The 124,106-nt window shown below is 36.4% G+C and overlaps 5 protein-coding genes across 17 annotated transcripts; 4 read left to right on the plus strand and 1 right to left on the minus strand.

Moving 5' to 3' along the window:
* Positions 1-72,411: 72,411 nt before the first annotated feature.
* Positions 72,412-74,082, plus strand: LOC116179104. Of its 2 annotated transcripts, XM_031498816.1 has the most exons (4): positions 72,412-72,639; positions 72,770-72,898; positions 72,959-73,108; positions 73,153-74,082. In XM_031498816.1, exons 2-4 carry the CDS (start codon positions 72,778-72,780, stop codon positions 73,434-73,436), a joined length of 555 nt encoding a protein of 184 aa, XP_031354676.1. In that variant the 5' UTR covers positions 72,412-72,639; positions 72,770-72,777; the 3' UTR covers positions 73,437-74,082. The 2 variants fall into 2 exon arrangements, with proteins under 2 accessions (XP_031354676.1, XP_031354675.1); XM_031498815.1 differs by having other exon boundaries at positions 72,416-72,639; positions 72,770-73,108.
* A 5,407-nt stretch (positions 74,083-79,489) lies between these two features.
* Positions 79,490-121,530, minus strand: LOC116179873. 3 transcript variants are annotated; one of them, XM_031499745.1, is made up of 8 exons: positions 120,664-121,530; positions 119,398-119,477; positions 119,209-119,234; positions 86,069-86,166; positions 80,324-80,742; positions 80,116-80,278; positions 79,793-80,067; positions 79,490-79,741 (listed from the first exon to the last, which is right to left on the minus strand). In XM_031499745.1, the coding sequence occupies exons 4-8, from the start codon at positions 86,135-86,137 to the stop codon at positions 79,666-79,668; spliced, it is 1,002 nt and encodes a 333-aa protein (XP_031355605.1). In that variant the 5' UTR covers positions 86,138-86,166; positions 119,209-119,234; positions 119,398-119,477; positions 120,664-121,530; the 3' UTR covers positions 79,490-79,665. The 3 variants fall into 3 exon arrangements, with proteins under 3 accessions (XP_031355605.1, XP_031355604.1, XP_031355606.1); XM_031499744.1 differs by lacking the exons at positions 119,209-119,234; positions 119,398-119,477; positions 120,664-121,530 and adding an exon at positions 91,823-92,040; XM_031499746.1 differs by lacking the exons at positions 119,209-119,234; positions 119,398-119,477; positions 120,664-121,530 and adding an exon at positions 87,358-87,376.
* LOC116179870 (glycoprotein 3-alpha-L-fucosyltransferase A-like) lies at positions 81,562-99,018 on the plus strand. 10 transcript variants are annotated; one of them, XM_031499742.1, is made up of 6 exons: positions 94,003-94,136; positions 94,455-94,608; positions 95,866-96,041; positions 96,089-96,237; positions 96,298-96,536; positions 96,587-99,018. In XM_031499742.1, exons 4-6 carry the CDS (start codon positions 96,181-96,183, stop codon positions 97,278-97,280), a joined length of 990 nt encoding a protein of 329 aa, XP_031355602.1. In that variant the 5' UTR covers positions 94,003-94,136; positions 94,455-94,608; positions 95,866-96,041; positions 96,089-96,180; the 3' UTR covers positions 97,281-99,018. The 10 variants fall into 10 exon arrangements, with proteins under 10 accessions (XP_031355599.1, XP_031355600.1, XP_031355602.1 ...); XM_031499734.1 differs by having other exon boundaries at positions 95,866-96,039; positions 96,282-96,536; XM_031499741.1 differs by having other exon boundaries at positions 95,866-96,039; positions 96,092-96,237; positions 96,282-96,536.
* On the plus strand, positions 99,513-105,696 carry LOC116179583 (alpha-(1,3)-fucosyltransferase 6-like). Its single transcript, XM_031499380.1, has 5 exons — positions 99,513-99,821; positions 104,293-104,464; positions 104,516-104,664; positions 104,713-104,964; positions 105,003-105,696. The coding sequence occupies exons 2-5, from the start codon at positions 104,309-104,311 to the stop codon at positions 105,694-105,696; spliced, it is 1,251 nt and encodes a 416-aa protein (XP_031355240.1). The 5' UTR covers positions 99,513-99,821; positions 104,293-104,308.
* Positions 107,344-109,225, plus strand: LOC116179874 (BTB/POZ domain-containing protein KCTD5). Its single transcript, XM_031499748.1, has 3 exons — positions 107,344-107,572; positions 107,618-107,875; positions 107,922-109,225. The coding sequence occupies exons 1-3, from the start codon at positions 107,387-107,389 to the stop codon at positions 108,111-108,113; spliced, it is 636 nt and encodes a 211-aa protein (XP_031355608.1). The 5' UTR covers positions 107,344-107,386; the 3' UTR covers positions 108,114-109,225.
* Positions 121,531-124,106: the final 2,576 nt, after the last annotated feature.

Raw genomic sequence — 124,106 nt, forward strand, 5'->3', positions numbered from 1 at the left:
ACTAAGCGCTCTGTAAAATATACTTTGAGATTATGGATTTTTAAAATATTCCAATAGCGATCCAATCGAAATTTAGTAGTTTTGTGTAAGCTGTGTTTCTATTGGTGGAAGAATTTTTATAGCATACCTTACTGCACCTTATAATCAGTACATTATTGAGCTTTTTTTAGCTCAGAAGTTACTCAAAAATAATTTCTCGTGTAATTTTCACTAAATCGTTTATTGTAAAAATACTCTAGAAACTGACACAACGATCCCCTAAGGCCTAGTTCACAATAATCATGCTAATAAGGGGGAAACGTTGTTTTAATGAAGACAATAGAACACACACAAATCAAAGTTGCAATTTCATTGTAAGAATAAATGTAATAAATATTTCGAACTAAGGTACCGAATTTCAGTTAGTCAGTATAGGGGCGCCAAAAATGGAATAGCCTACTGGCGACAAATTTGTAAATCCGCCACTGCCTGGGAAGATTTTCCATAACTGAAGAAGGGTGTTCATTCCAGCCCTGTAAACTAGTTTTAGTTGGATTTCAATGTAAATAATTATTCTCTGTTCTTTTCGGAGAGGTATAATGGAAAACATCGTTTATTAGACGTCCAGAAAGGCGTTTCCCATGTGTGCATTACGTCGTGCGCCCACGGGAAAAGCTACCTTTTTGGACTGGTAATGAAATGTACCATTACAATTGTTTTCGAATTTATAATCGGGAAAGTTCCAGAATCCCGGAAACATATGAAGTATTTTCAATTAATCGTCCAAAAAAGACGAATTAATTCCTGCATGTTTAATCAAATTCTGAAGAACCTTGCCTTGTTGAAAATGAATTCCAGAACCACGCCTGCCATTTCCCACAAAATACCCCTTATTACATTGAGTCCACATTTCACAGAGAAATAGAAGCGAAGATTCAGCTCGTAGCTTTCACCCTAATCGCCCTAGTAATTGTTTCAAAAGCTCCTTATGCTTTAGGTCCCCATACTTAGTAACAAGATGCAACTGTCAGGCCAACAACAAGCGTTTTTTATGAAATTGTAATGTTGGCTGGGGTAAATATAAACCAATTTTTTTGTTCGAGAATTAAAAAAATGACAAAGTGCCAAACAAACGCTCTCGTTTGCTCTAATTGATATATCTCCAATTAGCCCTGTAATAAACGTAGCCGTTAGCCGCGTGCTTGTAAAACACATATTTCAAAAAAATAAATAGAGACGAGAAAAAATCCAGTCACGTCCGAACATAATGCATACATAACAAAGTACCTTCCACCCCATTGTTTGCACCCGTTTAATTGCCAATTACAAACTATATTTACTGCGGAAACGCCGTTGTAAATAAGTAATTAAATTCATCCAACGCCGAAACATCTAAAGCACACTTTATTTTCTCCATTCTCTTAATAAATATCGCAATTAGCCCCCCAAATTGACGATAATAGTATCATTTTAATGCTGTGGCAAATTGCGGTATTGCATAAATAAAACGGGGTTATTTTTATTTTACGTCGCGTTGTAATACAAATTTACTACGCCGTTTATATGATACATAAATTTTATATTCTACCTTTACAAGTTAAAATCTCTTAAGATTGTAGAGTTCTTGTAGGCAACGGTTTAAGTTTTGCAGATTGATTTTTACTCAATTGAAGCTTCCGCCAATGTTATGGTTCTCGTACTTTCTGTAAGTATTTACCCCATTTTTGAAGATTACAAAAAATGTGGTACGCAGTCTTTTTATTATATTTTCTTTGACTGTATCTCTCAAGTTGAGCTATTGTTTCTCAAACAAAATTCAATTTATGCGAAATGTATAGTTATTGGAAATTTGGGCGTTACATATCAACTCTTGGAAAGAAATTCGAAGAGCCTAGGTATGTCTCCAGAATATAAACATTCGAATCGTTATAAAAAAAAGAATTTATTAAAAAACGAACAGATTAAAAAATTCTCCTAATGTCACCGCTTGCCATCTCACTTGATCGTTACATTGCTCCCTCCTTAGAACCATAGTGTAACCTGCTTCGTCTCGAAACTCCAGAATATCGGGCCGAGGATTATGAACGAAACGATACGTTTACAACAATATTAATTCTTGGGGAAGAAACAGCCCACTGATCTTGGATAAATGTTGAGATGATTTAAATCCATCTAGAATCCTTGTTTCCTCGTGACGTACATACCTAAAATAAAATCCTTTTCAATATCAGCTACCATCGGTAGAGGAACCCCCATCCGTAATTTTAACAGACGCTTTACCATGCATCTTAACAGCAGTTCCAGTTTCTAGACTTTCGATATCGATTCTGGAAATGCCCAATTTCTCCGCAATTCCAACAACGGAACTCATTGTCACCATAGCCTTGACAACTTAAATTTCGGCAGCGAAGTCCTTAACAATTTATTGGAAACCACGGTGTCCAGGGGCGGACTGGCCCGGGGGGCGGGTGGCGATTGCCACCTGGCCTGTACGTCATAATGGCCCGTTGGAAATTTGTAAGTATGTGCTGAATTTAGTTTCTTGCACTATTAATAAGTTATTAACACGTTTCTCTAATTGGGGTTGATGTTAGGTTGTTAAAAAATTAAAAAATTCTGTTTTAATTGAAGTGTTTTACAATGAATTTATCATTTTTTGTCGTAGCATGAAAGTGATGAAATACAATGATAGGCGACGCGCCTCGTTTGGTTTGTATATTTTGTTACTTTTAATTATCAGCTGCAATTTAAAAAAAACCTGTATTGTAATTGATTTCCGTAAAAGGAGTACTTTAAAATGAAGCAAAAAATGTTTTTGTGGTGCATTGCAGAGCTACCCCCCCGCCACCTACATTACTACTCTAATACTTTAATGGCCCGTAACCTATGCAATTCCACCTGGCCCGCCCCTGACTAGAAACCAATTTCGAAAGAAAATTCAAAGGGCTGTAACTTTTGAACTAGTAGCCCAATCTTGGAACTGTTTGAAATTATGGATTCTATAGGCCACATTCTATAAGAAAATTTTTTTCCGGGTCGATCTGAGACAATTTTTTTTTCGGGGCTCAAAAAAAGGCAGTGTATAACCTTCCTTTTTTACAAACTCGACTACACCAAAATTTCTCGGGAAAACACTTTTTCTTATTAATTTGGGTGCGTAGAATCCAAATCAATTTGTACTTTTTCGATCAGACTTCTCAATCAAGAGTTATAGACTAGAAACCAATTTCGAAAAAAAATTCAAAGGGCTGTAACTTTTGAACTAGTAGCCCAATCTTGGAACTGTTTGAAATTATGGATTCTACAGGCCACATTCTATAAGAAAATTTTTTTTCCGGGTCGATCTGAGACAATTTTTTTTTCGAGGGCCTCAAAAAAAGGCAGTGTACAACCTTCCTTTTTTACCAAAAATCGACTGCACCAAAATTTCTCGGGAAAACACTTTTTCTTATTAATTTTGGTGCGTAGAATCCAAAACAATTCGTACTTTTTCGATCAGACTTCTCAATCCAAAGTTATAGACTAGAACCAATTTCGAAAGAAAATTCAAAGGGCTGTAACTTTTGAACTAGTAGCCCAATCTTGGAACTGTTTGAAATTATGGATTCTACAGGCCACATTCTATAAGAAAATTTTTTTCCGGGTCGATCTGAGACAATTTTTTTTTCGGGCCTCAAAAAAAGGCAGTGTACAACCTTCCTTTTTTACCAAAAATCGACTGCACCAACATTTCTCGGGAAAACACTTTTTCTTATTAATTTTGGTGCGTAGAATCCAAAACAATTCGTACTTTTTCGATCAGACTTCTCAATCAAAAGTTATGGACTAGAAACCAATTTCGAAAGAAAATTCAAAGGGCTGTAACTTTTGAACTAGAAGCCCAATCTTGGAACTGTTTGAAATTATGGATTCTACAGGCCACATTCTATAAGAAAATTTTTTTTCCGGGTCGATCTGAGACAATTTTTTTTCGGGGCTCAAAAAAAGGCAGTGTATAACCTTCCTTTTTTACCAAAAATCGACTGCACCAAAATTTCTCGGGAAAACACTTTTTCTTATTAATTTTGGTGCGTAGAATCCAAAACAATTCGTACTTTTTCGATCAGACTTCTCAATCAAAAGTTATAGACTAGAAACCAATTTCGTAAGAAAATTCAAAGGGCTGTAACTTTTGAACTAGTAGCCCAATCTTGGAACTGTTTGAAATTATGGATTCTACAGGCCACATTCTATAAGAACATTTTTTTTCCGGGTCGATCTGAGACAATTTTTTTTTCGGGGCTCAAAAAAAGGCAGTGTATAACCTTCCTTTTTTACCAAAAATCGACTGCACCAAAATTTCTCGGGAAAACACTTTTTCTTATTAATTTTGGTGCGTAGAATCCAAAACAATTCGTACTTTTTCGATCGGACGTCTCAATCAAAAGTTTTAATTATCAGCTGCAATTTAAAAAAAAAACTGTATTGTAATTGATTTCCGAAAAAGGAGTACTAAAATGAAGCAAAAAAATGTTTTTGTGGTGCACCGCAGAGCTACCCCCTCGCCACCTTCATTACTACACTAATACTTTAATGGCCCGTAACCTATGCAATTCCACCTGGTCCTAAGTACCCAGTCCGCCCTTGACGGTGTCAACTTACAATCGTTACAATAACCCAATAAGGTTTTCCCATGTTGTAAATTGGACTCATTTTTCACAGAATCTGATTGCCGAAGTACTTAAAGTTTGAGCATTGACGGTTTTTATTCAATGGTTTGAGGAAAAATGTTTATCCAGTAAAACTATAGTTAGAAGGGTATAGCTTTAATGCGATCATCACCAAAAATAGCAAATTTCATACGCACATTGGCCGCTAAAGTCCGTGACTGGAAAGTGCGCGCTCGAATTTGCGGAAAATTAGGCTATGCACATTTATTTTAGATAAGATTATCGAGAAAGCAATATTTTGCGTTTATAATCCGTGAAACGTCTGCTATGGGTATATAAATTGCGTAGAAATGCGCGTTTCGGCGGTACCTATTCGTCCCTGATTAGGGAACACAAAAGGGAAAGTAATAAAGGAAAAAACAAATTGCGAAATAACAAAGTGAGTTTAGCGTATAACTAATAAAAATGTGGAAAGAAGAAAAAGTCATAATAAAAGTAATTTCATTTGAGTCATTAAAATAGTAAATAATAAATTAACCCCGATAATATCTACTATCGAGCGAAGAACCATTCGGCTCCAGTCCACCCCTTGCGTACGCGTTTTCTCGTAAACTAATTTTCGTTTTCACAGCACAACTGAAAATCACTACCTAAATGAAGGTAGTAATCTCTCGCTTGTGTAAACGCGCTGCCAAGTTTTGATCCCGCAAATTCCACGAACTTGTTTGAGATGTATTTTGAATTTTTATTATGAAAACGGCAAGCAATTCGGTCGCAAACTAGGGTGGCGTAATATTGCCATGAAAAAAGATGCGGTATTCGAGATTATTTCCCCTGTTTATGAAATACAGGGATTATGACTATGTTCTTTCTGGCTTATACTATATCGAACATTGACAATTTTCGACAAAGAAGTCTTTCCGATGGAAGTGTTAGCAGAAGCACTGCTTTAGGTGAATATTTCTGACTGAATATAGCCTGAGGAACTATCAGAAGTGAACAAAAATTACGCTACTTAGATTATATTAAGGGGTATAGTGGAGAAACTACCTAAAACTATAGTAAAAAATGTTCCAAAATTCATAGAAAATCGAATTTTCTTACATCCATAGAAAAATGAATAATTCTGAAAGGTTATAGCCTGGTGGTGGTATGTACGGCACAAAAGTCGGAAACTGGTAGTTTCAACAGGATGGTGCACCCGTGCCCTAATCATGCGAGAATCTGACAAATTTCCTGGAGAATGGAAAATATGTCTCACAGGTATTGTCGCACGATTAGGGTCAGTTGAAATCAACAGTTTCCACCGTATATCGTAATAAAATATGCTATTCAATACAGTTAGGGAATGCGATCGCGGGATCCCGAAATACCGGGATCCCGCAGCATTTTTGCGGGATTAATACCGCACATAAATGGAGCGCGATCCCGCGGGATTTGCGGGACTGAGGAGTTGTTAATTTTTAAATAATTGTTAAACTTTTTTCGTTAAAAATGTACTATGCTTTTTGAGGCAATTTAGTTCACCTTTTTTTGAGTTCTAAGTTAGGCTGAAGGTACCTTTTTGTTAAATATTGTGATAATTAGCGATTTATTTTAATACAGAAGTTAACCGCACAGAATTGCTTATTCGCACATTTATTTAAAGTTTTGCGGGATCCCGCAAATACCGGGATCCCGCGGGATTAACATCTAATAATCCTGCAAATACCGGGATTGAGATTTTGCTGCGGGATTGCATTCCCTAGCTGTAACTTTTGAACTAGTAGCCAAATTTTGGAACTGTTTGAAATTATGGATTTCCGGGTCGATCTGAGACAATTTTTTTTCGGGACTCAAAAAAAGGCAGTGTATAACCTTCCTTTTTTACCAAAAATCGACTGCACCAAAATTTCTCGGGAAAACACTTTTTCTTATTAATTTTGGTGCGTAGAATCCAAAACAATTCGTACTTTTTCGATCAGACTTCTCAATCAAAAGTTATAGACTAGAAACCAATTTCGAAAGAAAATTCAAAGGCTGTAACTTTTGAACTAGTAGCCCAATCTTGGAACTGTTTGAAATTATGGATTCTACAGGCCACATTCTATAAGAAAATTTTTTTCCGGGTCGATCTGAGACAATTTTTTTTTCGGGGCTCAAAAAAAGGCAGTGTATAACCTTCCTTTTTTACCAAAAATCGACTACACCAAAATTTCTCGGGAAAACACTTTTTCTTATTAATTTTGGTGCGTAGAATCCAAAACAATTCGTACTTTTTCGATCAGACTTCTCAATCAAAAGTTATAGACTAGAAACCAATTTCGAAAGAACATTCAAAGGGCTGTAACTAGGGAATGCAATACCGGGATCGTGGGATCCCAAAATACCGGGATCCCGCACATAAATGGAGCGACTTTGTGTACTTTGTTAATGAAACGCATAACTGAGATGTTAATTTTTAAATAATTGTTAAACTTTTTTCGTTAAAAATGTACTATGATTTTTGAGGCACTTTAGAAGTTCACCTTTTTTTTGAGTTCTAAGTTAGGCTGAAGGTACTTTTTTGTTAAATATTGTGATAATTAGCGATTTATTTTAATACAGAAGTTAACCGCACAGAATTGCTTATTTGCAAATTTATTTAAAGTTTTGCGGGATCCCGCAAATACCGGGATCCCGCGGGATTAACATCTAACAATCCTGCAAATACCGGGATTGAGATTTTGCTGCGGGATTGCATTCCCTAGCTGTAACTTTTGAACTAGTAGCCCAATCTTGGAACTGTTTGAAATTATGGATTCTACAGGCCACATTCTATAAGAAAATTTTTTTTCCGGGTCGATCTGAGACAATTTTTTTTGAGGGCCTCAAAAAAAGGCAGTGTATAACCTTCCTTTTTTACCAAAAATCGACTGCACCAAAATTTCTCGGGAAAACACTTTTTCTTATTAATTTTGGTGCGTAGAATCCAAAACAATTCGTACTTTTTCGATCAGACTTCTCAATCAAAAGTTATAGACTAGAAACCAATTTCGAAAGAAAATTCAAAGGGCTGTAACTAGGGAATGCAATACCGGGATCGCGGGATCCCGAAATACCGTTGCGGGATTAATCCCGCACATAAATGGAGCGGGATCCCGCGGGATTTGCGGGACTGAGGAATTTGGCGATCAAGGGGACGACTCTGTGTACTTTGTTAATGAAACGCATAACTGAGATGTTAATTTTTAAATAATTGTTAAACTTTTTTCGTTAAAAATGTACTATGATTTTTGAGGCACTTTAGAAGTTCACCTTTTTTTTGAGTTCTAAGTTAGGCTGAAGATACTTTTAAATATTGTGATAATTAACGATTTATTCTAATACAGAAGTTAACCGCACATAATTGCTTATTTGCAAATACCGGGATCCCGCGGGATTAACATCTAACAATCCCGCAAATACTGGGATTAAGATTTTGCTGCGGGATTGCATTCCCTAAATACAGTATGTACTTGTTTTACAGGCCACATAAAAAATAAAATTGACAATGACTGGCATTTACTTTTCAAAAGTGTTTGATAATCTTGGATATGCTTGCATGCCCCCAAGAAAGATTCGTTGAGATTTTCCAAGGACATTGAAAAGTCCTTCAACCGCCTCCTGATTGCAAGCAGTGATGCTAAAGGTTATGCTATGCAAGCAAATTCGTATCAGACCTACCCAAATTGGTGCAGGGACGTGAGCTTTCTTGCGTCTTTTTCCGGGTCCAATGGACATAAATTTCAATTCAAAGTAAGTGTAATTTATCATGCTAAAGTAAAAGTTACTCGAAATAATGCAGCTTCTGTAAGGACCATCTTTTAATAGCTTATAATCAATATCTATACCAGAAACATTTGGTCTCAATATCACATAAGCCACGTTGATATTGTTTATATGCGATGAATCATACCCAACTTAGTTTGAATTACTATATTTTATATTGTAATTTATGGTTTGTGTCATACAAACAATGATTTTGCTTTATGGGCGCTAGACAACATTGTCTGTGCTATTAGTAAACCGTGGATTTGTCTCTTTACAACTTAGGGGTGTTTGTAACACGGGATTGTAGATTATTGGGGTTGGGGAGCATCAATAAGTGTTACTTTTTAGTACACTTTCACTTATAAACATAAAAAGTTCACTTTTGCGCTCTTGATGTCTGTCTGTCTGTCTTACAGTTGGTATTATTTTCATCTCAATTATACGTTTATGTTGCCCTGTAATTATACCGTATTTAACACATATTTACAATTTTTGTTTGGAAAATAGTATATTTCCTGAAATATGGAAAACTGCATTAGTGTTACCTTTACCAAAAACGCCGAATCCTACTGAACTTAAAGAATTGAGGCCTATAAGTATTCTTCCCGCACTTTCTAAAATTTTAGAAAAAATAATGGCTTGCCAGATAAAGCAGTATCTTTCCTTAAATAACATACTTCCGGACACTCAGTCTGGATTCCGTTCAGGCTTCAGCTGTGCAACCTTATTGCAGTTGGTGACTAATCAAATTTGTACTGCAATTGAACGTAACAAAATATATTTGTTAATTCTGTTGGATTACAGCAAAGCATTTGACACGATAGATCATAAAATTTTGCTATCAATATTGAAATATATTGGTTTTACCGCTGCATCTATCAACCTGGTGTCGATGTTTATCTCAAATAGGTCACAAATTGTCCATTTAAATAACATACGCTCAAGTCAATTGCCCATCTCTTCAGGAGTACCTCAAGGTTCTATATTGGGTCCACTCTTATTCATAATTTACACATCTAGTTTTCACCGGTCATTAAAATTTTGCCAATGTCACATGTTTGCAGATGACACGCAAATTTCATACGTTTTCGATGCTTCTAGTGGGAAAGATGAAAGCGAAAAGGTTAATAAAGATCTAAAATCGATAATTGGCACGAGTAGTAAGCATTCCTTGCTGGTAAATCCTAGCAAATCAAAGCTTATGGTTTTTGGTAGAGCGAAAGAACGTGAAAATGCGCTGAAATCTTTAAATATCAAATTTGACGATGCGACCTTACAGTGCTCAGACGTGTCGCGTAACTTAGGTCTTAAACTAGATACTAACCTAAAATTTAAACAGCATGTTAATGAGTGCATTAGAAAGGCTTAAAGGCTTAAAAATTATTTACAGTAATCGGCAAATATTAGGGCAAAAAACAAAGGCGATGCTCTGTAATTCTTTGGTACTTTCTCATTTCACATACTGTGATACTGTTTATGGTCCTTGTATTGATAGTGTGGATATTAAGCGAATCCAGAAAGTACAAAATTCATGTTTACGGCTTATCTTCGGTATCAAAAAGCGAGAGCATAGTTCACATAAGTTGAAAGATGTGGGTTGGTTGAAAATGAGCGATCGACGGCTGTTGCATGCGGCATGCTTTTTTCGGAAAATAATTATTACTCTCCACCTTACCTATATGGCCTAATTCAATTTAGAACAGATGTACATCATTTAAATTTAAGGCACCGCGGTTTATTGTCAATACCTCGTCACTCTCTATCATCTTTTCGCCGGTCATTTGTTTATTACGTCGCATATGTTTATAATTCTGTTCCATCTGTTCTAAAATGTAGCACTTTGGATCACAAGACATTCAAGAGACTATTTTTCAAACATTTGGTACGATAGTTGGTTTTAGTACTGAGACAAAAAAAAATGCAACACAAACTAAGGAGAGCATTTCAATGTATTTAGGGAAAAAGTCAATTGGTAGATTTACTTAGAAGTAGTGATTTATAAAAAATATATATACTGAAACAAGGTTAAGTGGAAGAGCAGGAGGTTACTTGTGACCAACCTGAACTTCGCCTTGGGGTTCAACAAGCATATGAGTTTTTTTTTAATTTTATTGTTTTGTATGTTGTGTTTACAATTATTTTTACATAGCTTGTTGAATAAAGACATTATTATTATTATTATTATTATTAGTGGCATTCGATTCAATTCGTTTTTGTCCGTCCGTCCCTTTGTCCGGACCCACTTCTGCGGCTGTGAGCTACTATTAGGGGAATGGTCCTAGAGTCCTGAAATGTTGTGCAATGTGTAGCCTATATCTTGAAGCTTTGCCAGACGGCCATCAAATTTCGCGGTCTCAAGGCCCCTCTCGCTCATGAATTATTTCCTGAAATGCTGTTTTTGAATGTAAAACGTGCATCACTTTTACATGCGACAACTAACTGGTCTCAGAGTTTGCATACACATGCCTTTAGTGGTGTCAAGTAAAATTTTTGCAAAGAGGTGAGGAAGAGGTGAGGGGTGAACATACGTTCTACCCTTCTTGGTAGTCTAATGAAAGATCTCACCAAAGTGAACTAATTTGTACAAACTATAACCAAACTATTTCTGTTTTAAAAAATGCGCTTTATCTGCACAAGAGTTGTGCACAATTTATACTTGTTTTTAATGCTCGGGAGTACCTAAGCTCTTTTTAAAATAACGCCAAAGTGTAGGTGGTGCATGAGTTATATTATAATAGCGCTAACGAATGGAAAGGGCGGCCGAAGTAACCCGCAGAGGAGTGTTAAGGACAAGTTAAAAAGTGTTCTTTAAACCAAAAATACAAGTAATACTGAAGCTAATAAAAATGGGGACTGACCCTTCCTTCTCAACTACTCACTGTTCAATTCACTAATAATATTTTTTCTAGCTCAAGAGGTGGCTCAACCTTATTACCACACGCTGAGCAATTTCAATAGCGACACCTCTTGGCTAATTCTACTTGTACAACATTCAATTTTGAATTTTTTCACTTGTTACGAAATTTATTTGTTTTTTTAGACTTATAGAGTCATGCGTTATAATTATAGAATTTGTTTAAAATTTCTTTGTTTTATATGTTTTATGAAATAATAACTTTACATTTGTAAATCATATTGATTATTTAGTAAGTAAGTCTTTCAAAATGATTGGGTTCATAAAAAGAAACACTAGACATTTTAGAAATACAAAGGGAATCATTATGTTATATTGTGCTTTTGTAAGATCAAAGCTAGAATATTGTTCTACTATATGGGCTCCAGTCCACATACAGTTAAACACATTAAAAGGATAGAAAAGGTGAAATTTGAAAAATTCGCGAATTATTTTTTTTCTTTATGACACAGGTAAAACGTGTAAAACCTGTAACTTACGAATAAACATTTTTATAACCTGTTTCACCTGCGGTTTTTCGCAAAATTCCTTTTTTATTTGGATACTTGTAAATCACAAAAAAACATTTTTGGAATATTTGTTTCTTTCTCTTTGAAACCTAATAATCCCGGCCAATAAAAATTGCTGCCATTATATCTACAGAGATGTAATCCGTTTTTATAGTACATTAGCCACCCATATTTTACGTGTATAATGTTTAAAAAATGGACTGCGAAAAAAATAATATGCAAAAAAATACAGTAATAAGGAGATATTAATATAGATTAGAAATATTGCAACAATAAGTTCTATACAAATAGTAAATTGTATCTCACAGGTCCCTTATTCTCTAACCTTATTGTATCACACCAGTGTAATATTTTGTTCTCCAACCACCTGAATAAGACGCTGTTATGTCACACTTTTTGGTGCAAAAAATGGGCGATTTCGGGAGTCGTCGGTATCACCATGGTAACTATCCAAAAAGTAGGTACTTTTCGGACTAGTCCAAAAAGTAAAAAATGGATTGCTTGGGAGTTTGTTGTCCATATGAGAAGAATCCTTCGATCTTTCTTTTGCCAGCCATGTTCATGTGCATCTGGATCTGGCGCGCTAATTTCTGCTTTAAAAGCCGATACCCAAATTCTTGCCTAATAGATTCCTCGTCTGCAGTGTAGAAGTAGCGCATTTTTGGTCGGAGGAATCATTTCTGGATTCTGGTTTAGTTGGTAAAACAGGCATTAACTTCCGTAGTCCATTAATTGTATCCGCTCCATCTCCATAGATCTTTTAATCTTTATACAAAGTGATTCCAACGCCGTAAATTCGGCAGACTCTACCTCAAGTACCGTAAATGTAAATGGTCTTCCTAAAAGTGCAATCATCGGCTGTGTATTCGTTTCGGCGCACTTCCCCCTGTGGTATAGCACGTTCTTCTTGATCTAACTCTGAAAGATGATGTAGAGTCACATCCTGTTATAGTGACAAAGAGAGGTAGAGCAATGCAATGATTTGGGCAGAGGACATCACAATTTTTTCGACATCCGCCATAAATTTTCGGTTATTTCCTGATCCAATATCAATGAAGATTTTTCAGATATACCGTCGAAGCGTAAAAAATGATGAACCAAAATAACTACAACATTGGCATCACACGTTCGTACGCGTACTGTTTTTTCCCCTTCGGTCAATGCATGTATCACATGCAAGACGATTTTCGTATCAGCCTCCTCGTTGTCAATCGTATCCAGCATCTCTTTCCCAGGTCCGACCTACTTGACAAATTTGCCATGTGTGATGATAGACCACAATTCGAAAGCTGAAAGCTTGAAATCGCTATTTGGTTTAAATACTTAACGTACTTAAACAACTCAATTTTGAAGGCACAGAAATGGAGACCAACACTTCGGAATTCGAACATTTGGGCCAATCTTCAGTCGAACACCGCTGCCATGATCGTTTCTTGTCTCTCCTTTAATAGAACATTCCTAGTATGAGTCCCACACTATGTGTAGTCTGCTTGCTTTCCTCAAGTTCATTGTCAATGTATTTTAAAAAAACATCTGTTACCGTATTCCTCAAAAGTTGAAGCACCCCGAGGAAGCAGAGCAGAGTGAATGAGAGCACCTCCATCTACAATAACTGCATCGTACACAGAAGGAAGATCTGTCACATCATCGGGAGGCTGTATAGCAATAACCTCTTTATGTAGGCAATCTAGAATATCTGACTTCTTTAGCGGTACATTTTTTCAGAAGAACTAGGGATCTTTCCAATGAGCCCAAGATCATGAAAATCAGACAAGTGGTTACTGAGATAGAAGCGTTTTTCCGAATTAGCGAAATTGCTAACTTTATGACGTCATCAAACCGGAAGTTACCGTTGGATCCACCGGCCTCCCTTCCAAATTTGATTAGAGGACTCCAATAAACAATATTCGATGGGCGGCCAAACTTTAACAGCCCTGGTAACTCACTTGGGTTTTTAACATTGTATTCATACCTACTAATTCTCAAACCTTTACATTAGAAAATTCAGTTATCTGGACCGTTTTGGGCTATGCCTGTGGTCTATAAGTATTATGTATTCATACTAATTTTTGTTAAATGTTACTACTAATAAATGAATTGAATTGAATTGAATTGAATGTCCCAGGTAGAACACACCATAGGAAAAAGGAAATGTATTTTTCGCGAAGGATCCACGAGGCCTTTGAAATTAGCGTTCAACCAAAGAGTAACTAATAATTATTATTTGGTTCAATGTACTACTCCAATCTATTTCTAGCATCAGGCACTTTGTAAAACCGTGGACATATTTAATTCAACACTAAATTGTTTATTAACGAAAATTACTATTTTTGCTATAGTTATTTGGTTATTTTATTGTTTTAGTCGTCCATTAATTTTTTCTAGTTTTAGTAATATTTACTTTTACGAGGGTGACATTCAAATGTAAATGTCGCAATAAAAGGTAGCAGAATAGAAAATGGGGTTGTTAGAAAACTGTCACTATTTTAAAAAAGAAATTCATGGCCCAGAACCTTTGTGTGTAAAAGGCATATTTTCTACTTTAAAGCTTTAGGAAGTTCAAAACCAACAAAAAAATGGAAGATGTAGCAAGTAATATTCACGAAAGCTCCTTTTTTCAGTAATAAGTTGTAATTGATGTGTGAAGGAACAAATTAAAAGCGAATATCAAGCAGAAAACATTACAAAGTTAACTAACACAGCAAACAGTGTATATATTAAAATTTCTTCAACAAATGGACACTCTTATGGCATGTAGGGCGAAAAATTCTGGCATGGATGCATGTGTCATATTAAAAGAAATAAACCCCTAAAGCGTATCTAAAAAATAACGCAGAGCACAACAACAAAGAATCGCCATGAAATTTTTATCAAAAGAAGGCAGTAGCTCGAAACATATCCATGAAGCAAGGTGGCAGTGTACGGAGGTAAAGTTAAATTTGTTATGCCAATATCATAAAACACAGCTAAAGTACAAATGGTTTTATTATTGTGATTGATAATATAAATAGACTAATACCCCTCAAGCAGTATTAATTTAAATGAATATTAAAAAGCACACCTATTGATACAAAGCTTAATTAATCGTGAACAATATTAATTCTAAATGAATATTAAACTTACATCATTTCCCGCAACCCATGATCAATTAGCGGGCATGTTTACTAATCCCACAAGTACAGTTGAATTTGAGTAATGGAGAAAAACAACAATTAAGGGGAAATGTAATTGTTAGCTGTATTCACGGTTACATGCTAATGAGAATGCAAGTTTACCAGTTAGCATTTAGTTAAAAGTCAAGTGAATATTAATAAATTCTTTATTTGTTCTAACAAATAACCCCTGTTTTAAAATGATGTTAAAATCTGTGACATGCTGAATAATAAATAAATACTGCTAGTCGTTTTCAAAGTTGTATAATAGGAGATCATTAAAGAGACTCAAAGGAATCCTTTGTAACAATAAACTTATTTTGGCTACATTCTGTTATACCGACACAATGAACAGACAGCAATGATTGAAAGTGTACTATGGACTACGAGTTGTATATGTTATTTTTTGGATGAAGAAGACGCAGATCACTGCGGATTTGTCGCCAACTAAGGCTGAGTATAGCGAGAGCATTTATTTGCGAATTTTCCCTTTGAATTATACGGAAGAAAAATGTCACAGTTTGTTATAAAAACTAAGTCAAGAGATATTTGCGTATTCCACAGCGCGAGTGCATAAGAAAAGTATTATTGAATCCATTCAATAAAGATAAAGGACACAGTCCGCTATTATAAACAAAAACGTTCGTAAGCAAACTCCTTGGGAAACATTACCGCGTATTTGTGGAGTGCTCAAGTAAAAAGGGAGGTGGAATTAGTTCAGGAGTCGCACGAAATTACAACAAAGAAAACTGTTCGTCAAAAATAAATTATAATAAAGTTCATAATTACTGCCTCTAACGCACAATGCAGTTTGGTGAAAAGCTTACCCAAGAGATTTCCTCAAAGTCCTCAATTAACCCATAGGCCATAATCAATATCGAGTTAATCTGAGTGTGTATGTGTGATTCTGTATAAGTATTTCTTAATAATTAAAATGAATAACAGTCGGCAGGTTAGCCAAGTCGTTCCTCAATAGGGTCATACTGTCATGGCAGTGAACCTAGATCTTAACAATAATTTTGTGTCGACTCCAATTAGGTACTAATGATTCATGGATGAAAGAGTATATTTCCTGTTAAATTCGTATGCATACGTTTCATTTGAAGTTGTGTGTCGTTTTCGCATTACTTTTAGTATAGTAGTTGATGACACGTCCGTTACCAGTTTCTGTGACAATTGTAAATTCGACTAATTTGTCCAATTAGCGCGCAACAGCGATAAAATGAATGAGTCCGCCAGTCTATAACAAATACATAATTAAAATCGAGTTCCATATTCACTTAGCGTAAAGGACGTCATACCTACTGAATTTTAAGATGAACGCGGAGACTTAATATGTGTAAAGTGCCGTTTTTTAATAAACCGCTTCCGGATTGAGCGTCCGATTGGTTTATTGTAAGGCTGGCGTAGGGGGCGATGAAGCTCGGTAATTCAGGAACCTGGCACGATCTCAACACATCGATTTCTTTAGCATTTAGTGCACGTGCACGTGACGTTGTTTCAACCACTTTGAATATGTTTTGTTGTCCCTATTCGTCCTAATTTAATGCAAACACGAAATTCATTTGCGCACCTTTCATTCCCAGTTCGCCGCAAAGCCCTTTTCATCAAGCTTCTCAATACCAATCGAAAATGTAATCACATGCTGTCGTATTTACCTACATTCCCCGTATTGCGATTGAATCCACGTTACAATGTGGTTTATTGCGAATATCTCGGTCAACAATAGCGCCCTCCTGCTTTTGGGTAACCCATACAATACAACGCATCTAAGTAGGTAGGTATATATGGGAACCCAAACTGAATTGTAGTACAGCTCTGGGTTAGTCTACATAAACCCGAGAAGCCTCAGAGATTTAATCGCTTTGAAAACGCCCCCGCCCCCCTCATTCCGCCCGCGTTCAATCACGAGAGTAAAACGGAAAATATAAAACGCGTTTTGAAACAGCGAAACAATTGTAGCTCTGGCGGAAGCCCTCAAAGGGTTGCGCTTCGCGAACGAGCTTTGTAGTAATTAATTAATATTTATAAAAAAACGCTTACAGCGTTTACAAAAGGACGTTAATGGAAGCGTAAGCTTTTCAAACATATTAATTTTGGTTTTGTCCGCCACCTAAAAGCGTTTATGCGTACAACGGGTCGGATTCAAATTCGATTTGAAATTGTAATGCGGAAGATAAAGGGATTATTGAGGCTCTTTGAGATATTACACAATTTAAGATTTAGAATTTCTTCCGAGGATATTGCAGTGTGGCAATTAGTGAGAGCGGGAGGAACTTCAATTAAAAGTTCTTTTCAGGAGTTTCTTTTAATCCACCACTATTGTACCCTGTTAATGAACCGATTTCAACCCCAAGTGTCGTTTAATAAATTTAGCAGTAATAATTTACATTATTTTAAGCGCGACAATGCCAAAACAAACACTATTTAATCGTCTGGTGCTGATGATGAATGCATTTTAATCAAAACGGTTTGCCGCTGTGACCTAGCCCGACTATTACAGTTGCTCAAAACATGAGCTTTGGAAAGCATTTGAAATGAGTAATTTTTTAAACATTCAGTTCAGTTAGCTGACTGTGTGCTGCCGAATTGTAATTGGGTCAAGCCTATGCCATTTCATGAATTCAGCGAGAATGTCCCTATTAAAATTTCAAGCTTCGTGTCGATAAATCGTGTCGGAATTATTTTACAGGATTTACTTATTTATTGGCGTAACTAAATAATACATAATTCAATAATCCTACCCCGATTTAAAAAACCATAAACCGACCGATGGTAATGATTCAACAAGTAAGTACGCAGTAAAGGTTCTTTTTGTGGTTGGCGATCAAACATTATTACCTATATGTTCCATCGATAATTTCTCACTTGTCGATTCCGTTTGTATGTAGAACAAACACGCTATTGCCATCAATTTTTGTCACTTATTAGATGAACAAATAAGGTAACACATTGACATGAATTGGATTCGTTTTCGAATTGGAATCATGGCTCGCGTGTAATGGACATGGAGATATTATTGAAATTAGCGCACGTGCCGGAAAGCGTCTGGGTCATTTTCAGATAGTTTATTTAATTAAATACAGGGGAATATTGATTAGGCTTAAGAGAACTGTGTATGTGTTGTAGAAGAAATTGCTCTGCTTGAAATTCCCTTGTAAGAATCAATCATTCCTAAAATATGGAAACTAAGTGCCAAAACTTCAACATTCAAAATTTTAAAATTCAACTTAATAATTTTGAAGAATATCTGGAAACAACACATTCACAATACTTATCTTCTTAGTACCTTATGGCCAAGATTTAAAACATTTCATCTCGTAATATGGTTTTTATATTGCAACTAGAAATTTTAAATTTTCATAAAGCGCAGAACTAAAATGTAAACTTGTAAGTTGAAGTTATGCGATCAAATGTCGGGTTGCAATGTTTTTAGTTCAGTATGCAGATAATTTTGATCTGCAAAAGGTAGTGTAAAAGATGTTATTGTTTTAAATGGTCCATTTGGGTCCAAATAGCATGTATTTGAAGAGTGCACACTTTTGGCAGCCAAAACACCTCAAAATGTGTTTTTCGCTGAAAACACGAAAACGGTACATATTTTATGAATAACACTTCTTTAGTAAATTAAAGAAAACACAATTCTGCGTCGATGAAAAGATGAACAAACAAAATCGGTGAAATAGAAAAATGTATAGGTACAAGCGATCAAAGAACACCCAAAAATTTAAAATTGGACCAACTTATTGGGTAATAATTGCAAAAACGACCTGCAATAGGCCAATATTTCTCTCTAACATATGCCAACAATGCTGTTGGACCTAAATGGAAATATTTTTGGTGATAATGCCGAAATATCAATTTTGTGAAATGATGTTTACTATTTAACAGAGCAGGATGTCTTTTCATAAATGAGTATACGGTATAATTGAGGCGACCACCTACTCGAATAATACCATTATTATCCACAAAAGGAGAAAGTTTTTGCAAGACCTTTGAAGAGGTATCCTTGCATTTAATTGTATCAATTCATTATTTAACGATTCTAGCTGAGGTAATCTTATTAAAACGTTATCAGCTTCATTTATTTCTTCAGGTAATAAACAATTTATTTTTCGATCATATCGCTTTTTACAGTTATGTATAAATCTCAAAACAAATGCCATAGACCTAACAAGTTTAAAATAAGAAGAATAATCTGTAAAAGTAATTACACCTTTTGAAACGTCGAAACAAACCACCTTTTTCATTTCTGGAGGATTACTATTAAATTCTAAAAATGAGACAGGCCATTCCCTTTCATGTTCTTGCAACCAGGATGGCCCATGCCACCAAAACTTGCAATCTAATTGCGATGGGTTCAGTCCTCGAGGAATTACGTCTGCAGGATTATCAGATGTGCGAATATGCTTCCAATCTGATATCTCTGTCAAATTTTGTATTTTTGCAACTCGATTTGCAACAAACATTTGTAGAAGATTTGGTGGTGTGTTCAACCCGTGCAACGTTATGGTTGAATCAGAATAAAGATATACAGCGTTAAATTTAATTGTCATAGAATTGCAAACTAGTTTATAATAATTCGGCTAATAAAAGAGCCGCAGACAATTCCAACCTAGGAATAGTCGTAGTCTTGAGTGATTTTGCACACAAAAAATTCACTCTAATTATACCTGATTCTGATATGGTACGAATGTAAATATTTGCACCATACGCAATTTCACTTATTTACTACAAATGCTTTCTTATTAACAATGTTTAATTGCTTCTTTGGTTCAGAACGTCCCAATAACGTTTCTAAAAATTCCGCCTTTTGTTCTAAAAAGCATAGAAATTCCACAACAGATCTATTTTTTGAATTTGCTTTTAATCGAAGCTTTTCAGTTTCCCATCATTAGCTAATGACATATCTAATTTATTTTTAAATATGTATAAAAGAATAGTATTCCAACTTTCTATGGGTTCACCTAAAATAGACAAACAGTGTAAATGCTTGCTTGTTTTATCAGCGAAACTACGTAACTGAACTGAAGAATCACTGTTCAATTGCGGTAATTCCATAATTGCTTTAATATGATTATGGACCAATAACCCTGATTTTGCTAAACCGTTTTACTAAAGATTCCCATGCTGTCTCATAATTGGTCTCATTAAAATCAAGAGAGGATATTATATCTGCAGCGGAACCAATAAGGCTTGAACGTAGATAATGAAATTTGTCAGTATTACAAATAGATTTATTATTATGAATCATGGATTCGTATTTAGTTTTATATTCCAACCATTCTTTAAATATCCTGAAAACTTTGGAAGTTCAATAGTTGGCAATTTAAACTTTGTGCCTTTATTTACAACAGAGTGAATATCCACAACTTCTGATACAGGATTTAAAATACTAGTGGTACAATGGTCAACAGCTGCAGAATCCGATTTATTAATAATAGGTGATATTGATTCTTCGGTTATAATTCTGGGATTCTTACTTGCAGCAATTGAATTACTACCTTCCAATGAAGTAGATTTTTATGATTGACTTTCCAAAGCTTTTGATTGAAATATAGCATTGAAATACAAATCTTCAACTTCATTCCGGTAGTCAAGTGCTGCATCTAAATCCGTTTAATAATAATAATAATAATTTTTATTTCATTAGGTTTTTCCAATAATTTGCAAAAAAAAGAAAACAAAACATTTGTATTGTACACTTAATGAAATAAGGATTCAAGCTCAGACAACTGACTCAAAGCCAGAATACTGTTCTTCGGCATGAACCTAATTGTGAAATATTGCAGTAGAGTTGTGATTTTAAAATAGAGAGATTTTCTTATTATTTACCAAGCTACTATCTGATCTGCCAATTCTTCAATATCAGATTGAACAGTGTTGAATTCTTTAAAATAATCCTCAACTTTTTGCCTTTTGTACTGCAACTGCGTTACCGTTATATCGCTAACATTAGTTGAATCAATACCTGACACATAATTGAAAAACTTAGTTATTCTCCCCTTTATCACACCACGCAATTTAATGCTACGCGCTAAAACCTCATCCATGACTTAAAAACTGACAAGGTAAAACTTTGAAACGTATCAACCTTTTGTTAATAATCAATTTCTATTTAACTGTCAAATTCAGTCAAAATCTGATAAATTTCACAATTAAGATCTATGTTTCTTGCACAGGAAAATGAAATTTCTCTTGCTACCACAAGTCAGAACGTTTAAGGTTCGTTCAATATTCAATACTTCAATACTCTTAAAGAAAATACTTGGAACAGACTCACCCGATCTCATTTTCCTAACAATTAGTAATCGAATATTGGACAAATGAATGAATCTAATTCCGCTTTCTTTGTATCAGGACTCTTCTGCAAATCTCAGCTAATATTTGCTGCTTCTTCAACGATAACCGTTCGTAAGACTGAGCCTCCAATTAATAAATGCTGCTTCCGCAACGATAACTTCCGTTATTTAAATTGGGACTCCAATTCCTTGTCACGTTGATCGACGCCTTTTTCTTATTCTCCAAATCACAAATCCGGCTTCGATAGGACCATGTACTGAATTTTGTCAGTGCAAAATATAATTTGGTTTGCGATTTGTGAATAAATTTTAATTGCAACGAATACAACTTTTTTATTGACAATTCTTACATAATTGTTTTTTATTTCATATTACTTGATTATTCATAATTTTAAATGTATATAAACACAATATTTGCAACACTTATGTATCTATCATTTACCAAATTTTCTTCCATTACGCAGTTTAATTTTTTCCTTTTCACTATTTCACTAACACAACACTCACTCGAAGTCGATGACGCTGTCGCTCGAGATGATGATGAAGCTTCCATCTTCCATGGTCAATTTCTCGTTCCTTGGCTAGTCACTGCTAACTACTTTGGCTTCCACGTAGATTTACATTTTTAAGGTAGATTTTTGCACGTAAATTTAAATTTTTAAAGTCGTTTTGTGCAGGATGGCAGGATCGCCATGTAATAATTTATGTTGGGTGTTATTTAAGTACTTTATTTACATATCATACTAAAGCTACATTTCGATGAAATCGTATCACTGTACTGTTTATTTACTTATTTTATAAATTAATTCTTTCTCATTTTGTACCTACATGTTGTCAGAATATGATATAATTTCTCCGCATGAATTAAATAACTTCTTATTGGCTCATCTAAATGTTCGTTCAATTGTTAAAAGCTTCGTTGATGTAAAAAATTATGTTTTAGCTCAGAATTTGGATATTCTAGGTATAACCGAAACTTGGCTGAATCAATCAATACCGACATCGAAAATAAATATTCCAGGCTATACTTGTGTCAGAAAGGATCGTGTCGGTAGGCGAGGTGGTGGCGTAGCGATATATATCAGAAATAACATCCCTTGTCAGGTAATTGATGATCATTTGATTGAGTCTTATCTTTGTGAACAGGTATGGGTATCTTTAAAAGTACATAAAACACGTATAATTCTAGGAGTTATCTATAGACCTCCTTCCGTTCCATACGGTGCACTTGACGAAATTGATCATTCTCTATCAAATATATTACATCTGGGTGATGAGGTTATCATAACAGGAGACCTGAATGTGAACTTTTTGGATTCAAATAGTGCTGAACTTAAATACCTTTCTTCTATTATGAATGTATATAAGCTGGTCCAAGTTATACGTGATCCCACCCGTACTACCGGTACCTCAAACACACTTTTAGATGCTATCATGCTTAGTAATCGTTCTGCTGTCTGTAAAGATGGTGTGGTTACTCTACCGGAAATTTCAGACCATGCTCTTGTATTTGTATGTCTTGACTACCCGTCTCCTGAAAATAAGCCTAAATATATAACGTTCAGAGACTTCAAGAACATGAACATGGCTGATTTTGAACGAGCTGCTTTGCAAGTTGACTGGACATACTGTCACGCCCTTGGGGATATTGACTCTAAAGTAGAATACTTCAATTTGTGTGTCACTGAGCTATTTGATGTATTTGCTCCATTTAGAACTGCTTTAATAACTAGAAAACGGTGCCTTTGGATCACCGATGTAATTCGTGTAATGATGTCGTTACGGGATAAAGCCCTAAAGGAATACAAAGCTAGCTTAAAAGATATTAACGCCAATCTTCAATTATCTAATCGTAAATGGATCGCTTATAAGTCGCTAAGAAATTTTGTTACTGCTTCTATAAGGAGGGAAAAGAGAGCTTACATGGAGCATGTGTTAAAGGTAAATGTGGACAACCCCAAAAAGTTTTGGTCAAATTTGAAAACGCTAGGCGTTCACAGTAACGATCCGGTTGACACAATACCAATTAATTTAAGAAACGCGGAAGATTTAAATAAATATTTTATTAATTCCATTAAAGCTATTCCTCCCAACTATACAACCATGAATGAATTTTCCACGTCAGTTCATCCAAATGTAAAAAATCCATTTAGTCTTGTGTGTGTATCCAAGGACGATGTAGAACGTATCACGTATTCCATTAAATCTAACTCCCCTGGAACTGATAATATACACACATATATGATACGGTTATGCTTGCCTTTTTGCTTAGACGCACTAACTCATATAATTAATTTTTCTTTTTCAACAAATACTTTTCCTTCGATCTGGAAGCAAGCTAAAATACGTCCAATTCCTAAAGTAGAAGCACCCCAAACATTTTCTGATTTTCGACCAATAAGCATCTTGCCAATGCTATCAAAGATTATTGAGCGTGTTGTACTGAGGCAGTCGCAAAGCTATCTTTTGCAAAATGATCTTTTACCAGGGAGGCAATCAGGATTACGCAAAGGTTTCAGCACCTCCTCGTGTTTGCTAGATCTTATGGATGATATTCTTAGAGCGATGGATGAAGGAAAAATAACGTTACTTCTGATGTTGGACTATTCGAAGGCTTTTGATGGACTAAACCATAAAGTGCTGTTGTCTAAGCTATCATACCTGGGCAGTAGTGAATCCGCGGTAGCGTGGTTTGAAAATTACCTAACCGGTCGATGTCAGTACGTTGCGTTGCAAGAGGAGTGTGGAGAAAGTATGTCGTCTTCCATGCAAGTATTTACTGGAGTTCCGCAAGGGTCAATTTTAGGGCCACTTCTTTTCTCCCTGTTTACTTTCGACTTCAGTAGATGTGTGCACCACGGTCGGTACCACAGTTATGCAGACGATAATCAAATTTATTATTCGTTTTATCCAGAGCAGTTTTCAAATACAACTACCTTAATTAATGAAGATCTGCATCGTATATCCGAATGGTCAAGTAACAACTCTCTTATTCTAAATCCATTTAAAACTGTAGGAATGTTAATCGGTAAGAAACATTTGCTTGGGGGAATTAATTCTTCACTAACCGATGTAAATATTGATAGCAACGTAATAAACTTTAAAACCGTTCACAAAAACTTGGGTCTGATATTGGACGAAAATCTTACCTTCACCCCGCATGTAAGTAAGTTGATACAATCCGCGTATGGTCGGCTTCGGTGTCTTTATAAATATAAAAATATTCTTTCACTTTCTGTCAAACGTAAACTTGTTAATTCCCTTGTGTTGTCCCTATTTGATTATTGTGATGTTGTGTATGGTCCTTGCTTAAAAAATTCAGACTCGTACAGAATCCAAAAAGTTCAAAACGCATGCGTACGTTATGTAAGTAACGTAAATAGGCAAGAACATATCACACCTCATCTCAAGCAATTGAATCTTTACCGAATGAACGATAGGAGGACTATACACTATTTGTGTTTAATTCACAAAATTATAAAATCTGGCGTGCCCCCATACTTACAGTCCAAAATACGTTTTCGGAGAGATTTACATGATCGTCAACTTAGAAATACAAACGATATTCAAATACCTGCACATCGATTGCAAAGCTACAAATCTTCGTTTACATACATGTCAGCATTTTTGTACAATAAGCTGCCTGATGAATACAAATCATTGAATAGCTATCAATTTAAGCGCAAAGTAAAAATTATGATTTACAATGAATAATATTAGACCTTTAAGTATAGCAAGTTTCTGTTACCTAATCTTTCTATATGTTACCTTCTCTATACTTCTTTTAGATATTATGTACACACGTGGAGAAACTTTGTCATTTTTGTCAATCTGTCTTCGTCTAAGATTTCATTTATTTTCTTTTCATGTAGTCTCGTACAACTCAAGTTATTGAAATAGTATACCTTTTTTAGTTTATGTTATTTTCAATCAGTATTTTGTAATTGTAAATTGTAATTCTGCTGGTTGGGAAAAACAGCTTACAGCTGGTCTCCGCCAGGATAATAGAGTATTATTATTATTATTATTATTAGCCAGGTAAGTGAGTTTTTACTGGCGATAGAAGTTGACTGGCGAGCCGTTACTTTAACACGCATGGTAACCCGCAATTCATTTTTATATGGAATTTAATACCTACTATATAGAGAGGACATGTTCTTCATTTAAACCTGAAGCAATAGAGATCATTTCAATGTGTTTGAAGATGTGCTTGCGTTTTGCTTAACTTGTCACTATCAGTGGATAAAATTTTATCGGCAAATTCAATTTTGTTCTGTAAAAAATCTTCGACATACCATTCGGCCACCGTCGAACACTTGAATAAAATTTCAAAACCCGTATGTGAATAATCTAACTATCGCGAAAGGCCCATGAAGAGTTAAAAGAACTACTTGAGCGTTTAGATTAAGCAAATAATAAAGAGAGCTGTTTTAATAGATTTGATGAGATGGTGGATAAAGGTTCACATTTTATTTCGCCGGTCCTCCTCTTAAAACCGCTAACCAAGCTAAGATGGTTTTGTTAGGGTGTAAAACTAACTAGTTAACGGTGCCCAATATTGTTTTACGTGGAATCTGTGTTCCATTCCCACAATTCATTTGCTCATTGTGCCAGGTGCAAATTGTAAGCCTAAAAGTCGTGATTCAAGATATTCAAGTAATCCATCAAATATTACTTTAGGCTATTTCGAAATATTTTAAGACAAAACGGTTTGGATGATGCTGAAGTGCAGATACCATTTGATTAACTTAACTAATTCATGAATGCGTTTTAAACGACAACGGGACAACAATCGCTAGATTTATCTCTACTTATAGCCAACCTTTGTAAATTTGAAACTGTTCCACAACAAGGTTTTGATAATCCCTAAAACTCTTCAGATTCGTTATATGAATTCCAATAAATTGTTAAATTACTCATATACTAAAGTCTCGTACCAAATCTTTTGCAAACACTTTTAGGTACGTAATTCGAAAGACCTACTACAGAGTACGAATAATATGGCAGGAATATACAAAATAAATTCTGAATGTATGGGTGTTAGGGCGAAGTAAGTAATTAAAGGGCTAATGTGAGCTACAGTATTCTGACACGCATACGCATACCGGATAGAAATTCAAACAGCGAATAAAAGATACATTCATAAAGCAAAAAAGGAACTGAGATTCATTTAGTTTAAGCTTAGATTAGGTAATCAAGGAAAAGCGCGAGGGAGCGTTATAGCGAAAGATCCAAGTGTAATTGTGGAGTTTTTTAAGAAGCGGGAAATCGAGATACACCAAGAATATAATGAGATACCGAGAGCAGAAGTCAATATATTTAAGATAGAGGCTGAAATTTCTTGAATTAAAGAGTAACGCGAAAGATTTCAAATTGAAAGGGGATGCGCGTTTGAACGTCGAAAGGCAATTTCCTCTTACACTTTTTCCTGTAGTACTTTACGTAAAAATTATCCTGGCAAATATTACACAACGTTCACAAATGGGAATACTTTAAAATTTAAATTTGACCCCAATAGTGCAGGTACGTCTTTTACATAACCCCAAGGAGAAGTTAACAGTTCCCAAGGTATTTGAACGAAATAATTCAGTAAAGTGAGTGTATACGTAACAATTTAGTAAAACGCGTCGGCGGCGTACCTACATTTGAGGTTAAAATGCATCTTAAATTACATCAAAACGTTTCAAGTATGAACTAGACGGCGGTAAATTGCCGTTAAATTTCCAAGTGTGCCAGCGTCCTCGTTTTACAGCCAAACGTCTGCAGTATATTGAAAAGATGATGTTCTCATTAGCCGAGTGAACATATGCGACTCGAATATCCAGAATTGTTCCTGCCGGACCACTCTGTAAAATGGAATCACTAAGTAATTACTTACGCGGACGTAAACTCTTTGAGAGCGTCGGCGTCTCTTCCATTTCCCTTTGGCCATTCACAGGGAGGGCGTGAATGCATCTTAATTGCCCGCATACATTAAATTTCCATCTAAATTACTACGCAATTTGATTTTTCTACAGAGCCGTGATTTTTTTATGACGATCTCAATATAAATTCCAACCGAGCTCGAGAACAAATGGGAAAGGATCCGCATTTACGAATATTTTCCTACTTCACCTGCCACAATTTTCCCTCTTACTAAAGAAAATCGTAACATTCGTCATTCAAAGAGATTCTTATTAAATCACGGAGAGCGAACCGTTGAAAAGAGGTAAAAAAATATTTCAATCAATTTCTTTGAAAAGGGTGAATCCCTTTCGGCCCTGATTTTTCCTTCAATCTCATTTTTAGTCTGCTGTGTATGGCAATACTAGAAATGCTTTATATATTGGATTTCGTGGGTCGCAACTTTTTAAGAAGGGAGCAACAGAGTAAAAGCTGTAAATTGTCCGGTTCAAACACATGAAAATGCAAATTTTCATGCATTTGTCGTTAGATTTTCTTGCGCAAATAATTTTATGTCTTATAATATATCATAGCACATTTTATTTCTGTGATATTTACTCTATGACCTGGCACAGTGGACAACTTATGAATTTTGGGAATTGAACACAGATTCCACGTAAAACAATATTGGACACCTAACAAAACTTGGTTAGTGGTTTTAGGAGGAGGACCGGCGAAATAAGATATGAACCTTTGTCATCAAATCTCTTAAAACAGCCCTCTTTATCCCACTGTAATTGCCTTATCTGCTGAACCTAAACGCTCAAGTTGCAAAAGCAATTCTTAAGCTTTTAACCCTCTATGGGCCTTTCGCGATAGTTAGATTATTCACATACGTGTTAAAATGTTTAACTTAAAACTGGATAAGCCAAATGCTGCAAGTCTCGGGTTTTGAAGTGTTCGACGGTGGCCGAAGGCTATGTCGAAGATTTTTTACAGAACAAAATTGAATTGAATTGAAGCAAAACGCAAACACATTGAAATGATCTCTATTGCTTCAGGTTCCAATGAAGAACATGTTCTCTCTACAGAGTGTTTTTTTGGGAGCTTAGGTTAAAAGTTTCTGGGAAAGTAAAACAGGTAGAGGTTTTTGAAAATTTGTACTTAGGAGTTACTCTGAAGGCCGAATCGATGTAAAATATTTTTAAAATGGCCGCACTTCCGGAAATACCGGAAGTAGATAGTAACTTCGTTGTTTTAAATGGCAACCCCTATTTTTTTAATGCATTTTTGGATTCTACGTGAAATTTCACTTCTTTTGATACCCATATGTCGATATCTACCATTTATGGTTTTTAAGTTATTTTGACTTTAAGAAAAAAAATGGCAGATGCAGATGGTACCTTGATAATTGATTACTTGAAAACGGTTGTAGTCATGGCAACCTATTTTTATCAGTGCATAGAGAATGAATAGGGCTTTCTTTTAGTGCACTTAAAAAAAAGTTAAGTTGTGTACGAACAAATTTATGAAACTTCAAAAACTAAAAACTCAGTTTTTTTAAATGGAATGACCATGTTCTTACTATCTTTAACAGTTTCTGACTTATTCCCATTTTATTGAATTGACACTATTTTTTTCGGATTTTCTTTTTAATAGTCGGCCATGATTCTATAACAATTGAATTTTAAACAAATCTAGTGACACTAATCCATCACCCACTGTTATAGATTAACATAAGTTTTTCAAAAATAGAAAAATGACTCGTTTCACCTATTTTGGAATTTAATTGTTATTTATGGTGAAATGGGCAGAATTGCGGCGCCTGCTTTCCGTACATTCATTCGAAAACTGGAACGAAATTGTATGAATTTTGGAAATTTTATACCCCTAATGCACTACAAACCGTTGAAGCACAAGTGATACAAAGCTCTACAAGAAGAAGAAAATGAATTGAATTGCAATTGCAAGATTAACAAAATAAATTCAATGCAAAATATAAAAAACTTCGTTGAAACATTTTTTGTATGGAATTGTTGCTAGAACAGATATCGCATTACCTCTCTTAATTTCCAGACTTATACATTATTAGTTACTCTTTGCTTATACGTTGTTCAAGAAATTCAGTTGAACGACTCTGTTTAGATTTTTCAAAAATTTTCCGTCCTATATCCTTAATAAATGAGTTATTTATTAATGAATTATTTAGACTAGAACTAGATTCAATGGTATTAAAGAATCCATTCCTTGATTTGTTTAAAATTCGATTGTTATAAAATCATGGCCAACTACTAAAAAGAAAATGCGAAAAAAAATGGCATCAATTCCGAGATCAATTCAATGAAATGAGAATAAATCAGAAACTGTTAAAGATAGCTATAGGAACATGTAATATCAAAATATGCCAATTTCGATTCTCTATCTCATGCAATATTAAGAACATGGTCATTCCATTTAAAAAAAACTGAGTTTATAGACTTTGAAGTTTCTTAAATTTGGATCTCCATAGGTGCGGTTGTACGCAACTTAACTTTTTTTTAAGTACACTAAAAGAAAGCCCTATTCATTCTCTACGCACTGATAAAAATGGGTTGCCATGACTATAACCTTTTCCAAGTAATCAATTATCAAGCTACCAACTGCATCCGCCATTTTTTTTCTTAAAGTCAAAATAACTTAAAAACCATAAATGGCAGATATCGACATATGGGTATCAAAAGAACTGAAATTTCACGTAGAATCCAAAAATGCAATTTAAAATAACGGAATTACTATCTACTTCCGGTGTTTCCGGAAGTGCGGACATTTTGAAAATATTTTACATCGATTCGGCCTTCAGAGTAACTCCTAAGTACAAATTTTCAAAAACCTACGTATTTTACTTTCTCAGAAACGTTTAACTAAAGCTCCCAAAAAAACACCCTGTATATAGTACGTATTAAATCCCATATAAAAATGGGTAGGGAGTTACCATGCTTGTTAAAGTTTGGTCTTCACGGAAAATGGGTGTATTGGGGGGTTAGAAAAAAAGATAAAATAAAGGCCCAGAGATCCTCTCTGCAAAACCACTCCAAAAACCACCCCCAAAGGTACATTAATAATAATAATTTGGAAATGAGAATAACGGTAATAAAATTTGGGTAAAAATAAAAAAAAAACGTAACGAGGTAGACTAATGCTACCCATACTTAATATAAATAGAAATTAAACTTCTAATGGTTTATTTATTTTGAAGAAAAGTAACTATTTTGAGTTATTTCAGTTATTTTCAAGCATTCTAATATGACTTGTCAACGCTGCTATGAATTTTCAGCCGTACCACAGTATACCGGGTGGTGACTTGAACAACGCACCATAGGAATCTCAAAAAGTATTTTTTTCATTTCTGATTATTGGCTTCCCTAATTGTTTTAGAGATAAAGTCTATTTAAGTTTTTTGTAGAGAATTGCGAATCCATGCATATTATAGTTTTTAATTTTTTGAACTTTGAAACCAAGAAATTGACTAACCAAAAGCTGGCTCTTTTAAGAAAATCAGTGGTGCCATGGCAGTTTGAGATAAAACATGGGTAACTAATGGCAAATGCAGGCGGTTTTGATTGATTTCATAATGGGGGTTTACAGTATAATAGTTGAATTCCGTAGTTCTAATTTAATTAGCGTGTACCTACCTAAAACCATAAAACATTTTTTTAGACAGTAAAAGTTTATTTAAAAATAGAGGCTGATTAGCAAAAAAATAATGAACATGTGCGGTTTTAAGGGTTTATTCAAAACGATATGACGGCGGACTCTGTGAAGTAATAAGCCCGACCAATCAGCTCCTAGAACCATTCAGATGACATAACGACTTGGCAATATTGCAGGAGAATGTCATTTGTAACCTGCGTCACCTGTCACAGGCACTTGTCACTTGTCGTTCACTTTCGCGTTAGATGCAGTATGCAGTTAAACATGCCGCTTAAAACGTCAAACCCGGCAAACGTCAGACCCTCGCACAAGGTTGCCGGCTCACTTCTACGTGATTGGTTGTAGGTTTGTGACGTATTTAGACTGAAGCGTTTCAAATTCGGACTAAAAACACAGCTTTTCAATAATTTATTTTGGGTTAATTTTACTCGCAAATAAAAATTGAGGACACACGGGTCTTTTTATTTTTAATGTACTTTGTAGATCAGAAATAAAAAATGAAGCCGGGATGCTCCCATTCCATGGCATTACCGACTTTATAAACGCGACAGTTTTTAATTTTTACATTTTTACTGTTCCTGAATTTATAAAATTGGAAACAATAGTTTCGTAATTTTTTCTCTACAAAAAAAAACTAAATAGATTTTATTTGTAAAATAATTAGAGGAGCCAATACTCGAACATTAAAAAATTACAATTGACATTCCTATGATGCGTTCGTCAAGTCAAAATAAAATTTAATACAAAACTCGTCAGTAAAATGTCACTACCTGACTCAGTAATTAAAGTACTCGGCCCCTAAGGGGCCTCGCACTTCACTATTTCCTCACCAGTAATGTATCATTTTCCTGACTTTTATGTAAATAACTATTCCCGTATTCAGTGAACTAGAAACCTCTTTTGTTAAAATTTACGACCGGGAAACAAAAAGTTTGAACCGAGGAGATATTTTGCCACCGGAACCATAACCCAGAGACCATACCTCCCACGCAGAATGCTAAACTGGAAAAGAGCTGTGTATCAAGCGAACATATGGGCTTCTGCGAAAAATCCTCTGATTCATGCTCCAAACCCTTCTCCTTTTGGCTGGGTGAAATCTCCCGAGGGCAAAGTGGATATCAATCAAGTTAGTAAATCCTGCGAGGAGATAATCAAATGTAACTATAAGAGGGGTTAAAGCATGCAGTTGTAAAAAAAAGTTCCCTGTACTTTATTATGCAAATGCGTTTGTTTAAAATCTTGATTTCATTATTATATGATACACTAAATTCTTTTTTATATTTTTGTTTATCCTGTGTTGTTTTTTTTATATTATGTATTTTAAGTTTGCCTTTTTGATATTTCTTATATGCAATAGTATACCCGAATATATTATGGAACAAACAATGTTTCACCTGTTCAAAATTGAATTTAAAGTGTAGGAAATTATAGAGCCAAAGTATTTTTGCAATATTTTTAGGGCTATTTTAGAATTTATTTTTTGTTGAAAATACATTTTATATACCAATAGATGGGGAATTTTATTTTCGTGAAAATTAGGGCTCTTGATATGTTTCCGAAAAAGTAATGATTTCTGAGAAAATTGAGAAAAACTTAAAAATGTTACTTTGGGGTAGTTTTCCAAAAGGGATCCTCGGGCCTTTTTTTATTTCTAGTCCCCCAAAAAATTTCTTGGGTCTGGTGTCGGAAAGTCAGCTAGAAATCAAGCGCAGTCCTTACGATTTGTGCAATACATGTACATATTTGCAGAAGTGAGAAACTCCTCGATTCACCCTTCATCTTCAATAAGTTCTACGGTTTGTTCTTTTCCTGATCCTAAATCTAGTTTGGACCGCAAAAGTTCCTAAACAACTGATTTTCCTCGAACATTCAATCGTCAGATATTGTTTTTAAAACTTTAGCTGTTTTTGATTTTCTAGTGAATTGCAAAATAAGAACATAATTACTACTTCGACAGTTCGAAGGGTAGGTATTACGCTCTATACTGAGACATGTTCTTTCTCGACGTATTTCCAGAAAACTTTTTCAATACAAAGCACTCCACACCATTAACCTGATTATGTTGGCTATTTAAACAGTAAAGCTCAACAAACCCCTTTTCTCCTAAACTTTAAAACTAGTTAGCAACTTTTGCGTTATAGGAAAGTTTCACTTAACATCATCAACTACTTACTTCAATTAAAAACGCTGTAACTTCTTTTCTGTACGAGTTAATTACACTCTATCAAGCCCATTACTCACTTTTTAAGGGCTTATCTTTAAAAACGTACAAAGACTATGTGAATTATTAGGGTTGAACCGCGCACGTATGAAAATCATCCATCGTGGAATTTTATTTGTGTGGTTGACTCATTTTCTTATGTATACTCAGTCGAAACTACAAGGTTTCATTTTACTGAGGGGATTGTTTTCATAAAGCACAGAACGAAGCGACTATCCTGTAATTTGTTTGACAGCTCTATATACCTACTTTTTCAGTATAACTAATAAAACTGGGTAATATTCTATTATTCCCCCCATTGGAGGGTATACGATTGAAATGGACGAAGAGAACTTTTTGGTGTCTTTCCAAATTAGGGGTTTCGGATTGTATCGATTTGTCCCGTTAAAGCAACAGCCACCACCATAAATTTGCTCGGATATTAAATTTAAAAAAGCGCCGCTCGCCGTCGGAATAATCCCATTTCATATAACAATTTCGAATTTTGCACTAATAAAGCCGACCAAATTGGTAATGCTAATGAAGTAAGCCGATTATTAAATCCTCTTCCTTTCTAGGATCCTACATTACCTCTACATAACTGAAAAGCAATATTTACTCAGTTTACACAAAAACTGCAACAACCCCACGCGCGGGTAAATTCTAGAATTATTACGCTTTTAATTGATCCGCAGCACCGTGAGAAAATTGTGGAGTGGATTTTGAGGTAAAAACCGCTTAATCCATTTAGAACCCTCCCTTTTAGTTACCGCAAATTGTTTTGCGAAAATAAACTTCTCCGGATATAAATTGAAACATCGGCGAGTTCGCTTCGTGAATTTTGTCCACTTATTAACAATTCACGGGGCTGTTAAATTTTACTCGTGCGAGAGACATGGAGAAAAACAACGCGCTTATTACGCTCATGAAAAGGGAAAGCTATAAAACATCTACACGAAAGTTTCTTTCGACATTTAACGGCTACAGAAATTAAATGGCATTTTCGGTTCGTGATGTTTTCCCTCGAGTTTTTAATAGGTTGGCAACACAACCCGTTATCAGACGCGGAGAAATTGACGACCTAAGCGCTCGCCATTTATGGGATACGTTAATAATTAGGGGTGAAAGTAGAAAAAATGATTTGGACTACAATTCTTTTTATAGTTCTATCAATATTGTTTACATGTATAAATCATATTTAATGAGTGAGATAACCAAAATTATTAAACTACCCCCTTATCTTGCTGTTTAGTTTTTGTCTGTCATAGCACGTTATACAATTTCCACACACGATAAAGGGTGCTTTTAAAGAAGGAGATTGTTAAAAGGATTATTATTCTAGATTTTCAGCAACGAGTGAGATAAATGAAACTGATACAGTTCTCCTAGTTCATTAAATTTTACACGCGATTTGGCCTTCATTAAGGGAAGAAACTTACTACACTCAGTAAGTTCCGTAAAATACACGGAGTGCTATTAAAATAATATGAAATTAAAAAAGTGCCAGATGAAACTGTTAATCCCGGGAAAGCTTTCTGTAAAGATCACAATATTAGCAGAATTATGCCAGGGTAGAAAGATTGTTTAACTGTGACAAAGATCCTAGTAAATTAAAACTGCAAATAGTCCAGGTATTAGGCGAAACTGTTAGATGAGTTGTAGGGAATAAGAAAAACACACTATTTTCACATAAGCTCCACTTCTCCGAGAAACGCTGTTTCTCGTTCTCTATTTTTATGTTTGCGAAAAAAAGTAGTAAAGGTCTGAAATCTGGACGAAACAAAATCTGCGATAGAAACGTTAGTTGCATCGGGCAAAGCAAAAAATAATTTGAGATATAAAACCTGGAATTAATCTTCATGAGGTTTTCATTCAGAAGTCCTGCAACGTTCAACGGGCCCAACGCAATTGCACCAGCTGTAAAACAGACAGGAAGACGATTCGGTGAAGGAAAGCAAAAGAATTCGATTTTACTTGTAATAAAAAAAAAAGCAGAATACAAAAATAATAAAGATGTTTTAATGAAAGTAATTAAGCATAAGTATAAGCAAAAGAGAATATTTTAGTAACATTAATATATATTTTTCCATTATTCAAAAAAGTCTGTTACGGTGTCAGTGTAGGTAACAATCCGTTGGTGTATTTGGGGTAGATGATAACCCTCTTGCTGAGATAAAAACAGCAGGATTATAAGAATTTTAACAACAAACACTAATCAAATGAAAACGTGTGCCTTTTGGATCAACATCTCTACCGACATAATACAAATAAACTTCAGTTTAATTAAAGGACGATTGTATAGAAATGAAAATTGAAAAGTCGCTAAAGAAGCAATGCAACATTATTACCTCATATTCAATTACCGCGCATATATATCTCGTTAAAGTCTTTTCATTGTTGCAATACGCTACCTCTAAACCTTTCATGCGGAGGTCTCCAAAAGTCACTACAAAAGACGACACAAAAGCTCATAAAATAGTTATCTATCAAGCCAGTTTTTATTAATATTTTACTTACCCGTAGCGCAGGTGTGCCACCAGACCCATTACAAATACCACTCAAAGGTTAGGTCGCCTCGGTCTAAATCGAATCGCAATTTGTATTCACGCCGCACGTGAACCGATATGATATATCGTTAAAGGCGCACTAATTCGCAACATCCCTGTAACAAGAAAGGAATAAATTAAACGTTTATCAACTCGGTAAAATTTTGTATAATTAACTCGCTGGCGTCTCATCCGCTCCGTTGATTAAAAAGTTTGTTATGCAGGCAGGGTAGGTTGTATTGAAAAGAGCTCTTAGGTTGTTAATTTTTTTATTAATTAATTATGAAAAATACACAAGCCGCAAGTTGTGGTGTTTCGAGAGGACGAAACAAAAATTACTCCATTTTTTTCGGTGGTGGCAACATTATTGACTACAAGAGGTGAATTGCAGCCGATGAACTCGTCAAATTAGAGACATTGGAGGTTTAAGTATAAAAGCTGTGCTTTTTATCACAACACAAAGGAGAAGGCAATAGAAACTACTCTGCGTATTTCCATAAGAGATATCACTGGATCTTTTATGGAAAAATACATTAAAAATCAAAGTTTCCATTGTGTTCATCTGTTGTTCATGGGTTGGCTAACATAATTACCCACTTCAATAAACTCGTGTTGAATGGTAAGCTTTAAGAAAATTTTCAGTTAGAGATATTCGGAAAGCAGATTATTGTCGAATCGTGTCCGGTTTTATTGCAGAAGTGATATATACCCATCCTAAACATAAAGCCGCAAAGCTTCGATTATTATGTGCAGATAGCAACGAAAACAATATACTCTGCGCCAAATTACATACATCATTGCTCCTGTAACATCCAATGTGTTTCTCGATAAACACAAGAAATGGGTACGCTCGATATCATCCAATATTACCTACTTCTCGTTCAGAGCTGGGCAGTATTCGATTTTGTAAATACTTTTTAGTATTCAAATCCTTTAAAGTATTCAAATACTTTGTAATTAAATACTTTTATGGAAGCAGTATTTGTATTTGTAACTCAAATACTTTCACAAATATTTAGTATTCGAATACTTCGCAAGGTATTTGAATACTTTGAGAAGTCCGGGTCGATCTGTGACAATTTTTTTTTCGGGACTCAAAACACTTCTTCTAATTAATTTTGGTGCGTAGAATCCAAAACAATTCGTACTTTTTCGATCAGACTTCTTAATCAAAAGTTATAGACTAGAAACCAATTTCGAAAAAAAATTCAAAGGGCTGTAACTTTTGAACTAGTAGCCCAATCTTGGAACTGTTTGAAATAATGGATTCTACAGGCCACATTCTATAAGAAAAATTTTTTTCCCGGTCGATCTGAGACAAATTTTTTTTCGGGGCTCAAAAAAAGGCAGTGTATAACCTTCCTTTTTTACCAAAAATCGACTGCACCAAAATTTCTCGGGAAACACTTTTTCTTATTAATTTTGGTGCGTAGAATCCAAAACAATTCGTACTTTTTCGATCAGACTTCTCAATAAAAAGTTATGGACTAGAAACCAATTTCGAAAGAAAATTCAAAGGGCTGTAACTTTTGAACTAGTAGCCCAATCTTGGAACTGTTTGAAATTATGGATTCTACGGGCCAAATTCTATAAGAAAATTTTTTTCCCGGTCGATCTCAGACATTTTTTTTCCGGTCTCAAAAAAAGGCAGTACTTTTAAGTTATTCAAATATTTGAGAACAGTTTAGAAATATTTAGGGAAAGTTTCCATTGTCACAAAATCAAATATAAAAATCCGATACATCTGAATACCGAACTCGATAGTCTACGTAACTTAAAAACAATAGGGACCTTTCTTATTGCCTTAAGACCATATGTACCAATTTTCAAAGCGATCGCACGTTTTTAAACAAGTTATCATGCACACGGACAAACGGATGGTCAGAAATGGATCTGTTCCAAAATCGCTAAGATTAATTTCAGAAAGGCGTACGTATCATGTGCACGAAGTTCGATCGCTTTGAAAACTGGTACATGTATTCTTAAGGATATAACTGGTATAAGAAAGGTCCTGGTAGGTACCTCCTATATAATAATATAATAATAATAATATGCTTTTACTCCCCTTAAATTTGTATATAACAATAGAAATATAAAAAAAGCTAACCCCATACAAAGTATAACTTGATTTTTTAAGTAGTATTAAGACTTTTATCTAGTAGACTATTTTAAATTTTTAATGTATTTGAGTGACAAGTATTTGAATACTTTTTATAGTATTCGAATACCTTTGATAGTATTAGAATACTTTTGAAAGTATTCGAATACCTTTGAAAGTATTCGAATACTTTTGAAAGTATTCGAATGCATTCTAAAGTATTTGAATACTTATTTTTTTAAGTATTTGAATACTTTTCAATGTATCTGTATCTAGTATTCGCTTGTGCTGGACGTAAAAGTATTTAGTATTCAAATACTTTTTGAAAGTATTCTGCCCAGCTCTGTTCTCGTTTTACTCTCTACGAAACCCGTAGATACGTATAGTTACGATTAGGACAGTGGAAAATAAATTACGAGACTCCGCTAAGGTAAAACAGTGAAAAAGTAACTTAATTAAAGCTAATGGGGTGCAAAAAACTAACACGCCTCGATCGGAAATTCCGCTCACATGTACAAAAAAAACCTAGCAGAAAAAGCACCCCTAAACAATCGACGTGTTTCAATTTTGTCAACAAAAAGATGAAAAATATCCTAGAACAGAAATTCGCAACAGACCCAAAACCCGGGCCATACAAGATTAGGGTAGAATTTTTTCTTCGATTGTCTATCTGAAAGGGGAGTCTGTCAAGACGATTAATCATTTTAACATGTACCACCGCGAATGCGCTTTGTTTAGCTCATCATGTTTCCGAAACTTCCTAATTAACAGTTTCGCGCCAGTAAAACACAATGTGGCATACACTTAAAAGCTGCGGATAACAGATCGGCCATTATTGAAACTTGTAGTGATTTATGGCGTTATGCAATAAATTGTGATCTGCAAGCGAAATTGCTCAATTTTCCCCACACAAATTTTATTGCTGATTATGGGGGTTAACTTACGAAATTAATTTATAAAAGGGGCATTGCTTGTTGATAGTTTTACGTGGTTTTAATTAGACAAATTGGGTTGTTTTAATGATTTCCGTTAAGCTGCACTTGCTTATGTTGGCTTTTCTTCTTAATTAACTAATTAAGCTGAAGTGAGGCTAATGTTTTTAATCAACCAAATGTCTGAGATTGCTAACTGACACAAATTATGTACTTCCTTTCCAAGATTATTTTGTCCTGTGCATCTATTGTATTAAATTTGTGTTAAAGTGACCTATTGGATTGTGGATAACATATCTCTAGGGAATTTTAATCAGATGGTCTCTATGAAACGGGCGAACCTTCCTCATTGCCCGTTCAAACATTATAAATTTAAATTATTTCACTTTTCATTTTTGCAAATTTATTTGTAAAAAGGTAGGTTTTCATCACACTTTGGCTGGCTGTTTGGCTGGTAGCAAAGGACCCGCATAGAAGAACGCTTGTAGAAAGACGTGTACGTGTAAGATTACCACTGTAAATAGGGTCGTCTCGTGCCTAATTTTGTATCAAAATCAAAAATTGTCCCCTGCAAAAGGCTTATAAAAGGTTAATTTGAAGCCTGTTTTGTATTGGATGTATTTTCCATTTCAAAAACCTGCTTAAATTGGATTTGATTGATAAAAATTCAGCTTCTTATTTTAAGTTAGTTTGTTCCGATTTCAATAAGGAAAACCTCCAACCTAGTGAGTCAATTGTGAGCATACTTTAGGTGAACTGTTTGTACAAAATTGTGATGTTATTGGATTCGATATTAAGCTCAAGTAAGTTAAAAAAACCGTGGCCACGAAAATGAATCTTGTTAATTGGAAATTAATAGAGAAAATCATAAATAGTAAAATCTGTAAAGGGTAATGAAACTTCAAACTCAAAATTAGAAGTCAATTTTCAGGAAAGTAAAAAAGGAGAAATCTTCAGTAAGTAAGTCAACCATAGTAAAATGTGTTATGAAGTGGCCGTTGGTCAGGTAATTATTTGGTAAAGAATTTTCGAGTTCAAATAGAAGTTAAAGTTTTATTTCAAAAAGGGAGGTTCAACCCCCGTGTATGCAAAAATGCCCACCAGTACTCATTTGATGCAACCCATAACCATATGCTTTTTGTATGCATTTAACATGTTTTTACACACAAACGACGAATATGCAACATTTTATCTATCTACTTATCCTTCGGTATATCGGTAGCTCCACGTTATAAATTTAATCATATCGACTTCGAAAATACCTAAGGTTTATTACATTCCTATGCCACAGATTAGCATTTATCCTTATAAACGACGGAATGTAAATAAAAATGCGATTCATAAAAAGCGTTAAACGAAAGCGTGTCAAATTGTCTTAAATCGTCGAGGCGAAAGACTTTCAGAATATCCACAATTAATTAAAATCCAAAAAACGGAAAGCTTTCAATTTCGTAACGACTTTTAAAAAAGTTGAAATTGAAGTTAAATTACTCCCCGAGCGTCGTATACGATTTGAACCCCCTCAACAGACAATAGTCCATGGGCCGCGGTGCGGCAATTAAAAGTTCGGGTAATTAGAATATTTCGGGAAAAAGGGGGGGGGGGGGTTTGTTAAACTTCGTGACTTAGTTCATGTGTCTAGGCAGAAGTTTGTGCGTAAATCATGTTTGCGGCAAAACACTTGCGTTTAAGATTCAAAGACCTCGTGGGAGTTTGTAGAGCCTCTGTACATTAATTATGCTCATAGCGTCCTTCTGATTATTTCAATTCTCAAAAAAGTATACTTTTACAGCCCATGAAGAGAAAAATGCTGTAACTGAATAGGATAACGTGACAGTTAATTACAAAGGATATGCGGATGAAATTGTGAGCTCTTTACGCGCGGATTAGGTATTATCTGGGTTTTTGAAATGGTTGCTGTTTTCCTCGCTAAATTAATGGAAGCCCTAGTTTTTCGCTGCCCGTGCGGGAGAATGGCGAGGAGATTAAACTAATTTTAGGTGGCGACGAAGTTCATTATTTTAGGGACGCGTTAATGAAGTTCATTACGGAGGGTTAGTATTGAACCGGATAGACACAAAAGGTGGAACGTTGCGAAGACAAATTATACGTATATTTCCTCTTTTAATTTATACTCGACTCCCTTCTTGCTTCCAAGGAATTTAATATTTTCGCCCGTAGACCGTAAACTATGCTTCACATAATCACATATAGCGAGATCTAGGTACAAATGGGTTTGTGTTCGTCCTGAACAATGGGCCAAGGTTTCCAGTAATTCTGTGCTTTATGGTTCTACTACTTTGCCAATCGATTTTTTCCATGTGCTGCTATTTTACCGGTACTTTCCTTTGTCATTTTTAATATTGCTTCCCCTTGCATATGATAATTCTATTTATTCGTACATTCACTCACTCCATTTGCCCTTAAGTGAATTACATACATGTTCCACGAAAAAATCAACTATTCATACAAGCTTGTCGCGATGATGGATAACCTGCTTTACGAATTAACAAGGGGAATGAATAGACAATAAATTTAAACGTTTTTGTACCATGTCCAGTCACGCTGCCATAAAATATTTATACGTAAACTGTCCTGTACACGCAAAATTCCTCTAGCACAGTAGTAACAAAAATTGTTATGGGTATAAAATGCCGCAGTTTCCTAATCGATAAGTCTTACACCCTTAATTTAGTTAAGTAAGCAGATATTACTACAAATTCAAAAGGGGTAACGATTTTACAACTTACCGAATCGTTAATTAAATTAAAAGCAATTAATTTTTTCGATAATCCCGTATCGCGCCCAAGTGATTTAATTAAATCGCCGCTCGAACAAAAGGAGCAACTTTCAAATCATAATTTCCGTAAAAGTTTCGGTGCTTAAATTTGAATGACAATAGACGCTAAATTTTCGATTTCGATCAATTAGGTTTCAGCATAGAGGGGTGTAATCAATTTAAATTTCGGTAATATAGAAGTTTAAATTTGAAGTTCCTTCCATACAAATTTCTTCCCAAACTCTCTAATAAATTGTGGAAAGTTTTCGCAAGGAAAACATTAGGGGCGATGTAAAAGATACTTCCTTAACAATTCAGCAATCGTGAATATCGAGCATTGATGGTCTCAACAAAAAGACCTCAATCTGACGTTCCTTTTATTGCTAAAATGTTTCATACTAATATTAGTATAGTGGCTGAAAGTCCAATGCCCATAAGGACCCTAACAAAATTCCTGCCAAGCTGAATTTTTCAGGGTTGAATTTTTTTTTTTCGAATTTGGACTTTAACATTGAAATTGCTGTAGCTCATATATTGGCAACCCTGATCCGGCCCGCCGATAAGTTTTGTCCGGCTCGCTAACATAATTCATAGTTAATACTTCATACGGCCCGCCAAGTTACATTAAAAATTCTAATTAATTAATATGATTATGTTACACATACAGCATCTAGTGGACGCGATCCGAGGACGTTTGAAAGCCTCTTTGAAGATGCATTTCTTGTTTCAGAGATATCCCAAGATATTTTCCAGAATTTTCGCCGCGATATATACCGGGGGGGGGGGGGAGGTGATAATAAAAGGACACATGTTTTGGGATTAAGCAACAATTTTAAGCCATATATTGCAACAAATCTTAAGTGCATAAATTAAAATCTGGACACAAGCTGAATATGGGGATTTATTATCCACGTTCAGGTAAATTTTCTATGTAAAGTCGTGTCAATTTTCAGGAGTACTTATAATTTTTTTTTAAATGTTTTTTACGAAGGAAAAAAATAGATAATTATTGATTTTTTTAAACAAATTTTTTATTTGCATTTTCAACTGTGGCCCGTGGCGCATATGAAAAATTTTATTTTGGCCCCTTAGAAAAAAAGGTTACCCATGCCTGCGGTAGCTGATTGCCGGAGTACAAAAATAGCGTATATAGGTACCACAGGACTGAAGTGCGTCCTAATCCTTTGGGGGCTGCACCCTCGGGATTAAAACACACACTTTAGTTCCTTGATATATAATATACTAATGGTCCTTAGCTCAACACCGCATTTTTACCAAAAATGTACGCTGTGCATTAGGCTTTTGCATCTCCCATCCTAATTAAGTGAGAGGCGCGATCGGGATATCGTTGCAAAGGATGTTTAACGCGCACGTTTATCATAATAGGCCGGCTAAATTTTTAGAAAGGAATTAGCCAGTCAAAATTTGCATAATTAAGTTAATTTGTCCTCTTTTAGAGCATTTTTTTGCGCAAAAACTTAAAAAAACATGACTCAAATATGGCTTTTCATGGCATATTTTAATCATAGAACATATTATCTATATTGAATTTTATACCCGCCAAGAGAAATATAAAGACCGTTTGCGGGAATAAAGTTTTAAAAAAAGTGCGCTTGAGTAATCCCTACAGTGTTTTAAAGGGTTGGTAAAAACCGGAAAATTTGGGAAAAAACCTGTAGTCTCAAATTTACTGTTTCATAGCGAACAGGCAAATATAACTCGTCTATGTGATATATTTCGTGATGCAAAGAATATTGATGTGCATTACAAAAACAGCTGCAAAAATGTCCCAAATTCTCTAAAATTTTTCCTGGAACAATTGATTAAAGGGAACCAAAAATCGCGCAGGTCATAGATATCAGTGTAATCGCCCACTCCATTATTTCTGCTGCCCGCCTACGCACCTTTCTCTCAGAGATTTTTGTTGCGCTTTGTGATTGATTAAACAAAAAAGCTACCGATGTAGTTGCTAAAAACAAAATCCATGTCTTCGCGCACCATCCAGCTGATTCCGGATTATCAAAAATAGCGGTGGAAAATATTAAAACAATTTCCCTCAAAACTGTGAAAGCATCAAGTCATTATTTCCCCCGCCTCGTTATGCTGTGCCAATTAAACGCTGAGCTTCAGATATGTCAACAATTTATACAGCCCTACGATTTGTTGGGAACGATTGCACCCAGTTCAATCAAAAATCCTGTGTAGTGACTTTCCACGAGCCTTTAATTATAAAAGCTATGGGGCTGGAGAACTGACATCAGTGGTGGTCCGTTTTACTTGCTAATGCCTTCATGGGAGCCATTGGATACATCATGGATGGCAGCAGTCTAGCATCAAATTCAGTAAAACATATGTTGACCGGTTAAGCGTTCAGCCGAGCTTTGCGTGGCCATATATTGACAAGAGACGCCTTGTGTACCCTCATTTTTTTAAAAAATGGCCTCCAAGGTGTGAACTATGAACAACTTTTAGGGATTGCCGGCGAGATTTCTTCCCTTGACCTTGCCGACATGGAGAACTCCTTGAACAGCAGTGATTTTGAAACTATTACCTAGCGGAAAAATAGATGAACTTTTGTCTCCGGCTCGTGGGGTGAGGCGGCGAGGCGGCCGGCTCAAGCGGCATAATCTTAGGGGCGGCATTTTGGAAATTTAAAAATAAAAAAAATGATTTATTATTATAAATGTAGTATAATAATAAATCTTTGTAATGTCAATTGACTGAAAGCGATTATAAAATATTATTATTATTATTATACTTTATTATCCTGGCGGAGACCAGCTGTAAGCTGTTTTTCCCAACCAGCAGAATTACAATTTTCTAGAAAATACTGATTGAAAATAACAAAAATTAAAAAAAAAATGTATACTATTTCAATAACTTGAGTTGTACGAGACTACATGAAAAGAAAATAAATGAAATCTTAGAAGAAGACGACAGATTGACAAAAATGACAAAATTCCTCCACTTGTGTAGTCATATCTAAAAGAAGTATATAGAAGAATACATATAGAAAGATTAGGTAACAGAAACTTGGTATACTTAAAGGTCTAATTATTGTTCAATGTAAATCATACTTTTTACTTTGCGTCTAAATTGATAGGTATTCAATGATTTGTATTCATCAGGCAGCCTATTGTACAAAAATGCAGACATGTAGGTAAACGAAGATTTGTAGCTTTGCAATCGATGTGCAGGTATTTGAATATCGTTTGTATTTCTAAGTTAACGATCATGTAAATCTTTCCGAAAACTTATTTTGGACTGTAAGTATGGAGGCACGCCGGATCTTATAATTTTGTGAATTAAACACAAATAGTGTATAGTCCTCCTATCGTTCATTCGGTAAAGATTCAATTGCTTGAGATGGGGTGTGATATGTTCTTGCCTATTTACGTACGCATGCGTTTTGAACTTTTTGGATTCTGTACGAGTCTGAATTTTTTAAGCAAGGACCATACACAACATCACAATAATCAAATAGGGACAACACAAGGGAATTAACAAGTTTACGTTTGACAGAAAGTGAAAGAATATTTTTATATTTATAAAGACACCGAAGTCGACCATACGCGGATTGTATCAACTTACTTACATGCGGGGTGAAAGTAAGATTTTCGTCCAGTATCAGACCCAAGTTTTTGTGAACGGTTTTAAAGTTTATTACGTTGCTATCAATATGTACATCGGTTAGTGAAGAACTAATTTCTCCAAACAAATGTTTCTTACCGATTAACATTCCTACAGTTTTAGATGGATTTAGAGTAAGAGAGTTGTTACTTGACCATTCAGATATGCGATGCAGATCTTCATTAATTAAGGCAGTTGTATTTGAAAGCTGATGTGGATAAAACGAATAATAAATTTGATTATCGTCTGCATAACTGTGGTACCGACCGTGGTGTACACATCTACCGAAGTCGAAAGTAAACAGGGAGAAGAGAAGTGGCCCTAAAATTGACCCTTGTGGAACTCCAGTAAATACTTGCATGGAAGACGACATACTTTCTCCACACTCCTCTTGCAACGCAACGTACTGACATCGGCCGGTTAGGTAATTTTCAAACCACGCTACCGCGGATTCACTGCCATCTCTGCCAGGCCACTAATTTGCGATACTCATATTAAAGAACCAATTAACAAACAAAAAACCTTTTCATTCGGGCGGCAAAGTTAGCGCTTGCCTCGCCCATTTTTCTTCGACGAGCCGGCCCTGAATGATACTGCCAAAAGTCACACTGGAAAACTGTAGATATACAGGGTGTAGCATCTAAGACCCCTTGGATCATAATTCCTTTACTATAAAAGATACGAAAACAATCTTAATTGTACGCATGTTCCTAAAATATTTTAGAATACCAGGGGGTGCTGTATTCCAGTGGCGTATCAAACTTGCATTTTTTTAATGGAATACCCCACATTCTATTACTGATTTGGAACCTTAACCTACTTGAAAAATACTTATTTTTTTATCTAACATGTTATAACCCTAGCTTTAACGGTTCCGATGTTATAACCTTTTTTCGCCCAAATTTGACAGTTTTCGAAATTTTTTTGAGAGAAACTAAATCGAGCCAATAAAATGGTTAGTGTTTCTAGTAAGCTACATAAATTAATGTAAATCAGAAAACAAAATATTTTAATTTGCGGAGATATACATATTTTTGACTTTTTAATGGTACGCCCTGTATATTTTTATACTATTTAGTAGGAAATAATTTTTAATTTAAAAACGTTTCATAAGTTGTACCTTCTAAACTTAATAGAACTCGAGGTACTAAAGAAAATATTAAAACCATTTTACTGAAAATTAAAGCTGGCTATGTAAAAATATGTGGTTGAAATCACCAGTCTCGACAATTGTCGAATAATATCTCTTACTTATCAGAATACCATGGGGTAAACTTAACCGTTGGGTGGATTAAAGTATACTGTGTTTGTCTTTCTTTATGATAATCCTTCCAATAAATATCCCAGTCTATGTTACGTTTAAATAGATTCAGGAGGCCTGTTTTTGATGTGGTACTCTCTAGACTACTGATCCCCTCTTCTACAGCTTGTTTAACCAATTCGGCTACCAGTTCGTTTGCTTTTATATCTGCAGATCCTTTGATCCAATAAACCGCTACAGTATGTATGTGAATTTTTAATTCGTGAGCTTGCCACGGAAAGAAGGGGTAACTTTTTTAGACAAAAAAATCGATGTTAAGTCAATGAACATAAGCTTTTGTGAGTTATAAACCTTTTCCACCTTTAAGAAGATTTTTTATTCCTTTCCAACCGCCATTCAATCCTGTTCTTGACCATTCGCTTGTGGGTTTTTATTGGGTTTAATTATTAGAACAACAGTGATTTTTTTAAAGCTGGGCAGAAGGTACAGTCTATTAAATGTAGTCAACAATAATTCCTTCGCCACGATAGGCATACCAAGACCGGTCCTGTATTCTTAGCAGATTTGATTGCTGTGATGGGTTCTTGAGTTGAAAACGGCCGTTGTAAGAAATGATCGTTTACGTTTGATGTTTCCTGCATTTTTTCTAATTCCACGTACGTCGAGACTAGATTGTCAGCGAACTCTTCGATACGTGACTCCGAAACGTGGTGAGGAGTAAGGCATCTTTTAAATTTTCTTACGATAATAATAATAATGACCTTTATTCACATATTATATACAAATGTAACAACACAAAAATGAAAAATAAGGCATAACGATATATCAAATATATAATAGTGAAAGGGTGAAGTTCAGACTAATTGGTCTGCTCTTCCACTTTACCCCAATATACCTACACTTCATTTTTTTATGGCGAAATTAGTAATGTTTCTCTTAAATAAAACGGTATACCTGCGTTTGTTAAAAAAATGTGAAAATGAAACTAATAATAATGTAGAAACACAATAAAAAAAAAACTTAAAGTGTTAAAAGAACTGGTTAACATTGGATTTGACTTCTATAAAGTAAAAGTCGCGTTTGTGTTTTAAAAGGCTTCAAGGAAAGATTTTTGATAAAAGCTGGCAACGAGTTGTATTTTTTTGCAATTTGATAAGAAAAACACCCTTCGAAAAGATGATACCTATGAGCTGGAATAGTCATAAGTCCTTTGTTACCTAAATTGAGATGGTGTACGTCTGTACGGAAAGTAATTTTATTATAAAGATACTGTGGTTTATGAGTTAAAACGATTTGATGACACATATACAAAAAGTGAAGGGAACGGCGATTTTCCATATTCAACCACTTTATTTCAGACATCTTATGGGAGACATGATCACATTTTCTCAAGCCGAAAATGAACCGTAGACAAGAATTTTGCACTCGTTGTAGTCTTTTCCTGCTGGTTCCATCCTGTAATGGGTTGGAGTTTTTTAAAACCAAATTTACACATTCTTTACGTCCTAGAAAGAATTTTTTGATTACAATGTAACTTAGATATAAAGTGCAAAGGACAGATTCTATTTTTAAAGTGATTTTGTTTCATTTTTATATGAATGCGATTTATACGGTGCGAGGGGAATTTTTATCGTGAGTAAAAAAGTGCAGGGAGTCGGCGTTCAACCATCGAGTAGTAAAGGTGGTAATTAGTGTCTGGAAATTTGCAGTACGCGGTATACGCAGTTAGCGTACTACGATTTCAATACGCAACAAAAAGTCAAAAGTGGTAGTGTGACGTCGCCGAACGTTTTAAAATTGATATAGCGTAAATAAAGTTATCGAGATATTTTACGCCCACATCGTTATCTAAGGGTGGAATTTGGGGTCTGCGTGCCAACGTAATTTGTTTCCCAGCCTGAAGAGGAGCCTATGCAGCGTTAGTTTTTCCCGCCGGCGTATTGTTTTCCGCCAGCGAGTATTTTTGGGTATTTCCACCTTGAGAAGATTAGATTTGGGAAATTTGGCAGTCCACCACCACCAGTTTGATTTCCTGTAACGACAAAAGCGAACGCCTGGAATGCGAGGTCACCAACCTGTTCCCAGCGGATGTAAGGCGATTAGATAAGAAGCAACGCCATTACCGAGATGAATTAAGGTAGAATTTGCAGTTTTATATTTGATAAACTTGATTAAATCGTGAAGTTTGCGTATTTTTGATCGATCTGAACAATTTTATATTTGACTTTTGGGGCTTTATGTATTTTAGGGGATTGTATAACAGTTAAATTTGATTAAGGTACCAGTTAAAGGAAATGTCCGTTATTTTTGATTATTAAGCTTTACCGTTCTTTTAAGGGCGGAGATATTTATATGTTTTAAATCCATTGACTTTCAATTAAAGGTATTAAAGATAATTAATGTTAATTCTCTGTAATTTCTCAAGGAGGTCAAGAAGTTTGCGTATAAAGGAAACCCAAATTGTTGCATTTACATACCAATCTCGGAAGCATATGAGAGTAGTAACGTCAAAACAACATTCTTCCAAATTTTGGTTACGTTTTTATGATTAATGAATGTTATACCGTGAGCTAGAATAGAACGAATTATCTTCCTATTTGCACCCATGTTATTATCTGAGCTAGCGGGTTAAAGAGGTACAGAAGGTAAGTCCTAAGTACTTTGAAGAGAGAAAAAGAAGATTTTTCACACCGACACGAACCTGAAAAATTACTGTTATTTTGTAAAGGGAAACATCCACGGCAAAATGGCGTACCTACGTTCAGTTTGTTAGGAAACCTTTACCAAAATAACGATAAATTGCGAGCAAGTTAAGAAAACCGCCGCAATCCAAGCAAGGTCCATATACACAATCTGCATTATTAAAATGAGATAGAACTAGCACATTCATTAGTTTTACTTTGGTATCAAAGTTAAAGTTGTATCTGTGGATATACAAAGATTTTAAACTGCTGAAAGCGCTGAATGCATAGGTTTATATGACTTTTAAAACGAAGATCGCTATCCATGATTAGTCTTAAGTTCTTGTGTTCCGTTTTTATTGGAATGACGTGATTGCCAACATTTAGATAAATCTGCTGCTGAACATTGTTTCGGTGGTGAGCCTTTCCGAACACCAGCGCTACAGATTTAGACGGATTAATAATCAGAGAGTATTTTGTAGATGTCTCAAATAAGTTATTTAAATCTCTGGTAAGTTTATTTAAAGCAAGGTCTACGTCAGAAGGTGGAAATGAGAGATATAATTGTGTATCATCTGCATATAGGTGATGTTTGCATGTATTTATGCAAATTGGTAAGTTAGCAGTGTACATAGTGTAAAATAAAGGGCCGAGTGTGGAGCCCTGTGGAACCCCCGAATAAATTTTCCTTTCTGACGACAGTGAGTCTTGAATTTTTACTCTTTGAGTTCTATCTGTTAAAAAGCTAGTTACTAATTCCAACGCGTCTTTACTAAAACCAAAAAAATGTAAGATTGAAATTAGCAATTCGTGGTCCAACATGTCAAATGCCTTAGAATAATCTACCACAACATTAACAGTGAGCATGTTGTTATCGGTTGCTGTAATGATATCGTCCACAATGCATGATAAAGCTGTAGAACAACTATATCCAGTCCTAAAGCCCGACTGCATAAGCGGTAAAATGTCGTTTTCATCCAAAAATTTCCTAATTTGTATTTCCATTGCTCTTTCTAGCAATTTGGATAACACTGGTAGAATGCTTATAGGTCTGAGATCTTGTAATGTGCGAACATTTTTACTTTTAGGTAAAGGAATGTGTGCTACTTTCCAAGCATTAGGGAAATAGTTTGTCTCAAGGCAGCAATTAACCACATGCAGTAGATAAGGCGACAAAAAGGGCAGACAAACAGTAATCATTGAATTACTCACCCCGTCAGCGCCTACAGAGTTTGTCGTAATTTTTGAGAGTATCATAGCAATATCCGATTCACTAATGAGAGTGAAGCTAAAAGGATTTAAGTCCTTGAGTTTACAATTTGTATTATAAAAATTTAACAATTCTGGATCAGGTGAAATTTTATGAGCGGTAATAGAGTCACAAAAATGGTCATTAATAAGATCAGGGTCATTAAAGTCAGAAGGCAAATAATTTGTTTTGTTTGGGAAAATGTTCATGTCTCTCAGTACCTTCCATAAATCGTTTTTATTTTGCCCGGTCGCAAACGTGTGGAAATAGTGACGCTTAGATTGTCTAACAGCATTAGTGCATAAGTTACGAAGTCGCTTGTATTCATTCCAAGAGCTAGTATTTTTTTCATTTTTGAACTTCGACAGACTTTTATCTTTTGAATGCATAAGGGCTTTTATAAAGTCTGTCAGCCAAGGTGTTTTTGGTCTAGTAAGTCGGACTTTCTTAATAGGAGCATATTTATTAAATAGATATAAAAGGTTATCGTTTAAAAAACGTACCTACTTTACATTCCACATTTCTTAAATTGAACAAACGATACCAAGGCAAGACCTGTAATTCTGCAACGAATTCATAATATTTAAAATGTTTAAAGTCGCGATATACTTTATATGTGCTTTGATTCGTGAGATGGTTACATGATAACGTACACCACACGAGTGAATGATCTGAAACCGCATCCATAGGCAAAACACCGCACTCCTTTAAAAGATCCGGATTAGAGAGGATAATAAAGTCAATAAGAGTGCCATTTTTTTCTGTCACTCTAGTAGGCTCTGTGATTACCTGCATACAACCATACGTATTTAGCAAATCTAAAAACTTTAGAGATTGAGTGCTCTCATCCAATAAATTTATGTTAAAATCACCAACACATATTAGATGCTCACAGGCAGGAACCATCAAAGAAAAGGTATCCTCCAACGTGTCGCAAAATTCTGGAAAATACAAACGGTTAGCTCTATGTATATAACTCCAACTGCAACTTGACTATTACGAATTTTTAGCATTAACCACAGTTGCTCAAAGTAAATATTACTTTCTGTCTCAATTATTGTAAAATTTAGGGTATTTCTCACATAAATACCTAACCCACCTCCAACCCTCCCTTCGCGATCCTTCCTAATTTAACCACATCTCCGATAAAGCAATTATATGGTTATCTTGAGTCGCTACATAATCTTGAAAGAAATCAAACCCAGTGTTCAGTGATCTGATGTTAAGGTGAGAGATTTTTAAAGACATCGGCTAAGATAAAGCTGTAAAAAAATAATGCAACATTAAAACACACACGATGACTCTACAAACATTTCAATTCAACGCAAATTTATTTTATAGATTACACGATGCAAGAAAACAACTTTTTATAAACAAGAAAAAACTAGTTATTATATTTGAATGAATAGAGATAAAGAAAGAAAAAGCGTTCGCTTTCAAAAAAGAAAATTAAAGGCCAAAAAAAACTTTTATCTTTAATAAACACCGCAGGAACGTTGGCTAAATGCCAGATATATTAATAGTTTTTTTTAGGACGTTGATGAGTTCGAATTATTACATAGATTTTGAAAACTTTCGCGTGTTTTGTATTTCAAAAAACTTTTGGAATGGGCAATAGTCTCTTGACAAGTAATGAAGTTATGCAAGGCTAAATTTAGCTCGGAAACTATTTACGACACGTTTCCGGCAGTGTACCACATGAGAACATTGGTTGCTCCACCATGGGGATGGAGGTCTGGATTGCTTCATCATAGCGATGCAAATGTAATATCAATTGCATTATAGTTTTTGGATTATCGGACCATAAAATTAGATCCCGAGGATCGTTCGGTGTTCAGTTGTATCGGATTTTTAAAGACTGAACTCATGCAGGTACTTAGGTCAGATACAAGAAATTGCTCACGTGTACCCATTTACCGAAATTGGAAAGGGGGTAACATCAACATGAAAGGCTATTTGAACAACTTTTCGATTAACTTTCATTTTGTAGTTGACTTGTCAACTCTTCAACAGCTTCCTTTCAATATTAATCATTCAGTATGGTTCCGTACGTATCCTAATTCGGTATTCGTCAACTTAATTAACGTAGAACAAGACAGGCTGAAAAGATTATTAAATATTGGCACACCGCACATGAAAAGTTCTTTTATGAATTCGTTCAAGTGCAAGCAGAAATCGCGTTAATAAACGGATCTGATGAACATAAAGCTCCTTTATAAATAAGCTTTATGGGTAGTTTTCACAGCAAGGAATTCCATATATTTGATTCATTAGAGCATTGCGCATCGGCACGTCGGAAAATTTGGGCCCACCACAAATTTCTAGAAACAAAAAGTTTGTTTTGAAGCTTTGGTTTTATTGAAGAGCAGCTGCCAGAAACAAGAAATCTTGGAAGGAAAGCAGCAAGGAATAAAGGAAACTATTTTCCACATTTTCAGTAACAAAACAACAATCGAAAGTAAAGTAGAATTATCCTTAGTTTGCGCGCACGTCATCAATTCTGTTTTTGGAGAATATTGTAATGCCAACGTACTAACAAAATTTTAAAAAATCCTTTTAAACCACAATAAATTACGTGTATATGTTACACTGATCAATGTGTCTCACAAAATATAGGTTCTTGAGGCAGAGTTGTGCGTTATTTAAAAAATAAAACCAAAAACTTTTAGTGAAAAGGGTTTTTCTTTGTTTTCAGGTTACCTGTCAATTAGAATTGTGATTGAGTTCGATTTCAATTTACTCTGCCAAGGGATGACCATATACTTGAATTTGAAACACGCTATTGCTGTGAAATCTCCTCTGGAATGGAACTTCTCCAAAACCTACTAATACGTCAGCAACTTCCACCTTAGGAAATTGCTCGGGAATAGGGGAAATACTCAGCAAATCGTTCACGACGCACTGATAATTCAACAAGCTTTTCTACCTTGAGATAATCGATCAAATATTTCCTGCACACAAACAAGAAAATGAACGATGTATTTCTTATTAGCACATATTTGAACAATAGACCAAATTCGAGAACGGTATTTTCCTTCTACGGGACACAATAAAATCTAATCGGGTTTACATTACACCTTCTCCATTTCATGTAATGAGCAATGCGGTGGCACTGATTAGTTTATTCTTTGCGCTCACACTCGCTTCCGCGATTTACGAGTATAGAATTTCATTTTAGAAACTCCTCTCTGACACGACACACTTTTCCCAAAAAAACACACAATTTCCGACTTGGTCAACGGAATTAATTTTCCTAAATTTTCGCTATTGTATGTAAATGCCTTTGTCACGCAACAACGGCATTTAATTTATCATCCCGATGGTGTATTAAACTTTTTTTTTTGTACAAATCGAGCAACGCTAATTTTAAATTTGCATGACTGCCATTTTTCCGGCGCTGCGGTAAAAAAGCCTTCGGCGTATTTTGTAATGGTTACGTTAAGATACGATCGCGTTTAATTAAAATCAAATTAATACAACAAATGGGGAAAATTTCAAACGATATTACAACGTATGATTATACCTACTTCCGTACTCGTATGTAAATCTTATTACTTACTTGATTACACAACGTAATGATAAGACAACTGCAGTAGATGACATTATTAAAGAATGAGTTGCAGTTGAAGAGTAAATATGAAAGCAACATGGCAAAAAATAGAACTAAAATAATAGAATTAATCAACGATATCCATGATAAATTAGTGACTGACTCGAATCAAGTTGAAATTCTGAGTTGTAACTGGTAATTTATGAATGATGAGAAAGTACCTATAGACGATAATCTGGAAACAAGACAGAATTCTGAATAAGGGTGGCCAAAAGGATAGATAGATTGATGTGAAAATTTATTTGAAATAAAGAACATAGCAAAGGAGAGATCTAAAAGATTAATGTGTTGACTTCACTTAGTGCAACAGTGAAATTGGAGAGAGCAGTAAAAATATTTTTCATAATTAATTATATCAACAGCTTCTTAACTTCTCTCAAGTTATATCTTGAAAATCATATCGAAAACTGTGTTAAAATTCTAATCGGAGATATAAATATAGATTTATTAGGCAGTGGAAATCATATAACAGAATCGTACTTAAATTTTCATTTGTTGCAAATATCAGCAAGCCTACGAGAATATCGGGTGATTCACAATCATGCATAGACCACATTTTCCTCAAGTGTACAAATACAAATTTGATTGCTACATCTTTTAGTATTACAGATCAAATTACTGATCATTGTCCAATAGCATTAGAGTTACAATTTCAATCAGTCAAAGAAAGATGTCAACACGATAAAATGCTAAGAAGTATTATTCTTGGCCCACTCCTGTTCCTTCTTTATATCAATGACCTTCCTAGTTATATTTCACCAAACAATAATTGCATTCTATATGCGGATGACATTACTCTGTTGGTTCAAGGTGATAATCTAGCTCAGTTAATATCTGAAGCTCAATCTCTCTGTGACAAAACTAAAGAGTGGTGCACTGCTAATAAGTTAAATTTAAATTCAACGAAAACTGAACAATTGTTATTCTCTTTAAAACGCCATGATGTATCTTATTCGCCGTCAGTAAAATTTGTTGGAATACACATTGACCCTAAGTTGCAGTTTACTCTTCATATTGATTATATTCAATCAAAACTAAGTAAAAATCTGTTTGTCTTGCGTAGATTATGTGATATGGTGACGTGTGATGTCCTCAGAAAGGCGTATTATGCTTTATGTCATAGTTTGTTATCTTATGGAGTTATTGTGTGGGGTAATTCGTCAGCAAGTAGCCAGTTATTTAGAATACAACGTCGCGCAATAAGGATCATTGCGAAGCTTGGTTATAGAGTGGACTGTAGGTGTGCTTTTACTAATCTAAACATTTTGACGTTACCCTGTTTATTTATTGAATCGTGTTTGCGATTTGCAAGAAAGAACATTTTAAATTATCAGCAACAAACTTTTTATCACGATTATGACACCCGAAACAAAAGCAATGTTCGTCTCCCTTTATTGAGGCTCAACAAAACTCAAAAAGGTTTTGAATATATGGCACTAAAGTTTTTCAATTGTTTACCTGATACCGTCAAAGCACTATCCAACCGAGAATTTAATCGCTGTATTAAAAATGTTCTTTTAGCTCAAGCCTTTTACTCCACGGATGAATTTATAAATTTCGATTTTAGTTTGATGCTATAGGTTACAATTTAGAAATATGTTTGATGACGAGTGTATGTAATTCTTGTTGATTACCTAAACACAATAAACTTTATTATTATTATTATTATTATTATTATTATTATTAAAATAAATGAACACACTTAAAGGTAAGACTATCAGGTGGTTATGACAATATTTCTTTGAGTAGATTAAAACTTATTGCACATTCCGTCACCCTACCATTATCCCCACGACTACACTATACAATCATTGCCTTATTGAGGGATATTTTCCTACTGCTTTAAAAAATGGGATTATAATACCTTTACATAACAGTGGGGTAAGACCAAGGTAAGTAATTACAGACCAATTGCACTGACCAGTTGTTTGTCAAAAATATTTGAAAAAATTACTGTCTTTCTTCCAAAGATTTAGTATTCTTTCTGAATCACAGTATGCGGATTTATGAAAAATAAATCGTCTGAAGATGCGCTGACTGACCTTGTTAAAAAAATTATAACGTCTATCAAAGATTAAGACAGTCGGATCTCAAAGCCTTCCCCATACATTTATTGTTGTACTATTAAAACACGACTATAGTTTCGGCGATAATCGCCATCATCAGGTGAAGTTAATTATTAATGATGGAAGAAAATTGAAGACAGGTTGAAAATGAAAAGAATAGAAGGTGCTGAAGTTACTCAAATACTTTCACAAATACTTAGTATTCGAATACTTCGCATAGTACTTGAATACTTAACCTTCCTTTTTTCGAAAGAAAATTCCAAGGGCTGTAACTTTTGAACTAGTAGCCCAATCTTGGAACTGTTTGAAATTATGGATTCTACAGGCCACATTCTATAAGAAAATTTTTCTCCGGGTCGATCTGAGACAATCTTTTCTTCGAGGTTCAAAAAAAGGCAGTGTATAACCTTCCTTTTTTACCAAAAATCGACTACACCAAAATTTCTCGGGAAAACACTTTTTCTTATTAATTTTGGTGCGTAGAATCCAAAACAATTCGTACTTTTTCGATCAGACTTCTCAATCAAAAGTTATAGACTAGAAACCAATTTCGAAAGAAAATTCAAAGGGCTGTAACTTTTGAACTAGTAGCCCAATCTTGGAACTGTTTGAAATTATGGATTTTACAGGCCACATTCTATAAGATTGATTTGTGTAAAGTATTTACTATTTAGTATTCAAAAACTTTTTGAAAGTATTCTGCCCAGCTCTGGCTTAAACCTAACTCATTTACACATTTGCTAGTAAACTATTAATTCATTTGCCGATTTCCGGGTTTATCTATAATACAGGTATTGTTTGGTGGGATTATTGAATTAGGTGCGTGTACTTAAGGAAGCAATTAGTTTCGAAGTTTTGCTTACCGATAAAACTTTATAATAAAGCGCTCGACACAGAATGTATCTGTAACTACCGTTCATCAATTTATGATTAGAAAAACTTAATTTTAATGCCCTTGTAAGTGGTCTTCAATACCACTGGGGGATTACTAAACCAATCAAATCAATTTCTAAACATAGTCGTATTGGTGAACTGTATTAGTGTAGTACTCCAGCACATTAAAAACTGAAAGTTAAAGATCGAGCATTTGTTAATAACTATAACGTAGACATTTTCCTAGATCTAACCTTATCTAATTTCGTTTTAAATGCCCTAAACGTTGTCACGGTTAGTTTTGATGTTAAGTGTAGGAATTTTGGTTTTCTTGTCTTCGGAATTGGCACGATTCCAGATCCTTATGGTAAAGGCCGTAAAGATGGCGAATTGCTGTTACCTGAAAGTTGCTGCTGATGGTAATTGGTTAAAAATCGAGGCATCCGTTTGGTTTGGCTTGCAGAAAGCTGATTGGGGAATGTTGTAATGCCGTTTTCTACATCGATTTATGTGGATTTGGGACCACGCGGTAATTTTTTGCTCATCGGAGGATTATTCCGAATTTGTATGTGGTTGTTTCGATATGACCTGGGGTTTATTTTTAGCGGATTTTTTGGTAGGGGCTTATGTTATGGTACCGCATGAGAATTAATCGTTGTGATTTGAATTTGTATGTAGCTGCATTCGGGTTGGTTAGTTGGGGACGTTGGACGGTCCATTTTATGGGGTTTATCCACTCTTCCTTTGGATACAATTCCCTGCAATAATATCGCCCTTGATATCTATCCTTTATTTCTTTTATTTTTTGAATGGATTTTCCGCACGACTATCCTCTATGTACTCTTCTGGGTGGGGAATTTTTGGGTTATATGTTCTTGGTTGGGTGGTTTCTAGTCCTCATTGTAAAAAATCGAGTGGGTTGTGTCGGTGTTTAAGTTCGGTCTCTTAGACGAATGAAGGGTGTTTGTGTATTGGTGCGATTTGACAAAGGCAGTCTACCTTCTCAAATTATTCTATTTCCTTACTCCGCTTGTGATCCCGTTAACGTTGTGCATTGGGGTAAAAAAAAAAACTCTCCACTTTTTTGCCGAAAATACACGTTTTGAAGCACCAGGAATCCGAAACAAACAAATCTCGACTATGTCGGTCGTGTCGGTCGGTCTGTCTGTACTCTCACCGGCTAAACCGCTGAACGGATTGGAACCAAATTTGGTTCATATATTCTTAGACATAAAAGGAAGCTTTTTTATTTTATTCACAGTTAATTTATTCTTTTTATTTAGGAGCGCTATCGCTTCTAGATCTACTTCTTGTTTTTCTGCTGGAGGAAGAGGAAGAGAGCTGAACTAATCTTTGGTATACAATTCTATTCTCTACTCTTCTTGCTTCCTTTCATTTCCCCTCTTTGGGAGAATACGGAACCACTCGCGGTGTAAGTCGGTGGCAGCTGTGCCCTCCTGCCGACCCCCCCTTTTTTGTAGGTTAAGCAGACGCTCGGGAGTGGCGTGGCAGTGCAACAATCTTTCCCTTAGGCAATCTCCTGTGATGCCTCTAAGGGTCGTTCTATCTTGGATACTATCGGTATTTGCGGCTTAGCAGATGGAGCGTAGCAACCCTTGTGTTTTTTTAAGTTTATATGGTTAGTTTTGTTCCTAGTGTTGGCCGATTTACCGAAGGGCTCTATGTGGGCGTTGAAAGTTAGACTTGTCATTTGGGCGTGTATGGTCAGAGTTTTGTTTAATTGTCGGTACTAATTTTGGCATAATTATTGTTGTGGCCCCTATAAATTAAATCCATTTTAAGACTGTTATAAATTTATTACTATTAATTGTAAATAAATAAAATAATTAAATTTACGTTACAGTAATATATGAACAACTTGAATATTATTGTTACATATGTATTATTGTTTTGTTTTTGTTGTTAATTTTATTTAAGTTATTGTTAATATTATTTGCATACCTGTAAATGTATAAATTATTTAAACATTGCGTACAAATGAGTCTTTAATTCATACTTTTGATGCAACTAATAGTTTGATTCGGGAAAAGTGGAGGTTCTGGCTTGATTGAGTTAGCCCTTCCACTTTAAAAATAGGTTTTCCGGCAGAACTAAGGGGGTACAAATTGGAACTTTGTGGGTACAAATTCGTTTTTGTATTTGATTTGGGGAAAATGGGGGTGCCAACTGTATTGATATAAATTGAGTAAAAAATTAGCACATATAACATCTTGTTATATGTCAGTTTTCTTCTTTTTTTTTCTGTTGTCACTAACCACTTCTTCTTTTTCATTTATAATTTCAGTTATTCCATATTTTCTACTTCAGATTCTCTAATGTGAACGGCAAATACACTTCTGGAATACCCTTAATTGTACTCCAATTACTGTTTGCGACCTATACTTCCTAGGTTTCTGCATTAAGAACTGTACAAGAAATGCGTCTCATTAACAAAAGCAAACTTTTAATTTATTAGAATCATTTTGCTACAGTCAACTAACATAACAATTTTTCGAAGAGGAATTGAGAAAAATACATAAGAGCATCAAAGACAAAGTACATTTTAAAACGAGATCAAGCATAAAAACTGGAGATTAAAAAAGCGTGACTATTTAAAATCTCGAAAAGTTTCTCGTCTCAACAGCTTATGGAATCGGTCCAAAAACACTTGCGAAAGTTTGCTAAAATACCAATTAGACGTACGCAAGGCCCGTTCGCTTAACTTAATTAGCTGAAAACGTAACTCGCGGAATATTTTCCGTATACGTAATAATATTTCGGCACGTTTATCGATTTTAAACTTTGCGAAATAGTTAGGTTAGAGAAGCATAGTTTTCCAATTTTGGCAAAAGTAGGCTGAGAGAAAATTGTTCGCTCACCTTTCGGCTTCGACGTTGTAATTCAATACGGGAGTAGCAATTAGTGTCATTGCGGGCGAGTGATTTGTCGAGGAGCACATTTGGATTTTCGCATTTCCGAAAAGAAATTAGCGGTTGTACAGTTCGTTGCGGGCAAAGCGAGCATGCAGGTGCAAGGAAGGCCGAATTTTAAGCGGGGTTACATTCATGAAATTTGCATTAATTGCGAGAAGGCACATTTAATTTACCTTCTAAAGAATCTTGAATCAGTCATCAGAAAACAAGAAAAAATCAATGAAGATAAGATGTCAATCTTAGCACACGCACAGTACACCAAGTTTATAAGGTTGACAGTCAGATTTAAAGCACAGATTGTTTAAACAATAGAATAATAACAAGTACAGCAATAGGAAATTAAGAGAGTACGACTAGGAAAGTAGGCTGTGGCCGATCCGAGGGTGAGGGCGCCAAACTGACAGTAAATAGTAGGGGTGGCAACATCCCCGAAAAGACCTGTGCGCCTGCGAACACTGAAAACGTCGATAAGGCGCTCTTTTCGAATTTATTTTAATTTCTTGATGAGCACTAATTACTAATAAGTAGTACCCATAGGGTATCCTTCTGGTACCCCCCAATCCTTATCACAAAAAACCTCAACGGAAAGAGAGCAAGTTATGCAAGCACGCGGTTGCATAATTGAATCCAATTGAATTTAAGGGAACTTTTCGCATTTAAAAATACTTTCGGTTTAATCGCAAATCGACGCGTTTTTTTTTCTATCGAACATCGAGATTGAAACGTCGAGATCTGCGATTTAATTGATTTCCACGGTTGTAAAGGACGAAATACTTGTAATAAACCGCTCAGAGTTCAGCCAGTCAACGCTTGAAGCTTTTACAAAAGCTCAGTAGTACACTTTGCGATAGATATTTCGTGTGGAATTATTCGATTTTCATTAGATGAGAAAGATCTTGAATACATTCAATGCGTAATGAAATGAGAAAGATAAAAATACGTGTTGCCAAACAATAAATAGTTATTACCAAACGAGAGTCACCAAATTATCCTGCGCCAATCACTTGCTTTAATAATTCTCAGAAAAGAATGCAAAAGGAATCAAATGTCAAGAAAAATCGTGTCCGGTCCCTGGCCCTGCAATTAAAGGGTGGCCAACTAATAGTCACTCGAATACCTCTTTCTAAAAATTGTTAATGTAATTATACAATATTGTACAATTTATTGCAAACTCTTGGATTATTGCAGGATTCAGGAGATTAGCACTTATTACACAGTTATTATTGATGTTAAATTATAAGTTTATTGAAAACTATATGAACAATGACTTTTATTATATCTGATATTAGAAAATTACTTTCAGTTACTTGATCCGAATTCACGTATCAATCATTTTAACAAATTATCTTCAACACTTCCCCTTGATATGTGAATTATTCTTTATCGACTATTTCACATTTAGAAATACCTAATATTTCTAAACATTTTTGATACTTTGGCTTTGGCCCTTTGTCATTATATCTGCAGCCATTTCCTTCGTAGATATATATATTCGATTTTTGGACCCTCCTTACTTTGAATAATTTCTCGTATAAAGTGACGTTTCACATCAATATGTTTGGTTCTGTTGCAAAAAACTGGGTTTTTCGACAACTTTATTGCGCCATTCTTATCACAGAACAATATTCCTTTCGCTTTTTGCTCAAATCCGAGTTCTGTAAGAAATCGATGTAAGTAAACAGATTCCTTTGCAGCTTCGGTTAACGCCATGTATTCTGCTTCAGTAGACGATAAGGCTGGGGTGCTCTGTTTTCTCGATTCCCATGAAATTGGACTTCCTCCTAAAATGAATGTGTATCCAGTATACGATCTTCTATTTTCGACACAATTTGCGTAGTCCGCATCCACGTAACCTTTTAACGATTCTGCTGTCTTCTGATATTTTAGACCAATATTTGACGTACCCTTTAGATACCGGAGTACTCGTTTTGCAGCTATCCAATGTGTCTTGGTGTAACAGGAGTTGTACTGACTAAGATAACTGACTGCGTGAGCTATATCAGGTCTCGTAGAAACTGCTAAATACATTAATGATCCCACGAGTTCTCTGTATGGAAGATGTTCTGAACCTTCTAGTTCTTCCTTGCTTGTAGGTTTTTGTAATCTGGTTCCCAATTCAATCGGCGTACAGACTGGTTTACAATCTTCCATTTTGAATCTTTCGAGTATATCCTTCAGATATCCTTTCTGACACATTATAATTCCATCGTCAGTTCTTGAGAATTCTATTCCTAGGCAATATTTTACATTCCCGAGATTCATGATTTCAAATAAATTTGATACATAAATTTCAAATTCCTTTATCCGTTTCTTGTCCTTTGAGATAATTACGATATCATCAACGTATACCGCTAATAGGAATATTTCTTCCCCTCGTCCCAAATAGAACACACACGGATCATAATTTGATGGTGTGAGACCGAATTTCTTCATATCTTTTTGAAATCTCTCAAACCATGATCTTCCAGATTGATGAAACCCATAAAGTGCCTTTAGCATTCTGCACACTTTGTTTCCTCCCAAGAAAGATTTTAGCATTTCTTTGGTCTTTTTGCTGATTGTGTTGTTACTTGGCTCTGTTGTGATAATTTTTCGCAACATGTCCTCCACGTATTCCGGAGTTTCCATATATGTTTCTTCTTTTAATACTCCATTTAGATATGCAGATGCAACATCATATTGTTTCATTTCCATTTGATGTTGAGCCGCTAGAGACGTAATCAATCGTATTGAACTTTGTCTTGCCACTGGTGCATACGTCTCGTCGTAATCTATGCCGGGACGTTGACCAAAACCTCTGACGATGATTCTTGCCTTCCTCGTATCCAGTGTTCCGTCAGCCTGGTACTTGTTTCTTAAGATGAGGATGAGACGACTTCCAATAATTCGTTTGTTTTTCGGTCGATCTACAAGAACCCATGTGTCATTTTTGATAATGGATTTTAGTTCCGATGCCATTGCTTCAATCCATTCGTTCGAATCTTTTCCGTTGAGTGCTGATTGAACAGGAATTTCTGCCATGTTTGCAAATTCAATAGGTTCTTCAACGATTCTAATCATATTGTATTGCTTTTGAGGTCTTCCCCTGAGTCCAGTATGTATAAGATGAGGTCTTCCCCTGCCTCGTTTCATTATTATCTCTGGTTCAGGTCCTTCTATTTCATCGTCTGGTACATCGTCTTCTGCTCGATAATTCGGTTGCTGATGATTGAAATTTCTCTCTCTTCTGAAATTTTCGTCGTTTTTACCAACATTTCCTTCTCTATGTGCTATTTCTTGATTTCTTGGATTCTCGTTGTTAACGTCTCCATCTTGCTGCATCATTAGATTTTTAAGAATTCGGTTGTATTCTCCATCAGTTTGTTCCGCATCGAACCAATTCTCTTCTTCATTAATTTCGACATCTGGAACTTCTACTTCATGTGATTTCATCGGTATTCGGTATTTTATTATTCGGTAATAAATTTTATATCTCGTGTGATGTCAATTTTTCTCTCTTCTGGGATCCACACTCTGTACGCCTTGGATATTTCTGCATACCCGACAAATATTCCCGCTTTAGATCGAGCCTCGAATTTTCCTGGATTTTGTTCCCTGTTTCGAGTATATACTGTGCATCCAAATTCCCGAAAATAATTAACGTTCGGTATTTTTCCAGTCCAAAGTTCGTGTGGTGTTTTTCCTCCCAAACTTCTCGATGGACATCGATTTCTGGTGTAGTTGGCTGTGTTGATTGCTTCGCCCCAGAACGATTGAGGTATCTAGATTGTATCAACATGCATCGCGCCATTTCTACCAGTGTACGATTTCTTCTTTCGGCGATCCCATTTTGTTGTGGTGTGTGTGACGGTTAATCGTCTATTGATTCCATTTGTTCTCAAATATTCATCAAAGACTTTATTTACGTATTCTGTTCCATTATCGGATTGTAAATATTTAATTTTCTTTCCTGTCTGATTTTCAACCAGTACTTTGTAATCTTTAAATGCGTTGAAAACGTCACTTTTATTCTTTAAAAGTTTTACCACACAGCATCCAGAATACTCGTCGATGAATATTACAAAATATTTTGCTTTTCCATTTGATTCTACTCAGGCTGGTCCCCAGACATCTGAATGAATTATTTCTAGTAATTCTTCTGATTTCTTTTCTCGTATAGGAAATGGAGTTCTTGTTATTTTTCTTTGAATACAGATTTCGCATTCGAGACCTTCCCTGACTGCATCGATGTTAATACCTCTAATAGTACCCTTTCTTGAACCATCTTGAAGATCTTTAAAGTTTACGTGACCCAATCTTCGTTGCCATATTTCGATTTTATTTAGTCTCGATTGTTTCGTCGTCACTTCTGGTACAGAATTGCATTCATTCGTTTCTTCTTGAATTATGTACAATTCGTTTATTCTCCTTGCTTGGAGAATCAACTTCCCAGTTTCCTTGTCGACGATATTTGCGGTTTTATCATTGAAAGTGACTATCATCCCATTGTCTGTTATTTTTCCCACAGATAGGAGATTCATTCTCAAATCTGGAACGTAGAACGTATCTTGAATTTTTATTTCCTTGACTTTTCCGTCAAAATTCGACTTAATTTCCACTGTTCCTTTTCCTTTGATCTCTGTAAATGAATTGCTGGCGAGTTTTAGTTTCCCTCCATTTGTATTCTGCAGTTTTGTGAAACTTTCCTCATCTTTGCATAAATGTGACGTACATCTGCTATCAACACACCAATTGTTTTTCCCATAATTGAGTAATCCTCCAAAAGCTTCTGGTACAACTTCAGAGTACATTGTTGTAGCTTCCACGTTGTTTGCTTTAGCGGAATTGTCTGGCTTTCCTTTTCGGTTACAAAATTTGGCCATGTGTCCTTTCTTTCTACAGCGGTTGCATTTATACGGAAATTTCTTTTCCTTTTCAATTTCCTCCGATGACTTTTTATCGAAATTCTTCTTTGCGACCATGGCATTTTGTATTCCTGTTTCTGCATGGTGCTTCCTTGAATCTCGACATTCAATGATTTTGATTCTCAGTTCTTCGGGGTCCGGTAATGTGTCTTGAGACTCCATTGTGGTGCAAAATACCTCAAAACTTGGCGGAAGGCTTAGTAAAACGAGATAAGAAAATAATTCCTTACTAATTTCCAGTGACAGTTCTTTGAGTTTCTGCCACGTTGTAAACATCTCATTTAAATGTTTCCTAACATCCTCTCCGTCTTCTAGTCTCGTTACCGCTAATTTTCTGATCATCATTGATTTTCTAAGTGGTCCTTGCGTCATGAATTTTCTGCAGTTTATCCCACATTTCTTTTGACGTCTGACAATCATTGGTTAATTCAATTTGCTCACCGGTCATTGCAAGAGTCATCAAGGATTGTGCATGCTCATCCTTTTTCAACCAGACTTTTCTTGCAATTGTTGATGCTGCTGTTGAATTTCCATTTTCTTCGAATTGTAATTCTGGTTTCACATTTTCTCCTGATGTGAATTCCCATAAGTCATTCAGATTTAAAATCGCCTTCATTTGACGACACCATGAACGATAATTTTCGTGTGTCAGTGGTTCAATTTTTGCTGGTCCATACGATGTCATTTTTTCTTCAAATTAAAAAATGTTTCCCACGTATGTTCGTCCAGTTATTATGATGCAACTAATTTATTTCCACAACTTCCTGGTCTGGGCCCATAACCTCTTGGATTATTGCAGGATTCAGGAAATGATTAGTACTTATTACACAGTTATTATCGATGTTAAATTATAAGTTTATTGAAAACTATATGAACAATGACTTTTATTATATCTGACATTAGAAAATTACTTTCAGTTACTTGATCCGAATTCACGTATCAATCATTTTAACAAATTATCTTCAACACAAACGATGCGATAGTTCAAACCGTCCGTTTCAGGCCCGATCCTGATAATTGCCATGGATCACAATATACCCCCCCCCCCTCAGGATCCATCGATCACTGAACTCGAAAAAGAGTCGCACGGGAAAGTTATACTTTGTACAAACCAATTTATTTCGATCAGACCTGTCATTAGAATACCATAAAGGGTAGAACATGTGTTTAACTCCCCCCCCCCCCCATTTTCTAAAGTTTAACTTAGCATTACTTGGAAGTTCGAGCTATCCTGCTCTCAATAAAAACTAAAACAGCTGGGGTTGATAATATCAACATTACTTTATGCATTGTATATTGTATATCGACAATTCTACCGTTCATACAATAAATTTCTGTTTTGAAACGAATAGGTACCTTTCCAAGGGTTAGGAAATACGCACAGGTCGTTCCAATTGCTAAAAAACCCACCGCAGAAGGATATTACGATCTTAAACCAATACCAATTTCCTTGACCCTATTGATCATTTTTAGCCCTTTGATCTTTTTGAATCATTTTGATCATTCCTTTAATCTCTTTGATCTCGTTCACCCCTTTGATTCCTTTGACCTATTTTTTCACTTTTCTCACTTTGATTGACCCGGAAATGTAACCTACGAAACTATTTCCAGATGTGTAGTATAGTTAAACAAATTAATAAACAAAACTAACAAACATATAATTCCGATACAAAATGGGGTGGGTTTTTTTGAAAGACTGCTCGGGATAGTTTGTTAAGAAGAGTTTTAGGTAGAGCTAGGTAGGGTAGAGTTGTTTCGGACGGATCAGGACCTCCTGTTTTGCATACCAATCCATCTTGGGGACTTCCTGAATCCTCCCTTACGCGAAGATCTTCGATAAATAGCGGAAATGAGAATTTGACAAATCGCGAATTAAAAAACACGATTGTAGTCCTTGAATATACAATTACCACCTCACGACATTGTATGAATTATTATTGATTTTAACTCGTCACCTCCTCAATTAGAAACTCGATACTTACGAAAAATCGCTAGGTAAATAGCAACGCAATTTGATACCATTAAGGAAGTCACGAAATTCTGTAACATGCAAGTAGTCGGATTAATTGAAGGATAATTTGGCGCTTAGGCAAGGTAAGTGTACCTACCTAAGAGCGTATAGTTAAGTAGGTCAGTAACAACTCGCCACTTCCTTTAATTTTTTACGTTCTTAAATAATCAGCGCTTCAGGATGTTTCCTTGTTTGTATTAAAATTGTTTCCGCTTTCGAGGAATGAGTTATTATTCAAAGGCGCAGGTACCTACGTTTATTATTTATAAACGCACTTCTTGTGCCTTCTTATGTATGTTGCAAAAGGAACACTCATACAGGCTGGAGTTACATAATTTATAAGTTGGGCACTTATATTCGTTACCCTCAAACAGTGGTTTAAACACCAAGTGTGTTCGTGAGGGAATATTTTATAATTAATGTACGAGCCCAAAGGGCGAGTTAGCTTTAACTTAGATTTACCTCATTTTATTAAACCTTTGATAATGAAACGTGACTGTGTTTTAAAAACTTAGTTAGGATTAAATTAACCCTTTCATTACTTTGTAAGGAAGGCCCAGTTTATTTTGGGGTTGATAATCTGTCTTTGATTGTGAGCAATTATTTTCTATGCCACTTTCTTTCTATTCATCAATCGCCCTGCGCCCCGACGCTGTTTTTATATTTTTCATTTTTGTTTCGTCTTCGAATATACAATTTGGTGTCCTTCCGTTGAACCCTAATATCCATTTATAATATCTTCTTTGTACGTTTTCCAATTCCCCTAATTCCTTCCACCCCCATATCTCAGTTCCTTACATAAGCACCCCTTTCATCATTGAATCGAAAACGTATTTTGTTATTCTAAAAGAAAGTGGAGTTTTTCAACTCGAGTTCAGTCAATTGAACACAATTTACACATAATTTTTTTCTGAAACTATAATCAAAATTGAAAAATCATCGTATGCAATAATGACGCTAAGCAATCTAGAGTCAAGTATGTTTCAATTTTAAACGTCATTATTAAGATTGTTTTTTACTTTCCTCACTAGAGAGGAAAATCACGTTTTCTTCGCCATTTTTAAAGACGAAAGTAGTTGTTTTTAAAGTAGTTTCAGATTAAAGTTGTTTAAAAATTTTTTTTATAAATGAACTTACTACAACCATTGAATAAAAAAGTAATGTTTTATTCAATGCTATCATTGAATAATAAATTCAGATTCTTTATTCAATGATGCTATACAACGTAGTAACTAACACAATGGAACACGGCATTTTTCCAGAAAAACTAAAACTAGCTACCGTAATACCATTCTTTAAAAAAGGCGAACCGGAAAAATTCGAAAATTACTGATCGATTAGCTTGCTATCGTCTTTTTCAAAAATTTTGGAAAAAAATCATAAGTAATAGACTGGCCAGTTTTCTTGTAAAGTGCAAAATGTTAGAAACAATCAGCTCGGTTACATTAAAGGTAAAGGCAATGAAATAGCTGTCTTTCATTTTGTGAACGAAGTGTCAACCGTCGTGGATAAGAAAGAATTGCCCCTAGGTACCTATTTATTATAGATTTATCTAAAGGTTATGGATATGTAAATGCTAATACGTGTATTACTAAAAGAATATGGAATACGAGGCATATCACTGTCGTATTTAACTAAACAAACTCAGAAATTGGTATTTTGGTTTTTGGTTTTTTGTTTAAATAGAAAGAGTGAAGGCTGACTGAGGTGAATGCGTCTGTGTGGCCCTTACTCCTGTCTATCTCAAACAAAGGATTGTATTAGGGCATAGGTGCCCAACGGGGGCCTGTGGGCGCTGCAGGATTCCAGGCGGACAGTAAGGGTCCTCAGGAGTAAGTGGGGGGTCGTTAATTATGTACATACAGAGAAAGGAAAAGTCGTAACAATTAGAAAATTAGTTTTACTCAAATATTGATTAACTTAGTACCTACTACCAGAGCTGGACAGTATTCGATTTTGTAAATACTTTTTAGCATTCAAATCCTTTAAATTATTCAAATACTTTGTAATTAACTACTTTTATGGAAGCAGTATTTGTATTTGTAACTCAAATACTTTCACAAATATTTAGTATTCGAATATTTCGCAAAGTATTTGAATACTTTGAGAAGTATTCGAATACTTCGCATAGTATTTGAATACTTATTAACCTTCCTTTTTTTTTACCAAAAATCGACTGCACCAAAATTTCTCGGGAAAACACTTTTTCTTATTAATTTTGGTGCGTAGAATCCAGATGATTCGTACTTTTTCGATTAGACTTCTCAATCAAAAGTTATAGACTAGAAACCAATTTCGAAAAAAAATTCAAAGGGCTGTAACTTTTGAACTAGTGGCCCAATCTTGGAACTGTTTGAAATTATGGATTCTACAGGCCACATTCTATAAGAAAATTTTTTTCCGGGTCGATCTGAGACAATTTTTTTTTCGGGGCTCAAAAAAAGGCAGTGTATAACCTTCCTTTTTTACCAAAAATCGACTGCACCAAAATTTCTCGGGAAAACACTTTTTCTTATTAATTTTGGTGCGTACAATCCAAAACAGTACGTACTTTTTCGATCAGACTTCTCAATCAAAAGTTATAAACTAGAAACCAATTTCGAAAGAAAATTCAAAGGGCTGTTACTTTTGAACTAGTAGCCCAATCTTGGAACTGTTTGAAATTATGGATTCTACAGGCCACATTCTATAAGAAATTTTTTTTTCCGGGTCGATCTGAGACAATTTTTTTTTCGGGGCTCAAAAAAAGGCAGTGTATAACCTTCCTTTTTTACCAAAAATCGACTGCACCAAAATTTGTCGGGAAAACACTTTTTCGTATTAATTTTGGTGCGTAGAATCCAAAACAATTCGTACTTTTTCGATCAGACTTCTCAATCAAAAGTTATAGACTAGAAACCAATTTCGAAAGAAAATTCAAAGGGCTGTAACTTTTGAACTAGTAGCCCAATCTTGGAACTGTTTGAAATTATGGATTCTACAGGCCACATTCTATAAGAAATTTTTTTTCCGGGTCGATCTGAGACAATTTTTTTTTCGGGGCTCAAAAAAAGGCAGTGTATAACCTTCCTTTTTTACCAAAAATCGACTGCACCAAAATTTCTCGGGAAAACACTTTTTCTTATTAATTTTGGTGCGTAGAATCCAAAACAATTCGTACTTTTTCGATTAGATTTCTCAATCAAAAGTTATAGGCTACTCCAATTTCGAAAAAAAATTCAAAGGGCTGTAACTTTTGAACTAGTAGCCCAATCTTGGAACTGTTTGAAATTATGGATTCTACAGGCCACATTCTATAAGAAAATTTTTTTTTCGGGTCGATCTGAGACAATTTTTTTTCGGGGCTCAAAAAAGGCAGTGTATAACCTTCCTTTTTTACCAAAAATCGACAGCACCAAAATTTATCGGGAAAACACTTTTTCTTATTAATTTTGGTGCGTAGAATCCAAAACAATTCGTACTTTTTTGATCAGACTTCTCAATCAAAAGTTATAGTCCAAAAACCAATTTCGAAAGAAAATTCAAAGGGTTGAACTAGTAGCCCAATCTTGGAACTGTTTGAAATTATGGATTCTACAGGCCACATTCTATAAGAACATTTTTTTTCGAGTCGATCTGAGACAATTTTTTCTTCGAGGTTCAAAAAAAGGCAGTTTTTTAATGACAACATGGGTCATGCGGAAAGCGTCTTGTTTTCTTTCTAGTGATGTAAACATTTAACCTTTTTTTGGAAAATAAAAAAAGTAAATTTGTATTTTCCGATATAGCTAAAGGAACAAGGCTCTCCTATACTGAAATGGCTGAATTCGTTAAGAATTGCACTTTGGAGGATCTTAAAAGGACACTGTTTTTCGGAATGAAAAGGAAATTGAAATGACCCACATTGTTTTCCAACTAATCCTGGCGTCCCACTGCGAGCCGTGTGGGTTTCGGAGTCCTCGATCCATTGACTGGGACTGCTATGTGGCGAAACAGTCAGAGTTGTTGGATGGGTCACCTTTGCTCTGTAGGAAAGCAGGGCAGGTGGAAGAGGCGGCCTTCTTTGGTAACATAAAGGGTCTTCCTGAAGTTTAACAATTTCGTACGATCCTTATGAAGAACCCGGGGCAAAAGTGAAGCTTCCAAACGGCACATATACGTCTACTGCGGGTGAGGCTCTCACATTTCTTCTCCATAAGAGCCTGAACCCGCTGCTTTTACATTTGTTGTACCTCTGTGGACCTTCCCTGGTTTTAGGGTATATCCCCGAAGTCTGGTGAAAGGTACTTTAGCCGGCTCGTGCCAAATATGACACGGAGAAGGATTACAGGAGGGGGGGATAGTTCTGGAAGAGTCTAAGTAATTGCAATAAAATCAAATTGTTCCCAAAGTTTCAATTACGTAACACAAGTTTAAGTTTTGAAGATGTTGTCACGTCCTTGTGCTTCAAAGCAGAAATCCAGACGCTCCCGGAAAAAGGGGTTCGCGTTGCCTCGGAAGTTCTCGCACCACTTGCCTGATTTCCTGTTTCAATTCATCAAATGATCGCGGCTTGCTTATGTAGACTTTCAGTTTTGGGTACCACCACAAGAAAAAATTGCATGCAGTAGAGTTCGGGAAGCGGGGAGGTCAGGGAATGTCACCAAAACGCGAAATTAATTTACCTGGGAATAGTTGACGTAAAACATCCATTGAGGTTCGAGCTGTGGCTCCATCTTGTTGAAACAAAGTTCTCCTGAGACTGACACGCTTGATGTAAAATTTGAGAGCTCGTTGGGGACGCTAACAACTTTTGGCGAACCTGGATTTTGTAAGGGTGAAGCGATAAATCGTTTTTCAAGATTCGACGTACCGTTGGTTCATGCATTCTAAGAAATAAGCAGTGCGCAAAAACATCCTATATCGAAGCCGCGTTTAACAACACCACATTCGCTTCCATTGGTGAGGCTGCTGAAGGCTTTAGCATTAATGGGTCACTCGCAAGATAGATCTGTGCCATGCTCGGAAGTAGGGTCATTACAACTTCAATCGGGACGGCGCCGACGGGGATGAGCTCCTCGGTAACTAGAGGATGGTCGCAGGGTGGAGTGTAATCTCCAATGGTGTGGGGGCACTTCTGGGAATAGAGCATCTACACTTAGCTGTGGAGGCAGAAGCTCGGAAGGTTTCCATGCGGGTAAACGATTGGGACGAGTGGAAGGATCGAAGCAGACTTGGGCGCGGGCGGGTCTGAGAGAAAACCCTCAGATTTTATTCCCTCTTTGCAAGTAGGGATGTGATCCGTGCTGTCTTACTAAGACGAAAGAGTTATAAAGACACTCTCGCGGACAGGGGGCAATGGTGCCAATGGTGGAACTCACATCGCCAGTTCCTTAAACCTGAGAGGCTCGTGAGTGGTTTACAGGCGGAAAGGGGAAGGGTAAATATGGTAATCGACATCAGCGTCTCCCTTGGTCAGCATAGTACTTGTGTTTCAGGAAGAGATGTTACCCATCATGAGAGAACTTCCTTAGAGGCGTGCTACTAGTAAGTCGACTACTCCTAGACCTGAATAGAAGCCTGATTAGGGAGATCACCGGTGTCAGTCCTTCATCATTTTTTTATATTCGATAAAGCACTGGTTATCCAATCATTTATTCCAAAAAACGAAGAGAGCATTCATTTCGCCTTGTAAGTCCTTCCTGGTGCAATTAAGCTCCCATTCTTACCATCGAAAAAAACTCGCCCTGTATAACAAATTTGTGTACAGGCCATTATTAGGTGACCGCAGGTACGCACGCCACTGATTAATGAATATCGATAGAAACCAGTATCCATATGAGGTGCACTTCCTACGTGCTCGTGCGGAATGGACCGAACTTGAGCCAGTGGGAATAAATTACAGAAGTGAGTTACCACAAGAACCTTGAAATTGGAAATAGGTGATCACTGGTTTAAAAATTGTAAAGTTCAGTGTCCATATTGCGTGATATTTTGAGAAGAGGATTTTAAAACTGTTTTCAAAGTGACTATTTACGAAATAAATAGCGGTAAACAGTGTAAGTTCAAAGTTTTCCATTGTATTCAATTATAAATGACTCATTTTAATTACGTCCGAATTCAATTGGGATAAAAATAGTATACGACCTTGTTTTGTTTCGTTCTACATAACCTTATTTTTTTTAATAGACACAAAAATGTCACCGAGCGGGGCAGTTTATCAGCCCACGACGGTTACTTATGAAGCCAACGCATCGCCGCAAGAAAGATGGTCCGACAGACCTATAAGCTACTTAACATCATTCACCAGGACATCTGGTAACCCCTGTGGTTTGACGTGTGCCCCCATACATGATAACATCCCTACGCTATTCCTAGGAGCAGGGGCTATATGTGCGGTAATCGGTCTCATACTTCTAATCAACGGTGCCATTTTCTACTCAGATCCACAGACTATCGGCGAAGGCTTCTACTTAACCTGCACGATACTGGGTGCACTCATCTTTTGCGTGGGCGTCTTTCTCTTCGGTATGTAACCAAGAGCACTTCACCCAATAACTCATCGCTTTTAGGAATGTTTCTTCGTCAGTCACGAAGATTGTGCTGCCGTACGGGTAAAGACCCGCTCGATCCCGTTACCGGCCAAGCTCTCACAGTCAATCCGTCCACCGATCTACTGGTAGCGGCGCAGTACGCTCCCGTCTCTGAAGTCGCCTATCAACCTCCATCCGAAGACACCGAACAAAGTAAACTGATGCCGCAAGAGCACAAAGACGAAGATACCGACCGAATGATCGAGAGGGACCCGCGGATCGTGCTCAGTCCGCTGAATCCGACGACGCACGAGGACACCTAAGCGCCGAAGACCACTCGAACAGAAAAATCTCTATTTTTTTCATTGACTGTGTAAAGTTTAATGCTTCCAATGTTAGTGTAAGACGGAACGGTATTAGGTGCTTGCGAAACTGAGCTAGACATCGAATTGATGTTTTAACATTCCATTTTTTAATTTAGTTGGTTTTCTTCTATTACATAGAAGAATAATTTTAACTAGCGTTGCACCCTTTTTTTTCGCTTAAACGTGCATGGTTGGTGATCAGTTTGAATCTCATTGAAACAATTGACTTAATTGCAAGACTGTTCTTTTTTCCTTAATTTATTATAAACAATTTGTAGTTAGGATCACTTTGTATTTTAGTATCGAGAATCTCCGCATTTTTCGGTATTGTGCACACGTACACAACATTCCAAAATAGGGGAGGATATTTTAAGTAATTCCATCCAAATGTGCATAAGTATTAAGTAAAAGTCTGCACTGAATTGACACACTTTACAAATTGGCGTTATTGCACCGTTTTGTAAAATTATAGATTAGTTTTTTTATACAAACTTTAGGGATTCCAAACAAAATTCGATGTAGTCTTAAACTCACTGTGTTAGTTATACTAAGCACGTCTTAGTAGTTGTATGTTCTAAGTTAAAATAAAGTTGAGTTCCCATAATTTTTCTTCTCTTATTAATCAAGATCAATAAACTGACCTGTCCTTGAGCTATATCTAAAGGGGGTCACTGAAACTGTGATTATTGATATACAATTAATGAAAAACTTGTTTGTCTTCATACTCATTAGGATTAAAAAATAGGAACATTAATTTATGTTGTTTAGAGCTGTAGTATGGACACGGATAAAATTTCAACTGCAAAGAGTCTGGAACATAACTGCAATCTCCCACACCAGTATGGTAGGTGATAATGAGGTGGCAAGTACTGTGCAATGTTTACCCATAAATTCAGCAGAAGGGTACCTTTGACCCTTTCAAAATCCGCCGTAAGATTGCCCAAAGGAACTACAGTCTATATGTCATTCTAGCTCATGGCACTGCTTAAATTTTCATCTCTGTATAAGTCAGTCACCAGAACAGGTAAAATTTGTATTGAAAGGGGATCAATTCTCACATTCACAGTGCCCACGCACGGACCAAAACGGTGCTGAACAGGTGGAGAAATACGGCCAAAAGGGGGTGCGTACGCAAAATGCAATAGAACGACCATTTTTATAAGAAAACCAGGAGAGGGAAGTGAGGAGAGCCTCAACGAACAGATAGTGGTACTGAAAGAGGATACCAACAAGGCCTAAGTGTAGATAGTCAAGGCAAATTCCAAGAATATTGACATCTACCCCACAAAGGGGACCTTTGCGAATACAACTACGCACAGAGGGAAGGGTACAATACAATCAACGTGTAGGAGTCAACAAGGAAGCCACTCTAAGGGATAAAAAGCAAAACGGGCAACAGCAAGTCCATGATAAATGAATTAAGGAGAAGTTAGAGATGTAAGATCTACTACTGGCGCCCAAAAGACATGTTTTATAAGAGGGACAGATGGGATTTCAGGCACCGGGTAAAAGATTGCAAGAAAGACAGAACGAAGGCATGCCGAGTGGTACGAATGGTTCTAGAACAATTCGCGTCATAATTCTCAGAAAGATTACTTCACATCCACCTTCGTTCTTTATCGCCGACGACTAATCTATCTAACGGTTCCAGGTAGGGGCCAAAAGAGAGAGGAGAGAGTCTATAACAAGGTTCCAAAGTTTGGGAGGTTTTGCCACATCCGTCTATTCCTTCGACGACGATAAAGGCTCCGGCTTAAGGCATGCAAAATTAAATTGTACCTATTATCATTGAATTTATAACTAAATTCAATGCTATTATTTAAATATATTCGAATAAAATATTGCCAGACATCTAACGGTATACAATGGAATCACGTCCACTAAAACCAGGTTCTATTTAGCATTTCCTAGCACAGAGGTCGCGACGTGAATTACTGATTTTTAAAGACCTTTTTTTCTTATCCTCCATTTCATATTCTCCTAATACTAGGGCTTGAAAGTTTATGCTTCATATATAAAAAAACCTTAACGTGCTTCGGCAGGTTGCCTATACTCTGTCAATCAAGTAATGCATACGCAAACAATGGTAAATTTGTTTCTAAATTAACATTGACGCCTAATATTGATGGAAAACGGAGCTTAAATATTCTTAGTTTCAGTTTTATCATTGAATAATGAAACCTTAATTTTGCACATAAGACTTCTCAATAAAAAGTAATGGACTAGAAACCAATTTCGAAAGAAAATTCAAAGGGCTGTAACTTTTGAACTAGTAGCCCAATCTTGGAACTGTTGGAAATTATGGATTCTACAGGCCACATTCTATAAGAAAATTTTTTTTCCGGGTCGATCTGAGACAATTTTTTTTTCGGGGCTCAAAAAAAGGCAGTATATAACCTTCCTTTTTTACCAAAAATCGACTGCACCAAAATTTCTCGGGAAAACACTTTTTCTTATTAATTTTGGTGCGTAGAATCCAAAACAATTCGTACTTTTTCGATCAGACTTCTCAATCAAAAGTTATAGACTAGAAACCAATTTCGAAAGAAAATTCAAAGGGCTGTAACTTTTGAACTAGTAGCCCAATCTTGGAACTGTTTGAAATTATGGATTCTACAGGCCACATTCTATAAGAAAATTTTTTTTCCGGGTCGATCTGAGACAATTTTTTTCTCGGGGCTCAAAAAAAGGCAGTGTATAACCTTCCTTTTTTACCAAAAATCGACTGCACCAAAATTTCTCGGGAAAACACTTTTTCTTATTAATTTTGGTGCGTAGAATCCAAAACAATTCGTACTTTTTCGATCAGACTTCTCAATCAAAAGTTATGGACTAGAAACCAATTCCAAAAAAAATTCAAAGGGCTGTAACTTTTGAACTAGTAGCCCAATCTTGGAACTGTTTGAAATTATGGATTCTACAGGCCACATTCTATAAGAAAATTTTTTCCGGGTCGATCTGAGACAATTTTTTTTTCGGGGCTCAAAAAAAGGCAGTGTATAACCTTCCTTTTTTACCAAAAATCGACTACACCAAAATTTCTCGGGAAAACACTTTTTCTTATTAATTTTGGTGCGTAGAATCCAAAACAATTCGTACTTTTTCGATCAGACTTCTCAATCAAAAGTTATAGACTAGAAACCAATTTCGAAAGAAAATTCAAAGGGCTGTAACTTTTGAACTAGTAGCCCAATCTTAGAACTGTTTGAAATTATGGATTCTACAGGCCACATTCTATAAGAACATTTTTTTTCCGGGTCGATCTGAGACAATTTTTTTTTCGGGGCTCAAAAAAAGGCAGTGTATAACCTTCCTTTTTTACCAAAAATCGACTGCACCAAAATTTCTCGGGAAAACACTTTTTCTTATTAATTTTGGTGCGTAGAATCCAAAACAATTCGTACTTTTTCGATCAGACTTCTCAATCAAAAGTTATAGACTAGAAACCAATTTCGAAAGAAAATTCAAAGGGCTGTAACTTTTGAACTAGTAGCCCAATCTTGGAACTGTTTGAAATTATGGATTCTACAGGCCACATTCTATAAGAAAATTTTTTTCCCGGGTCGATCTGAGACAATTTTTTTTCGAGGCCTCAAAAAAAGGCAGTGTATAACCTTCCTTTTTTACCAAAAATCGACTGCACCAAAATTTCTCGGGAAAACACTTTTTCTTATTAATTTTGGTGCGTAGAATCCAAAACAATTCGTACTTTTTCGATCAGACTTCTCAATCAAAAGTTATAGACTAGAAACCAATTTCGAAAGAAAATTCAAAGGGCTGTAACTTTTGAACTAGTAGCCCAATCTTGGAACTGTTTGAAATTATGGATTCTACAGGCCACATTCTATAAGAAAATTTTTTTTCCGGGTCGATCTGAGACAATTTTTTTTTCGTGCCTCAAAAAAAGGCAGTGTATAACCTTCCTTTTTCCCAAAAATCGACTACCCCAAAATTTCTCGGGAAAACACTTTTTCTTATTAATTTTGGTGCGTAGAATCCAAAACAATTCGTACTTTTTCGATCAGACTTCTCAATCAAAAGTTATAGACAAACCAATTTCGAAAAAAAATTCAAAGGGCTGTAACTTTTGAACTAGTAGCCCAATCTTGGAACTGTTTGAAATTATGGATTCTACAGGCCACATTCTATAAGAAAAATTTTTTTCCGGGTCGATCTGAGACAATTTTTTTTTCGGGGCTCAAAAAAAGGCAGTGTATAACCTTCCTTTTTTACCAAAAATCGACTACACCAAAATTTCTCGGGAAAACACTTTTTCTTATTAATTTGGGTGCGTAGAATCCAAATCAATTCGTACTTTTTCGATCAGACTTCTCAATCAAAAGTTATAGACTAGAAACCAATTTCGAAAGAAAATTCAAAGGGCTGTAACTTTTGAACTAGTAGCCCAATCTTGGAACTGTTTGAAATTATGGATTCTAAGGCCACATTCTATAAAAAATTTTATTTTCCGGGTCGATCTGAGACAATTTTTTTTCGGGCCTCAAAAAAAGGCAGTGTATAACCTTCCTTTTTTACCAAAAATCGACTGCACCAAAATTTCTCGGGAAAACACTTTTTCTTATTAATTTTGGTGCGTAGAATCCAAAACAATTCGTACTTTTTCGATCAGACTTCTCAATCAAAAGTTATAGACTAGAAACCAATTTCGAAAAAAAATTCAAAAGGCTGTAGCCTTTGAACTAGTAGCCCAATCTTGGAACTGTTTGAAATTATGGATTCTACTGGCCATATTCTATAAGAAAATTTTTTTTCCGGGTCGATCTGAGACAATTTTTTTTCGGAGCTCAAAAAAAGGCAATGTATAACCTTCTTTTTTTACCAAAAATCGACTACACCAAAATTTCTCGGGTAAACAATTTTTCTTATTAATTTTGGGGCGTAGAATCCAAAACAATTCGTACTTTTTCGATCAGACTTCTGACTTCCTCAACAGTAAAACGTTTGGGCTTCATATTCCCTGATGCATAGGCAACAAACCGTACCTGCCGTCCGAAAAACGCCATGTTTATTTTGCTATTCATAAGTTTAGAACAAAAATCTCAAATCATAAGAATAGGAGAACATAAAGCTTATGAGGTATCTTGGCATGTCTTGATTAATGTGGCGTCCCCTATGCCAAATCTCGCGAACTGAAACATGATTATTATGTAGTTGCTTGTATTTAGTTTTACTAGTAAATACTCTTAATACATTGTATTACCATTAGATGTCAGTATAGATTAAGTTTAAAAAATAATGCCTTTTCATTCTTTAGAGATTAGCTATTGAAAATTTTACAATAGACGTACAACAGCTTTCGTTTCGTCTACTTTGTACAAAGTCCTTTCATTATAAATTAATGTCAACAGAGCTTACTTTACGATCCTTCCAGAACATGTCTACCCACTCTGTAGCTTTGAGTATAATCAAAGGTCTTTAGGCTTTTCCAGGACTGTTCTCTAGGGGGTGCAGGGAAGGTTTTTGAGGGATTTCTACAGGAATATAAAGCTCCACGAGACTTTCAAAAGTCTTAATTCTAGTATTGTTCCAAAGAGCTTTTGAAACCCTTTGCAGAATTCCTTAAAGACCTAACGAGAGCTTTCAATGCGCTTTTCAAAGGAACATTTAGGTCGTTTTCTTGTGATCTTTAGGCCCTTATTAGAGTTTTGTAGACCCATATCAATGCTAGTCCCTTTTGGCGCACCTGTTATACGATGTAGGGTGTTCAATGGTGTCTAGCACTTTTTCACAGTTGTAGGCATTACTTCTTAATTCCGGGAAATCCTGTGTTAATACTGACGTACGCAATCAATCTTTAGCCACTGCCGGCCCATGTGGCGCAGTTCAGTTAAAGCTGGATTGTGGTGCTAGGGGTCCCTGGTTCGAATCCGGGTTTGGGCATGGATATTTGTAAATGTATAGTGAGTTGGGTTGGTAGAACAGCCTTGGCTGAAACCCCGCCTAATTAAAAATAAAGGCAAAATAAAATTATGAACAAATGTATGAAAGTGTCCGAGAAAAAATATTCAAGTATTTTATTAATTATGTCATATTTGAGGTAGAAAAATATAAATAATAGAAGAGCAAAACTTTGCTTAAAATTATCGACACTACACATTAGTAGGAAAATAAATACTTTAGCAATTGTACTGTATATCTATAGTAGGTGATACTTATTTACAAAGCACTAATTTAAGTCCTTTCGTCTCCACCACGGGATACCTTGCTGATCGTTATTTGTTAGACGTTGCAACGCTGGATTTCTGCAACATAAAAGATGGAATGAATCAGAAATGCGCGATTGGAATCTCTACCTGTCATTTATCAACGGCTGCTGTTGCAAAACGACAGGTCTCGTGTGTATGGTTTCCAGCGGAATTGTAGATCTTTTCGCGTTTTTTAGGGCCTTCTTTCGTTTTTGCACGTTGTAACGGGCACTGCACTGAATGGCCAGCAGAAGCGCGCTGACCATTGAAAGCAACGCTCCTATGTACACCAAAACTTGTAAATTTCTGGCCGCTGACTTTCGTAGTACCGCACCGGCGATCGAAAGAGAAGTCCCGATCAAAATTCCCATGGTAAAGGCGACCTAAGGCAAAATGAAATGTTGGGCCTGCAAAACAGCCGGGTTACTCACTTGTAGGAAATAATAGCAAATGTTTTCGAATGTTTGGCAATGTCCTCCGCAACCGTCCACCACAGTACTGGTTACACCAGAACTGAGGGAGCTTTGTGGCCGATCTGATATTCGTGACGTTGGCAAACGGATCGGTAAGTTTAACGAAACGCCACCGGCAGGCCTAAAAGAACACTTTATCGATTGATTTCACCCTCACTAGGCTTACCTCTGCAAGCTGGACTGGTTTGGGTACACTTTTCTCGAGTTGCACTTCTCCCTGTGCGCTGTTTTCTTAACGACGCCTGCAGGATCGTGAAAATTGTGCCTAGAAAAGCGCTTTGGTAACGTCTCGCCGCACTCGTAGTACGATAACTGATTATCACTGTCCGAAAACATGCAGTCACTATTTTTTGGTTCGTTTTTACACGTATACTGGTAACCGAAATGGTGGTGGTCGTAGTAAGTGTTCGTATCACTACAGGTCTCGTCACTCACGCCCGTGTCGTAGGTCGCTATCTTATTGCAAAGTCCTCCGGTACGATAGGAACCAGTGCAAAGGTTTTTGAAGTTCTCCGTGTTGACGTGTGCCGCATTTTGGTGGTTGTAGGTGTGAGGAACTGGTAGAGTTGTCGTTAATGTAGTTGTCTAGAAAAAACAGTACCTATTATCTACAGTGGGCGCATAATGTTTTCAAAACAAGATTTTGTGATTTAGACAAAATTTTCTGACCATTTTCATGTCTACTTTTAAATGACAAAATCTCTTGTAAAGCGCCTAATTTTATGCAAGCAAAATAGCTTCTTAAAACAAATAAAGATCTGGCTGTCATATTACTTAATTTGAACACTCTTGCTTTGACTTCACAGAAAATAAATCTCTTGCGCTCCTTAAACTGTTACCGACACTATACCAATTGACAATATCAACTTTTTATTCAGTTGAATTCATCGCACACCAACAAAAATAAATAAATAAATAAATAAATAAATATTCAAATTAATTAGTATGACAGCCAAAGCTTTATTGGTTTTAAGAAGTTATTTTGGTTGCATAAAATTAGGCGCTCTTCAGGAGAGATTTTGTCATTTAAAAGTAGACATAGGGAGAAACAATACACGTAAACGCTATGTCTACTTCTTAATAAATATCCCTGTATTACATTACTATTTATATGATGTTGTAATGCCACTTTGCCCCCACTTTTTTTACGGAAAGACACGTTTGAAGTATCAGGAATCCGAATCAAACAAAATCTCGACGATTGGAACCAAATTTGGTACACATATGCAAAATCGCACATGCGCTAAGTATGTCAAAGTAACAAAAAATACCTACATATAGTCAAAATTGCAACAAAGATCATAATTTACTGATTTAATAATAATAATAATAATGGGAAGATTTCATAAATAATGGTGACCGCGCTATTATCTTTGCTATTTGTCTAATTACACATAATAACGGGCGGCTTATTTGTCAGTAGGTACATTAACGTTATCGGTAATAGTTTGCGAGTGGTATCTGTGCTAACTACAGCAATACTCATTACTCAAGTTTCTTGCACTAGTCCGCAGCTAAATAGAAGAGGGTGATCGATGAGAAGGTAGGTAAGTACTTATATACCTATTTAAAGCTGCATTAGTATTGGGTATTCACAGAGACCTTCTTTTAGTAATTGGAAAGGAAATGCGAAACTTTTTAAATGTTTAAATCGATGTTTAAATTCCATTAGTCAATTCCTCATTTACTTGCTCACTAATTGGATACACCTATTTGTATAGGCTACATTGTATCAAATCAGTGATTAAGTACATGAGTAAGATATACATACATAAAATAAGATTGAGTAACAGAAAATTGATAAATGGCATTTAAACATTTAAAAAGGCGAAGCACAAAGAGTATCCCAGTAGGTACTAAATAGGACAGGATTGTTAAATGTCGTAAAATTAAGGAATCATTTTATTGACTTGCTTTATGTTCATAGCTCAGTAGTAAACTTTTAATTATCGCTAGGTATTACGATGCTGTTTAAAACCATTCCAGTTTTGTAGAGTTCTGCCACTTTTGTACTGTTCCTCTAGCCACACGTCGCATAATACTCAATCGTAAAATGATAATTTTTATTAATTTATGATAGGCTAATTGTAAAAGTGAATTGGTGTAGATTAGATCTTCTGAATTAAGGCTTTAATCTACAAAATAAATCTATTTGATACTTTGGGGGATGGCAACTTCGTCCAGAGGGGGTTCTACAATAGTGTTCTTTCTAGCTTCAGATTCTTATACGATTAGGACTCGGCTTAGGAGTACCATGTTTCACTTTCAGAAACAGCACCTCAGTGAATAATTCATGGAGGAGCCCTTCCTTAAGACAACAAAATTTGAAGACCATCTAGCACATCTTCGAGGTGGGCTACCTATTGCAAAAAAATTCGGGATTCTAGGACTCCTAAAAGTAGTTCAAAACCGTAGAAGTGGGGTGTGGGGTCCGGACAGGCGGACGGCCAACACGCAAATAATAGCACATTTTTTCTTCTTTCATTTTAAAAATGCGCTAAAGTTTCGCTACATACTAATGTCTGGGCGCCATCTCCGAGCGTGGTTTATTGAAGTGGTGATTTTTCAGTTTTTTCTTATCTTCTTCTACAGTTTTGGTCCGATTATTTTCAATCTGGTGTGTGGTGTCGTCGAAAAGATCTTGTCAATGCGTGACGGAATTTTGTATGCTTTCCTATGGACGAAATTAACAATTTTTCTTCCATTTCAGTTTAAAGCTTTTTTAAAGCCTCTCTCTCTTGTGTCGCCAATAGAAACTGGGTACTATTTTGTGGAGGGTTTTAGCGAAATCCACCAATATGGCAAATTTATGTGATTGTAGGAATGTGATAGCCTCCGACAAGATCTGACTGATAGTAGAAGTGGAAAGTAAAAGTGGCTTCAATTTAACTGGAAGCACTAGAATATTTGGCCTATGAACTAATACTCTCTCGGATATCCTCATGGTATTGGTATTAGTCCGGGGAATAGAGACTGAAAATGGACCATTTCCTGCAAAACGAGAAGTAGTTACAATTTTTTTTGCATGTCATGTAGGAATATCTGGTGGTTAAGAATCCAAGTTTTCGACCTCCCACCCCTTGTGCTTCCCTCGTACCACCCCTAAAACCAAAGAAATTTGGTTGGTTTTTTAGTTTTTCAATCATATCTTTTTATAGGTTCACTTTACACAAAAATATTGTTATTAGAAATTGTAGAACATTAAATTTTACATAAATTTGTCATATACTTTTTTTTTTGTAAATTTTTTATTTCAAAAGATACAGAGTTTCAAAATTGTTTTTATTTTGAAGTTACCGAAATTTCTAAGTATGTTCATATTTTAACGAAATTGTATGTTATCTCTATAATCATAAGATTTATATGAGAAAATAACTCGATTATGAAGCAATGGTGCTATTAATTTCGGTACCCTGCACCCCTATCAAAGGGGATGATAGCGCTTCAACACCTTGGTCGTAGTAGGTATTTGAATCACTGTGTGATTATGGCGCTTTCGAATACAATTATCAAAAAGAAAAGTGGTCTTACTTCATTTTAACCCCTTTCATCTCTTACAAAAAGGGTTGATTACTTCAATCCCCTATAGTAGTTTCGAACACAACATACAAATCATTATTTTATATGAACATGAATAGTAAACATTTTTTATTTGCAATGTGTATTCGGAAATGTCATTATCTAAGTTTGATCGAGCAATCAACAACCGAGGATTAAACCACTCATTTCAGTTGGGGGTGGAAAGGGTTAAACATGATCTAGAATATTAGAAAATATAAGTAATAAGCGTTAAGTATACTTACTCTCTGACTAACATCAATCGCCATAAGGGGTTGAAATATTCATTCCTTCCGGGGGGAGGGGGGGGGGGGAGAGAAGCTGAACTGAAGTGAGACAATGTTTTTTATTTTTTATTAGAAAGCGCTACAATGTCACAGTGATTCAAATATCCCCAATAGCAAGGTTTGAAAGTTGAGATATTATGCATCCCCTTTGGTAAAGGTGCAGGGTAGGGAGATTTATATCACGATAAATTCAAGATATTTTCTCATAAAACTCTTAATTATAGAGATAAAGATTAAATTTTGGTTAAAACATCTACATAGAAATTTCAGAATTCTTCAAAATATAAGCAACTTTGAAGCTCTATATCTTTTTTATTAAACATTTCACAAAAAAAGTAATGTATATCATTGTGTAGAATTCTATGGTCTACAATTTATGATAACAATATTTGTTTGTAAAGTGAACCTATAAAAAGATATGATTGAAAAACTAAGAAACCATCCAAATTTCAAGGGTTTTGGGGGTGGTACGGGGGAAGCACAAAGGGTGGAAGGTCGAAAACTTAGATTCGCTTAACCACCAGATGACTGTCTATGACATGCAAAAGAAACTACTACTTCTCATTTTGCAAGTTAAAACCCTCTATTCCCTGGACTATACAGAGTGGCCCAACGAGAAGTATACAGAGGGCTTTTAGGTTATTAAATTTAGAAATTTCGAAAAATCCTCGAACACGTCAATTTTGTATTCGAGGGGGACAACTTTTGGAATACAAATCACGAACCCAAGTCTTCACCCCTCTACGTAGGGAGCTTAACCCCTAGAATTTTAAATGGAATCCTATGGCAAATTGCACGTTATTTGAAAGCCAATTTAATCGTGATTATTAGTCTGCTTTGCTTTTTAAATTCTATTGATTCGTTTCGGAGATATTTGCATTTGAAATGGTTTTTTTCTAAAAAAAACCAAAACAAATGCGATCTAAGTCACCTTGTATTAAAAAAGGTTTAAATTGTGCAAAAAATAACAAATAACTTTAAACACACAACATTTATTTTAATAAATGCTCGAATTGCCTTCCGCCTGCTTCCATGCAATAATAAAGATTTGCTTCAAAACACTGCGCCGTACATGTTGCAAGATTTCAGGGGTAATCGCTGGAAATTGTTGAGTTATACCATAGTGTATTCTATTCTTACACTATGGTTATACGTGCTCGCAACCCTCCGGGCGGAGTAGCATAAACTTTATTCTTTAAATATCCCCACAAGAAGCAATCTAAAGGACTTAAATCAGGGGAAAAAACCATTTCAAATGCGAATATCTCCGAAACGAATCAATAGAATTTAAAAACCAAAGCAGATTAGTAATCACGATTAAATGGGCTTTCAAATAATGTGCCATTTGCCATAGGATTCCATTTAAAATTTTAGGGGTTAAGCTCCCTACGTAGAGGGGTGAAGACTTGGGTTCGTGATTTGTATTCCAAAAGTTGTCCCCCTCGAGTACAAAATTGACGTGTTCGAGGATTTTTCGAAATTTCTAAATTTAATACCCTAAAAGCCCTCTGTATACTTCTCGTTGGGCCACTCTGTATAGCTAGTATGCCTAGGGACCCCGCATATAAGAGAAGTTATACTCTAGCAGCAGCTCAAGAGCCATTACAAGTTTTGGAGTGGCTATTCAACTTAATTCTATCCAAAAATTCCTCTCGACTAATGAAAATGTGAATAACTAGTGCGGGAAAGCTTACACTAAAGACGTCGAATGACAAAGGTGCTGCATCAACCTTCAACAGTAATAGTAATTGCTTTTCGAACAAAAGTATACAATTAAATACTCAAGGTAGTAGACCTCTTCTTTTAACGATGGCCAGGTACCGAAAATTATTCGATTTACCTGATAATGACAATTGTGAGATTTTGCAACGCAAATAAATAGTTACCGGTCAATGCATTTTGAAAGTAGTTACCACAAATATCCGTATATGATGCAATTTTATCAATAGTGCCATTGAAATAGTGTTTTTCGCTACGTGAATAAGTTAGACAGGCAAATTAACATACAGAACGAAATAGAGCATTAACGAATATGCCTACTTTCACGCTGGGGATTAGTACATTACCTGGTAGTGATTATCTCTAGCGGGTTGATATGAGGGTGGTCTCTGCGATGAGGGCAAACGACGCGACATCAGTCTTCTCGCTCAGCATCTCTGCAAAACTGCAAAAGAGAAAACAATGCGTTAACGACCTGATGCCTCAGGTAGAGGTATAAAATATTGAGTTCAAGACCAATTGTCGATTTCCTTCGCTTTTCGGTTAAATAAACGGTTAAATTTAGAAATAATTATTGTAATGCTCGTTAAATGCAAAAAAATCACGAAGAGATAATTAAGCAAGTTACCACCATGTAGTGCTCTCTTCCTGCCATTCTAACGCTACAACCGAAAGGTGAACTTGATGCGATTTTTGTTTTAATACAATCAACTTTACAGGTGTAATTCGTCTAATTGCAACACGTTACATGCTAATTGTCTTAACAGATTGTTAGTGCATAAAAGACAGGCTGATTAAGAGTTACAGTTCTTGGGTGAGTGAGGTGCGGTGTGCAAGGTAAACTTTTAAGAAAAGTCTAGGTAAGGAAACGCTTTTGTTATTGCACAATGATCAGAAATGCCAATTGATGATGTTTCAAGACATACCTTCCATTCTCTATCACATTACTTTCAGTTTAGTACCTACTAGTACAAAGATTCATATAAACTCAAACAAGAAACGAATAAAAATCACTTTCCGTGAGAGTTTTGATTTTGCTAATATCTGTTCAAGGGTTTCTAAAGCAATCAGTGGAAAATTGGCACATTTCTCTTACAATTGAAGCATCTGAATCCAGGCTTCTGTCATAAAAAACGATGATTTGTTACAGGCTGACCGAAAAGCTTTCATGGGAGATCTTGGGGTATTTCTCAAGAGGCTTTGTTACATGAGACAAATTGTATAATTTCTTAGCACTCTAGTACCTACACAGTCAAATTCATCGCAGCAGAGTTTGTTAATCTTCCCTTATTTTTATTATCCAGCAGGTCCGGCAGTCAAAGTGAGAAAAGTGAAAATCTATTAGCTTTAGTTCTGTCATCAACTGTTTTTCCTAAAGAAAGTCTCTGTAACTACAGTCAGCGCAATGGTAATAACGGATGGGGCTCATATTAAATTTTTAAGCTGTGTCTCCAACAAATTCCCCACGCATTTTGCAACAATAGGTACCTCTGAATGACAAAGCATTAGTATAAACCAATTTTAAGTTTTGTTTCTTGTGTAAATTTCGAAAGACCCCTTTTAATGAAACAACGTTCGCTCCTAATTTATTACTCAAGAGTAATTGTATAACATGCATACATTAACACACACTTACACAGTAAATAGAAAGTAACTAACTATAGCTGTTCACACGGACCATTTGAAACTAAACTGTTTTATGTGTATCAAAAAATTAAGTGCGACAACGCGAGAGGAAAAAATTTGATGAGTGTGACAGAAGGAAGTAATCAATTCAAGAACTGTCAGGCATGTGTGGGGGGTTATTTTCGAATGCCATTCCCGCGTTTCATTGTTTTTCTACAAAACGACTTCAGCTGCGGCCTTAATTGCATTACAGGAAGCATTCCGACACGTAGAGAAAAAGTCTTACGTAATGTTAGGCGAGCTAACTGTTTGTCAAGCGCCAATCATTCTTCTTCGGTCGACGATTAGATTTTTGAGTGTAGGTATTTTCGAAAAATGCAAATTCGTTCAGGTAGACAGCTGGGCCTGTACGTTTTCAGCTTTAATTAGTAACAATTACCAACCTGCAACACTTTTCCTCGATAAACCGTTCGGGCTCAAACGCCAGTTGAAAATTGGCGTATTTCGGCTGTCTCCACAAAACATAGTTTTTTCGCACTAAAACCCTAAATTAATATTAAGCGTTGTCAATAAGTGAATTCCTTGCATTTACCTAATAGTATTTGAATTTTATATGTAAGGGTGGTTTTTTCTCATTTTCATAACGTTCAAGGTGTTTATTGTAGTCCAGAATTGTATGAAAAGTTAATTTCTAACGAACAACAGTATATCATATTATTATATTATTTATAATATATAATACTTATACTGTGCTATCTAAAATTATTCCCACTCTCTTCCAAACCAGATAAAGAAATCACAAAACCCTACCGTAGCATGTTTGGATAATTATTGTTGAATTTGGGAAAGTGGCGGTGTGGTCATTATTAATTCAAAAAATTCAAATGGCAAAAGGGGCATATTGATTTCCTATTCAACGGCATTATCCCTCTTGCTCCGGTGTTCTGAAGAATCACTTACTCCTCGGAGTGGGGTAAAGCAGGTTACCCCAGCTAAAATTTGTCTGCTAACAACTGAACCCGATTTATTTCTTTTCTGTTTACTTGTTAACCAGCGACAAAAAGCGAGTTCATGATTTTGGACTGTCCGTCCGTCCATCTGTGTAACTTTGTGCGCTTGTGTATGTTATTATTATTATTATTATTATTATTTATTAAAAACTGTACATTTTCCAACTACTTACAGATACCTTTGCCTACATACGAGTACATAAAAACCAAAATTTGTTGCATAAGTATTTTGATTATCCTATATAAATCAGTCTATGTCCTCCGCTACACAGAGCTCTCTGTCCTCGCCCAAATTGCACAAAACACCACCCGCGCACCACTTCAAGACAAAAATGTTTACATCACCATCTGTTAGATGCCATCGGTACTCGGTTAGGATTCTGTTTTTTAATCGCGTTTTATAATTTTTTAAATATCGCGGAACCACATTGTTTTTTGTGTAAACTATATATTGTTTGTATATAGTACTTATGGCTAACACTATCAAAAAGTTTGCTAAATTAAATTCTGGATTGTTGTTTCTGTTTTTGAAAAGTCTATACATATCACTTGGCATTGCTGATTGTCTATTTAATAATTTGCACACTAGTGTTTTGACTTGTTTCCACAGTTCATCTGTTAAATTACACTCTACTATTAAGTGCCATGCTGTACCGTCCTCGTTGCACCATAAACAGTTTTTATCTGTAGTTACACCAATTTTGTTAAGAAAAATCATGTCGGCCAGTCTGTTTTTTGCGAATCGCCATGAGGTGACAGCATCGATTCCGAGTGATGGATTTTTAAACATTTCACTCCAACATATTTCCTTTTCGTCCCAGTTCCCTTTAAGTTTTTCGGTTTTCCCAGATCCTTCATTCAATTGCATTTCGTACAACAGTATTCTCGTCTTGGAATTGAATGTGTATGGGAGGAGGGCCTCGAGACTGCAAACGTAGGTACACGGGGACGTAATGGGCCTTGGCTCATCTGTGAAGGAGTGGGAGAGTTTTATACCAGACGGAACAGTTATAAAATCTTTTGAGGAGACCGGTAGACAATGAAAAGTACGGATTTATATTTGCACAGAATAATAATAAAATAATAATAAATGATGAGTATTTGCGGATACAGCCGAAATACGCCAATTTTCAACTGGCGCTCGAGCCCGAACGGTTCATCGAGGAAAAAAACTAAATAGTGGGGTCTTTAGGAAATTTTAAGTACTTTCATTTTGAATAGGAAGGTTATTTTCTAAAAATTGATAGTTTTCAAGTTGTAAGCACAAAACTGCCAAAAAATATCTTTTTCAACTTCTTTTGTATTTTTTTCAATGTTGCGTCATGAAATTTTGTTGGCAAACCTCAGATTCGGATTCAGCACCCCAAAAAACATATAGAATCAAAGAAATCAAAACTACCCCACAACTTTCCCGCTAGATGCCCGTTTGAGCACAAATGGCCTGTATTATTGCGCTTGCACTTGAAAATAGCACAATTATTTAGTTCTTTTGTAACATCGCACTTATTTTTTGAAATACCGAAAATTTTTCTGTAAAAACGTCAACTTGTTTAACTCGAAAACGGTGCAATACATAAAACACGTAATTTAATGTAAAATTCGATTACAAATCATAAAAAAATAAAAAACAGAAGTTACTTGCAATCGAATTTTACATTAGAAGCTCGATTAGAAGGCTCGTATTTACCTAGGTTTTTGGACATGTTCCTTTTTTTGGTTAAAAATCCTACCTCAAAAAGAGTGCCCCCTAAAGAAGGGTACGAAAAATATTCTGATTTGGTATCTGGGGGTTTTTTAAAATCTAAAAAAAGTTCCAGCGCTGCATTTGGAGCTCAAAATTGGTCAGCCCCGTCCGGCTTCAGCTGAATAATTATGAAATGACTTTCGCCAATAAGTAGGGTAGACCAACTGAAGCCGGATGAGTCTCGTAGGTACCACATATCTTCGAATTAGGATTTTTAAATCGGAAGGGCTATACGTAAAAGCCTAGCCAAGTCCGTTAATTCCATTCTGCTATGTTCTGGATTCTGGATTACGATAGCAGGGTGGACAGGGTCCACGCGTACCTAGTCCTCAAATTCGGGCCCTCCATGACTAGAGTCATTCAACCCCTCTACGTCACTCAAGCCATAGGGCAGGACACCCTCAACATGGATCGTCTCTGTTGGACTAGAGCGGGATTTATTTATTGCAGTGCATGTGTTTGTTTAGTCTAACTTATGAAAACTACAATGGATATTATTTTTACTTGACTTGCATCTTGCATCTGAACCTTTGGCAATAACAATGACTTTTATAGGGCAAAATATTGACAGCCGTTACGCGAAGTAATTCAAAAGAATGAAATATGAGACCATCACTTCTTGTCGATCATAAATCATAATAGATTTTCCTTCTTTACCGCTGTAGTAGCAGCCGAGGAGTGATTTTAGGGCACAATCAATCTAGTTCTCAGTTCTCACGAGTGTCTGTTCCGTAAATCTTTTATTAATTAATTAAACTTTCTAAAAGAAGTAGTAAAAGATCTATATGAGCATTGTTTTAATATAGAAATTTTATGAATCCCTGCCGGTGTTTGTATTGATCATGGTGGTTTTCAATAACTCTGGGACGAATCCCATCTTTTATTCCCATCAAAACCGTGTATCTTATTCACGTAAGGGATCAACTTGCTTGAAAAATGTCCATATCTTCCCAAATTTCGTTTAGAGGGTTAGGTGAGAAATCCGCTTTACCTAGACACCAAAGTCGGAATCTTTAATTTTGATAAAACTCAAATTCTCATCAAATCCAGGTCCAACGTACTTTGATGGAAAAACGACCAACTGTAGTAACTCTAATGTTCACGAGTGACTTTTAACCTCCGTTATCTTAAACTGTATGTGAACCAAGAGATCCAACTCCTTATCTTTGATCCAAACCGTTATTCTGTGCCCAAGAATTGAATATGTCCAGCTTCGAGCACTTGTGAAAGGGTGGAAATGCAAAACCAAATGGAGATAATTCCATATTTGTCCGTAACACTTCCACGAGGCCAATTAACGTACCTCGTCGACCACGAAATAAATTTCAACAGGCTTCAGATGACAGCTACTAAATCGCTACATCGCCTTTTAAAAATACCATACGTTCCCAGTAATTTATTAAAGCAGAAAATAGTAATGAAGAATGTATAGGACTAAATTACATTAGTTGAATGAAGTGTTAAACTGCTATTTATTACCTGCTTAGTCACCTACTCGATCTCGTTATAAATAACTTTTAAAATTGAACTCAACACCAGGCGTGACTTGTTCTATAAATTTATTAAAGACAAAACAAAAGAACGCGGGGCCGGGATCGTTTTCTCGCTTTTCAAACTGTAGCAGTACTAAACGGGTAGGTATAAAACAAAAAATTAAAAAATGCGGTACCCAAAAAAGGCACCGCCTAAGAAATTTATTCAAATAACAACAGGAGATTTACCTTTTCCGATAAGCCGGCTGCTGGTCCGGGATCATAAAGTTTCCCACTTTTCTAGAGCACTAATTGTCATATTTCACCCAATCTGTAATTACGCACTGGTCCGCTAACAATTAAACACTTTAATCGGCGGGGGAAAACGCGTAACTATTCAAGTGTGCACTTACTGTCGTAGGTGGCCATGCAATGTGATTACCGCTACAAACAGTTGACTAAACCAGCTTCTTCTCTAGCCGTTCCTCTCTTTCGGTACGGGGGTCTAGTTCTGGCCCATCTGGCAGCAGTGCCGTTCGTCGATTACACCCGCAACGTGCACTTCTTAGCGTATTATACCGTTGACAGGGGTTGCAAACTCAATTTTCTTCGGTTTGCGTCAATTAAAAAATCGAGGGCCATTACTGATTGAATGGCAGGAATATTTGGCGCGCAATTTGAAAATTCAAATTTTCGCGCGCCGCTGTTAATTTAAAATGCTAACAAGCATCTTTCATCTGCGTCAGCCCCTCTCGCTCTCCTTGTTAAGTGGTCTTATCTTTCATCTCGCTCTTGAACCTGAACATTCCGTGCCATGGACCTGCCAAACGGTCGTGTAAACAAACAATTACTTCCTTTGGTTTTCCTTCTACCTGCACCACCTCCGTCCCTCTTTATCCTTTCCAAACGACTCGTGAACGTAATGCAAATAAATTTTAAGGCGGCGATCTCTCCTAGTTATTAATTTTTTGGTCGTTTGTTTACTTAACGTCCTTAACAAGGGAAGATTTTTTCTTTTTATTTATTTTATAATATTAATTTATACGTCGGGAGACCTCGAGATGGGTTTGAGTTAAGAAGATAATTATTACTTGTGGATATTGAACAATGCAATTTTTATTATACGTCTAGCAATAAATTATGAGTTATAAATATTTAAATTAGGAAAATTCCCCGAATTTTCCCCATTTTGCACAATTAGTCAAGTTTGGTATTTATTGCCGCAATAAAAAAAAACGTAGCCACTGTTTGTAGTAATTGATGAACTGTCGTAGTATTTCGCTGTAGAATATTCTATGGAACCGTGTTTAAAATTAGTGTTTTTCGACTTGTTTTTTTAAATGTATTAATTTTAATTGTTTATTTATCATTAGGTACACTAATCCAAACGGGCTTAGTCGCTGGCCTGACTGATCTGCTATATTTTATGTGGCAAAAAATTAACGGGATATGGTTACACTCGAAATGGACCCATGAATAAACCATACGCGAAAGTTTGGAGGCCAAAACAGATTCTAATACAAGATATATGTAAAAGATAGGGATAAAGGGATGAGGGATAGTCTACAACCCTTAATTAAACACTATACAATTTCATATAGCCCATTATTGAACCGTGACAGTAACCCGGTAGACTGCTCTGATTTTCCACCCTCTTTCTTGAATGTCGCGTATGAAGTCTCTTATGTACGGGTAGCGCACCCCCGCGCACCCCTGGTATAATTAAACTGCCTTATCGAACTGTTTTCATGTTTAACGACACTCCGCTTAAAAATCGCGCCGATCTCCCAGGAAAATCTGAAATTGCGAAAGAGGGAAACATACTTTTGTTGGAAATGTTTATTTTATTATTCCGGAATGCTGCCTTTATCATCGGAATGTTTTTTTTATTATTCTGAAATGATGAATTTTTTGCAAGAGGACCTGCCCTTTTTTTGACATGTGATCTGCCATTTTTTATTTTATTTTTTTTAACGGAACCCGCTTTTTTGTTATTTTTTTAAATATGTAGGACCTGCATTTTTTAAATGGGATCTGCTCTTTTTATTTAAGTGGGACATATACATTTTGTTTAATAAGACATGTCCTTTATTTGTAATTTTTAGAAGGGACCTGGCCTTTTTTGTTATTTTTTTAAATGGGTCCTGCCCTATTTTGTTATTTTCTTTTAATGGGACCTGCTCTTTTTTGTTAATTTTTTAAATAGGTTCTGGCTTTTCTTTGATATTTTTCGAAATGGGATCCGTGCTTTTTTGTTATTTTTTTACTGGGACCCGCCCTTTTTTCTTAACCTTTTGAAACGAGAGATTAACTATACTTACAAACTTATAACAGATTTGTTTTAATCACGTTAGTTTCGCTATAACGTTAGTCCTGCTCGGTAAAAACTGTCGTAATTTTTTAATTGGCACTATTACCTACTTTTAAGTACCTATCATTTAAAACAATGCGGTATTGTTGAACGTTTCTAGTCCGTTCAATCGTGGAAGTGCTCGGGCATTTATTTGTGCAGAAATCCAACAATTCCAAGTTTAGCTATGCAGTTGAATTTCGTGAAAGACAGGTAATGGCCCGTATGAATAAAAGTAAGCAAATGCTTATACTTGCAAAATTCAAAGTAAGTACTCGTAAGTGCTCCTTCGCACTTGGCGACTTAGCAGTGCTTCTAAGCAGAAGGACAGGACGCAGTGCAGCGCGGCTAAACCATGCTAAACAGACCAGTATGAAGGGGAAGTTACGAGTATTTACTTTGAATTTTTCAAGTATAAGCATTTGCTTACTTTTATTCATACGGGCCATTGAGTCACAATCACAATTGAATGAAACAATCAGGTTTTATAGTATCCCAGCTTAAGCTTGATTTCTATATATGTTACCGCAGGAAAATAAGTTGAATCTTGAGGGGAAATAGACCTTTCTGGAGTTCAGGCTCATGTAATTAAGGGAAGCATAGCATAGGAAATCCCACAACATGCATTATTGGAAAAGGCATTACAAAATGACGTGTTACAAGAAGAATCTCGAATAAATCATAGGTATGTACCTACACACAGTTACAAATCCGAAATGGTAAAACTGGGTTTCCAATTGAAGATGTATCTATCCGAAACTTCCAAAAGGTAAAAAAATTCAAGCGAAAAATTGGATTCATGGCTCAGTGGTAGATCATTGGGTTATGAATCCGAAGGTTGGGTGTTCGAACCTGGGTTGAGGTGAATTTTTCATCTGTGGCGGAGATGGAAATTACCTTAGACCAGCTCCGAGCATTCTACCGGCTACTCCGAATTAGGTTTTCCTGCAGTTTTCCTAATTCGTAAGGTAAATATCGGAGTAGTAGACCAACTTAAGACCTTCTGCAGAGGCACCTCTAAATAGCATTATGCGGGTCACTCTGTAATTGGGCGCATGCCTGTTGAGGGCCCAAAACAAGAGAGGGATAATAATATAATATAATATAATATAATATAATACAGCACCCCCTTTAAACGTAATTGGTGCTTGAATTGTTACAAAACCCCTAAAGCGAATCTAAAAAAACGACGGGGTCATGGGATTTGACCCATTTTCAATAGGCTTGTTACATGTGACATATAGGTCAACTGTGCAAAGTTTGAACCAAATCGATCCAAGCGTTTGGCAGATATCGCGCTCACGGACGGACAGACGAACAGAGGGACACCATCAACTCCCCTATAAAGCTTTGCTCTGCCGCCTAATAACGGTATCCAAGAACCAACAAGGAGACCTCTGAATATATTTATGTAGCATCCAAGATTAAACGAAGAAGCTGCACATAATCCAAACGAAGAAAACGTAATTCAGCTCAGTGTCCCGAGAGCCACATCTATTTTTTTAGCAATATAAAGTCGTACAGATCCCCTCTGTATAAAATAAAAATATTGTGTGAATTAATGCCATTAAGAGATTTCACCCCTTATTTCCAATAAAATTGCACAAAGAATACGTCTGGGTAGGGGAGAAAATAATGCAAATACACTAAAGCTGTCAGAATAATCTAAATGTATGTTTTTTATAACTTTGTTTTCAAATGCATAGATCCTTATAACGACATCGGGGTGTGACCACATAAAAGAACCCTTGTTGGTTTTATCCCTAGGGATAAACGCGAAACGAGTCTTAAGTCAATCAGCATAAATCGCACTCCCTTCCACCTATGCAATCCTCAGATTAAAATATTTTGATTATTAACCCCCTAACTATATTATCAGTTATTTTCCACACTAGTTATTTTGTAAGAAGTCTCAAAATTCGTAATCCAATTTCTGTTTCAGGCGGAGGAGAGCATGATCAAAATACGTTCAGTGGTAATGGCGATTTTAGCACTGCTCATCGTCACCCCTTACTTACAAATGAAATACACCGAACATATCGTTATCCTACAAGAGGATGTGAACCACACGCACAACGCCCTGTACCGAAATTGGAGAAATCTCACCCTAAAAGAGGTGTGAGTACCAAACGTTCCCACTATGTGAACTCCAAGTTTATTTCTAGAAGAACAGCTTGTCGAAACTAGGGCGAATATTATTTCTCCAAGAACCACTGCCGGAAACTCCCAATCGTTCCACGCCATACACTATTTTAGTATGGAAACATGGCAAAAGCCTGGAAATGAGGCACATCAACCAGTACACAAAGCAAAGGTAACCATTATAACGGTATTGGTTGCGTTTAATACCTACTCCAGGTTAAACCCATTCCAGTCGTGTTCGGTAAACAAGTGCAGAATAACTTACAAAGACGATGATTTGCCCATAGCTGACTTGGTGCTCTTCCACATGCATCGAATTAAAAATCTCCACGATTTACCTCACAACAAGCGAGTACAAAAACAGATCTGGGCTTTCCTAACAGATGAAAGTCCTTACCACACATTTCTCTATTCCAAAGACAACCGCATCACAGACTACGATGGCGTGTTTAATTGGTCCATGAGTTACAGGTGCGCGCATCTCACTTCAATTGCGCTCTCCTCATTTTCTTGTGTTACAGAATGCACTCGGACATCCCCGTGCCCTACGGACGCACCCTCTCGAAGAACACACCCGTTAACATCTGGAACTACGAGACTTGGCAGCAATCCAAAAACCAGACCGTTCTCGTCGCCTTGATGGCCTCAAATTGTGGCGGCCAGAGTGGTCGCTGGGAGTACGTCCGCGAATTGCAGAAGCACATGCAGATCGACGTGTACGGCGATTGCGGTAATTTGAAGTGCGCCGGACACTACGATCTCGACTGTCCGAAGCTTTCCAAGTACAAATTTTACCTCTCGTTCGAGAACTCCAACTGCGACGAGTACATTACCGAAAAGGTGTGGTGGAACGCCTACCAAAAGAATGCAATACCGATAGTGATGGGAGGCTCGAAAGAGAGTTACAAGAAGATTTTGCCTCCCGACTCTTACATACACGTAAACGATTTCGCAACACCACGCAGCCTCGCCGACTACATCAGATATTTAAACGACACAGCGAGTGAGCTGAAAATTTATTTTCAGTGGAAGAAATCTTTTTCGGTTTTAAACGAACACGGCTATTTTCAGTCGGCCTCCGTTCATTACTGCAGGATATGCGAAGCGCTCCATTATAATAGTAAAGACGTAAAAGTTTACACAAGTTTAGAATCATTTCTAGACAAGGGACGTTGTCAACCCAAGTGGTCTGCTGTGGTAGATGGTGGAGGGTAACGTGTGAAAATTTAAAAAAATGATGTAGCGTATGTTTATCCTAACCATCCCCTGTCATCCATTAGTTCCATCCGCAACCCAGAATCGGGTGAGCATTAGTTCGGGGCCCGTTGTTAGCTATGGTAATATAGTTTTTATTTTCTGTTTTTTTCCCTTTTCCTTTCGCATTGTTCTTTCATCTGATGTAGAATTTTTTTATATATTGCTCCCAATTTCTTATCGGTTTCATCATTACCAACCGTTCCCCATCCCATTCGAAACATCTGAACAGAGTGTACTCGGGAGTGTCCTCTTTGCAATTGCAATACCAGCACAAAGGCTTTCGTTCCTTTTCTATCCTGTGTAGGGGTGACGAATAGCAACCGTGTCTGGGCAGTATCTGCCAGAGGTAGAAGTTTATTTCTTTGCCTTTCCTTTCTGCCCATTCCTTGATCTCGGGAATCAAACGCCATGTCCATCCACCTTTTTCTGTCTTCTGCCACCTCTCCCAGATTTCGTTTATTCTTGGTCTGTATTTTCTGTCGGATCCACACCTTCGTAGAGGCGTCACCTCTCCTCAGCTACAAGATCTCCAGGAATGCTGCCGGCCATTACGTGAAGCATCGCTCGTTGACCTGTACCCGTTCAATATCCAAAGACGTACTCTCGTTGTACTGCCAGGAGCTTTTGTCTGAACGATGCCAAGACCATACTGGAACGCCATACACGACAGTGCTCTGTGCTCATGGTTGGGCTTCACATAAAACTTTTTGGTCCTTTCAGATTGGGCATTACCCGTGCAAGCACTGCCGCAACTTTTTCAGCTTTTATCAAAGCTGCCTCTAGGTATCGAAAAAACCACCTTTTTTATCCAGTAGTATTCCTAGTTATTTAGCACTATCGGCTGGTTTGATCTCGTGGTCTCCCATTCGCATGATTATGTCGCCCGCGCTAAGAAAACCGCATCTGTGTTGTGAGCTGCTAGTTTAAGCCCTACTCTACTCAATCCACCCACATGTGCACATTTTTTAAAGCGCTTTCCGGGATTTCATGCACAGCTTGAGTCATTTTCTCGACTATAATCAGAGCCAAGTCGTCGGCAAATGCAACTGCGCGTGCACCTATTGGCATTTATAGTTGCAGGACCGGGTTATATACAAATGTTCCACAGGGCGGGGTCAAGCACCGATCCCTGCGAAATCCGCACGTAATCTTCAGTTCCCCCTCCTGCCCTGTTGTAGAGAACTGTGTGAAAAGTAACTTTTGACCATTTGTTCCAGGTATGTGGGGGTTCCCATGTTCCAAACTTATCTACGATTCGATCCCATTTTGCAGAGTTGAGTGCCGTCCGCAGCAGAAGTATTTCTGTCCTCACGATCCCGAATGTGCCCACTGCTCCATCTTTAAGACTTCCTTCACAGCATCCAGAGTGGATCTCTCCTCCCTAAAACCGAACTGATTTTTCGATAGGTGTTTCAAAATTCTTACCCTTATCAAGTGTTCATACAAGACGTTAGGAAAAACGGATACAATATCAATGGGAATAAGGTGCAGTACCTCGTAGTCTACCACCCATATCCGCTGCCAGACACCGAAAAGAAAATTTTACGAAGTATCGTCAATGATTTGTGGGAAAATGGAATGATTATTAGATTATTAAGATTATAGAAAATTAGACGCTGTCACTATAAAAAATAAATACCCACTTCCACTTGTCGACGATTAAATAAATCGTCTAGGTGGAAACAATTTTATACTACTTTAGACATCTGATTATTACCAACTTCCCATGAAAAGGAAACCGCATTTAAAACACCAGATGGACCCTATGAATTCGTACGGATGCCCTTTGGGCTAACCAACGCTCCAGCGATGTTCCACTATTTAATAGACAAAGTACTCAATACTTTTTCCGTACATGATGGACGATTTAATTGTACCAAACTGGACTGCTGCCGACGGGTTGGAAAGACTTAGCTTGGTTCTGCAATACAATACAACTCAGCAAATGTTCACTCTTCAAGGAAAGCCTATATCGTACTTAGGTCGAGAAATATAAAGCAGTGAAGAGAAAAATAAAGTCGGTTTTGGAAGGCAGCGAGGGCCTGAGTCTTAGTATATAAACATCCAGATCGGATTGATGTTTTATAATCAGCCGGGAAGGTTTGCAGAATTATGATAAAGTCTTTTGTATGTGTTGAATCGTTTTTACGCAATTTCCCTATTTATTTATTTCTTATTACACAAATGTTTTATAATCAGCCGGGAAGGTTTGCAGAATTATGATAAAGTCTTTTGTATGTGTTGAATCGTTTTTACGCAATTTCCCTATTTATTTATTTCTTATTACACAAATGCCCCTTTAAGTCAAATAATTTTAAATGGCACGTAACTACACTGTTTAACTTTTAATGCGGATAATGTTTGTGTAAGTACTGCAGAAGATTAGATATAGGTAATATCAGAATACTTAAGTTTAATCCGTGTGACATATCTGTTTAATGGCCGTTTGCACCGACAAATTTAATCACGTTAATTTCGCTATAGGTTAGTCCTAGATCGGTAAGTGTCATAATTTTTTTTATCAATTTACCGGACTTTTTTTGTCAAAAAATCGTAAGGAAACTGGTACTTTTTTCACGATTTTTACTATGCGTTTGCATGGCGTTTAGTCCTATCTATGAAGAATAGCATCCAATTTCTAGTGGCAGTAAATCGCGAACGTCGATTTAATTATGTGTTACCTATATATGCAAAAAAATTTCGTGTACAACACGTGTTGAAAGTGTCATTTTTCCGGGCGAAGCACTTCCAAAACTAGTTATAGGTACAAATAACATAGAGCCCCCCGAATTCCCGATAGACGTAATGGGTACAGGAATAAATTGTTAAAATGGCAAATAATTGCCTCCAAGAACAAAAGAGATCTCTGAATATATTTAGCATCCAAGTAAACGAATAAAAATTGTAGTTCCACCCTTTACTTCCAATCAAATTTACTAGCCCCCTTACTATATTAGCAGTTTTCTCAAAGTTGCTCCTATATTTATCAAACACAAATCATTTTCTAAGAAGGTATAATATTCGCACTTGATGGAAAATGCACACAACTCAAGTCTAAAACTTAGTAACCAAATTTATATTAAAAATAGAACACACCATATAAATTTAATACGTTACATAGTAACGAACTGTATTTGCCGTATTACAGTAAAGACCGCGCATATTTAAGAACAAGTTAAAAAGTAATCGTAAGCGATTTACATAAAGCGCATTTCCACTTGCATTCATTTCCCACTTGTAAGATGCAACTTCTATTAAAATCGTAAAAATCCGGCCACAAATATGAAAGATAGCGTTGCACATGGGCAATCCACTTTTGACGTGCTAGGTACTTCAATTTCAGTTTATGAGAAGAATTTCATTTCAATGCTTTTCTAAATAAGAAAGTTGGAACTGCGCATGCGCAAACCTAAATTGTGAAACTAATGTTAGATTTTCCTTTGTTCCAAGCGCCTAAGTATCATATTTCACTTAATGCTTCCATAGATAAAAAAGTTGGCACTGCGCATGCGCAAAATAAAATTTTGAAACTGGCGCTAGATTTTCCTTTATTCCAAGTGCCTATGTATCACATTTCACATAAATTCTTCCATAAATAAAAATGTTGGCACTGCGCATGCGCAAAACCAAATTTTGAAACTGGCGTTTGATTTTCCTTTATTCCATGTGCCTATGTATCATATTTCGTTTAAATTCTTCCATAAATAAAAAAGTTGGCACTGCGCATGCGCAAAACCAAATTTGGAAATTGGCGGTTGATTTTCCTTTATTCTAAGTGCCTATGTATCAAGTTTCATTCAAATACTTTTATAAGTGAAAAAGTTTGCAATTCGGTTTATAAATGGTCGAGATGCGAAAAGGCCACTGTGAATTTTGAATCGATTCGATTCAACTTTTGGCATTGGGTATTATATGGCTAAAGCTATGCCCATATTGAATTTCATGCAATTCAGTTCATAACTAACGGAGATGTAAAAGCGATCGAACATTTCTAAACAAAGTTATCGTTCACACGGACAGATAGATGGACAGACAGACAAAGGAACAGACGGAGAGACCAACCGGCAGGCGACAGATAGCAATGCAAAATTATAAACGATCTCTAGGATCGTTAATAAACGGCAAAAGTGTAAAATTATGGAACATGTAAAAAACGGTTTTTTGTTTTTTTTACAATAACTTTTTTTGTAAGCGGTACAGAAAAAATTCCTTCCTTGGTACAAGACTCGACACCATAACGAACCAAATAGCGAAAAAAGTAGAACAATAGCTCTTAAGATAAACAACTAGTAGCGTCGCAAAACGAGCGGACGGACGGACGGACGGACGGACAAAGTGGCCACAATAGCGCATTTTATTTTTATTTTTGTGGAAATGCGCTAAAAAGAACAACCAAACGTATTATCTTTTACTAACATTCCTACTAATAATTAAAGAAATAACGTCTTATGGAAAAGATACAACATATCAAGACGTTAACGTATTACATAATACCTGCTAGTGCTGGGCGATAAATGAAATTGTTATCGATTTATCGATAAGTCTGCTTAGTCCGATAATTATCGATTAATCGTTAATCGATAATTATCGATGACCTTCGATAATGATCGATAACTTTCGATAATAATCGATAACTTTTGATAATTATCGATAACTTTTGATAATTATCGATAACTTTTGATAATTACCGCTAACTTTTGATAATAATCAATAATAATCGTTAATTGTCGATAATAATAGATTATTATTGACGTCTGTCTATCACTATCTATTAATCGATAATTATTGATGTTATCGATTAATCGATAATTAACGATAACTTATCGATTAATCGATAATTATCAATAAGTTATCGATTAACCGTTTTTTTTTTGCACAGCACTACATACTACGTTAGTTTAAATGAGGTAAGTACGTCCTTATAGTAGTGGCGTCAAAACTTTTGTAATAATAGTAACACGCGCGCAAGCTTATTAACATATTAATATGCCTTGTAGTTGTTTGACTTAGTCATGTTTTGTAACAGATTTAAACACACCATTCCAAATTTGGTCATTTTTTACTATCTTATGCTTATGTACATAAGATTAGATATGGGTAATTTCGGAATAAGTTTAATTGGAGTAACATATCTGTTTTAATCACGTTAATTTCGCTATCGGTTAATCCTGCATCGGTAAGTGTCACTTTTTTTTAAATTTCGTTATCAAATACTTAAATTTAGTTGACGTTTTCAGTTTTAAGAAAGTCTTCATTTAACCACAAGTGTCACATTTTGACACATTGGCGAACTAGTGCGCCAATTTAAGTTGACGCACTGGTACATTAGTCCTACACTACCTACACGACCCAGTAATTGTCTGAACTACTAAAATTTTATTTTCTTTAATTTACAATTCAACGCAATCGATTATACGAAACCGATTAACGAAAATACGCTAGTTAATTGGTACCTTCACGCTAATTCTGCTCAATTGTCGCTGCGTACTCCACACCTCAAAGCGTGCCTCGTGTGCTGGACGTGAGTTCGGAGGAAGTAAATAACAACTAGCTTCTTCTGCAGCCGCTTCAACGTCGGATGGAATACTCACATTTTCATCGGAATCGTTCATTTTGCTAGCAAAAAGTTTCCAAACGCGATTAAAACATAAACGACGCCAAACGAGGATGCTTCAAACAAAGATGACGGTCTCTGCTTATCCATAGCAACAGTACTGTGCAAAAAAACGATTAATCGATAACTTATCGATTATCGGCTGGCTGACATGAATTAGATACTATTACCGTTTCTGTTATAAAAACTAACAATTTTGAAGGACGTACCAAATTTTTGAGGATTATTGTCTAGTTGATCACCTTTGATTTCAAAAAACTACGAAATATCTATAGTTGTTTTAATATTTTTCAAAACATCCTGTTTTTATTTAAATTATCAATATCAATACCAAATAAAACCAAAAATGTTAACGAGTGTATGCATTGAGAATATATTTACCTATGTCGATAGGATTTCTGAAAAAGTATCCATAGTTTTCTCTCGATAATTATCGCCATTCGATTAATCAATAACAATCAGAGATCGACAATTTTCGACAATGTCAATAATAATCTATTATAATCGACAATTAACGATCATTATTGATTATTGCGATAATTATGAAAAGTTATCGACAGCCAATTTGCAACTTGTTGTACAAATAACTATTACGTGGAAGTATTGATTAAAATAATGGTATTGTTGATTGTGTCAAGCCTCGTTTCGAGTTAAGAGCTCCATAGTCAATTTGCCACGGCACTTCCGTTGCAAATATAATAGTGCCTAAATATTTATTTCGTTTTGTATTAAATGGGAAATTGCAACCAGAAAACTGTATCATAAAAATTGTTCAAAAATGCCTACGACTAGCCCTTACGATGATCAATTTTTTACTCCCCTGCCTTGGTTCACACAAGAGATCTCATTCATTACCTACTGTCTAGCATAAATGATAACACCAAAATATTGGAAAAATATCAGAAAATATTAAGGATGGTTATAAGGATGCATCTCCCTTTGTTACATTGATTTCCTCTTTCCTAAATTCCTACCTGACATAAATTTGTATATTTGTATGAGCTGATGTTATTGAAATTCACTTTTAGGAAATCTCCTAGGGAAACTTTTACACTGATTATCTTTATTCTTAGAGCGACATAGAGCACCCCGAATCCCCAATATAGACGAAAAGGGTGCAGGAATAAATTGTTAAATAATAATGGCAAATATATTTAGTATCCAAGTAAACGAATAAAAATTTTCACCCCTTATTTCCAATAAAATTTACTAGCCCCCTTACTATATTATCAGTTTTCTCAAAGTTGCTCCTTTTTTTCCACACACAATCATTTTCTAAGAAGGTATAACATTCGCACTTGATGGAAAATACACACAACTCAAGTCTAAAAGTTAGTCACCAAATTTCCGTTTCAGACGAACTACTTAGGACATGATCAAAATCCGTTCCCTAGTAATGGCGATTTTAGCATTGCTCATCGTCTCCTTTTACTTGCAAATGAAGTACACCGAAAAGAAAGTTAACCCACAAAGGAATGTAACTCACGAAAAGCCCAACGGAGATTGGAGAAATCTCACCGTAAAAGAGGTATGGGTGCCATACATTCTCAGTATATCTGAATTCCAAGTTTATTTCTAGAAGAACAGCTTGTCCAAACTTGGGCGAATATTATTTCTCCAAGAACCATCGCCGGAAACTCCCAATCGTTCCACGCCATACACTATTTTATTATGGAAACATGGCAAAAGCCTGGAAAGGAGGCACATCAACCAGTACACAAATCAAAGGTAATATGCCATTATAAGGGTATTGGTTACGTTTAATACCTTGTCCAGGTTAAACCCATTCCAGTCGTGTTCGGTAAGCTGCAGAATAACCTACGAAGATGGTGACTTATCCTTAGCTGACTTGGTCCTTTTCCATATGCAACGAATTAAAAATGTACAAGATCTACCCCACACAAACCGCGTACAGAAACAGATTTGGGCGTTCCTAACGGATGAGAGTCCTTTCCATACATTTCTCTATTCTAAAGACAACCGCATCACAGACTACAATGGAGTGTTTAATTGGTCCATGACCTACAGGTGCACGCATCTCTCTTTAATTGAACTCTCCACATGTTCTTGCACTCGGACATTCCCGTGCCCTACGGACGCACCGTATGGAATAATGCACCCGTCGACGTCTGGGACTACGGTACTTGGCAACAATCCAAAAACCAGACCGTTCTCGTCGCCTTGATGGCCTCAAATTGTGGCGGCCAGAGTGGTCGCTGGCAGTACATTAGTGAACTGCGAAAGCACATACAGATCGACGTGTACGGCGCTTGCGGTAAATTGAAGTGCGCCGGACACTACGATCTCGACTGTCCGACGCTTACCCAGTACAAATTTTACCTCTCGTTCGAAAACTCCAACTGCGACGAGTACATTACCGAAAAGGTGTGGTGGAACGCATACCAAAAGGATGCAATACCGATAGTGATGGGAGGCTCGAATAAGAGTTACAGGAAGATTTTGCCTCCAAACTCTTACATACACGTAAACGATTTCGCAACACCACGCAATCTCGCCGACTACATCAAATATTTAAACGACACACCGAGTGAGCTGAAAATTTATTTTCAGTGGAAGAAATCTTTTTCGGTTTTAAACGAGCACGGCTATTTTCGGTCGGCCTCCGTTCATTACTGTAGGATATGCGAAGCGCTCCATTATAATAGTAAAGAAGTAAAAATTTACACAAATTTAGAATCATCTCTAGACAAGGGACGTTGTCAACCCAAGTGGTCTGCTGTGGTAGACGGTGGAAGGTAACGTGTGAAAATAAAAAATTGTTATTTAGTATATATTTCTTTGGACAGTAGGTACTGTCTCACTCTCAATGCAAGAGAAGTTCGTATGCATAACATACAAAACTATCAGAATCTCCAGTGGCAGCAGGGCTGCTCTGCAGGCACTTGATGGCCACTGTAAAATTACCTCTAGGCTGCTTTTCGAATGCCACCATGCACTTGACTAGAGCAGGTAGCAGCAGCAACACCTATGAGCTATCATATTGATTAAAAGGCATGCTGGAACGGAAGGTAATGAAAAAGCCGACGAGTTAGCACGACTGGTCGTAAAACAAGTGTTTTATGGTCCAGAGCCTGCTCTTCCACTTACAATTGCAACTGTAAATATCTTAATAAGTTAAAAGACACCTAAACCCAACAAAGGCCAAGATGGAACATTATGTTAGATCGTCGCCATGCGAGGGAAGTCTTCAGAGAACCATCTCGAAGCTTGGCGCGTTTTTGCACGGTGCTATCAAGAAAGAACCTGAAGTTACTTATGGGAATACTTTCTGGGCACTGTAAACTAAATAGCAAATGCAAACGCATGGGTCTGGTAGAATCACCATCTTGTAGGTAGAGGATGTTACACAGACAACGAGACGACAAACCACATAGGTACTATGTTAATGTCCCATTCTAGTCCAACTGAGACGATCCATGTTGGGGGTATCCTGGCCGGACATTGCTACAATTAGAGTCATTTCCCTTATTTGCCTGACCGCTTCGATGTTTCAAAGTATTGTGAGGTAAATTTAATTACGCTCCCGAGTATTTTAGAATGTTCTCGAATAAGCACTCCTTCGTTCTTTATCGCCGATGACTAATCTTTCATGGCGCCTCAATGTCTATTGGGATTTCTGAAATATTCGCTACGGTAATATAACGCGATGCATATTTTTCTGGCAGTTTAGAATAGATCATGCATTTATTTTCTTGTCGGTAACGAATTGATATCGATTTTACATTTCTTATTTGAACTGTTCGTAAATTTCTATACTCTGAAATATTAAGCGAATACCGATGTTTCTTCACTAATTGTTTTATGGGCATTTTTTTCTTTAAAACGTTTCCATTAATTGCCTGGCGCGGGATGTAGGTATATCCTGTTCTCCCTGGGAATGATAGCTAGTTTTATGTGTCCCAGCTGTAGATGGTCGTCTATAAACTTCTTGTAACATTCCTCCAGTTTGTTGTCCTTCTTCTTCTTCTCCAATTGTAGTAGTCTTGCTACTGCCAATGGTCTTGAATTTTCTAGAGTGTCTGGGGTCTTCTTTAAACGGTATGTTTACTGAGAACGTTCCATCAGGATTCGTCACAGTGGTTTGATGGTAGTGCTCTTCAAATTCCTCTTCTTGTTAGGCCAATTTCTCTACTCTTGGAATTTCCTCGAGGTCCCGGAACTTTTCCAGCTGTGCTTCCTCTTCTACTTGAAGCCATTCAATTCACTCCACCATCTTGTGGACTGAGTTTAAGTGATTAATTTTTCGACATTTTGGCAATAAAAACGAAGTAGTGATTTGATTGTCCATAGGCGCCGCGTCGAAAACCTAATCCTCCTTTTCCCTATACAAGCGCCGATAATGAGATGTGACCGAAACGAGGAAGCAGGGAAATTTGGTTTCTTACCCGTTTCGTTTGATTGAAGTTTCCCCTAAAACCAAACAATAATCATGGCGGAGCATGATGTGAATTCGTTAGACAATAAACAAACAATACTAAAAAACGGAAATAAACAATGGGTTAAATTAAACGTCGGCGGTACATATTTTTTAACGACAAAAACTACCCTAACGAGAGACCCCAACTCATTTTTATACAGATTAGTGCAGGAAGATGCGGATCTAATTTCTGATAAGGTATGTTTCTATTCTGGCAATTGGTCTTTGATGACATTTCCCCAGGACGACACCGGAGCTTACCTAATAGACAGAGATCCGACGTACTTCTCGCCCGTGCTGAACTATCTACGGCACGGCAAATTAGTTATAAATAAGGGCTTAGCGGAGGAAGGTATCTTAGAGGAGGCGGAATTTTACAATATCGCCGAATTAATAAAACTAGTTAAGGAACGTATTTATCATAGGGATATACAGCCGAACAAAGATGGCAAGACGCACGTCTATCGAGTTTTGCAGTGTCACGAAGACGAACTCACGCAGGTAAGAGGAGTAATTTGTGTTCGGCGATCACTAGGCTGCATTGTAGATGGTGTCGACGATGTCGGACGGCTGGAAGTTCGAGCAGTTGGTCAACATTGGCTCTCAGTACAATTACGGTGCAGAGGAACATGCGGAATTTCTGTGCGTCGTGAGTAGGGAATATGGCGTGCCTGAAGGTTTAGAAGTTGAACATAGCGATCGAGGCAAAGTGTTACAGCAGAAAGGCTCTCGCATGTAAATTGAGCGAGTTTAGGAGTCTTTGTACATAATTACTTAATGACAGTGTTGGGCTGTTTTATTTCATACTGATATTATTGAGGAAGCGGGATGTTAAAAGGCTGTTAACGTTTTTGATATGGCAAATCGAGCAGTTTATGGCTGACTTGTTTTGGGCTTTAATTATGATACTCTAAATTGTGCCAAATGTGCCTCTACATTTAAAAGTTAACCGTGCAGCAAGTTAACAGCCGATTTAGCAAAAGAGTATTTGTTCTCGCATTCGAGAGTATTGTATATAAAATAGATTAATAAATGATCCTTAATGAACGCACAGAATTTATAGGATAACGTATTATTTTTCAATTTTGATGTTGATTGTTAGTGGCTTTACATAATGTAATTTTTTTATCCTTTATATATCCAAAACTACCCATAAAATAAAAAAAATTGTAGCCACTTATAAATACTGTTGTCTATTTAATCCTGTTCAAACAAGAATTCATTTTCTAATGTCTCCAGTATACTGTTGTAAATTATATATATAATGCTTGTACTCGCAAGAATTTTGTTTATCAGAGTATCATTGTTTTGTTGGAGAGTTGCATAAAAGACAATTTAGTAACACCATAAAACACTTACAAAAGTTCTTTCTTGCACATTACTTTGCTTAAAAACAGGAGCGTGTAAAGAAAAATTTGTGCAGGTGTATGGTGTTTTAAGGTTTAGCATTGATACCGTCAGTAAAATTAATTGAAATGATGTGTCCTATACAGGGGAACGGTTCGACTGAAAAACTGACCCTGTATATTAACAGGAGAAAGTAATGCTTTATAGATATAGTTGCATTAAGTGTTATTCAAATCACGTACTTGTGTTGTGTAATTTTGATATAAGAAAAGTCTTCAGCTACTTGTAATTCGAATGGAACTCGGAGGAATGACACATTTGTATTATCAAATCACTTTGTGTAACTTGTTTTTATAGTTCTTTTTTTTGTTACATATCTGGAAATTCTTACTAAAAACTGTGCTGTAGTTTTTCGATATAACACTTTTTTACGGACTGTCTAGAACAATAAGTATAAATACCTATAAAGCTTTGTTTTGTACAATAAACGACTATGTGCAATAATTGGTCTAGTATCTAATCACTGACGAAGACCCCACCACTGTCTTCTTGGAACCATCGTCCGCCTTTTCCTTGCCCCCTATTCCGCAGTGCGCTGGCACCTAGATCAAGCTTACCCTACTTATTAGACTCGCCTAGTCTATTAGAACCTGTCTGCTGACAGCGCCCTCAGCCTGACTGCCACTGCTTTATTTATATTTTATTTTATAGTGGGCGAAGTGTTAGCCAATTAGCTACTCTCCCCACTCAACGGCCACTATGTACAGTCACAATAAACAGCCATATGCCTTATCTAGGACTCAAAAAATTGTTGCTTTCAACTTGATCCTGACGAAGGTCATCATGGAAGAACTGGGAAGAAACCTGGCTACTTGAGGAGAGTGGTGCATAGTTATCTCAATGACAGGACGAACGTAGGGAAATTATACCGTCTGGGACGAGTTACCTTTTTGTGTCCAACGGAGGAGTGCCACAAGGGTCAGTGTTAGGGCCACTCCTGTGGAATATTGCGTACGACGGGATGTTAAGGCTGGGAGTCCCGGCAGGGGTGGACCTTGTGGCTTACGCGGATGACGTTAGTGTATAGTGACCAGGGGCGGACTGGCCCGGGGGGGGGGGGCGGGTGGCGATTGCCACCTGGGCTGTACGTCATAACGGCCCGTTGGAAATTTATAAGTATGTGCTGCATTTAGTTTCTTGCACTATTAATAAATTATTAACACGTTTCTCTAATTGGGGTTGATGTTAGGTTGTTAAAAAATTAAAAAATTCTGTTTTAATTGAAGTGTTTTACAATGAATTTATCATTTTTTGTTGTAGCGTGAAAGTGCTGAAATAAAATGATAGGCGCCGCGCCTCGTTTGGATTGTGTATTTTGTTACTTTGAATTAAGTATCAGCTGCAATTTAAAAAAAACCTGTATTGTAATTGATTTCCGAAAAAGGAGTACTTTAAAATGAAGCAAAAAATGTTTTTGTGGTGCACCGCAGAGCTACCCCCCGCCCCCATGATTACTACACTAATACTTTAATGGCCCGTAACCTATGCAATTCCACCTGGCCCGCCCCTGACTAGAAACCAATTTCGAAAGAAAATTCAAAGGGCTGTAAGTTTTGAACTAGTAGCCCAATCTTGGAACTGTTTGAAATTATGGATTCTACAGGCCACATTCTATAAGAAAATTTTTTTCCGGGTCGATCTGAGACAATTTTTTTTTCGGGCTCAAAAAAAGGCAGTGTATAATAACCTTCCTTTTTTACCAAAAATCGACTGCACCAAAATTTCTCGAGAAAACACTTTTCCGTATTAATGTTGGTGCGTAGAATCCAAAACAATTCGTACTTTTTCGATCGGACGTCTCAATCTAAAGTTATAGACCGGACCGGAGACGCTCCCCCCGTCATCTTCATTACTACACTAATACTTTAATGGCCCGTAACCTATGCAATTCCACCTAGCCCGTAAGTATAACCCAGTTCGCCCCTGATAGTGACTAGAGACCGCAAGTTAGAGTGCGCCGCTCAAAAGGCTCAGGAGGGTCATATCGAAGGTGCAAAGATGGACGGAGGAACAAGGCCTTAAATTAGTAGGAAGTAAAACCAAGGCAGCCCTGATCGCCGGGAGAAACACGGCGAAACGAATTATTTCGTCACGCAATTTCTGACTAGACACGGGGAAAACAGGGTGTACCACAAAAAAATACAAAAGAAAGACGGCGGGCGGCCATTAAAATAGGAGAAATTTTAGAGGAAGAGGTAATATTATTGGTATAATGCTGTAAAAATTGGAGAAAGGAGGCGAGAGCGGAAATGGGAAACAGACAGGCATAAGAATTTACTAAGAGATCACTCGCGGAGGAATGCCACTGGCGACAAAACCCGAAATAACTCATTTGGTATCGGTTTTTTTGGCGAAAAAACTTCAATAATAAATTAAAGTACATAACATTTCCTTTGAGATGAGCCCTTTGTTGATAAAAATCGGATAAAAACTAACGCCGCACTATAGTGCGACGAAATTCGGCCCAAAAATGAAGATTTCGCAATTTTCATTGGCGTTCTCGGTACCTATTTAAGAAACTTAAGAGACCTGTTGTATACTTGGATGAGACCTATATCCGCCCATCGTATGGAGTGAGTAAATGCTAGCAATCCGATGAAGTATCGGGAGTTTATCAATCTAATAGGGATGGTCAGAGTCAGAGGTACATCATATAGATCATGCTGGTGGTCGTTCTGGTTTTGTAGGGGATGGTTTGTTGTTGGTCAAGTAACGATAGTGATTGAGAAAAGTTAATAATACGAACAAGGGTTGTCAACCTCTGTACTGTTCCTATTCGATTCTTTTTTCTAAATTCGAACTGTTGTGTCTTTTCGCTTTTTGCTGGGATTTATAAGAGTTTCTATTCCGCGCTGAAGCACTACACTTTACATCATTATTTAAGTCTTTTTTACAAATGAAACACTTTTTTGTGCTTTCTGGTTCCATATTGAACGCTCAATCACCGAAAACCGAGCCAAAAACGCACTGGAGAAAAGGAAAAACATAACTAATGGCCATTTGCACCGACAAATTTAAGCTGAGCTTAGCTTAAGCGTTGCTTAAAATCCATGACAACGATTATTGAGACAATGGTTGTTATGGATTTTGAAGCTACCCTTAAGCTAAGTTCAGCTTAAATTTTTCGGTACAAACGGCCGTAAGTATTCCAAAAGCTGGACAGCAGGACGTTATGTTCTATCAACAGGAAAATCCGACAGCAAAATTTGACGGGAATACGCGAAAAACAAACGATTTGTTGGCTACATTCCAAAACCACGTATCCTGGTTGAACTGTTCGATGGGAGATACATGGGCCCATATGAATAAAAGGAAGCATATGCTTATATACTTGAAAAATTTAAAGTAAATGCTCGTAAGAGCCCCTTCAAACTGCGCTGCGTCTCGTCTGCTAAGTCGCCAAGTGCGAAGGGGCTCTTACGAGTATTTCCTTGAATTTTGCAAGTATAAGCATTTGCTCCCATTTATTCATATGGGCCATGGTTTTGAAATGTAGCAAAAAAGTGGGTTCTCTTTCGTTAAATGCTGCCCAATTATGCATTTGAATAACAAATGCCGAGTTTCTGACGAAACAGTCAATAAGGATATAAAAAATCAAAAAACCACACTAAAAGAAGCAATCTTACGTCGATGATTGTCAAAATTATGGATTCAATTGGGTGTTCTTCAAAAGCTCCTCACATTCGGAGAGCTTACTGCTCGTAAATAACGTCAGTTCCGTTTTATGCGCGCGAAATTTTGAAAAATGCGAAACCTCATTTTTGGCCCGAATTTCGTCGCACTGTAATGGCGTTAGTTTTTATCCGATTTTCATTAACAAGGGCTCATCTCAAAGGAAATTTTATGTACTTTAGGTAAATTATTACTGATGTTTCTTCGCCAAAAAACCGATACCAAATGAGTTATTTCGCGTTTTGTGGAAAAACCGCCGATTTTTCGCCATTTTCCCAAGATGGCGGCTCCCGCGTCATCCGGATTTTTGTGCAAATGTCAAATTCGGATTCAGCGACCCAAAAAACATAAACCCTGCGTCATGGTTCTTTGTCTCAGAAATTTGCAAGGTCAAATCCTCTGGGGCCTGGACTACTACGCTATAGAGTCAAGCGGAGGTGTGCGATAGGCATTCCACCATCCCCCCCCCCCAAAAAAAACATACATCACCGCCTGAAACATATGATGCTGTATACTGACCAAGGTCGAAGAGCTAGCTGAAGTCAACTGTTGGTTGACCACCATATCCCCATTCCCCTTTTCGTTAGGGATCCGTCTGTAAACCGTCATCAATAGAGGCTTGTGTTGGTAAGACCCACCCAGAGTGAATTTAGTATATCTTTTCAATGAAAGTCAGACAGACCATCTTACGATGACATCTAGCAAAAGCAAAAATTTTTGTAGGTACCTATGTCTTTGAGCATGTCTACAGAGCAGGGACCCGGACCGGACCGAAAAAGAACCGAAAACCGGACCGAAACCGTTATTTTTTTCTGGACCGAAAACCGAACCGAAACCGTTATTCCTTCAGAAATGGAAACGTATTGAGAACCGGAACCCATATTACTTTTTTCGGTTCTTTTCGGTTTTTTTACGGTTCTTAACAGGTTATTGGAAGTTGAAGGACGCGCCGGCAACCACGTCCTGAAAATTGATAAAATATTAGTCTATGATTGCCATCGGTGGATTATAAATTTTTAATAAGGTGTCGAAATTGAAGGCATTACGAGTGGCGGTGGCGCTAATTTAGCCACTAAATAAAAAAGGAGGGGCGAGGTTTTAGAAAATAAAATTTTCTGATTTTTAGTAATAAAGTGTAAATACACATTTCCCTCTTCCTCCTTTATTCCCCTTGTCGTTATAAATTATACGATACGTCACGTTTTGGTATTCATGGCTTTTTCTTCGCACCTATTAATTAACAAATCACGTTGTTATAATGAATTTTTTGAATGCCATACTTTCTAAAAACTAGAACCGCAAATAACCGTTATGGACCGAAAAAAATGCGCAGAACCGAACCGTTATTTCCTTTTAGAACCGAAACCAGACCGGAACCGTTATAAATATTTTCGCTTAAATATAAACAGAACCGGAACTGATATTTCATTTGGGTCCGGGTCCCTGCTACAGAGTAGCATAAATGGGATATTTCGCTTACCTAAGCCCTCTTATTATACCTATGCGGCTCTATATTGGCTTCCTATGTTACTTACAAAAAGAAACATCCTGTATAACTGCAAAGCATGACAGACCAAGAAATGAACATTATGCATGGTTGCCGTAGTTACATTAAGTACATTATTTATGTCAAACGAAAAATTGTCATTTCTCAAAGCATATCTGTTACTAGCAACCATTTCTCAGGAAGTTATTAATGGAAGCTCAAAATAACGACCAATCTACTAGGTCATCCAACGAGGCAAACCCTGCACAAGCGCGAGTTTATCAGCAGAAAGAATGCAGTATTATGCGAGCAATTTTCACTCTGAAGCGGAAGTCACCCAAGATGGAAACCTTTCTCCAACTTTGTTTCGATGTTCAATATCCTTTCTAAAATGAATTTTTTGTTAATGTCCCCTCAGGAGTAATAAATTGTTTATTTAATATTGATTTGTGCATATGAAACAACTATAATAATGTATTTACCATTCTATAGTTTAGCCAAAGCAAAGAACACTTTGGTGTAGATATTTTTTTGAATTTCTCAAAAACACTCACGGTTTTTTGTATGCAATGGGCTATCGTTCAATGTTCAAAGCTTTTTGAAAGAGTACAAAATTCTCCATAAATTATTTCCCAAAAACCGTTTAAAATGTAAATAAAACTACGAGGCAACATCCAAAAAATCCAAATATTTGTTGGCAAAACTGGTTTAAAAAATAATACCAGCGCAACGACTATTTTTTTTTAGTATAAGTAATTGATATGGTAACTTGGTTTTACAAGAACGCTTCCGATTTGCATTAGAGGTAATAAATAAATAATAAATCCAAAATACCTCCCAAAAAGGCCCTAAACGTCAGAGTTACGCGCTGAAAATGATACACTACTATAAGAAGGCTGAAAATGATACACTACTATAAGAAGGACATGCCCTTTTATAAAAATAAAAAAAAACGGAAAGTCTAAGTCGAGAAAGTCCTTAAAAATGACTGTAAAAAATAGCGCGATGTTCAACTGTGCGAACTCAAAATTGATATCAAAAAGGCCCTAAACGTCAGAGTTACGCGCTGAAAATGATACACTACTATAAGAAGGACATGCCCTTTTATAAAAATAAAAAAAAACGGAAAGTCTAAGTCGAGAAAGTCCTTAAAATGACCATAAAGTCAAATCCAAAATACCTCCCAAAAAGGCCCTAAACGTCAGAGTTACGCGCTGAAAATGATACACTACTATAAGAAGGACATGCCCTTTCATAAAAATCAAAAAAAACGGAAAGTCTAAGTCGAGAAAGTCCTTAAAAATGACCATAAAGTCAAATCCAAAATACCTCCCAAAAAGGCCCTAAACGTCAGAGTTACTCGCTGAAAATGATAAACTACTTTAAGAAGGACATGCCCTTTTATAAAAATAAAAAAAAACGGAAAGTCTAAGTCGAGAAAGTCCTTAAAAATGACCCATAAAGGCAAATCCAAAATTCCTCCCAAAAAGGCCCTAAACGTCAGAGTTACGCGCTGAAAATGATACACTACTATAAGAAGGACATGCCCTTTTATAAAAATAAAAAAAACGGAAAGTCTAAGTCGAGAAAGTCCTTAAAATGACCATAAAGTCAAATCCAAAATACCTCCCAAAAAGGCCCTAAACGTCAGAGTTACGCGCTGAAAATGATACACTACAATAAGAAGGACATGCCCTTTTATAAAAATAAAAAAAAACGGAAAGTCTAAGTCGAGAAAGTCCTTAAAAATGACCATAAAGTCAAATCCAAAATACCTCCCAAAAAGGCCCTAAACGTCAGCGCGTAAAATGATACACTACAATAAGGACATGCCCTTTTATAAAAATAAAAAAAACGGAAAGTCTAAGTCGAGAAAGTCCTTAAAAATGACCATAAAGTCAAATCCAAAATACCTCCCAAAAAGGCCCTAAACGTCAGAGTTACGCGCTGAAAATGATACACTACAATAAGAAGGACATGCCCTTTTATAAAAATAAAAAAAAACGGAAAGTCTAAGTCGAGAAAGTCCTTAAAAATGACCATAAAGTCAAATCCAAAATACCTCCCAAAAAGGCCCTAAACGTCAGAGTTACGCGCTGAAAATGATACACTACAATAAGAAGGACATGCCCTTTTATAAAAATAAAAAAAAACGGAAAGTCTAAGTCGAGAAAGTCCTTAAAAATGACCATAAAGTCAAATCCAAAATACCTCCCAAAAAGGCCCTAAACGTCAGAGTTACGCGCTGAAAATGATACACTACAATAAGAAGGACATGCCCTTTCATAAAAATAAAAAAAAACGGAAAGTCTACGTCGAGAAAGTCCTTAAAAATGACCATAAAGTCAAATCCAAAATACCTCCCAAAAAGGCCCTAAACGTCAGAGTTACGCGCTGAAAATGATACACTACTATAAGAAGGACATGCCCTTTTATAAAAATCAAAAAAAACGGAAAGTCTAAGTCGAGAAAGTCCTTAAAAATGACCATAAAGTCAAATCCAAAATACCTCCCAAAAAGGCCCTAAACGTCAGAGTTACGCGCTGAAAATAATACACTACAATAAGAAGGACATGCCCTTTTATAAAAATAAAAAAAAACGGAAAGTCTAAGTCGAGAAAGTCCTTAAAAATGACCATAAAGTCAAATCCAAAATACCTCCCAAAAAGGCCCTAAACGTCAGAGTTACGCGCTGAAAATGATACACTACAATAAGAAGGACATGCCCTTTTATAAAAATAAAAAAAAACGGAAAGTCTAAGTCGAGAAAGTCCTTAAAAATGACTGTAAAAATAGCGCGATGTTCAACTGTGCGAACTCAAAATTGATATCAAAAAGGCCCTAAACGTCAGAGTTACGCGCTGAAAATGATACACTACTATAAGAAGGACATGCCCTTTTATAAAAATAAAAAAAACGGAAAGTCTAAGTCGAGAAAGTCCTTAAAAATGACTGTAAAAATAGCGCGATGTTCAACTGTGCGAACTCAAAATTGATATCAAAAAGGCCCTAAACGTCAGAGTTACGCGCTGAAAAATGATACACTACAATAAGAAGGACATGCCCTTTTATAAAAATAAAAAAAAACGGAAAGTCTAAGTCGAGAAAGTCCTTAAAAATGACCATAAAGTCAAATCCAAAATCCTCCCAAAAAGGCCCTAAACGTCAGAGTTACGCGCTGAAAATGATAAACTACTATAAGAAGGACATGCCCTTTTATAAAAATAAAAAAAACGGAAAGTCTAAGTCGAGAAAGTCCTTAAAAATGACTGTAAAAATAGCGCGATGTCCAACTGTGCGAACTCAAAATTGATATCAAAAAGGCCCTAAACGTCAGAGTTACGCGCTGAAAATGATACACTACAATAAGAAGGACATGCCCTTTTATAAAAATAAAAAAAAACGGAAAGTCTAAGTCGAGAAAGTCCTTAAAAATGACCATAAAGTCAAATCCAAAATACCTCCCAAAAAGGCCCTAAACGTCAGAGTTACGCGCTGAAAATGATACACTACAATAAGAAGGACATGCCCTTTTATAAAAATAAAAAAAAAACGGAAAGTCTAAGTCGAGAAAGTCCTTAAAAATGACTGTAAAAATAGCGCGATGTTCAACTGTGCGAACTCAAAATTGATATCAAAAAGGCCCTAAACGTCAGAGTTACGCGCTGAAAATGATACACTACTATAAGAAGGACATGCCCTTTTATAAAAATAAAAAAAAACGGAAAGTCTAAGTCGAGAAAGTCCTTAAAAATGACCATAAAGTCAAATCCAAAATACCTCCCAAAAAGGCCCTAAACGTCAGAGTTACGCGCTGAAAATGATACACTACAATAAGAAGGACATGCCCTTTTATAAAAATAAAAAAAAACGGAAAGTCTAAGTCGAGAAAGTCCTTAAAAATGACCATAAAGTCAAATCCAAAATACCTCCCAAAAAGGCCCTAAACGTCAGAGTTACGCGCTGAAAATGATACACTACAATAAGAAGGACATGCCCTTTTATAAAAATAAAAAAAAACGGAAAGTCTAAGTCGAGAAAGTCCTTAAAAATGACTGTAAAAATAGCGCGATGTTCAACTGTGCGAACTCAAAATTGATATCAAAAAGGCCCTAAACGTCAGAGTTACGCGCTGAAAATGATACACTACTATAAGAAGGACATGCCCTTTTATAAAAATAAAAAAAAACGGAAAGTCTATCGAGAAAGTCCTTAAAAATGACCATAAAGTCAAATCCAAAATACCTCCCAAAAAGGCCCTAAACGTCAGAGTTACGCGCTGAAAATGATACACTACAATAAGAAGGACATGCCCTTTTAAAAAATAAAAAAAAACGGAAAGTCTAAGTCGAGAAAGTCCTTAAAAATGACCATAAAGTCAAATCCAAAATACCTCCCAAAAAGGCCCTAAACGTCAGAGTTACGCGCTGAAAATGATAAACTACAATAAGAAGGACATGCCCTTTTATAAAAATAAAAAAAAACGGAAAGTCTAAGTCGAGAAAGTCCTTAAAAATGACTGTAAAAATAGCGCGATGTTCAACTGTGCGAACTCAAAATTGATATCAAAAAGGCCCTAAACGTCAGAGTTACGCGCTGAAAATGATACACTACTATAAGAAGGACATGCCCTTTTATAAAAATAAAAAAAAACGGAAAGTCTAAGTCGAGAAAGTCCTTAAAAATGACCATAAAGTCAAATCCAAAATACCTCCCAAAAAGGCCCTAAACGTCAGAGTTACGCGCTGAAAATGATACACTACTATAAGAAGGACATGCCCTTTTATAAAAATTAAAAAAGACGAAAAGTCTAAGTCGAGAAGATGACATCGTGGTGAGATGGGTAGCGTTCAACGCAGATATTCATAAAAAGTAATCAGATAAAGGTACATGAGGACGATTAACCATTGCAGCCCATAAGCAACTACCGCAACTCATTTTTGATCGCATAGTACATGGATGTTCGTGACTGCACAATCTACGAGTGGAGTGTAGCCATAACATGTCACACCGAACGACAGGACATAGTAGTAAATGCAGTTGGCATTTTCAAGGTATTTCAAGACTGTTTAGTTCAAACAAAACACACTCATCAGTAACGAAGATACCGGGAGGTCCGACCAAAACCTCATTGAAGAAGAACCAGTCCTGAAGGCAAAAGACCTGCAGTTTGGGCCCATAATCAAAGAAAAAGAAGAATTACAAAACGACATACACAACACTTTAACTTTTGTCGATAATACACCATGCATAAAACGAAAAATCCTACCTTTTATGAGGCTGACTTTCTGGAATCTGCAACAAAGAGGAGATTTGTGTTAAAAATGATATTAAAATATTTTGTGTTTGGGAACAATTGTAAATTTTGACTGGGACAGTGAAGCATTTGTTTGTGTTTGACAGTTTTCTTAAAGAAATTGAGCTATAAACACTTGCAATGAAAGGAATGAACACTTACCCTTTAGCCTCATTCATTCTCTTTGCTGGGAGAACCATCAATTACCAAAGTCGAGATGGATCTTCCTCGTTCGTCAAGAACTGAAAATAAAAATATATTCAAATAAATTCAATAGCTGAGATAATCAAAATATTACTATTGTATATGTCAACCCCCCCCCCCCTTCGCCTCTCCGTATGCTACGTTGCTGAATATGAGAAATGATCATGCTCTCTTTGAAAGGAACACGGACGCCACTGGTACAATTCAGTTTCATCTGTCCTACAGTTCATTGCTAATACTCTCTGATTTTTCATGACAGTTTACTTATAAGTCACCTGTTGATAAAGTGAAAAGGAAATAAAGAGAGATTGTGAGTGGAAGAAGTGTCGCAATGGATGGGATACGAATCCTGGTTGGTAGCCGGTGTGGGCCCCCCGTGTATCAATTTGTAACATATTCACGAGGAGAGTATCCCGTTACTTGCAGGTTTGTGCTTGTGACTCGATCTTCATTTGTCAATACCGCAGGTATCGGAGGAGAATCGAGATGTGAACGACAACCATATGTTTACGGCTCCTGTTACTTGGGGGAAAGATTCCGTTCCCAAAAGATAAAACTGACGCAGTGGAATTGTTTGTAAAACGAGCAACGTAAGACTGGGGCACAGCGAATGAAACGTAACGAAGTAATGCAGTATCGGAGTCTTGACCGTAAGTACCGGTATTTAAATGAAATTGTCGCAATCGTAGGTGTTCTATCATTACACGGCCAGTGGCCGTCACATGTAGGTACAGCCGGTTATTGTAGGAGATGCTATTTTTCCACGCCAGAAGTACACACACCGTGTGTGCGTTATAAGCTGGCGAGTCACCCGGCTGTCATAGGAGATGGTATTTTACCGTACACGGCGTGACCGTTTTAATGCAAGTGTAACGTGCGATATCACCAGCTCACAAGACCACTCTGACGGTTAACGTGTTAAAAGACAACTGGAACGCATGTAACATAACCTATTTCGTCGGATTAATGTGAAGGCGGGGTAGCAAAATATTAGAGCGCAGTTGTCGTACAGTGTGTCAACAATTAATTTTCCTTCATTACTGTTCAGCCTCACGTTTTGCGGTTGATAAATGAACTCTGGCCCTAGCATTTATACCGAAATGAAATATACCGAATACTTTGAACGGATTGTTACCGTCGATACCAGCTACGTCATATCTTAAGGGTGGCGCAAGGCATTATCGTAACCGTTACCATGCAACTTGTAAAGGTCTACAAACTTACCCCAAATCAACATATCGTTGAAATCTTGGGTGTCTTGATTCCAAACACGAAAAAAGGGGCACAAAACGTTAAGTTTTAAACGCCATTTTATTTAAATTTTCGATAATCTTCAAATGACACCGAAAAGACCGATTTACTAACACTTCCCCGTCAGTTTTTATTAATTTAAGGGTTGATTTTAACAACAAAATGAAAATTTACGCGATCGCGTCGCGTCCCGAGAGCCACCACGCAAACGCCGATTCAAATTCGAACTAAAAGTAGTTGGGACGCCATGACTTTTCCTAGCTTAAATTACGTTTATAAACCGATTTACGTATTGCGGGCCGAAACGAACGACGTCCAACTATTTTCCGCGTGTTTTATTTGCCGTTTTTAAAGTTTATTTTAATATTGCACTTCGAAAATTAACCGAAAACCGTAAAAAATTCGACACGTTCCGCGGAACGCCGCAGCGACAGCGCCGGTCACGTGCCGAAACTGGTGTTATGACGTCACGACTACGTGAGTTGATACGATATTCCACCACTGTTTCAAATTAACCCGTTATGTCTTTTAATCCAAAACACTCATATGAAATCAAAATACAACGCAAACAAATTCCAAGATTATTCTCCCAAGGTTCGCCTTTGAAACACTCCTGAGGACGAAACCTAAAGGTTCCGAAAGCCTCTTTGGGGGCCTTCAGCTTGACCTTTAAGTGTTCAAATGTTTTTAAAAGCACTCCTCTCCTGTAGAAAGCGGAGGAGGGACTCTCAGGGTTTCCTGGAGACTCCTTCGTCCCATTTTGATGCCCTTGAACTGTAATTGTTTATTCGCAGAAGTCTTTCAAAACGGCTCGTCAGAGGCTATCGCTTCGGCTTCGCCGTCGTTAAGACCTATTAAGCATTTTTAAAGATTTCGAAGGGCAGTCTAATGCTCCTAAACAGTGGCGTACGTAGAAATTAATTCGGGGGGGGGGGGGGATTAAACAAGTTCGTGGCACATACAGTCACCCAGTGCGTACTAGAAGGGGGGAGGGGAAGAAATAGAAATTGCGTTGCTTTTACTTTAATTAGTCAACGAAAACTTTGAATAATAGGTATATTTATGGGCAAAAAACCAATTTCGACAAAAAATTCAAAGGGCTGTAACTTTTGATCTAGTAATCCGATCTTGGAACTGTTTGGAATTATGGATTCTACAGGCCACATTCTATAAGAACATATTTTTTCCGGTCGATCTGAGACAATTTTTTTTTCGGGGCAAAAAAAAGGCAGTGTACCTTCCCTTTTTTCCAAAAATCGACTGCACCAAAATTTCTCGGGAAAAAACTTTTTCTTATTAATTTGGGTGCATAGAATCCAAAACGATTCGTACTTATTCGATTAGACGCCTCCATCAAAAGTTATGGGCAAAAAAAATTCCTGTTTTTAAAATTTAAAATTCTTATTTTCGTCATTTCGTGAAAGGCAGGACGCAGGTACCTCACCAATGTAGCGAATTGCCGATCGATGCCGACTAGCCAAATCATTGACCGCTAACACTGATCACTCATTGAATATTACAGAATATTTAGATTTTAGTGACTTTAGACTTTAACCGAAACCAAAATTGCTCTCTATATATACACAGGGCCGGACTGGCCCAGGCCGCTAGGCCGCCCGAGCGGCCGTGGCCCCGCGTTAGCGGGGATCCTGGACGGGGCCCTCTTTGGGTCAGGCAATTTTTGAAGCATTAATGCTTGTAAATGTTGAGCGTATTGTTAGTTTAAATTTGGAGAAGGATAAATTAATTGATAAATTTGCCAATACGTCATTGGAATTACAGCGCCTTCTCCTTTAACTTAATGTTCAATACTGCCCAGCAAGTTGTTTGAAATGCAATTAAAAAAATCTGCAAATCCCTTGTCTTTTTTCCGGGGGGGGGGGGGGGGGCCATGAGTTTGGGAGAAGCGGGGTATTACCTAAATACCTAATAGCTATGATGATAACTCAATTCTTTTGGGGAGGGGATATATCCCCTTCATCCCCCCCCGGTAAATACGCCACTGCTCCTAAAGACTAATTAAAGTTTCTCAAAAGGTTTTAAAAAAACTGTAGATCCGATTTGAGACTCGAAGGCTAGTCCATTCATAAGAGGGGTAGCACTTAGGCACACCGAAGGCCAATTATAGGATCCGACTAAGACTTTCCCCCGTTCCAGATAACTGTCGCCAAGGATGAGAGTGTCACAGTACGTGGCAGACCATTATGCTCGGTAGTTTCATCTGCGTCGCCACAGAACCCGCACTTGGGCTCTGCCACAAACCCAATATGTTAGGCGGGTGATGCTTGACCATCAAGTGCTCCATGAGGACACCGATGCTCCTCCTAATCTGGCTTCTATTCAGTTTTGGAAGCTTGGAAGACCCAGATTTGCAAAGGGGCCCTTTCGTTGCCCCCTATTCGGCAGTGCGCTGGCACACTAGATCAAGCTTGACCGTCACTGCATCCGTAAGGATCCTGCAAGAGTGCTCTCCTAGCTCATACCTAGTAAAACATATAAAAAAAACCTTTTGTGCAAATGTACAGGGTGTCCCATTTTTACGGTGTCAAACTGATTTTTTTTAATGCAACACAGTGTATATTTTTAGTTGTTTCCATGTCATTTTTTAATCTCTCCATGGAAACCTATTTGCTTTTTTGTTTTTTTGTTAATGTTATCAAATTATTAATTTTTTTCCGAATAAGCAAGCCCCATTTTGATAAATCGTAGCAATCTTGATTTTACAGTTAAGAGATACATTTGATCAACAATGTTAATCTCAATAAAAGGAAACACTTTGGTAATGAGAAAGTGGGATTTAGTGATACACAGGGTGTTCACAAAAGAATAGTAAAATTTCCAAATCGGTGTAGACAGTGATGATAAAAAACAATAGAATGCCAGAAAGTAAGCAAGTGTCACAAATAAATTATGCCTATTTCGTAGTAAAATAAGTTTAATTAAGAAGATGAATTTCGAAAAAGATGAACTAGTTTTTTTAAATAATCTTATTTTACTACGAAATAAGGAGTACACTTGCAGTAAATCATAAATTTTTATAACCACAGCCTACTTTTTATAAACAAGTAATTAATTAATATCAAATATGTAACTATTTTTGTGAAAAATATTGGAATAACCTGGAAACTACGGGGTTTTGGCACAGGACACCCCTTATAAAAATTGAAGAGCACGCAAAAGACTATCGAATAGAGAAATAAAATAGTAGTAGTTTCATTTGAAAAAAAAATCGTTATGGCAAATTTGGAAATTTTTTGTGAACACCCTGTATCACTAACTTCAACTTTCTCATTACCAAAGTGTTGCCTTTTGTTCAGATTCACATTAGTGATCAAATGTATTTCTTAATTTTAAAATCAAGGTCGCTACGATTTATCCAAATGGGGGGGGGGGGGGGCTTATAGGGAATTATTCAA

The sequence above is a fragment of the Photinus pyralis genome, unplaced genomic scaffold, assembly GCF_008802855.1.
Source record: "Photinus pyralis isolate 1611_PpyrPB1 unplaced genomic scaffold, Ppyr1.3 Ppyr1.4_LG8, whole genome shotgun sequence".
Taxonomy (NCBI): Eukaryota; Metazoa; Arthropoda; class Insecta; order Coleoptera; family Lampyridae; genus Photinus; species Photinus pyralis.

Bases quoted from the DNA above. Each gene is read 5' to 3' on its own strand.
- LOC116179870 (XM_031499739.1), top strand. From the start codon at position 95,878: ATGATCAAAATACGTTCAGTGGTAATGGCGATTTTAGCACTGCTCATC. The intron at 96,238-96,281 runs GTAACCATTATA...TACCTACTCCAG, and splicing joins AACCAGTACACAAAGCAAAG to GTTAAACCCATTCCAGTCGT. The intron at 96,537-96,586 runs GTGCGCGCATCT...CTTGTGTTACAG, and splicing joins AATTGGTCCATGAGTTACAG to AATGCACTCGGACATCCCCG.
- LOC116179873 (XM_031499745.1), bottom strand. From the start codon at position 86,137: ATGTCGCGTCGTTTGCCCTCATCGCAGAGACCACCCTCATATCAACCC. The intron at 80,743-86,068 runs GTAATGTACTAA...TGTTTTTTCTAG, and splicing joins CTAGAGATAATCACTACCAG to ACAACTACATTAACGACAAC. The intron at 80,279-80,323 runs GTAAGCCTAGTG...GTGTTCTTTTAG, and splicing joins AACCAGTCCAGCTTGCAGAG to GCCTGCCGGTGGCGTTTCGT.
- LOC116179874 (XM_031499748.1), top strand. From the start codon at position 107,387: ATGGCGGAGCATGATGTGAATTCGTTAGACAATAAACAAACAATACTA. The intron at 107,573-107,617 runs GTATGTTTCTAT...ACATTTCCCCAG, and splicing joins CGGATCTAATTTCTGATAAG to GACGACACCGGAGCTTACCT. The intron at 107,876-107,921 runs GTAAGAGGAGTA...GCTGCATTGTAG, and splicing joins ACGAAGACGAACTCACGCAG to ATGGTGTCGACGATGTCGGA.
- LOC116179104 (XM_031498815.1), top strand. From the start codon at position 72,778: ATGTCACCGAGCGGGGCAGTTTATCAGCCCACGACGGTTACTTATGAA. The intron at 73,109-73,152 runs GTATGTAACCAA...CATCGCTTTTAG, and splicing joins CGTGGGCGTCTTTCTCTTCG to GAATGTTTCTTCGTCAGTCA.
- LOC116179583 (XM_031499380.1), top strand. From the start codon at position 104,309: ATGATCAAAATCCGTTCCCTAGTAATGGCGATTTTAGCATTGCTCATC. The intron at 104,465-104,515 runs GTATGGGTGCCA...GTTTATTTCTAG, and splicing joins GAAATCTCACCGTAAAAGAG to AAGAACAGCTTGTCCAAACT. The intron at 104,665-104,712 runs GTAATATGCCAT...TACCTTGTCCAG, and splicing joins AACCAGTACACAAATCAAAG to GTTAAACCCATTCCAGTCGT.